The sequence below is a fragment of the Nerophis lumbriciformis genome, linkage group LG17, assembly GCF_033978685.3.
Source record: "Nerophis lumbriciformis linkage group LG17, RoL_Nlum_v2.1, whole genome shotgun sequence".
Lineage (NCBI taxonomy): Eukaryota > Metazoa > Chordata > Actinopteri > Syngnathiformes > Syngnathidae > Nerophis > Nerophis lumbriciformis.
The window spans coordinates 21,861,490-22,005,668 of record NC_084564.2 but is presented as its reverse complement, the minus strand read 5'-3'; the positions used below and the strand labels follow the sequence as shown (position 1 = coordinate 22,005,668).

Sequence of the window (144,179 nt, the reverse complement as noted above, 5' to 3'; positions counted from 1 at the left end):
ATTTTCCCGGGAGACTCCCGAATTTCAGTGCCCCTCCCGAAAATCTCCCGGGACAACCATTCTCCCGAAATTTCTTCCGATTTCCACCCGGACAACAATATTAGGGGCGTGCCTTTTAAGGCACTGCCATAAGCGTCCGCTCCGACCTGTCGTCACGTCCGCTTTTCCTCCATACAAACAGCGTGCCGGCCCAGTCAAATAATATATGCGGATTTTACACACACATAAGTGAATGCAAGGCATACTTGATCAACAGCCATACAGGTCACACTGAGGGTGGCCGTATAAACAACTTTAACACTGTTACAAATATGCGCCACACTGTGAACCCACACCAAACAAGAATGACAAACACATTTCGGGAGAACATCCGCACCGTAACACAACATAAACACAACAGAACAAATACCCAGAACCCCTTGCAGCACTAACTCTTCCGGGACGCTAAAATATACACCCCCGCTACCACCAAACCCCGCCCCCCCCCAACCCCGCCGACCCCCCATCTCCCGAATTCGGAGGTCTCAAGGTTGGCAAGTATGGTGTACTGATGTTAAAGACATTATACACGTCACTACACATGTAGCAGATCACTACATCCATGATTAAATACTTTATAATTCCACGAGAGTTTTGCAGTGGTACAAGCACGTTCGTGCACTTTGTATAGGCACTTAAACATACAAAAGGGTTTCGTTTGTGCGCGCTGATTTTACAAATAATGTACACTTCACTGCACATGTATTACATCCCCATGTTGCTGAACATGTTATAATTCTAAGTGTTGGGTTTCATATTCACTCTTTAATAATGTTCCCAAGATTGTGTGTGCGTGCAGGCTGGTTTTAAAGATAATGGACATGTCATTGTACATCTAAGGTCGATCAAAATAAACATAATAGGAGGTTTAATGCCACCAAGTCAGATATTGCTGCTTTTTTCAGGCTTCTGATAGGACAAAATGTGCATGACAGCAGGTGTATGTGTTTGTGTGTAGATATAGACAGTTTGGAAACATTGTTTTAACTAAAGATGTCCGATAATATCGGACTGCCGATATTATCGGCCGTTATATGGTTTAAAATGTGATATTTAAAACGCCGCTGTACGGAGTGGTACACGGACGTAGGGAGAAGTACAGAGCGCCAATAAACCTTAAAAGGCGCTGCCTTTGCGTGCCGGCCCAATCACATAATATTTACGGCTTTTCACACACACAAGTGAATGCATGCATACTTGTTCAACAGCCATACAGGTCACACTGAGGGTGGCCGTATAAACAACTTTAACACTGTTACAAATATGCGCCACACTGTGAACCCACACCAAACAACAATGACAAACACATTTCGGGAGAACATCCGCACCGTAACACAACATAAACACAACAGAACAAATACCCAGAACCCCTTGCAGCACTAACTCTTCCGGGGCACTACAATATACACCCCCGCTCCCCAACCCCGCCAACCTCAACCTCCTCGAGCATGTCCCAAATTCCAAGCTGCTGTTTTGAGGCATGTTAAAAAAAGAATGCACTTTGTGACTTCAATCATAAATATGGCAGTGCCATGTTGGCATTTTTTTCCATAACTTGAGTTGAGTTATTTTGGAAAACCTTGTTACAACAAAATTAGGCATAATAATGTGTTAATTCCACGACTGTATATATCGGTATCGGTTGATATCGGTATCGGTAATTAAGAGTTGGACAATATCGGAACATTGGATATCGGCAAAAAAGCCATTATCGGACATCCCTAATAATGTACATGTCATTGTACATCTAAAGTCGATCAAAATAAACATAATAGGAGGTGTAATGCCACCAAGTCAGTTATTGCTGCTTTTTTCAGGCTTCTGATTGGACAAAATGTGCATGACAGCAAGTGTATGTGTTTGTGTGTAGACATAGACAGTTTGGAAACTGCACTTGTGTGGATGGAGATTGTTTTAACCCCAAATATGTGTTTTTGAAACTCTCCGTGTTCGTGTTGACATTGCCTGAATGTTGCCTGGGTGGTGTGGACTTACAAACTGACGCCGTCTGAGCGTCCTCTGACTCGATGAAGGGCAGAGATGTGTCAGCAGGTTGCAGCTCAGCACAGAGGTTTTCTTTTGTCAGACTAACAAAAGCTGAGCTCATCTTTCACTGCACAAAGATGGGTTTGTTGTTTTTAATCACAAACAGTAAGGCTACTGAACACAATACAAAACATTAAAAATGGTGTTTAGCCTTTAACCTGGAACTCATGAAATGTTTTGGAAATATAAACACCACAAACTTAATAATGGCTTCCTTCTAGTTTTACATCACTTGTGAAAAAGGAGAAGATTTTGGTTTGGCAGTTAGCTAACATTTTTCCTATTTTCACATTTTGTGTCTCTTTCTTGTCAAATTGAAGCATGAAACCAATATTAAAGGATTTTTTTGCAACACGTATTAGTTAAGAAACAATCATCGCAAAATATCCTTAAATATACACATGTAGCGATTAGCATTATGCTAACCTAGCTTCGAAAGTGCTTTTGAAATGCTAACGAAATCAGAGCAATAATCGTTTCAGCAGAAAAAGTCTTAAACCATTTCAGTAAGCTTAGCAAAAAGATGTATCATACTTACCAAAACACAATTTAGTAGGTTTAGAGGAGAAAGTGAAGTTGCCTGTTATAGATACACCAACTTGCCATCAGTAACAAAAAAAAAGTACGGCAAGTCTGAATAGACAATAAGTACAACAATTCAAAACAACACTGTCTTTAACTGCACTAATATGAACTATTTTTTTTAAATTTGATTTAATAATTATTCTTTTTGATATTATCACTATAATCCAACAACATCGTTTTGATTTAAAAAACACATTTTGGTTGGGTTTCTTTTAATAGGAAAACAACCATGTGACTTAACAAAATAAAACTAAAGGTTTTATTTATTGCAGAATGCAGTTTTTTTTTTATCTTGTGAAGCTAAAAAAAACACATTTCAGTCTTTTTTGGCTTTTAGGTTCCACAATTATATGTATTAAATACAGTATCCATAGCACATTATATTTTAATCAGCGCGTGCATAGCGGTTAGCATTATGCTAACTCAGTTCTTTTCAAATAGTGGGACGGAAACAAACTAAAAAAGTTTAAAGTGTTATACATTGTGCTCCTTAGAAAATGTTGCTGAGAAAAATGTAATGTATTATTACATACTGAGGTTATAATTTTTTTTTCAGCATCAAATGGTTCAAGTCGGTCAAAAAATATTTATAGTTAAAATTGGGATTAAAATATTTTTTTAATTTCAGGCCAATTGATGGACTTTAAATCTTTTGTGTTATGGATTAAACACAATAGTAATAAAGTTATGTGTGGTGAAGAAGGAGCTGAGCCGGAAGGCAAAGCTCTCAATTTACCGGTCGATCTACGTTCCCATCCTCACCTATGGTCATGAGCTTTGGGTTATGACCGAAAGGACAAGATCACGGGTACAAGCGGCCGAAATGAGTTTCCTCCGCCGGGTGGCGGGGCTCTCCCTTAGAGATAGGGTGAGAAGCTCTGTCATCCGGGGGGAGCTCAAAGTAAAGCCGCTGCTCCTCCACATCGAGAGGAGCCAGATGAGGTGGTTCGGGCATCTGGTCAGGATGCCACCCGAGCGCCTCCCTAAGGAGGTGTTTAGGGCATGTCCGACCGGTAGGAGGCCACGGGGAAGACCCAGGACACGTTGGGAAGACTATGTCTCCCGGCTGGCCTGGGAACGCCTCGGGATCCCCCGGGAGGAGCTGGACGAAGTGGCTGGGGAGAGGGAAGTCTGGGCTTCCCTGCTTAGGCTGCTGCCCCTGCGACCCGACCTCGGATAAGCGGAGGAAGATGGATGGATGGATGGATGGATGGTAATAAAGTTATTCTTTGTTGTACATTGATCTATATTTCTTCCTTTGTTTTCTTTAATGTTAATAACAATACAGTATTATGCAGAGGTGTACTTCTCACAATTTTATAGACAAATTATACTTTTTAGAGTTGGGGGTTGGGGGGGGGTGGGGGGGTGTTCGGGGCGCAAAATGTTTTCTTTTTCCTAAGTGGGGGTGTTACAGTCAATAATTGAGAAGCATTGTGCTAACCTAACCTAACCTAACACTGACATGCTAAAACAACCACAAATATATTTTTTAAAAAGCATTTTAGTATACAAAACTTGTATACTAAAATGCTTTAAAAAAATAGTGCAGTTAAAGTCTTTAACTGCACTAATATGAACTTTAAAAAAAACAACAAAAAAAACTCTTTTTGATATCATCACTATAATCCAACAACATCATTTTGATTTCAAAACATCTTTTGGTTGGGTTTTTTCTAATAGGAAAACAACCATGTGACTTAACAAAATTTCAGTCTTTTTCTGCTTTTAATTATAATTAATTACATATACATATAATTTAATTTAATACATATAATTACAATTATATGTATTAAAGTATCCATAGCACATTATATTTTAATCAGCCCCTGCATAGCGGTTAGCATTATGCTAACTCAGTTATTTTCAAATAGTAGAACGAAAAAATAAAAAAAGTTTAAAGTCTTGTATATTGTGCTCCTTAGGTGTAATGTTGCTGAGAATAATGTAATGTATTATTACATACCGAGGTTATTTAATTTTTTTTTTTCAGCATCAAATGGTTCAAGTCGGTCAAAAAATGTTTATAGTTAATATGGGGATTCAATTTTTTTATTTTTTTTTATTTCAGGCCAATTGATGGACTTTAAATTTTTTGTGTTACCGACTAAACACAATAGTAATAAAGTTATTCTTTGTTGGACGTTGATCTATATTTCTTCCTTTGTTTTCTTTAATGTTGATAAGGATACAGTGTTATGCAGAGGTGTACTTCTAACAATTTTATAGACAAATTATAGTTTTTAGGCGCGGGGTGTAGAGTGAAAAATGTTTTCTTTTTCCTAAGTGGGGTCGTAAGTCAGTAATTGAGAAGCATTGTGCTAACCTAACATAGAAATCACTGACATACTAAAACAACCACAAATATATTTTTTAAAAAGCATTTTAGTATACAAATTATTTCATGTAAGCCGAATGCAGCTGAGATAGGCTGCAGCACCCCCCGCGACCCCGAAAGGGACAAGCGGTAGAAAATGGATGGATGGATGTAAGCATAACAAAAATGTTATATCTACCATACAAAAATTTTATATTGCAAGTTTAGAGGAGAACATTTGTAGAAATACACCAACTTTGCTGTAGCAACAAAGAACTACGGAAAGTCTGGATGGCAATAAGTACAGCAACTAAAAACAACACTCTTCAATTGCACTGTTTGATTTAATCACAACAGTTTATTGTCATTATAATACAATACAAGATCATGTTGATTTAAAAACAGGCCATTTTGGATGTGTTTTTTAACATTAGACTCAAAGGGTCACAGACATAGTCATTAAATACGACAATTTAGGTCCCTTTATCCTGCAAACACTACACTACTTAGAAGAAACCAATTAAAACAAAACAAAAAACCCTTTCCATTGTGTGATTCGACTATGACGTACTTCATTCATACTTAATTCACTCCATGCTTTTACCACTTCCTTTTCCTGACTGTATTTCTTTTCTCGTGAATCTTGCTCATTCAGTCATTGCTATTTTTTACTTAAGGGGTTCTTCAAATGTCAGTTCACTTAAAATAGTAAAACCTAACCTAGTGTAACCTTGGTCTAACTGTCTGGGGAATGCATCGACACCAACTTTGAGGCCATGTGTGTAAGTAAATCCAGTGAAGGGAATGAACAAGATATCACATACATTGATTGTGTGGGGAGTCTTGCATCATATGTGTCAGCTTCCATAGTGATGACCTCAGGAGGGAGTTTCCAAGAAGAAAATTGATTCAGTATTGTGATTCATTTGTCGTCTCCATCTGTTTTCCATCAGCGATCACTAGGCGGGACTGTTTTCAGAAGGATGTTGGCTCCTTTTATTGCTTTTTCCCTTGACTTTCATAAGAGCCTCTATCCAGACTGGATCCACATTAACATATCCTTTTACATATTAGAGGCCACCAAAAGGCCAGAGGGTCAAAATTGGGCATCATCAGAGACCCTTTCCATGGCTTTTTTCTTCCATGGTATCAACATATGCATAAGAGTGCCCTCTAGTGGAAATTGTTTTATTCACCTATACCAGTGGTTCTTAACCTGGGTTCAATCGAACCCTATGGGTTCGGTGAGTCGGGCTCAGGGGTTCGGCGGAGGTCAAAACACACCCGACTCATCGTGTAAATAAAAACTTCTTCCTGTCGGCGTATTACGGATACAGCAACAGCAGAAGTCACACTGATTTGCAGGTGTGTAATTTGTTGTGAGTTTATGCACTGTGTTGGTTTTGTTCTTCGAACAAGGTGATGTTCATGCACGGTTCATTTTGTGCACCAGTAAAAAAACATGGTAACACTTTAGTATGGATAACATATTCACCATTAATTAGTTGCTTATTAACATGCAAATTAGTAACATATTGGCTCTTAACTAGTCATTATTAAGTACTTATTAATGCCTTATTCGGCATGGCTTATTATAACCCTAACCCTCTAACCCTAACCGAAACCAAATAACTCTAAATTAAGTACCGGTATTTGTTACTTAACATGTGTTCCCCTAGTGTCCAAAAACTCTAAATTAAGTATTTGTTACTTAGAATATGTTCCCCATACTAAAGTGTTACCAAAAACATATAACTAACTAAAGAAGGGTTCGGTGAATGCACATATGAAACTGGTGGGGTTCGGTACCTCCAACAAGGTTAAGAACCACTGACCTATACATAAACAATAGTCCTATAACTCATGTTTTATCTTAAACATGTAAAAAAATGCTTAAATGTATTTTTTATAACATTAGAATTACGATGAATTAGAAATCCCTGAAAGGGTTTTTAAGAGGGTCTGCAGTAAGTAAAATATGTCAAGTCACTATACTTAACACCGACAACAAATAGCGTTAAAATCACATGAGAGTCCAAATGAAACACAATTAATTATTACTTAAACTATAAAAACTAAGCTTACAGGCCAGCTGGGCAAACTTGCAGTGAAACAGAGGAAACAAAACCCAAGAAAATAAATAACAAAAATAAGAAGAAATATTTTCTGTGTCCAGCACTGTTCATTTTACATTACATTCACAGGACTTTCTTTTCATTATACTGTTAAACACAGTGTTTCTTGTTGGGCCGCCAGCGCCACCTAGAGGGCCGCCAAAAAATATCTGTTTTTTCAGATGCAGCGGTACTCAGTTGCGATACACTTTCCCACCACTTGTGGCGGTAATGACAACATCAAACAAACAGAAGAAGTCTTCATTGAGAATTTTTTTAAGCGAAAAAATATGATGAAAGTGATAAAGCTGTATGTTCATTTGCACTTAAATGTTCTTGACAGTTTAGTTTATAAACAGTTATTATTAATTTAGTTTACTTATTTCAGCACTACATAATTGTAGGTATTTTTCAGCAGTTTATAACCCCCTTTTTCAGTCTATTATTTTCAAATCAGCCTGACCAAAGACTTGAAAATAATATTTGTGATCAACAAATGGTTTCATATCATTTGACAATGTTGTAAACTGTAGGGAGGTTAGATATAATTATTGAATACGATTAAAATCAAGAGTAATGTTACTAATTCAGTGTTAATTTTTGAGTCGGCCTCGGTCCCAAATGTAGTGTAAAGGTTGGGGCCCCAGGTCAGAAGGTTAAAAACCCCTGGTTTAGCACGTGTTCCCCATTGTGGGATGAATAAAAGTTTATCCTATGACATGTCTGCAAAATCATTTGAACAATGTGTATTTTCATAATCCTGGCTTCATTTGAAAAGTTATACTTGTGAGATCACTCTTAGATCAGTATTTCCAGAGATATTGAATGAAACATAGCAAACAAACAAGCTCATTTAAGAACAAGTGTTCAATTACATTTCTGCAGATTAGGTTGGCATCCACGCTACAAAAAAAATAGAGGATTTAGCAACCCCTACCGTGAATTGATTAACGTGGACCCCGACTTAAACAAGTTGAAAAACTTATTCGGGTGTTACCATTTAGTGGTCAATTGTACGGAATATGTACTGTGCAATATACTAATAAAAGTTTCAATCAATCAATCAATCACAACACTTGATGTTGTCTGGGAGGCCTTTAAGCCGTTCGGCTTTGGAGATTATTTCATATTTTGTGAATTGTAGTTTACATGAGTATCTAGCTGAATGTCTCCTTTTTGAATATTTACCGGTTCTAATTGCAATATCCGTGGTCACTAGGGCTTAAGCAGCATCAGCAGCCGAGAATGGAGTTGATTCTGAGGGTGCGTATGACCTTCCTTGCTGGGTAACTGTACTCATACTGCACGTTGTCGTGGAAGAAATACAAGTATCCTGAAAAGAGAAACATAAACAACACTAATTGTAAGAAGTTTTACTTAAGCGTTTTGAATTTTGCACCCTCAAATGTCAGTCAGTACCGTAGTGATAAACGGCCGCGTCAACTTCGTCGTCCATGCCTGGGAAATCTGATTCTATTGTCCGTGGGTAGCCCTTATCCATGGTGCCTGATGCTTCGTCATAACTGCAAATCATCCACAAAAAACAGAAGTGCAAAAGAAACCCATTTAAAATTTGACTCATTTAAGTACAGGGTTTGTACACTTTTTAATGACTTCGTCAAAACTTTTGATCAAAATCAATTGATTTTTCTCCATTGGAACACCGGAAACTAATTATTGTGGCCATTTGTTGGGACACTAATGACTGGGGCTGTGAATCTTTGGGCACCACGTGATTCGATTCAATTCGATTCTTGGGTGTAACGATTTGATTCAGAATCAATTCTTAATTGAAAACAATTCTCGATTCAAAAGCAATACTTTTTTTTAATACCATTGGGTGCCAGTTCTATTATTAAATACCTTCCTCCATAAAATAGACCAACAATTTATTTGTATAAATCAAAAGAAAACTGCTTTTGTTTAATAGAATTATAACCAAAATGTAATTTAATAAAGTCAAATACAAATTGACTTGTCCAGGGTGTACCCCGCCTTCAACCCGAGTGCAGCTGGGATAGGCTCCAGCACCCCCGCGACCCCAAAAGGGACAAGCGGTAGAAAATGGATGGACAAATAAGACAACGAGAGAAGTATATAACACTTCTCTGTTCTAAAGTAAATCTGTACAGCAGATATAGGCATCTACATCAACAATATGATTTGCCTGAATAGCTGAACAGGACAGATAAATAAATAAATAAATAAATAAATACATAAATAAATAAAAAGATCGCTTTTTGATTTTTGAAAATTTATTAAGAATCAATACAAATAAGAATTGCGATTAATTCAAAAATCGATTTTTGACACCCCTACTAATGACAGTAAGTGTCTTTTAAAGTGCAGAGCACGCCCAAAAGCACTGACACAGGCATACTTGTTCTCACCACAGTTATATTTTGCTGCAATTTGGCTGTCCAGGAATATGGCGACAAAAAGACGGCATGTGTCTTCAGATGACTTGAATGAGTAGTATCAATCTACACATTAGTGCTCACAGTATCCTGGCTTTGAGGATCTATTTTTTTGCAGAAACATCCAAAGTTGTCTGCTTTGTTGCTGTGGAAACTGTAGTTCAGATTTTTTTTGCTTTCTATAACTTTTCCAGGGCCTCGAAATTGAATTTAAACACTTTTTTTTTAGGTTTTTCTAAGATGCACTCACGCAGCGTACGTCACATGAGATAAAAATACTATGATTGTTCCAATCAGGGTTTTATGCTGCTGTGCCCAATACCGATCACCATGAGTGAATGTGGCCGATAACAATTCCGATACCAATAACAAGTATTAACTGTAAGATTTTCAAAGTAAATAGTAATAGTAAATAACTAAACAAAAGCCAAAACTACTATCTACTGCTCATCTAAATTTGGTTTTTGCCCTCAAAATCCTCCTTTGTCCAGGGACTTAAGTTAGTAAACATGAACAAACACAAATAATTTTGAGAAAAACAAAAAGTATCAACCTAATCACTCTAATATCAATCATATACTGATACTACCCCTGGTATCGACACCACCAATTTATGAATCAATCCACCGTCCTCTTACTGTGTCTTACTCACTGACTGTGACAATGCTGACAAGCAAACAGCTGTTATATTATCCTGTCTCTAGACTCTTATTTTGTTAATTTCCTGTTAATAGCTACTTACTTTCAGCTGCGACATGTTTCTATCTACACTTCTTAAATTTTACCAAGCAACTATTTTGTTGGTGTTGTTTAAAGCCAGCATAGCAGTTAGCTTAGCCATTACCATACCTTCTCCTGGCTTGCGCTCTGTGTGTAGTAGTGTTGTACCGATACCAATATTTTGGTACCGGTACCAAAATTATTTTGATACTTTGTTACTTTTCTAAATAAAGGGGACCACAAAAAAATCACATTATTGACTTTATTTTAAGAAAAATTTTTTAGGGTACATTAAACATATGTTTCTTATTGCAAGTTTCTCCTTAAATAAAATAATGAACATACAAAACAACTTGTCTTTTATGAGTAAGTAAGCAAACAAAGGCTCCTAATTTAGCTGCTGACGTATGCAGTAACATATTGTGTCATTTTCCATTCTATTATTTAGTCAAAATTATTAAGGACAAGTGGTAGAAAATGAATTATAAATCTACTTGTTCATTCACTTTCTCTTTTAACATGTTCTATCTACACTTCTGTTGAAATGTAATAATCTCTTATTCTTCTGTTATTTGATACTTTACATTAGTTTTGGATGATACCACACATTTGGGTATCAATCCGATACCAAGTCGTTACAGGATCATACATTGGTCATATTCAAAGTCCTCATGTGTCCAGGGACATATTTCCTGAGTTTATAAACATAGTATAAATTAAAAAAGAAACGAAAGAAGATGTGATGCCAAAAAATATCGATGTAATCATAGTAGTATCGACTAGATACGCTACTGTACTTGGTATCATTACAGTGGATGTTAAGTGTAAATCCACCCATGGCGCGGACCGGTACTTTTCGGAGGTGTCATAGTCCCATTAGTATCGCGGTACTATACTAATACCGGTATACTGTACAAGCCTAGTGTGTAGCATGTTTAGCCTTGTCCTCCAGTGATAAGTTTACTTAGTAATGGTAATTAAGGTACCAAGAAATGCAGTGTATTTGCCGTAATGGAGGTAATCATTATAAGCTTAGGGGAGCTTCTTCACATGGTGTATGGAGACACATATATAACTGCTAGCCGCTTGTCTTCCGGGGAACTAAAAATAAATAGTGTCAGCGAGAGGGAATCAACGTTTGCGATTGGCATAATAAGGAATTACCGTATTTTTCGGAGTATAAGTCGCACCGGAGTATAAGTCGCACCTGCCGAAAATGCATAATAAAGAAGGAAAAAAACATATATAAGTTGCACTGGAGCCCGGCCAAACTATGAAAAAAACTGCGACTTATAGTCCGAAAAATAAGGTAATCAGCAATGGCAATCACAATTTTTCACAAAGAATGGCCGAAACTCATCGATCAGCTTATCCCTAAAAATGTTTTTCCTGGTGTGGTCTTTTTATACCAACTGTCAGGACTACACATTTTCATTTGTATCCCCAAACCCTTTAAAAACACAATCAATATGATTTTTTTTGTGACAAGGTGTATGCATATACAATACCTCCAATAGTCTTCATCGTGAAAGAGGAGAGTCTTCCCTGTGTCTCTGATGTGAACAGCCGCATCCACGTTCCTCACGGTCTTAGGAAGTCCGAGTGTGTGGATGTACTTTGGGTAACCCTTCACCACGTTGTATCCATTCATAGCCCACACACGGATACCTGCCGAAATCACCAATTAAGCGTAGGTTTTGTTTCAGGTATGGCATGTGTTGATGATGATAACCCACCACTAAAAATCATGACCTGATCCTTCGCTGGGTTCTCGTACGCCGCATCCACCTTGTTGGGGATGGACGGCCAAGTGGACTTGATCAGTGCCAGCTGGGGCTCGTGCATCTGGGGATGAAGGCGCCAGTAGAACCTGAACATGATTTAGAAATATTAGTTGAAACTTGTATATTGGATTATTATACACCCAGAGATGCGCATGGATTTACCTGTCTTTGAAGATGAAGGTTTCTCCCCTGAGCTCCGTCGCCGCGTCAAAACTCAACGAGGGGTCACATTTTTTGGGAGCGTCCGGCTTGGGCTTCACTTTCCTGTGGTCTGGATTAGGGCCTGTGTTTCAGACCAAATGTTTTAACAACAAGGAAAACCAAGCACGGACGGATTATGCCGAGTCATCACCATAGAGGGCCTGAATGCCTTCGATATCGTCCTCAGCAAGGGGGTATCCTGTTGCGTATGTATAGATGGGGTACATGAGGGCACTCGGGTCGGAGGAGTGGGACATACCAATGGCATGGCCCAGCTCATGTGCCGCCACTATGAAAAGGTTGTAAGCTACCAGAAAAGAACGTTCATTTATTGGTCCGACCTCCACACCACAGACATCATTGATTGTATGTTAAAGAGACTTTTAGCAGCAAACCTGAGGAATCTTTGGTCCATAGTTCATCCTCATCAAAGTGAGTGTCCCCTCCGAGGCCTTCGCCTGGTGGATAGGCGTGAGCCAGCAGTCCGTTAGGCCCATCGAAAGGGTTGTAGTCGCCATGTTCTGCATGAGGGAGCAACTTGTTTGCCCAAACGTACAACAACAATGACAATACTTGGACTAAAATTGTTTAAAAAAAAAATATGATGAAGCTTTCAGCCACAGCCCAATACCTCTGTTTAAAGATATACTGTTCTTTTTTCTATAGTTATTCTAAAAGAAGAAGCAGAACCCCACCAAGTTGTTCGGAAAAGAAGAAAAATACAAACAATGAGATATGTCAAGTAAGCACTCATATAAACACAGTAGAGTGTTACCACTACCTACAGGGCTGGAGTAAAACTGAAGTTGTTTGAAAATGTTCCTTTTAAACTTGTGTTAAGTGGGGAACTTGTTTAAAAACATGTCTTCTGTGTGTTTTTTTACATGTTAGGAAAAAAATACTGCTACAGTCATACCATACGAGTCATACCAAAGACTATAAAAATGGGGCCCATTACCTCCCTGCTTGGCACTCAGCATCAAGGGTTGGAATTGGGGGTTAAATCACCACAGTGATTCCCGAGCACGGCCACCGCTGCTGCTCACTGCTCCCCTCACCCCCCAGGGAGTGGAACAAAGGGATGGGTCAAATGCAGAAGGTAATTTCACCGCACCTAGTGTGTGTGTGACTATCAGTGGTACTTTAACTTTACAGTGGTACCTCAACTTGAGAGTGTTTCGAGATAAGACCTGTCTCTCAGCTAATTGGTATGCTTTAAGTTGCAAACAAAAATTAGCGTTACAAGCATTCCCGCCATTAGTTGGTGTAGTAAATGTCTCAGTGAACCTCGTAAAATCTGCCCAAAACATGAACTTACTCGCTGGCATTAGCTTATAGTGAGAGATCGACATAACTTTGTTCTTCCAAGCATCTCACTGCTAGTCTGTACCATCATCATGATCAGGGCTCTCCAGTCTTCTCTGTCGTCCGCTCTATATTATTGATATTTCCGATAAAATCTCTTAGGCTGTTGATATATGTTGTTCGTTACCGACCTAGAGCTTTCTTTCCTACTAGTTTTCCTGTTAACATCAGTTTTTCTAAGCCAGGGGTGTCAAACTCAAATACAGAGTGGGCCAAAATTTAAAACTGAACAAATCCGCGGGCCAAGGTTGAACAAATTAACTTTTTAATAGGGACCCAAACAAGTTTTGCTTTGAATTTTGAACAAGCAAGGTTTATATAACTTTATAGTGACATGCAAAATCGAGTTTCAAATAATAATAATAATAATAATTAAAAAATATCAATGGCATATCAAATACAATTAAAAAAAAAATTGAATGCCTCTTTTCTATCTGCAGCCTTCGGAGGTAAATATCAACATTAACGTTTTCCACAGGCTAATAAATTTGAAAATAAAATAATGAATAAACCAACCATTCAGGACTTTAAACTGCTCAGTTTGCGACACACTGATCTAATCTGATGTGCCCAAGCCAGATACCTGGCATCTTTTCTTGGATGCTAGTTCATTAATATCGGGGCTCAGGCTTTGAGCTGAGGCAACCTTCATTATCGAACGAAGGTGTACATCAGACATTATATCTCGTAGTCCACCCGGACCACAGTCTTGGGGGCGTGCCTTAAAGGCACTGCCTTTAATGTGCTCTACGAGCTGTCGTCACGTCCGTTTTCATACATTCTAACAACGTGCCAGCCCAGTCACAAGATAAATGATAAATAAATGGGTTATACTTGTATAGCGCTTTTCTACCTTCAAGGTACTCAAAGCGCTTTGACAGTATTTCCACATTTACCCATTCACACACACATTCACACACTGATGGCGGGAGCTGCCATGCAAGGCGCTAACCAGCAGCCATCAGGAGCAAGGGGTGAAGTGTCTTGCCCAAGGACACAACGGACGTGACTAGGATGGTAGGTGGGGATTGAACCCCAGTAACCAGCAACCCTCCGATTGCTGGCACGGCCACTCTACCAACCTCGCCACGCGATGTGTGCGGCTTCTGTACGCACACTCACGTGAATGCAACGCATACTTGATCAACAGCGATACAGGTTACACTGAGGGTGGCCGTATAAACAACTTTAACGCCACATATACGCCACACTGTGAATCCACACCAAACAAGAATGACAAACACATTTTGGGAGAACATCCGCACCGTAACACAACATAAACACAACAGAACAAATACCCAGAACCCTTTGCAGCACTAACTCTTCCGGGACGCTACAAAATACACACCCGCTACCACCAAACCCCTCGCAAGATGTTTGAATTCACCTTTCCTTCCAAAACTGATCATGATGTCAGCGTTGCCACGGTACAGCTTCTTGAAGGTCAGCGGGGTCACATCGGACCAAACGTTGAGCGCGGCGCGGATGGCTCGGTCGACATCAGACTTCCTCAGGTCCGGAGTATAATTTAAAATCCTGCAACAAATATGAAAGTATGTTGGACAACAGCGACACTAAAATGTTGGGCCACTTATTGTAATATACCATACCGGAAAGTCACTTGGGTGTTTTTCCACTTGAGGTGTCGAGGGAAGTGGTTGTATTCGCCAATGTCTGGGACGCCGCATCTCGCTTTAGTCATAAAGTCTATCGTGTTGTCATCCAAACTGCCAGTCACCTGTACATGGGAAAAAGGTTTGTATACTTTTATTGACAAGTAAAATACAAAAAGCCACCTACTTTTTTTTTGTCTACATGTTTGGGGAAAAATGGTTTAGAAGTCAAATATAAAATATCTGTCATAAAATCTCAGACTTCATAAGCACAGAAAATATTCAATATAAAATGTTGTACTTTTTTGTGGCTTTTTTTGCAAGTGTGATAATAACCACAGAACCACATTTGGAACCCACTGCAATGTAATAAATTACATCAATATCAATAATTATCATACACAAAATAATTTTTACCAAGCAGATGCTAATGTAACAAGTCGTCCCTCATTACATCACACTTCAAATTTTGCGGCTTCCCCACATTGCAGATTTTTGGTGGGATAATTTAGAATTTTTTTAAAGCATATTCTACAATTTTTATTTCTAAACTAGGAATTTTCCAACATAAAAATGACTAAATAAACAAAAAATATCAATACTGGCTCATTTGGTAGAGCGTCCGTTCCAGCAACTTGAAGGTTCCTGTTTCGATCCCCAGCTTCTACCAACCCAGTCACGTCCGTTGTATCCTTGAGCAAGACACTTCACCCTTGCTCCTGATGGGTCATGGTTAGCATCAGTGTGTGAATGTGTGTGTGAATGGATGAATGTGGAAATAGTGTCAAAGCGCTTTGAGTACCTGGAAGGTAGAAAAGCGCTTTACAAGTATATTGATTGATTGAGAAGTTTATTGACATCTTAAAGAATTGAATCCATGTAATGCTTTAAAAAAGCAAAAGGATGCCAAAAGGCTTGTTTCCATTGTGGTCCATTAAATATCCATCACATTTGATATAATCAATAATAAAAGATGTATAACCTGTAACATGTATATAAAAAATTACGTAAAAAAAAATTGATAAATCATGTACATATACACAGTATACATGTCAGGTGATTTGAAAAACAATATATACAAAAAATGGGGGTGGGGGTGGGGGGTGGGGGGTATTTACACTATGTACATGGATATAATCCATTGACCTTTTACCATAATGTTGGCCATTAAAGGAGACCAAACAAAGCAGAGCGCGCTGCTGATTGGCTCAGCCTCAGACAGCATTGCTATGTTGGATTAAAAGAGCGTAAAGATGACTAAATGGTGTCATTTCATGTCTGTCATAATGTTGGAAAACACAGAAGGTCATAAACAGGTTTTTTATGCCGTAAGCTACAAAAATATTTGATGAATAATTATTGATTCCTACTTTCGCAGAAATGCATTTATCGCGGTCATGTCTGAAACCAATTAACAGCAATAAAAGAGAGACGACTGTATAGTTATCATAAGCTATACAAACGGCTAACAGTTCCAACCAAACTTTGAAAACGCAAATATGTATTCAAGCAAGAGTAGCTTTATTTTGTTTTAGTTTTGTTACTCAGTGGTAAACATCAACCTTGACATCAACAAAAAAGGTCTTAAAAAAAACCCCAACTAATTGAATATTTCACTTGACATATTACTTAAAAAGTGTTTCCTCAAGAACGGCAATGTATGTGTGGCATTAGGTTGGGTGGTGTTGACGACATCGTATCATTTGCATAATAGCCCATGTGCATGTGGTGAAATGTGTGTTCAATTTGTGACATGATTATTTAGTTTGAAGGTAAGCAGTCTAAAATTTTTCCAGGGAGGGTTTTTTCTATATAGTTAAATTGCATTTGGTTTTTATTGCAACATTGTTAAAAATGGATTTAAACAAAGTACAGTACACACACTTTCTTTTAACCCCCATTAACTCTCATTATAACTTATATTTTTAACAGATGGTAATTCTGGTATATTGCTATGCTTTTTCCATAACAAAAACAATTACATCTCACCTGCTGATTGAAAAACAACATATTTTTGTGGGGTAATTGCACCCCTTAACCATCAGATGGCATCAGAAACCCATGATGTATAATTTTTTTATAGCTTTGATGAGTGTCAAAATTGTCATTAAACCGCTGAAAAAAATTGAAACTCTTAGCCAGTTAGATATAACATTGCAAATATAAGATATAAAAAAACTTGTGCAAAATCAATAAACTCAACCAAGTCTTTCCTTATGTCTCCCTCACTCAGTAAAATATTATATATTTTGTCTACTTGCCCTGTATCAAAATCATGAGTTATTGACTTTAAATATTCCACTGTGTAACTTTTTTTTATATATAAATATTGCATTTTTTGCATTTTTGTCATTACAAAACACTGTTGTTATTTTTAACAAAAGGTCAAAAACATTAGGAAACATGAAAATAAAAAATTAAAATTTCATATCAATAGATGAATCTGAAGTTGCTAAAAGATTCCAAGTGTTGAAAGTACAAAATTATTTATTTATTGCTGACTTATGACACTTTTATAAGCAGGTCCATTTTATATCCTTAGAGTTAGTGCGTCTAGTCAATCTTAAGCTAGTTCAAAGGTTAAAGCAGAGTAAAATTGCTATGTAGTTTGAATGACAAGCTACATAGCATTTTATTATGTGTTAATGACCAAGGGCCCCAGTTAGTGCCAAATCAATGGATACATTTTGACCGCCACAATTAAACGAATGGATAGGAAAAACTAGAAAAAGGGTTTTCATACTTTAATTCAGGGGTCCCCAAACTGCGGCCCGCGGGCCGAATCCGGACCGCCAGTGTCTAAAATCCAGCCCGCAGGAAGTCCCAAGTAAAAAAAAAAAAAAAAAGAAATTATGATTAAAATGTATTTATTTATTTTTTTAATTTATAATTTTTTAAAATCTGTCCTTTCGAAACCATTTTGTACCGCTCGGTGTCTCCTAGCCACTCAGGCAAATCATATTGTCTAAAAATGCATTTTCCCATCGATAACGTGAAATCATTGGGCTTGGAATATATATATATATATATATATATATATATATATATATATATATATACAGCCCAGCCCCCGGCCAAATTTTTTTAATCCAATGCAGCCCCCAGAGTCAAAAAGTTTGGGGACCCCTGCTTTAATTGGTTCCTCACCTCAAGATTGAAGAATTTCTGCATTTCCTTGAGCTTGATCTTAAAGTCTCCTGAAGACCGCCGCCGACCTTGGAGACCAGCCGGTAGGCCATAAAAGCGCCGCAGGTATTTCTGTGTCAAAGTATGTGAAAAGACGTCATGAGTTTATCCACGGTAGCCCATTCCTTCCAGCTTACCTCAGCAATCACCTGGTCCTCAGAAGGCAGCGATCCTGCCAGAGAGGAGTGAGCAGCCAGTGGCAACAACAGCAGGAGGCAAAAGAACATGTTTGTTATCTTCCAGTCACTGAGATTGTGATGCTCTGAGGGGTATTTATACTGTTTTAGCGTCTCTTTTTTCCCTGAAGGGATCCAAGTGATTCATGTGAAAGCACCTAGCCACTTCCTCTTGAGTGACGATAAAGTTTGTCCGAGTTCACCGAAGCAAACACACGCTGATGTTGCATTTAATGGTGGGACATGAGGGATAGTGCGGTGGTCTCATAAATAAAGCGTCTCGTTCAGCTAATTACGCTTTTTAAAAAACACTTTGTGGACTGATGGGAATGACTTGTAACTGGCCCTGTGACAAAGTGCATTGGTCAATCGCACAGCTGCTGCATATCCAGAAGTGTTGTCACAAAGAGCGAAATGTGTGAATCATTGCATTGATTCTAACGTCTTTGCATTGAGGCCTGCACTCCTCATACTGCCCAGGTCAGGGAGGGAGTTATGCAGCAAAGATCCCCCCTGATTTTGAGACAAGAGGTGAGGGTGCACCCTGAACACATCATCAGTCAGTCAGTCAGTCAGAGGGCTGATACAAAGGGTGTTTTCACAATTTATATGGTAAAACAAACTCTGCACATAGTGTTAAAGTGGTGCATCCAATAGCAACATCATTGTTTTTGCTTCTATTTTAGAATTCAATCAATCAATCAATCAATGTTTATTTATATAGCCCTAAATCACAAGTGTCTCAAAGGGCTGCACAAGCCACAACAACATACTCGGTACAGAGCCCACATAAGGGCAAGGAAAAACTCACCCCAGCGGGACGTCGATGTGAATGACTATGAGAAACCTTGGAGAGGACTGCATATGTGGGTACCCCCCCCCCCCCCCCCCCCTCTAGGGGAGACCGAATGCAATGGATGTCGAGTGGGTCTGAGAGTCCAGTTCATAGTGGATCCAACATAATAGTAAGAGTCTAGTCCATAGTGGGGCCAGCAGGAAACCATCCTGAGCGGAGACGGGTCAGCAGCGCAGAGATGTTCCCAACCGATGCACAGGCAAGCGGTCCACCCCGGGTCCCGACTCTGGACTGCCAGCACTTCATCCATGGCCACCGGACCTGTGTGTCTCCCCCTCCACAAGGGAGAGGGGAGCAGAGGAGAAAGGAAAAGAAACGACAGATCAACTGGTCTAAAAAAAGGGGGGCTATTTAAAGGCTAGAGTATACAAATGAGTTTTAAGATGGGACTTAAATGCTTCTACTGAGGTAGCATCTCTAACTGTTACCGGGAGGGCATTCCATAGTACTGGAGCCCGAATAGAAAACGCTCTATAGCCCGCAGACTTTTTTTGAGCTCTGGGAATCACTAATAAGCCGGAGTTCTTTGAACGCAGATTTCTTGCCGGGACATATGGCACAATACAATCGGCAAGATAGGCTGGAGCTAGACCGTGTAGTATTTGATTTGTATTCATGTTACCACTAATACAACCCATGGAAATTATGGAATCAGCAGTTTTGGAGGAGGTTCATTCAGTTGTTCAATTTTGTAGAAAAAAAGAAGATCACAGGCATGACACAAAACTATGGTCACTTCAAATAGCAATTTTCTGGCCTTAAGAAGGAAAGAAATCAAGAAAATTGTTGTGTACAGAGAAGGGAAGGAGGCGACAACCAAGGCAGAAATGCGGTTCACACGGTTTATTTAAATCTTTGATGATTACGTGGCGTGTGTATGCTACCCTAAGTGAATGGGAGTAGGCTATGTGTATAATTAATAGTGTAAATGTTACCAGGGTTTGTTGTCTGTGAGTGTTGGATGTATCCTTCGTCGAATCAAGGGTGGGGGCAAGGCGAAGAGGCAGTCCGTAAACAGGCAAGGGGTCGAGGGTAGGTGCAAGGCAGCGTAGTCCGTGTCCGAGCAGGGGGTCGAGGATCGAGGGAGGCAGTCAGGAATCCGGATGGATGTCGAGAGGCAAAACACGATCACGGATGACAGGGAAGTCACTGCGGAAGACACAAGGGACATGAACAAGGGAGACACGGAAAGAGCAAAGGGAAGGCAAGCAAAGCACAGGGAAGGGAATGCCAGACGTGATGCTTACTGGGAAGATGAGCGACGTTCTGGCAAAGGTTCCTCGGGTCTACTGGTCTTTATGCCACTCCCTCTCATCAAGTCCAGGTGCGCTGATAGGTGATTGTCTGCAGGCTTGTTGCTGCGTGGGTGTGCTGCGCTCAGCGCGAGCAGGGGCGTGTCTGAGCGCCCTGCCAGCGGAGGAAAAACGGGGTCGAGTCCGCGCCGTGACAAAAATAAATTGTGGTAGTCACTAACAGCGTCATTTTTAGATAAAGCAAAGTCATATAAAACAGAATCACCCTGTGAAACCAGGCACCATTAGGCACATTATAGTCAAAACTGATACTAGAGTACTTTAACACTGTAACCATACTAACATTGATACATGTTTTGAAGCATCATTGATGCTTACTTGGCAGTTCACTAAGGGCGCCTTGACTCATTTAGGGGAAGTTGGCCGTCAGGGGGAAATTTGGATGGTATTTTAAAATGGGCCCTGACACACACACGACCTACTTTTTGCAAGACTGCATGACATTCCTGTCATGCAGTGCAGCCTGCTATAATTTTTTGTCCATTTAATAACAGCATGATTGCAGACCAGAGGGTTGAAAACAGTCATTACTTTCACCATGAATGTAATGTTTAAATGGTTTCATGATCGTTGAATAGTTTAATGGTGACATGATCAAGTTTATACATTCAATCTGAGCCTCTGGAAAGTTGAGTCTCCTCTCAAATGGTCAAACTATAAGTAGTGTGGAAGTGTACTACCAAAAATAGTAGTTATTTTCATGATTTTCCTGACGCCAAGAACAAAGGCAAATGGACAAACACTTCAACCAGCTGGGAGTTGTCGAATAGACTTCTCCACACAAGAGGGCACCTGAGACCCCAAAACGAGCTGCATAGAAATCAGTCTTAGGGTGTATCTTTAAGGGGACCCCTTATGTGAGTGTTTTTCAACTACTGTGCCGTGAGATACAGTCTGGTGTGCCGTGGGAGATTATGTAGTTTCTCCAATTTGGGTTAAAAATATTTTCTGCAAACCAGTAAATATAATCTGCAAATAGTGTGCCGTTGTTGAGTGTCTGTGCTGCCTAGAGCTCGGCAGAGTAACCGTGTAATACTCTTTCATATCAGTAGTTGGCAGCCGGTAGCTAATTGCTTTGTAGATGTCGGGAACACGTCGTGTGAGACGACGATGGTTTGTCGCGATCCCAATATGCAGACAACAGCGGGAGGCAGCGTGCAGGTAAATATCTAACGCTTAAACCAAAATAAATAAAAGGCAAGTGCCGCTAAGAAAAGGCATTGAAGCTTAGGGATGGCTATGCAAAACAAAACTAAAACTGAACTGGCTGCAAAGTAAACAAAAACTGAATGCTAGACGACAGCAAAGACTTACAGCGTGTGGAGCAGACGGCGTCCACAGAGTACATCCGAACATGACATGACAATCAACAATGTCCCCGCAAAGAAGGATAGCGACAACTTAAATAGCCTTGATTGCTAAAACAAAGCAGGTGCGCGGAATACCGCTCAAGGAAGACATGAAACTGCTACAGGAAAATACCAACAAAACAGGAAAAGCCACCAAAATAGGAGCGCAAGACAAGAAGTAAAACACTACACACAGGAAGACACCAAAAAACTCCAAATAAGTCACGGCGTGATGTGACAGGTCGTGACAGTATACCTACTTTGAGACAAGAGCTATAGTGATGCATGCTTGGTTATTGTTTGAATTCCTATCCAACGCTTGCGAGAACAACTTTTTATTGTCAATATCGACTGCCGAGTTTCATTTTTTAATGTTTTCTGCTGGTGGTGTGCCTCCGCATTTTTTCAATGAAAATAATGTGCCTTGGCTCAAAAAAGGTTGAAAAATACTGCCTAATGTAATAAATTATACTGGACAAAACTGTTACATTTGCATCATCAAATGTCAACGTTGTTGTTGTGGTTTGTTTTCTGTCCATGCTCTCGTCTACAGTATTTTAATGTCTATACAGATGCCATCCTCTGCTTACTGTACAAAACAAATCTACCTACAGGTAGAAATGATTATCATGAAAAATATGAAGAAACACAATGCAGACTGTCAGAGTTTATAATTAGCGGCATTATGAATATATCCCATTGCACATATTTCATGTGTGAAAGACCACAACTATTAGAATTGCTACAACATGCAGCATAATTACATAAAAAGCTTTTGAAAACACTGTACCGCACTAAAAACAGAATGAGATTTATAGCTTTTAAAATGAGTTAAAATGAATGAAAGAAAAAGGCTAAAGTGTCCAATTCTTAAAACAAACAAAAGAAAAACAAATCATAAAAAACCAGAAGTTCATAACATGGCACCGAGTTGGCAAATAGCATTACTTAGCATTTAGGCTCGGGCCAATCAACAGTTGTGTTCGAACACATTTGACGGATGTATGCTTAAATCATACGCTATATTACATGTATACGATACAATCAACAATACACTAAATAATTATGTCTCAATGATCTATAGACGACAAACATACAGTTACTGGCTTCAAAGCAACACCACAGCCGTCTTCTCGTCCTATTGGAGTGCCAAATGATAAATTATAAATAAGCACATCTTTAAACAATTACTTAAATGTATCAGTAATCAACTATATTAGGGAAAATAAATACATATTTGTGTCTGTCATTGATGTATTTAAAGTAACATTACATTTAATTATTTAATCAATCATCCATCCATCCATTTTCTACCGCTTATTCCCTTTGGGGTCGCGGGGGGCGCTGGAGCCTATCTCAGCTACAATCGGGCGGAAGGCGGGGTACACCCTAGACAAGTCGCCACCTCATCGCAGGGCCAACACAGATAGACAGACAACATTCACACTCACATCCACACACTAGGGCCAATTTAGTGTTGCCAATCAACTTATCCCCAGGTGCATGTCTTTGGAGGTGGGAGGAAGCCGGAGTACCCGGAGGGAACCCACGCAGTCACGGGGAGGACATGCAAACTCCACACAGAAAGATCCCGAGCCCGGGATTGAACCCAAGACTACTCAGGACCTTCGTATTGTGAGGCAGATGCACTAACCCCTCTGCCACCGTGAAGCCCCTTAATCAATCAATCATTTAATTATTTTATGATGTCATTATTTCATGAATTCATTTTATGATTTAATTATTTATTGATTTCATTATTTCATGATTGATTTAATGATTTAAATAACTAATTACACATTTAAGTAATTCCTTGAAGATGCTAAGTTTTTCCCCATTTGACCCTCCATAGTTATCAAGGTAAACACATACTATTAAAGACCAAAAATTACAATACGGGCTGATAAAAGAATATGTAAATATTGTAATATACAGAAAAACCTTCATATCATTCAGATAGCCATGACATATACAGTGCATCTGGAAAGTATTCACAGCGCTTCACTTTTTACACATTGTTTTTTCCAGCCTTATTCCAAAATGGAATTGATTCATTTTTGTCCGCAAACTTCTACAGACAATACCCTATAATGAAAATGTGAAAATGCTTCTTTTTTTTTAAACATTTTGAAATTAAACTAAAAAAAAATAAAAAAATCACATGAACATAAATCTGCAACACTTTTGCTCAATACTTTGTTGATGCACCTCTGGCAACAATTATAGCCTAAAGTCTTTTTGAATACAATGCCACAAGTTTGGCACACCTTTCTTTGATAGGTTTTGCCCATTCCTCTTTGCAGCATCTGGTTGGATGGGAAGCATTGCTTTTCAACCAGAATGTCTCTGTAACTTGCTAAATTCACCTTTCTCTCTATCCTGACTCGTCTGCCAGTTCCTGACTCTGAGATACAAATAAAATCAACTTTATTTACCCCACAGCATGATGCAGCCACCACCATGTATCCCTGTAGGGATGGTATTGGCCTGGTGATGAGCGATGCCTGGTTTCCTTCAAACATGGCGTCTGAAATTCACGCCAAAGGGTTTAATCTTTGTTTCATCAGACCAGAGAATTTTGTCTCTCATGGTGTGAATCTTTCATGTGCCTTTTGGCAAACTTTTACCAATAAATGGCTTTCGTCTGGTCACTAAATGGTAAATGGGTTATACTTGTATAGCGTTGACAATATTTCCACATCCACATTCACACACTGATAGCGGGAGCTGCCATGCAAGGCCCTAACCACGACCCATCAGGAGCAAGGGTGAAGTGTCTTGCTCATGGACACAACGGACGTGACTAAGATAACGAAAGCTGGGGATCAAACCAGGAACCATCTAGTTGCTACATGGCACGACGGCTCTACCAACCAAGCCACACCGTCCCACACTATGCCATACAGGCCTGATTGGTGAACTGCTGCAGAGATGGTTGCCCTTCTGGAAGGTTCTCCTCTCTCCACAGAGGAATGCTGTAGCTCTGACAAAGTGACCATCGGGTTCTTTGTCACCTCCCTGACTAGAATAAGATGAATGCAGCAATGTATTGTATCTCAGAGTAAGGAACTGGCAGACGAGTCAGGATAGAGAGAAAGATGAATTTAGCAAGTTACAGAGACATTCTGGATGAAAAGCAATGCTTCCCATCAAACCAGGTGCTGCAAAGAAGAATGGCCAAAACTTGCCAAAGATAGGTGTGCCAAGCTTGTGGCATCGTATTCAAAGAGACTTGAGGCTGTAATTGCTGCCAAAAGTGCATCAACAAAGTATTGAGCAAAGGCTGTGGATACTTATGTACATGTGACTTTTTTGTGTTTTTTTATTTTTAATACATTTGCAAAACAAAAATAAAAATACATTTTTTACATTGTCGCTATGGGGAATTGTCTGTAGACTTTTGAAGACAACATTGAATGTATTCCATTTTGGAGTAAGGCTGTAACTAGAGATGTCCGCTAATATCGGCCGATAAACGCTTTGGAATGTGATATCGGAAATTATCGGTATCGGTTTCAAAAAGTAAAATGTATGACTTTTTAAAACGCTGCTGTACGGAGTGGTACACGGATGTAGGGAGAAGTACAGAGCGCCAAAAAACCTTAAAGGCACTGCCTTTGCGTGCCGGCCCAATCTCATAATATCTACGGCTTTTTACACACACAAGTGAATGTAAATCATACTTGGTCAACAGCCATACAGGTCACACTGAGGGTGGCCGTATAAACAACTTTAACACTATTACAAATATGCGCCACACTGAACCCACACCAAACAAGAATGACAAACACATTTCGGGAGAACATCCGCACCGTAACACAACATAAACACAACAGAACAAATACCCAGAACCCCTTGCAGCACTAACTCTTCTGGGATACTACAATATACACCCCCCGCTACCCAGTAACCCCCCCACTCTCAACCCTGCCCCCCCCAACCCCGCCCACCTCAACCTCCTCATGCTCTCTCAGGGAGAGCATGTCCCAAATTCCAAGCTGCTGTTTTGAGGCATGTTAAAAAAAATAATGCACTTTGTTTCTTCAATAATAAATAGGGCAGTGCCATGTTGGCATTTTTTTCCCCATAACTTGAGTTGATTTATTTTGAAAAACCTTGTTACATTGTTTAATGCATCCAACGGCGCATCACAACAAAATTAGGCATAATAATGTGTTAGTTCCACGACTGTATATATCGGAATCGATAATTAAGAGTTGGACAATATCGGAATATCGGATATCGGCAAAACAGCCATTATCGGACATCTATAGCTGTAATATAACAAAATGAGGAAAGATTGAAGCACTCTGAATACTTTCCGGATGCGTTATATAACTATATAAATAAACATATCGTGAAATAGGGCTAAATTTAAAGATAATAGGAACATTCTGTAAATATGAGAAGAATTAGAGTGACTAGCTGAGATAAAACGTGCCTGGGCATTTGTATCATGTTAAGTTTAGAAAGTGTGGGTTTCATTTTTGTTGGATTCACCATGCTGGTGAGAACCAAACAAACTTTCATGTTTAAAAACAACTTCACTGCATCTTTTGTGCTTTGAGACCGTGAAACCAGAATGAAAGAAAAGCCTTCCAAAAGTATGCTGGCATAGCTCAAATTGCCATGCGGAGGAATGTCTATCATACAGGGCCACAATGAGGCCAACCTTAATTGTGGACTAAAGTCATGATGGCAGTTTTCTACGGTTGATAAGCTCCCTACTGGGCTTTGGATCGGCCTATTTTGGGAGAATCCTTTTGCATCAGACTGTTCTGGCATTCTATATCCCTGCATAAGAACAAAAGGTCTGGTTGATTACATTATATTTAACAAATATAATCATAATGTACAAACCTGTCCCATTCAACCCTCATCCTCGCCCTGGCTTCTTGGCTTCACCAGCTCCTCCCTTGTTGCAAGTGGCATCACAGAAGCTTTTAAAAGCCTCATTAAGGACATCTTGTATCCTCAATGTGTGCTCCAACGCATGTCATGATGCTTTCCTGCTGCCTCTTACTCTCGCTCATGGCCGCTCTTGGTCTCACAGCACCCTTGCCGGGGGGAGCAGGTTCTCCAGACGTGACCTTGGCCACAGTGAGTGGAGTAAAGATGCATGAAACAGTTAATGTTTTATAATGCAACATATGAATTGGACTGTAATGTGTTGATGCACACGTAGGAATACCTCAAGCGCTACTACAGGCGGCGAGATGAGCAGCCTCCGGAATCCCTGTCTGTTGGGTCCAAGCTGAAAGACATGCAGACGTTCTTCGGCCTCAATGCAACAGGTGTGCTCGATCGTCAGACTCTGCAGGTGATGAAGAGCCCTCGCTGTGGCGTTCCAGATCTGGAAGAGTACGGCAGTCACGTCCCGACGACACGATTGAACAAGACGGTCATCACGTACAGGTACTCTCACATTTGCATCACATGACACTACTATAGAAGTGAGACTTGGACATACTTTAGAGTAGTCTGTGTACAGCTTGCGTAGCCTACTGAAAATGAGTCAACACACAGTAACTAGTCCCTCCAGGATGTCGCTGACTTTATCCGTGATTGCTGTGACCTAAAATGCCTGAATTCTTTTTTTTTATTTTTTTTTATTTTCAGAACGTTTAAGTGTTCCTTGTGACCTTAATCTCAAAAAGCACAACATTTCAACAAACACTGGAAAACAAATAGTGCGTTGATGTTTTACTTGCTCTACACCACAGACCTAACAGTAGACACTAGATGGCAGTAAAAGCACATACTCTGAGGTCTTTGTAAAATTACTGTACTGTTCTATCCATCCATCCATCCATTTTCTACCAAATGGATATACTGTTCTAATTGTAACAAATAGTGATAATAATTCATTATGATTATGTAAAGAAACACCACCAAAGGTTTCCTTGTTGTCCGCTGTCTGAAAACATTCTCCATGTTTGTTTTACACTTGAAGCGTTTGTCCATCCTAAGCATTTATTTATGTTCCAACACATTTACCCCACACGTTGAGGGCATTCCCGAACTGTTGTGAGCGATCTATAGCGGTCATTTTTGTTGGTAAATGTAAAGGATGAGAGATGATCATCACACTTCAACATCTCTAACATGTAAATGCTGCCTTATTGTTAGGTCAGCATTGCAAATGAAAATCTGTTCTTGATTGCCTTACCCTGGGTAAGTAAAGGTTGAATAAATACAAATACATGTAAAATACAAAGTCAAGGTTTATGTATTACATTACCCAGAGGACCAAAAGTATGTCTAAGGTAACGACAACAATGTCGTTTGATCAATAAAAAATGCTTCGTCGGCACAATAAACAAACATACGTTTTGATTAGACAGTTGATGTGCGCCTTAGGGTTAGACTAGGGGTGTCAAACTAATTTTAGCTCAGGGGCCGCATGGAGGAAAATCTACGCACACGGGGGCCGGACTATTAAAATCATGGCATTAAAACAAAAAAAAAAAAGACAATTTCAGATTGTTTTCTTTGCCTTACTTCGGCCAAAAATCGAACAAACACATTCTGAAAAATTACAATAAAAATATAGAAAAAAAATACCGGCAGCGGTAAAGTTTAGATCCATGAACAAAAGAAGAAAGTGAATTAATGTTTATAACTGAATACATTTACATAAAAATGTGTTTCCTTTTGTAGTATTTTTTAAAATGAAGTAACATTTATGACAACCTTTTTCCAAAAAGCAATATAGAATGTGACATAACAGGATAATGCATACATTTATCATTTTTCAAAACGGTTACAAAAAAGTGGGATGCCAAAAATGTTACTGTGGGACCCCATTTTTATGACCCCATCAAAATTCCTAGCGCCAATACTGATGCAGTATTGGTGTATGCAAAACAGCAGCAGGCGGCTGTGCCTGGTTCTAATACTAATCAAATATCATCCCGGGGGCCAAAGATAATTCATTCACGGGCCGGATCTGGCCCACGGGCCTTGACTTTGAAGCTTAGGAGTTAAAACAATTTCATTGGTGAAAATGGCGCTTTTTGTATCACCAAAATGTGTGGGAGAGTTGCGGGCTTTGGACAAAGTTGCGAGGCCGCGCATACTTTGCAAAATCCTGGAGGGACTGATTATTGTCTAAATAGCTTGTAACACGAGCGAGTATTAAGATAATTGTGTCTTAACAACAGTCAAGCATGGTGGTGGCAACACCACGGTCTGGGGCTGCATGATTGCTGCTCTTATTGGGTAACGGCGGTTCACAATTTGGAAGCTGTCAGGTCCCTTGTGTTGCCAGTTCTGTGGACAATAATGTAAAGTAAAACGCCAAGTAAAGCTAATGTGCTGCACTACACTTCCAGCATTGGCAGACACACCAGAGACATGCCTCGCAGCTCCGTCCACTCCTTGCTTGAGTCGGCCTTCAGCGTTTGGGCCAGAGTCAGCGGTCTGACGTTTGTCCGCTCGCACACCCGCAAGGCTGACATCACGGTGGAGTTTGTCAGCCATGGTGGGTTTGCATCTCTTGTTACAACGCTGCATTCAATTGGGGCTTCCGGCCTATTCCTCCTTCCTTATTCCCTGAGTCATTTGTAATCCAATTGTTCACCAGTAGCAGTCAAAGATAATATTTTGATCCAAATATATCATATTTACACTAACAGTATTTGTGGGAACTATTTTAAGACATTGATTATATGGATTCATTTGGCTTCTCTTTTCATTGTCCACATTCCATACGGGGGTAATTTATCTCTATGCTTTGGCAGTGGGATCACTCTTTTGGAAATTGTGCAATGGTCTGGGGACAGGTCACGAAATATGTAGTGATGCCTCTGTTGTCATTATATAAACAAACACTAAAGACTAGGGATGTCCAATAATGGCTTTTTGCCGATATCCCGATATTGTCCAACTCTTTAATTACCGATATCAACCGATACCGATATCAACCGATATATACAGTCGTGGAATTAACACGTTATTATGCCTAATTTGGACAACCAGGTATGGTGAAGATAAGGTACTTCTTTTTAAAAAATTTATAAAATAAAATAAGAAATAAATTAAAAACATTTTCTTGAATAAAAAAGAAAGTAAAACAATATAAAAACAGTTACATAGAAACTAGTAATTAATGAAAATTAGTAAAATTAACTGTTAAAGGTTAGTACTATTGGTGGACCAGCAGCACGCACAATCATGTGTGCTTCCGGACTGTATCCCTTGCAGACTGTATTGATATATATTGATATATAATGTAGGAACCAGAATATTAATAACAGAAAGAAACAACCCTTTTGTGTGAATGAGTGTAAATGTAGGAGGGAGTTTTTTTGGGTTGGTGCACTAATTGTAAGTGTATCTTGTGTTTTTTATATTGATTTAATTAAAAAAAAAAACCAAGAGAAAAACCCGATACCGATAATAAAAAAACCGATACCGATTTTAACACATTTATCGTCCGATAATATCGGCAGGCCGATATTATCGGACATCTCTACTAAAGACATTTGATCAAAAACCAATGAAGCATCATCACTGCCATATTACCCAAAAATATAACATGAGTTTTGATAATTTCATAAATTTGCCATTTTTAAAAGCTATTTTCAAGTCTGCGTTCTCAGTGAAGGCCTCACATCTGTGGAACTCTTTGCCACTGGCGTTAAAGTCACAGTCGGACATTAAACTTTGCTCCACAAAACTGAAAAAGTGGCTTAATTTTAAGGAAAATCAGAAGTGCGAGCACTAGAACTGGATGTAGTAATGGACAAATAAGTCAATGTGTTTTTATTTTTATACTTGTCTTAATCCTTTTGTATGTGTTTCACACTTTTCTCAACTTTTCTTTAAAAGCCTAACCAGAGACAAGGGTTGCAAATTAGCCTGTGGCTAGAAGTCTTATGTACTTTGACATCGGTTACTTATGGGTAGCAATGTTTCATTGTACTGTCCCTGTCAAATAAATACATAAATAAAATAATAGTCTACTAATTATAAACTGGAACATGTAGTTTCGGGAGAAATTGCGTGTTAATGCTGAAATGCCAAGCCAAATTGAAACGCTGACATGTAGCATGCCGGGCACCTCATAGCATGCTAACAGTTAGCATGCTAACAATTGGCACGTGTCAAGTACGAAGTTATATGGCTCTGTGGTGCATGTCTGCAAAATTAGCTAAAAAGGTTACCATGATTAGCATACTATACAAAAACTATATGTGTGAATGCTTTCTAGCATTACATGACAAATGCAACATGTATAGAAATATACAGGTTAACCTCAAAACTGTTGCGGTACAGGGAGACTGCAGGGACGCAGTTTTAGCTCTATTTATTATATTTCCAAAAGTATGGAGTGTGACACTAATCCAAAATGTGTACAGTGTGCGACTATGTGTAGCGATTATCTGATGAGTGTTACCGGAAGTGTGGTGCAGAAGTCCAAGGAGGCAAGGCAAGCTTGAAGGTCCGTGGGCAGGCGTGAGGTCAAGGGCAGGGGCGAGGCGTCAGAGTCCGTGTCCAGGCGGAAGGTCGAGATCCAAGAGCATACTTGCCAACCCTCCCGGATTTTCCGGGAGACTCCCGAAATTCAGCGCCTCTCCCGAAAACCTCCCGGGACAAATATTCTCCCGAAAATCTCCCGAAATTCAGGCGGAGCTGGAGGCCACGCCCCCTCCAGCTCCATGCGGACCTGAGTGACGTGTTAACAGCCTGTTCACACGTCCGCTTTCCCACAATATACAATATAAACAGCGAATGATCGAGGGCAAGTTCTTGGTTTCTTATGTGGGTTTATTGTTAGGCAGTTTCATTAATGTCCTCCCAGCGCGTAACAACACACAACAACAGCAGTCAAGTTTTCGTCTACTGTAAAGCAGTTCGTCTGCCGTAAACAGCAATGTTGTGACACTTTTAAACAGGACAATACTGCCATCTACTGTACATGCATATGTGACCCACCCATAATGTGTCACATTTTTGTGTTGATATATTTATTTTATTTTGTGGTTTGAATTCGTTTTTGGAGCTGTCATTACACATGTATCAGTATTCACATTGGTCAGTAGGGGGCAGTAGGGTGTTTCTTCCCAATTGAATGCTATCACCTGCAGACCGGAAGTGTCTTGTCATTCTGATGAGAGCGACCAGTCTGTGAACAATTGAAACGTCCTGTGTGCTTTTTCCTCCTGTATAACAGGTTAGTTTTGGTGAATCAACTCACTGCATAATATCCATGTGATCTTTATAAGTTTAAGTACACATTCTGATGGTGGAGCCTAACTCTAAAGTGTTTGTGAGTTGTAGTTTGTATTTGTGAATGAATCCAGTGCACAGCTGCAGTAATCAATACAAAAAGGCGACGTGAGTGCGCAATGTTTATATAGGAACTTCTGATCCTAATTCAGACTCCCAAATTAGAGCTCCTGTTTTCTTATTGATTTTATAATGTATATTTGTATAATGTGTGTGTTCTGAAATAGTGACAGAGAATAGACCAAGGATGGACAATTCAACCCTTAACTCAACAATGAGTAGATGAGTGTTATGTGTGTGTATATGTGTAAATAAATAAACACTGAAATTAAAGTATTTCTTTTATTTATTTATATATATATATATATATATATATATATATATATATATATATATATATATATATATATATATATATATATATATATATATATATATGTATATATGTCTTAATAAGGTTATCCAAAAAATAGTGCTCGATACCGTAGTAGAGCGCAATATATGTATGTGTGGGGAAAAAAAATCACAAGACTATTTCATCTCTACAGGCCTGTTTCATGAGGGGGGTACCCTCAATCGTCAGGAGATTTTAATGGGCGCATTCGCATACCATGGTTTATATAGGGCACAGAGTGGGTGGGTATAGGCTGGCCTAGGGGCGTGGTGATTGGTTCATGTGTTACCTAGGAGGTGTTTCCGTCTATGGCGGCATGTTGTTACAATTTCGCTGCGCTTGTTGAGGGATGACAGGTCTGGACGGTAGATAATAAACAGTTTCTCTTTCAAGCATAGGTTGCATCTTTTATTACCACTATTGTAAGGTGTGCTGGATGCAAGAATTTGCCATGTTATTGATTATTCAACATTATTGTCTTTGAGGTCCCAAATGTGTTTGCTGAGTTCTGTGGTATTTCGCAGGTTTTTGTTCCTGAAAGAAGCCTTGTGGTTGTTCCATCTGGTTTTGAATTCACCCTCGGTTAATCCTACATATGTGTCGGATGTGTTAATGTCCTTGCGTATTACCTTAGATTGGTAGACAACTGATGTTTGTAAGCATCCCCCGTTGAGGGGGCAATCAGGTTTCTTTCGACAGTTACATGCTTTGTTGGTTTTGGAGTCGTTCTGACTGGGGGTCGACGGCTCATTTGCAATTGTTTTGTTGTGGTTTGAGATGATTTGTCGTATATTGTTCATGCAGCTGTAGCTCAATTTGATGTTGTTCTTGTTGAATACTTTTCTTAGGTTGTTGTCTTTGGGAAAGTGTTTGTCAATCAGGTTGAGGAATTTGTGTCCAATGTTCGTTGAGACGTTTTTGCTGTATGGGGGGTTGTACCAGATGATGCCGTTTCGTTTTCTGTTCTTTTTTGGCTGGTTTCCTGGCGTGGGTTCATAGGTGAGGGTGAAATTGTATCCGCTTTCATCAAGGGCTTTTTGGTACGGGGGGGTTGCTTGGTCAAATTCAGCTTTGCTAGATGACAGCATCGATAGCCTTTTATTGATTCCGGTAGGTATTCTTTTCGTGGTGGTGGGTGGATGGTTGCTGTCATGGTGCACGTATTGGAGTGTTGTGTTGGGTTTCGTGAATGGTTGGTAGCTGTTATTTCTCAGGTTGAAAGTGACGTCAAGAAAGTTGACGGTTTGCTTGAAGCCGACAAGCAAATAATGTTGAATATTCAATAACATGGCAAATTCTTGCATCCAGCACACCTTACAATAGTGGTAATAAAAGATGCAACCTATGCTTGAAAGAGAAACTGTTTATTATCTACCGTCCAGACCTGTCATCCCTCAACAAGCGCAGCGAAATTGTAACAACATGCCGCCATAGACGGAAACACCTCCTAGGTAACACATGAACCAATCACCACGCCCCTAGGCCAGCCTATACCCACCCACTCTGTGCCCTATATAAACCATGGTATGCGAATGCTCCCATTAAAATCTCCTGACGATTGAGGGTACCCCCCTCATGAAACAGGCCTGTAGAGATGAAATAGTCTTGTGATTTTTTCCCCCACACATACATATATATGTATATATGTATATATATATATATATATATATATTAGAGATGCGCGGATAGGCAATTATTTCATCCGCAACCGCATCAGAAAGTCGTCAACCATCCGCCATCCACCCGATGTAACATTTGATCAGAACCGCATCCGCCCGCACCCGCCCGTTATTATATATCTAATATAGACGATGCAAGGCATTAGTGAGGTTATAAAGCTTTTGCCTGTTAAAGAAAGGAGACTGATCCAATGCAGTGCAGACATTCGCGTGCCACGCTGTCACGACCCAGATGCACACCAGTGCGCAATCATATGGGAGCCGCGCTGAGCGCACCTCCAAGCGCATCTCGCTGCCGGCGACGGCCGCGTATGAGCCCGACGCTCCAGCGCCATCCATTTTCAGGGCTAGTTGATTCGGCAGGTGGGTTGTTACACACTCCTTAGCGGGTTCCGACTTCCATGGCCACCGTCTAGCTGCTGTCTACATCAACCAGGGTGAGCCCCACCCCTTTTGTGAGCGCACTGCGCGCGGAGTGACCCCTGTTACGCGCCCCCGGCAATGGGGGTGGCGGGCAGGTAAGCTGCGTGGGCGGAGCGCGCGGAGTGACCCCTGTTACGAGCCCCCGGCCACAGGGGTGACGGGCAGGTAAGCTGCTTACCTGCTGCGCGTGACGCCGGCCGCGGCGAAGGCGGACGAGGCGGGGTGTCGGTGCGGTGGGCGCGGTGGTGACCCTGGACGTGCGTCGGGCCCTTCTCGCGGATCGCCTCAGCTACGGCTCCCGGTGGGGCCCTCTCGGGGGAAGGGGCCTCGGTCCCGGACCCCGGCGAGGCGTCCCTTCTCCGCTCCGTAAAAGTGTCCATCTCTTTTTTTTTTCTTTCTTCTGTTGTGGCATATGCAGCAGGTGCCTGCTCGTTTTTCATATGTGGGTAACAACATTTAACTATGTATATATATTTACGAATTGGTTTAACTGCCACCCGCCTGAATCTATTTAAAATCTAATTTTTTTTTATTTCAACCACCCGACCCGACCCGACCCGCGGATAAAATCTAATTTTTTTAAATTTCATCCGCCCGATCCGCGGATAATCCGCGGATAATCCGCGGACTCCGCGGTTGTGCCCGCAAACCGCGCATCTCTAATATATATATATATATATATATATATATATATATATATATATATATATATATATATATATATATATATATGTAGAATTCACTGAAAGTCAAGTATTTCTTATATATATATATATATATATATATATATATATATATATATATATATATATATATCCATCCATCCATTTTCTACCGCTTATTCCCTTTGGGGTCGCGGGGGGCGCTGGAGCCTATCTCAGCTACAATCGGGCGGAAGGCGGGGTACACCCTGGACAAGTCGCCACCTCATCGCAGGGCCAACACAGATAGACAGACAACATTCACACTCACATTCACACACTAGGGCCAATTTAGTGTTGCCAATCAGAGGGGTTAGTGCATCTGCCTCACAATACGAAGGTCCTGAGTAGTCTTGGGTTCAATCCCGGGCTCGGGATCTTTCTGTGTGGAGTTTGCATGTTCTCCCCGTGACTGCGTGGGTTCCCTCCGGGTACTCCGGCTTCCTCCCACTTCCAAAGACATGCACCTGGTGTATATATATATATATATATATATATATATATATATATATATATATATATATATATATCCTAACCACGCCCCCAGCCCCACCCCCGACCACGCCCCCCACGCCCCACCTCCCGAAATCGGAGGTCTCAAGGTTGGCAAGTATGTCCAAGAGGCAGCCAGGGAACCAGAGGGAATAGACGAGACATACAGCTTGTGACGCGGGAACGGAGGAATGCTGCTGGAAGACGACTAGGGACACGAGACAAATGAACACAGAGAGAGAGAGAGTGTGCATTGAGCTAGAGATATTTGGCTTACTGTACTGGAACAGGTCGCTACGTTTTGGCCCGGAACGCAGGTTTGAACTGGCTTAAGAAGCCGAGGGAGCTCATCAGTGGCAGGTGTGTTGAGGGCTGACTGATTGGCGATTGAATGCAGCCGGGCCAAGACAAAAACATGTGAACATTGTGCAAAGATGTGTTCGATATACAAGCAATTAGATTTACAAGGTGAAATAAATATATGTGACAGGCTCATAACACGCAACTCAAGATAATTCAAGACTTATTTTGATACGTATAATTTTGATGATTATGGCTTACAGCTTATGAAAACCTTGAAGTGAACATTTCAGAAAAGTTTGGGTTTTCAAAAACTGTGAACCATGATCATCACAATAGTAACAAAAAAAAAAACTTGACATATTACACGTTTCATGTCACATATTCTGGTAAGATGTAGTGCAAACTGGGTAGGTAGGACCTCGAGAGGGACTTTTTAAAAGTGAACCATCATTAGCTCTCTTTTATCCCCACCATTCACACACTTCTGGATTCACAATAATCCAGTCCAACTTGGCTAACAAAAATGGTCTCTGAAAAATGGCTTGCACTTGATTTAATGTTGATCCATGTTCCTATCATTTACAGTAAAAGCATGATACTTAATTTGAGGCTTGCATGGTAGTGTTTAATGACAGATGTTGGTTTTGTTTTATATGGAGGGCCCTAATACCTCATACCTCAGATAATATCCTGAAGCCACTAAAGTCTCATCAAGAGAACACAAAAAATTATAGACAAAAAGTTTCTAAAGTATCATTATTGTAACATTTTAAAGGGGAACATTATCACCAGACCTATGTAAGCGTCAATATATACCTTGATGTTGCAGAAAAAAGACAATATATTTTTTTAACTGATTTCCGAACTCTAAATGGGTGAATTTTGGCGAATTAAACGCCTTTCTATTATTCGCTCTCGGAGCGATGACGTTGTGACGTCACATCGAGAAGCAATCCGCCATTTTCTCACTTTCGTCGGTGTGTTGTCGGAGAGTGTAACAACACGAACAGGGACGGATTCACGTTGCACCAGTGCCCAAAGATGTGAAAGTGGCAAGAAATTGGACGTTTGTTCCGCACACTTTACCGACGAAAGCTATGCTACGACAGAGATGGCAAGAATGTGTGGATATATCGTGCGACACTCAAAGCAGATGCATTTCCAACGATAAAGTCAAAGAAATCTGCCGCCAGACCCCCATTGAATCTGCCGGAGTGTGTGAGCAATTCAGGTGCGAAAGTGGCAAGAAATTGGACGAAATTTGTTCAAAATATGAGGCTGTGGGGAAAGCCGACGAAATGGTCAGTTGTTTGTTCCGCACACTTTACCGACGAAAGCTATGCTACGACAGAGATGGCAAGAATGAACCGAAGATGATCAAGAGAAGAATATCGACCCTAGCTTCCCTGGCCTGCTGACATCAACTCCAAAACTGGACAGATCAGCTTTCAGGAAAAGAGAGCGGATGAGGGTATGTCTACAGAATATATTAATTGATGAAAACTTTATTCATTACTCGCGGTTTTACGTAAATTATTATACATAAACTGCGTTTACCAATAATTTAGCTTAAAAACATTAATTTTTTTCAATCATTCGAGTACATTCGGGTAGTCTTGTGTAATGCAGTATTTTGTGTCTATTTAGGTATGGTTAACCTGAGTGCTGAAATCGTGGAAAAATATATGTTCTTAGCGCGCCTGAAATGGGCTGTCTGCACTCTCAAAGTGCATGTTGTTGCCAAATGTATTTCATATGCTGTAAACCTAGTTCATAGTTGTTAGTTTAATTTTAATGCCAAACAAACACATACCAATCGTTGGTTAGAAGGCGATCGCCGAATTCGTCCTCGCTTTCTCCCGTGTCGCTGGCTGTCGTGTCGTTTTCGTCGGTTTCGCTTGCATACGGTTCAAACCGATATGGCTCAATAGCTTCAGTTTCTTCTTCAATTTCGTTTTCGCTACCTGCCTCCACACTACAACCATCCAATCGCTTAAGCCGCTGAAATCCAAGTCTGAATCCGAGCTAATGTCGCTATATCTTGCTGTTCTGTCCGCCATGTTTGTTTGTATTGGCATCACTGTGTGACGTCACAGGAAAATGGACGGGTGTATATAACGATGGTTAAAATCAGGCACTTTGAAGCTTTTTTTAGGGATATTGCGTGATGGGTAAAATTTTGAAAAAAACTTCGAAAAATAAAATAAGCCACTGGGAACAGATTTTTAATGGTTTTAACCCTTCTGAAATTGTGATAATGTTCCCCTTTAAGTAAGTATAATATTTTGGATTTAGATAATTATCAGATATTCATGGATGCTTGCCTCATCTTTAGAGTTATAAATAAACTTTCTCCCCCTCCCTTGATAGATTTTATTAATAGAAATATAGCAGTCAAACACCAGAGCTGTGACCAGAGGGGACTGCAACATACAAAGGTGCAGGACTAAATTTGGCCAAATGGTGGGGTCTATCAGAGGCATACAGTCATGGAACAAGCTGCCAGCCCATGTCAGAAACTGTGACTCCTATCTAACATTTAAAACTGCACTGAAACGGTGGTTGAAAACTAATCAGACATGCACGCACAATTAGATTTTTTAATTGTTTTTTTTGTTTTATTGTTTGTTTTATTTAGTTGTACATGGCCTGTGCTTATGGTATGTTTGAAATGTGTAATGTTTTGTGATTTATGTATTATTTTGTATCATGACCTGTTGAATGTTTACTGTGTTAACATGCCTTAGAACAACGGATGAAAATGAGCTATTGTGCTAACTCCGGCATATTTACATTGTTGCTGTATGTTGATGAATATGCATTGATGCATTGTCCTAATTCAAATAAATAAATAAATAAATTAATTAATTAATAAAAAATAATAGGTGGTATTGCCTTCGGGCCCTAAATGACTTAACAGACCCAATTGCAGAAAAGGACTTCACAAATTTAATTATCTCTTATTTCTTTGTTCTTGACTATATAACAAAGAACACGGCGATCTCTAGCCATTCGACGGATCCGGTGGTGAGTTGGCTCATGCTTTCGGTCTGGGTCAGGGCGTCGGGGGCGACGTGCACTTTGATGACGACGAGCGTTGGACAGCAGGAGGCGCAGGTGGTTAGCACAATCCTCTTATTTGCCTCAAATTAACTTCTTTTGAAACATGCGATGGTCTCTCCCCTCTGCAGGTTTGAGTCTTTTTGAGATGGCTGCGCATGAATTTGGCCACGCTTTGGGCCTGAAGCACTCGAGGAACCCCGCCTCAATAATGCACCCCATTTACAAGGCCTTTCCAGCAGGAGCCAACTTACTCTCTAGAGACGACGTCGCAACAATCAACGCACTTTATCGTACTAACTCAGCCAGCTACTTAATATTTGAAAAAGTCAAATTTTTGGAGTGTGACGTGAACCAATTGTGTGTTAGAGCCAAACCTCCATGCAAGTTACTCCTCCGAATTGCCATTCCCCGAACTCACACGAAACAGATGTGCTCCTGATGTGACATTTGACGCCGTCTCCACACTCGGGGATGCCACCATCTTTTTCACAGACAGGTGCGTTGATTGAACATGTTTTGTCATCCAACATGGCAGAAACTGACCAACACGTCTCCTGAAGGTATCTATGGATTAAACACAATAAAGCATTTGGTATCAAAGAAGGTCCCATCACCAACTTCATGCCTAAGATGGAAAGCAGCATTGACGCCGCCTTTTGGGTTCCTCGCAGATCAACTGCGTACCTCATTCACGGTGACCATCTTTGATTGTCTGGCAGTGATTGAAAGAAGATGCTTTTCTGATATGGATTCTGTCCGGACAGAGTCTATGTTCTGGACGGTGAAAAGCTCAGTCTTGAAGGGAAAGCCCAGAGCTCTCAGCCATTTTGGGTTTCCTGTCTGGGTGCAGGATGTGGACGCTGCTGTGCACGTTGTCAAAACGGGACGCACCCTCTTCTTCATGCATGATATTTACTGGAGGTAAAGCAAGCACACTATATTTGCTCTTGTTGAGATGTTTCAAATCAAAACCAACTGAGTCTCATTCATTCTTTTTTTTTTTGCAGCTACAATGAAAACAGAAAAGTGATGGACTTTGGTTACCCCAAATATATCATTCATGACTTTCCTGGACTCAACACCACAATAAATGCTGCCGTTTATAAAGACGGTAAGCCTTGCAAGTGTAGAGCAATTAGTTGGCAAGTTTTGTCGTTCATTTGTCGGTCTTGATTTGTCTCAGTTGCTTGTGACTTTGCATCAGTCAATCAATCAATCAATCAATGTCCTTTCTTTAACCAGGTAAAGACTCATTGAGATTAAAATCTCCTTTTCAAGCGCGACCTGACAAAGAGGGCAAAGTTACAATAATAATTACAACAAGACAATACAACAGCAGTCATACCAAAACAGGTAAAAAATAATTCAAAACGATTAAGTCGTAATTCAATTTCAAAGCAAGTACATTGCCCAAGAGAACTGGTTTCTCGATCTTTTAAAATGGACTTAAACTCCCCCAAAGTGATCAATTCTGGTAGCCTCAGATCTTTCTGGATGTCATTCCATGACCAGGGAGCAGCATAACTGAAAGCTTTTTTACCAAGTTCTGTGTTGGCTCTAGGAACCAACATGTGGAGTACATCCTCGTCATGCACAGTGAGTTTAATCCTCAGAGTAAACCAGAGACTTTTTTGTCCTTTCGCGTACATTTCTGCTCTACATTTGGCCATAATTCTAGTTGGGATACTTTGAATGGAATTTTTTCCCCCTAAAAGGGTTATTTTCCATGTTCAATTTAAATATCTTTTCTTTTAAGTTCTTTCATACATTAACTCTAAGAGAGACAAAACTCAAATAGAATTTGAAAATCCAAGAAAATATTTTAAAGACTTGGTCTTCACTAACTGACAAAGAAACAGATAACAGATGTGGTGTCCAGTTCAAAGTGTGACATGATTTATTTAAAAATTTGAGAGTTGAATTTTGTATTTTACATGAGTTATTATTTGTACAAACATGGTGCAAAGTAATTCATGATTTGTTAAAAAATATTAGTGGCTAGCTAGTTAAAATGGGATATTGTGATTTCACAAGACTGTTTTAGAAGTGATCATTTGAAAATGTTCAATTTGCAAAATGTGCACTTAGAGAAAATATAAAAATAAAGTGTTGCATATTGATATTTATCTGTTTCTATATATATTTATTGTGAGAAATCATTAAGATGATCAGTGTTTCCACAAATCATCATCATTAATTATTAATAATAACATAGAGTTAAAGGTAAACTGAGCAAATTGGCTATTTCTGGCAATCTATTTAAGTGTGTATCAAACTGGTAGCCCCTGCGATGAGGTGGCGACTTGTCCAGGGTGTACCCCGCCTTCCGCCCGATTGTAGCTGTGATAGGCACCAGCGCCCCCGCGATCCCAAAGGGAATAAGCGGTAGAAAATGGATGGATGGAAACTGGTAGCCCTTCGCATTAATCAGTACCCAAGAAGTAACTCTTGGTTTCAAAAAGGTTGGTGACCCCTGGTTTAGACTATTCAACTGGTGGCCCACACATTCAGTTAAATATAAGTTGCAATTGCAAAACTCACATTATGGCAGCAGTGTCTTAAAAACACTTCAGTGCTGTCAGAGATGATTTTTTGTAAGCTTTTTTGCAGAAGGTCCTTGAAAACAAAAATAAGACAAAATAAACAGACCACAATCAAATGTCAACTATAGAGGACGCTGGGTCTCTGGGATATACAAAATACAATTAATAATAATAGCTTTCTGGAAATGTGGCCACCAAAACAACCTAATTAAATATCACTGGTAAAAAGTCTTATCACACTGTAATTGAATGACTGTTCTATAACATACTGGAAATAATTTAGAGTTTTGGCATGTGTCCCCATAATTATCAATATTGACAATTACTTTTGTTTTTTGTTGTTGTCGATCTTAGGTTTCATTTATTTCTTTGTTGGACCACACGTCATCAAGTACGACTACACCCACAAACATGTTGCTGGAGTCAACAAAGCAAATTCCTGGCTCGGGTGTTGAAACTATGCACCCAAGGCTTCTTCACCTGCTAGTAATGTTTTTACACAATTAAAGCGGCACTATTTAAACCTAGTAATGTGTCTGCCTTTATGAAAAAAAATTGTCATATATAAATAGAACATGAGGAGAAACACGCTTTTTGGTCAATTTGTCACTCGTACGTACTATTTGGTCACTTAGGCCTTTGCCAGCATGACAAAGCGGATTTACCAGACGAGCAAGGCCACAAAGTTGTCTAAATAACAACCTCCAGCAAGTTTTTTGGCATGTCGGGTGGTATTTTGCTGTGCTTTGGATGTGCAGTCCTGATGACACTGCGCCATGCAAGGCCGATCACGCATTTCAAACATGCATGCAGTTATAATTAGGTTCATCACATATTTCCAAGTTTCTCATTACAACAAGTCGGAAAAGGACTAGGAAGCAATATAGCTTATATAAAACCTACCCCTTTTCCATTTCACAGCCATTTCTAACACATGTTTCTTCAATTCCTGTACTCAATCTGTAACACAAATAATAAAGAAAATAAAGTTTTCATGACTAAACTGTTGTTTATAAGTTATGATTCATTCTCACCGGCATTGAAAGTAAACAGGTTTTTAAAAAGAAAGTAATATTTTATCTGAGTCTTTAAATTAGTTTGCTCGTTGATGATTTGTTTGGTTTTATATTGTGTAGTTATATTTATATGGTAATTATTATTCTGTGACTGTAAATTGTTTGCTTGTTTTCTTATTGATGCTTTTATTTTTTATTTTTTTCTGTATTGTGTAGTTATAATTATATGCTTTTACTTGTAATTGTATTGAATTGTGGACCCCACAAAGACTAGTGGGTTGTTGAGGCAACCAGCTAATGGGGATCCTTAATAAAAATCAAATCAAAAATCAAATTTACATAAATGAGATGTATAGGATTGGGCCCCATTTTGTGTGTGGAAGTAAAATGTTAATTAATGAATGACAAGGTGCTTCATTTGAAATGTTACCGCAAACATATTCCTACATATGCCTCCTGCCCTGTCATCGATAATACAATGGCACATTTTCCCACATTTTCCCACTAGCTCCAGTGGCACAGAACATTAGGGATTGTCTAGAAAAACAGTGATTAGAGGTTGATTTTTTTTCTTTATTACAAAAATCTTTTTTGACACTGAATTTATGTTGTATAATTTTTTGCGTTTGAAATCTATGAGCTGTATTTTTTTTTTTACATCAAATTATGCTGACAATTTCATTGAAAAACAATTTGTGAGTTGGTAAAAATTCTGTGTAAAAGAATTCAGTGCAGAAATATTTGTTGCCTTAAAACTTAAGACCCACTTGCGGCAAATTAGGACTTGAGCAATCGATCCTGTCTCAGAACCAGCCAATGAGGTGTCACGTTTTCAGCCATGTGACAAGGGTCAACCGGAAGTGACTCCTGAGTTTTGAAGCTAAGAATATTTCTGCACTGAATTTTAACACACTGAATTTTTAACACAAATTTTGTTGACAGATTTGTATTCAATAAAAATGTCAAAAATTCAAATGCTAAAAAATTTGCTACATAAATTCAGTGAAAAAACAAGTAAAGACAGGCATTAACCGTCTTACAAAGTGTCAATGCGCGGACTTTGGGGATTGTTTTCCCGGAATGCAAAGGAAAGTTGGAGAGAGCAAGGCGTGAAGTAATGATGGGTCCGGCAACACCGATGCATCGGCGCATGCGTCAAGCTCATAGAGCAAAATACTGTGTCGGTGCATGTACCGCTTTTAGAAAGTCACGTGACCGAGCATGAGCTGTTTTGGTCACGTGACCGATACGCGAACTGTGTCGCACTGATGCCTCCTCTGTGCCCTGTGAGCGGGTCTTTTCTACAGCCGGAGAAATAATAACTAAGAAGAGAAATCGTCTAAAATTTAATACGTTGGAAAAACAGTTTTTTTAAAATAAAAATGTGTAAAAAAAAAAAAAAAAATCCCCAGTCCACAAGCATCCTCATTCACAACACATTCTCTTAGATTTCCATGTTATGATACATGTTCACATTATTTATTGACTGTATCTAAAAAAGATAACAATATATTTTTATTTAAATGAAGATATGAAATAATCCTAAATTAAATGCAATGACTTGGTTTATATTATTGTATATACTAGGTCATAAAATCAGTGTCAGTTGAGTCGGTCCATAGGTTGCCTGTAGGGATTTTTAATGTCCAGCAGATGTCAGTATTTAGTGACACAGTATCGACACAGTATCAATACAGTTTTGCAATGTGTCGAAACGCTTCATGACGCCTCATGAACCCATCACTAGCGTGAAGGTAAGGACATATGTTTTTATTACTATAAAAAAGGAACAAAAGGCGCGCACAAGACGGAAGTACAAAAACTTGACTAATGAAACAAAAACTTGCACAAAGGCAGAAACTATAAACATGAAGCAAAACTCGTTAACTGTGACATGAAAAAAACAAAATTTACGTGGCATGGCAAGAAGCATAACTATGAACAGGCATGAGTATCAGAAGTAGCTTGGCATGAAGTGAGCAGAGGTAATGTCGCCAGGCTGACTGCCTGGCAACCACAAGTTTAAATACTGATGACATGATTAGTGAAAACAGGTGCGTGACTCAAAATGTGAAACAAGTGAAACTAATGGTTGCTACGGTGACAAAACAAGGGAGTGAAAAAGCAGGAACTAAGTGTACAAAACCCAAACAGAACATAACTTAAACAAAACATGATCACAGACATGACACAAAGATACTAGATTTAAATTTCTGTTTAGTTGTATAAATTTATGTTTTAACACTGTACTTTTTTTTTGTGTGATAATCTTTTAATGATTTATTTCCCATTAAATAATTGCAGTACAAAACATGACTCCAAATAAAATTATGCTAATGGCCCCAATTTAGCCTGGCGCCATGTAATGCTGAACTAGCTATATGTTTGTGTTAGCCAAAGCCACTGGACTATGATCCCATTCTTTATCAAAAGGTTATCGTAAAGGTTAAAAGGACACTGCAAACAAGACGAAAGATTGTAAACAGATGAATTTTGCAAAATAACCGTCAGAGGAGACTCTACTGTACAGCGTTGCACTGCGAAGCATGATTACGGTTTAGGACTTAAACGCAATACTTTATTTTTACTATGTTTGTACTGAAATGTGTTCGGATTTGAGTTATATTACATAAAAGAGGCACAAATAATGTGGGACTAGAACATTCATCCTGAAACATGCCTGTGAGTATTTACATTCATCAGGTCATTGTTTTCACAAAGCACAGACTTCATGGTAACTGGACTGTTTGGTCGTCTTAGAAGAAGTTTCATCTCTCATTCGAGGAAGCGTCATCGGTTCATGCTCACAGAATTAGACAGGACAGATCTAGTCTTGGTATTGTAAGACAGCCTGAACAGTCCAGTACCAGAAGGAGCTGGGTCACGTCTTTGTTGTTATGGTAATTCCCATGCAATACTTGTAAACAAGTAACCAGAAGAACGTCAGCTAAAACCAACAGTATCCCCTAACCAGGGATGTTCCATTCATGCTTTTGTGCGGCCGATTCAGATACCAATATAATATAAGTGAGATCGGCTGATACCGATGCTGTGTACACCGATGCGTGTATTACCTGTAAATATTTCAATGTATTTAGGGTAAGTGCTATTTACAATTTAACTATATCAATAACATAATTTAAACTACCGGTAGTTCATTTTCCTCTTTTATTACATACAATTGTTTGATCAAAACAGAGTCAATTGTGCCCCAAAAGTAAACAAATACTAAACTACAGTCTACTCCACACTTTTGGTTTTTGTCCTAGAAGTCCTCTTGTGTCGAGGGAATTATTTCCTGAGTTTGTAAACATGAACAAAAACAACAAAATAAGATTCTGAGAAAATAAAAATATCGACCTCATCACTAAGTATTGATCATATACTGATACTACCATTGAAACTGACACCACACATTTATGGATCGAATCGCCTTCCTCTTATTTATCTACTTATTCATTTCCTTTTAATATCTGCTTACTTTATGCTGTAACGGAATTACGTTTACATCCCTGAAGTTTACGAAGCTCTTATTTCTGGTGTTGTTTACAGCTAGCTTTTCAGTTAGCTGAGCTATTAGCATGCCCGCCCCTAGTTTGCTGTCAATGTGTAGCATGTTTAGCTTCATTCTCTAGTGATAATGGTACATAAAATACCAAAAAATGCAGTTTATTTACCATAATGAATGTGGTTATTATTACTTAGGTGAGCACCTCCACGCTGTGTCTGAAGACGCATATAATTAGCTGCTAGCCACTTGTCAGCCAGTGGACTAAAAATAAATAAAGTGTCAGCCAGGGGGGATCTGCGCTAAAAGGCAATAATCTACATTGCCTATTCTGAACCCATTAAAACCACAACACTTAATTCTCCAAATGTCGAAAAAGAACAGTTGGACACCTGGGTATATGTCATGAATCGTTACATCAAACAAAAGTCAACAAACTTGCCGACGTTACAAGGCGTTACAGGAAAAGTACCATAAAACGGACTAAATGGGCAGCATTTGGACTTCCGCAGTAGTTTCTACTTTAACCATCATCAATCAATCATCCATCCATCCATCCATTTTCTACCGCTTATTCCCTTTGGGGTCGCGGGGGGCGCTGGAGCCTATCTCAGCTACAATCGGGCGGAAGGCGGGGTACACCCTGGACAAGTCGCCACCTCATCGCAGGGCCAACACAGATAGACAGACAACATTCACACTCACATCCACACACTAGGGCCAATTTAGTGTTGCCAATCAACTTATCCCCAGGTGCATGTCTTTGGAGGTGGGAGGAAGCCGGAGTACCCGGAGGGAACCCACGCAGTCACGGGGAGGACATGCAAACTCCACACAGAAAGATCCCGAGCCCGGGATTGAACCCAAGACTACTCAGGACCTTCGTATTGTGAGGCAGATGCACTAACCCCTCTGCCACCGTGAAGCCCAATCAATCAATCAATGTTTATTTATATAGCCCTAAATCACAAGTGTCTCAAAGGGCTGCACAAGCCACAACGGCATCCTCGGTACAGAGCCCACATAAGGGCAAGGAAAAACTCACCCCAGTGGGATGTCGATGTGAATGACTATGAGAAACCTTGGAGAGGACCGCATATGTGGATAACCCCCCCCTCCAGGGGAGACCAAATGCAATGGATGTTGAGTGGGTCTGACATAATATTGTGAGATTCCAGTCCATAGTGGATCCAACAGAATAGTAAGAGTCCAGTCCATAGTGGGGCCAGCAGGAAACCATCCCGAGCGGAGACGGGTCAGCAGTGCAGAGATGTTCCCAACCGATGCACAGGCCACGGGTCCCGACTCTGGACAGCCAGCACTTCATCCATGGCCACCAGACCTGTGTGTCTCCCCCCCCACAAGGGAGAGGGGGGAGCAGAGGAGAAAGGAAAAGAAACGACAGATCAACTGGTCTAAAAAAGGGGGGCTATTTAAAGGCTAGAGTATACAAATGAGTTTTAAGATGGGACTTAAATGCTTCTACTGAGGTAGCATCTCTACTATTCCATAGTACTGGAGCCCGAATAGAAAACGCTCTATAGCCCGGGCTCTGGAAATCACTAATAAGCTGGAGTTCTTTGAACGCAGATTTCTTGCCAGGACATATGGTACAATACAATCGGCAAGATAGGCTGGAGCTAGACCGTGTAGTATTTTATACGTGAGTAGTAAAACATTAAAGTCACATCTTAAGTGCACAGGAAGCCAGTGCAGGTGAGCCAGTATAGGCGTAATATGATCAAACTTTCTTGTTCTTGTCAAAAGTCTAGCAGCCGCATTTTGTACCAACTGTAATCTTTTAATACTAGACATAGGGATCAGAGTCTCACCTTTACCTTGATAGCTGGATTGTCAATGTAGACCTTGTAGCTGTAAAGGAAACAATTTATTTATGGTGGATATGTCAAGCAAAATGTCCGACATAGAGGTAAAACAGAAGTGTGTGAGGCGAAATTGGTTTATATTGATCCTTCCCCTCCGTGCAAATATAGTCACCCCTCCTACAACTTTGACTGGAACACAGAGTGTGTGCTCTGGGGGTCTTGTTTAGAGTAGTTTCAAACCGTCTAACAACATGCAGAGCTCTGCTTTGTGGACGCTGCTGCTCGCTGGGGTTTTGGCGACGATTCACGCTGCACCCACCGTCGCTCCAACGACATTAGCAGACGACCAAGATGTTGCAGAGGTAATGAAGTCTTAACATTAGCTTGATATATCTCTAAAACATTCCTTCAGTAAATGTTTTTGTGTATTAGGGGTATCTGTCACAGTTTTATGGTGATGTGGGGACCAGGAACACCTCAAGGAGAAGCCTCATCAGGAGCAACTTTAGCGAAGATCTGGAAGCCATGCAGTCTTTCTTCGGACTGGAGGTAACCAGCCTGGATATACGATATATTTTATGTGTTTTTAACTAATTTAAGTTTTCCCCGAAATGCCATGGATTACCAGGTAACGGGGGTCTTGAATAAAGAAACTGTGGAAGTCATGAAGGCGCCTAGATGTGGTGTGTCGGACATCAGCCGCTACGGACACTTTGCTGGGAAACCCAAGTGGAACAAGAGGCTTATCACCTACAGGTATCTTGTGTATTTCCTTATTGTATTTTAATGAGAATGGTGTCAGCGTGATCTTTCTTGACAGGATCACTCAGTACACTCCAGATCTAAGCCAGAGACAAGTGGACGAGACCATCGCCCAAGCCTTCCAGCTCTACAGCGACGTCATCCCACTAGACTTCAAGCAGATCTTCAGCGACACTGCAGACATCATGATTCTCTTCAAGGGGGGATGTGAGTCCAGATGGAATAAAGGCTCTCCAAATCGTACCATTGTACTCATCCTATCTGTCCCACTGCAGATCACGGGGACTTCTATCCTTTTGACGGAACTGGGGGAGTCCTAGCTCACGCCAACTCTCCAGGACGGCAGCAGGGAGGGGACACCCACTTTGACGACGATGAGAATTGGACTCTAACCCAAAGAGGTAAATACGAAGTCTGAGGTGTTGACCACCGTAACCCTTAAACCATTAAGTTGTTTCCCAGAGACTATTCATGTTCTAAACATTAAATTACCCTAAAATGGCAAAGCAAACCAAAATGTCCTGTTAAAAACATATCAATTTTAGTTTTTAATCTAATTAACTCACACAATACTATGGGTTGGAAATTGTATGGTATGGTGAGAGTTCAATTCAAACTCATTGCTTTCAGTTTTTAATTAATATATTTGTCCACTAGATGATGCTATTTTTTCTTATTCAAAGCATGCAGCAAAATTGCATATACAGTAATTGTTTTGGGAGGAGTGGACTTATGTGGGCATGCTGGCCTTTAACAGGTACAAAATACAAATTAATTACACTTATGTGATATGTTTTCAGGGTACGCATTTTTTTTTAGATATTAACTAATTTAAAGTTTTAATAAGTATTATTGTATAGTATTTCACTGCAGTTTTTTGGAAATCTGCCATTTGTGTTATCTATGCGCGAGGGTATTTAAAGGTTTCTTAGTGTTTCCCAGCTTTTATTGAGTCAGGAGGACATATTGTGCAAGAGAACAATTAGCGAGTGGGGACATTCCCAAATGGTCTCTTACAGCCCACTAATGTGCCGTGACACAGTGGTGGGGAATCACTTACTAGATGTTCCTGATTTAGGTGTCAATCTGCTGCTGGTGGCGGCCCACGAATTTGGCCATGCTTTGGGTCTGGACCATTCCAGGGACAGACGTGCGCTGATGTTCCCTACTTATCAGTTTGTCAACACAAACGGCTACAAGCTGCCAGACGATGACAGGCAAGGAGTTCAAGCCCTCTATGGTGAGTTTCAGACAAAATCAGTTCAATGTGGGCGATTAACGATTGGGCCAACACTTTTTTCAGTCAAGCAACTATGCAGTCGGGGCAAGCGGAGCACTGCCCCACCACATTCAGTAGATGTCCCTGTTCAAAATTTATTTTATTGTTATTTCTATTTTTTGCAGTGTATTGAATAATACAAATATATCTAAACTAGAGTTTTTTTTAAGGTGTACACAAATTCTGCCTAGCAACAAGTGACCAGACAAGCTTGTCTAATGACCAGTACTGTATGAAGTACCGTGGCCCAAAACTAGCAACATTATATAAACTCTAACTTTACATGTACTTAAATGCATCTTTGTTCCATATCCCTCTCGCAATCCACCAGGTAGCCGTACAACAGATCCAACAAAAGCCCCAAAACCAAACCCGCCTCCTGAACCCGAGCCAGAGGAACCAACAGAAGACCCCACAGACCCTCTTCCAAACCCTCGTGACGAACAGTGCAGCAGGGATCTGGTGTTTGACGCTGCCACGTCCATCAGGGGGGACTTGTTCTTCTTCAAAAACGGGTATTTTTTCACATTTTATATTTATAACGACCAAAATAAGTTTTTTCTTCTTTGAAATAACTTTACATCTCCCCAGATACTACTGGAGGAAGAGTACCATGTTAAATGGGATACGTTTTACGAAAGTGAGCACAAAATGGTCAAGAATCAACACAGTTGATGCTGCGTATGAGGTACCAAACAAGGATGTGGTTCATCTCTTTGAAGGTAACAATGAGCATTGGTTAACATTTAAATACAGTATCTCACATTTTAGCAACCATTTTTATGACAGTGTATCTATCGTCTCAGGCGACAATACTATAGAACATATGGAACTACTATTATGCTCTATGAAAATGTTTTTGTCTATTGTTGGCAGTCTGGAACAGATTAATTAGATTTGGTTCGTATTTTAGTTTGGTGCTTATGTATATTTTCATATGATTTGCACTCTGCCTGAATGAAAAGTGACATTTTGGAAAGTAAATAACTAAAGTACTATATTGTATTTTCGTAATATTGTTCATCAAGAAGATATACTCTTTACTAGAGGTGGAGGAAATAATCGATTTCTAGATACATCGAAATTTAGACATGAACGACTATAAAATCCATCAGTAAACGTCAATAATCGATTTATTTATTGAAAATTAAGTAGTGCAGAGAGTTGTCAAATTTGGCTGACTGCAGAGAGCCACCTCACAGAGAGATCCAACCAGCTCCTTTATGTCTCCTCACTTATGTTCCAGTAATGGTAATTAATTTTAACTGTTTCTTATTCTACGATCAGTTAAAAAAGGCAGAAACCCCCACATCCCATGATTAGGATCGGGACATCTCTAATATCACTGTCATAAAAATTTGAAAAATATACTTTGTTTTGTGACATACTGTACATCCGTTGACTGTGTTTCTCTCTCTAGGTAATCAGTACTGGGGCATTAGGGCATTTGCAAAGACTTTAATAGCAGGTTATCCGAAGCCTCTCACCAACCTGGGCTTGCCGTCTTCTGTCAGCAAGGTGGACGCAGCAGTCTACGTGAAAACTACTGGGAAAACATTGATTTTTGCAAACAGGCAATATTGGAGGTGAGTGTTGAGTAGAGACAATCCCCACAAGGCTATTTTACCCATGCTTTGATTTCAAATGGATTCGACCATAACCAGCTTTATTTGATTTGCTTTGTCCAAGCTCTTAATGACATCAATATTTTCCCTCTTTGTGTGCTTTGCCACAGCTATGATGAAGCCAGGAACCAAATGGATCCCGGATATCCACGATCAATTGCTCGAGACTTTCGTCGCGTGGGCTCCAAAGTAGATGCGGTTTTCGAGAATTACGGTGAGAAATAATGTCTGTCGTAGCTGTTTGGCTGCCATACCTCAGCTATGAAATTGCACTGAAATGTTACCGTCTCTCTCTTAGGGTACCTTTATTTCTCAGTCGGCCCAAAACAGATGGAATACTACCTGCCCTTCAGGACAGTGACGCGGGTGCTGCTCAACTACGGTTGGCTTGATTGCTACTAAGAAGGTTGCAGGTTTAGCACTTCATAGAATGATACTTTTGATGAATATTCAAATAAATTCACTTGTGCAAATGTCACTGTCAGTCTGAGATTAAATTATATCCCAAGCATGAATGTATTCAGACTTTGCTAGGGTTCTGCATTTTTGGTTGGTTTTAACCACACTAGTCTAGAGAAAAAAGCGAGTCATCACTTTTTCACCAGAGTTGAAACACATCTCTTCCAGCATTGAGTGCCTCACTTTTCTAAAAAGTCCCGAAATGCAACATTTTAAATGACCAATTCTTTGCACACCACAGATGTCAGTCAACATGTTCTATTTATGCTCCTGCAAGCATCAAGTCCCTGTAATCTCCAGTGTTTCACTGCACATCAAGCACCACACCACTGAGATATAATGTAACAATCACACATGTGCATAAAAATGCACACTTTTAAAATAATTTCAAGAGTTTTATCTAAATTCCTAATTTCTCAATGTTTCTGAAGACAACACATATGCAGTGTTGAGAGTATGCATACTCTCTGAAATGTATTTAGAAGTTAACATCTGAGTCTCAGTTTGATTAATTCATGCTAAACCCATTCACATGTCCTAAATAAAAAGCATTTTTGTAAAAATATAAGTACGTTCCGACTACTTAACTTGCTGACAGTCTCAATTTATGAAATAAAAATAAGCCTGCAATACCAGGTCCTACACACAGATGACAGTATTGCGCCTTAGCTCTGTTATTGATCCTTATCTGTAAGACATACTTGCCAACCTTGAGACCTCCGATTTCGGGAGGTGGGGGGTGGGGGGCGTGGTCGGCGGTGGGGCGGGGGGCGTGGTTAAGATAGATATATATATATATATATATATATATATATATATATATATATATATATATATATATATATATAAAGAAATACTTGAATTTCAGTGTTCATTTATTTACACATATACACACACAACACTCATCTACTCATTGTTGAGTTAAGGGTTGAATTGTCCATCCTTGTTCTATTCTCTGTCACTATTTCAGAACACACACATTATACAAATATACATTATAAAATCAATAAGAAAACGGGAGCTCTAATTTGGGAGTCTGAATTAGGATCAGAAGTTCCTATATAAACATTGCGCACTCACGTCGCCTTTTTGTATTGATTACTGCAGCTGTGCACTGGATTCATTCACAAATACAAACTACAACTCACAAACACTTTAGAGTTAGGCTCCACCATCAGTATGTGTACTTAAACATATAAAGATCACATGGATATTATTCAGTGAGTTGATTCAACAAAACTAACCTGTTATACAGGAGGAAAAAGCACACAGGACGTTTCAATTGTTCACAGACTGGTCGCTCTCATCAGAATGACAAGACACTTCCGGTCTGCAGGTGATAGCATTCAATTGGGAAGAAATGCCCTACTGCCCCCTACTGACCAATGTGAATACTAATGAATGTGGAATGACAGCTCCAAAAACGAATTCAAACCACAAAATAAAATAAATAAATCAACACAAAAATGTGACACATTATGGGTGGGTCACATTTGCATGTACAGTAGATGGCAGTATTGTCCTGTTTAAAAGTGTCACAACATTGCTGTTTACAGCAATGTTGTGAACAGGCTGTCAACACGTCACTCAGGTCCGCATGGAGCTGGAGGGGGTGTGGCCTCCAGCTCCGCCTGAATTTCGGGAGATTTTCGGGATAAAATTTGTCCCGGAAGGTTTTCGGGAGAGGCGCTGAATTTCGGGAGTCCCCAGGGAAATCCGGGAGGGTTGGCAAGTATGCTGTAAGAGGCAGAGCTAAAGCGAAAACTTCAGTGTGTCTTTAATAAATTATTTATACAATTTAGGTCTGGAGTTATATTTATGCCATCATTGTGAGGTCGAAAAAGCAGATTTTGATCACACAATAATTTATTTTGCAAACACATATATGCTAACGTTTTGATTTGTATGTTCGCTACCCACGACTGTTATGTTGTTGATGCATGATATGCTACTGTTATGTCCTGGCTAGCCTTAAGCTACAACTCACGTGTAAGTCTTTCTTTATTATGCTAAGCTAAGTTTTACCTCTGGCTTCTCGTGCGCTTCCAAGTGGCACGTCCCGTTTTGTATTTTTGCCTTGTATTAGGAATGAAAAGACTCTTACCTGCATGCTGCTTTTGCCACTTCCTGTCCTTCTACATGCTGGGAACACGACCATTGCTACAAAGTGACCCGAACGCAACATTTTTAACACAAAACTGCATGGAACTATTGTGTCAGCAAGTTAGGTAGTCTGAATTTATATTTTTTACCAAAATGTTTTTTTTCTTTTAAACGTGAATGATTTAGCATGAATTAATCAAACTGACTGTGATGACGTATCCCGTCAGGTGTCACATGATTTGTTGTTTCCTTAGTTTTGTGTTTATTTTCTGGGCAGTGCTCTTATTTTAGTTCCATTTCCTGCATGTCTCCCTGAGCGCTTTTTCCCCGTCACCTGCCGCTGATTGGCAGCCTGTCCACACCTGGTCATGGTTGCCAATCAGGCTTCTATTTATGCCTGCCTCGCCCTCCAGTCAGGGCTCGAGGACTGTTTTATATGGAAGTAGAATTGTCTCACATCAACTTTTATACATCAATATGATATTAATACATATGCATATATTAATAAATATACAAATACAAATGTGATATACAAATAAATAAATAATTTGTATGAATAAACACGTATTTGTAAATATATTTTTGAGATCTGAAAATATATATAAATAAAACTTGTAAATATAAAAATGTGACATATAAATAAATAAATAATTTCTATAAATAAATGTGTGTTTGTAAATATATTTATGAGATTTGAATATAAATATGCTTGATTTTGTATTTGTATTTGTATTGAATTTGCAAATGTGGATCGCTTTTTTGCTTTTGCATTCCTACCACAAACCAGATGCACAAATAAATGTGGAGTTACACACTGCCCTGAACAACCAGCAGAGGGCACTGCAGCCAGAGCGGTCTGGGTCACAGAGCATTATATGCATTATATGCAAAATGCCCGGAGTTCTCTGCACAAAAACAATCCGCGTCTTTACAGAGAGAACGCACAATGGGCCTGAGCTAGCTAATGTTGGCGTTGTATTAACTAATGCTAATTTATCCAGTTAATCTGAAAGACCGTGCTAGCTGCTTATTTTATTGTATCAATGCCGTTTAATGACCTTGTCCCGATGTAGATGCTGATTTTTTTATCAGTGCAATGTGTGACAAATCATCCCAAAAGTCATGAAGTTATATGACCCTCCCTAGTGTGCCTCTGATTGGCTCGCCAGTGTCTAACCATGTCTGTGACCCAGACTGCTCTGGCTGCAGTGCCCTCTGCTAGTTGTTCAGGGGAGTGTGTAATTCCACATTTGTTTGTGCATCTGGTTTGTGGTAGGAATGTCTCATCGATACGAAAGCAAAAAAGCGATCCACATATCAATCAATCAATCAATCAATGTTTATTTATATAGCCCTAAATCACAAGTGTCTCAAAGGGCTGCACAAGCCACAACGACATCCTCGGTACAGAGCCCACATAAGGGCAAGGAAAAACTCACCCCAGTGGGACGTCGATGTGAATGACTATGAGAAACCCTGGAGAGGACCGCATATGTGAGACCGAATGCAATGGATGTCGAGTGGGTCTGACATAATATTGTGAGAGTCCAGTCCATAGTGGATCCAATATGCAAATTCAATACAAATACAAATACAAAATCAAGCATATTTATATTCAAATCTCAAAATTATATTTACAAATACACGTTTATTTATACAAATTCTTGATTTATTTGTATGTCACATTTGTATTTGTATTTGTATATTTATTAATAAATGCATATGTATAAATATCATATTGATATATATAAGTTGATGTGAGACAATTCTACTTCCATAGTTTTATGTTTAATGTTGCATACTACCTTTGCTGCCTGTAGACTGCTCATGCCTAAATTGCTATCTTGGTTATGAGGCTTATGCTTCTGTGCACTTCCCTGCTGCACCTCTTTGTGCTATATGTGAGAATGAAAACACTCATTAATACTAATTACCTGCACGTCGTCCTCCTGTCACCTGCATCTGGGGCTCACAACGACAGCAGCCATGTGAGTTTGTGACACTGACACTCAAATTTTCACTTCTAAACACATTCCAGAGATGACATGTGTTGTCTTTAACAACTGTAAGAAATTAAGATCATAGATACAACTCAAATTTTTTTTTTTTTACAAGTGCGCATATTTTTTGCACACATGTCCATCCATCCATTTTCTTCTGCTTATCACGGGGGCAGTAACTTGAGCAGAAAAGCCCAGACTTCCACCCAGCTACTTCATCCAGCTGCTGTCGGGGGATGCCAAGGCATTCCCAGGCCAGCTGGGAGACACTGTCTCTCCAACCTGTCCTGAATCTTCCCCATGGCCTCCTACCAGTCGTATGTGCCCTAAACATCTCCCCGGGGAAGCGTCCAAAGGGGAATCCTTGCCAGATGCACAAGTCACCTCATCTGGCTCCTCTCGATGTGGACGAGCAGCTGCTTTAGTCCGAGCCTTCCGGAATGACAGAGCTTCTCACCCTATCACTAAGAGAGAGCCACGCCACCCTACGGAGGAAACTCATTTCGGCCACTTGTACCCGCGATCTTGTCCTTTTGGATACAACCCGAAGCTCATGACCGTTAGTGAGGATAGTGTGGAGAATGCATATATTTTTAAGTCTTCTTTCTTTATCTATAGTCATGTTTAAAGTACCTAATATTTCCCCATGTGTACACTTTGTGCTTTTTCCTTATGTTTGTTAGTAAACTCTGTGTTTCACCTTGAAGGCGCTGGAATGTCTATTGGGAGTATAATGTACTCACTTTTAGCTTGGAAGAAACTCTTTCGTTTCCGTTTCCGTTTTCATTTGTGAGTTCCTTAACACAATAAAAGCATATCCACTAGCCCAACCTTCATAATAAGAGTCATATATTACATAACAATAAAGTAATACATTTACAAAACAGTTTTAACAGGCGTCCCTTACATACTTGAACTCCTCCACCTGGGGTAGGATCTCATCCTCAACCTGGAGATGACGTCCCACCCTTTTCCGGGCAAAAAAACAACAAAGTGGCCTTGTGGTCAGAGTGTCCGCCCTGAGATCGGTAGGTTGTTAGTTCAAACCCCGGCCGAGTCATACCAAAGACTATAACAATGGGACCCATTACGAACCTGCTTGGCACTCAGCATCAAGGGTTAAAATTGGGGGTTTAATCACCAAATGCTCCCCTCACCTCCTAGGGTGTGAAACAAGGGGATGGGTCAAATGCAGAGAGTCATTTCACCACACCTTGTAAGTGCGTGACTATCAGTGGTATTTTAACTTTAACTTTAAAACAACATTTGTCATTGTTACATAATATCTCAGTGGTGTGGTGCTTGATGTTTTGTGGTGTCCTTGAGGTGCATTGCAACAATGGAAAATACAGGGATGTGTTGCGTGCTGGATCACCAATATAACATGTTGACACGTCTCTGGTGTGCAAAGAATTGGTAATTTTTCAATTTAGAATGTTGTAATTGGGGACTTTTCAGAAAAGTTGGATTCTGGATTTTACAAGAGATGTGTTTGGATTTTAAACTTTGGTGATAACTCGCTTTTTTCTCCAACTGATATGGTTGAAATAAAGAACAATGCAGAATCATAACAAAATATTTAAAAAAATTGTACTCTCAGACTGACAGTGACATTTTTACAACTGATTTATTTAGTTTTTATGTATTAAATACATCACTTTATGAAGCACCAACCCTGCAGCCTTCTTAGTAGCAATCAAGCCAGTTGGAGTTGAGCAGCATCCGCGTCACTCTCTGGAGGGGCTTGTAGAATTCCAATAGTTTTGGGCCGACCGATATATAAAGGTACCCTATGAAAGAGACAGTAACATTTCAACGCAACTTTATGGCAAAGGGGTGGTAGCAAAACAGCTATGACAGAAATTATTGCTCACCGTAATTCTCGAAAACAGCATCTATTTTGGAGCCCACGCCAGGAAAGTCCTGAGCAATGGATTTTGGATATCCGGGATCTATTTGGTCTGTAGCTTCATCAATGCTGTGGCAAAGCACACAAATAGAGAAACCGTTAATAAAGCCTTTTAAACATGCCAGCACCGTCCCATCAAAACAATTAAATTGTTGAGCAACAATGATGGTTGATGTCATTAAGAGCAAATCAAATAAAGCTAGTTATGGTTTTTGTGGGGAGTGCTCAGAGAGTATGGGGTATCGGACTGTTTAATTGGGGCGGTCCGCTCCCTGTATGATCAGTGTGAGAGCTTGGTCCGCATTGCCGGCAGTAAATCGGACCCGTTTCCAGTGAGGGTTGGACTCCGCCAAGGCTGCCCTTTGTCACCGATTCTGTTCATAACTTTTATGGACAGAATTTCTAGGCGCAGTCGGGGCGTTGGGAGGTTCCGGTTTGGTGGCTGCAGGATTAGGTCTCTGCATTCTGTAGATGATGTGGTCCTGATGGCTTCATCTGGCCAGGATCTTCAGCTTACACTGGATCGGTTCGCAGCTGAGTGTGAAGCGACTGGGATGAGAATCAGCACCTCCAAGTCCGAGTCCATGGTTCTTGCCCAGACAAGGGTGGAGTGCCATCTCCGAGTTGGGGAAGAGATCTTGCCCCATGTGAAGGAGTTCAAGTACCTCGGAGTCTTTTTCAGGAGTGAGGAAAGAGTGGATCGTGAGATCGACAGGCGGTGGGGCGTCTTCAGTAATGTGGACGCTGTATCGATCAGTTCTGGTGAAGAAGGAGCTGAGCCGGAAGGCAAAGCTCTCAATTTACCGGTCGATCTGCGTTCCCATCCTCACCTATGGTCATGAGCTTTGGGTTATGACCAAAGGGACAACATCACGGGTACAAGCGGCCGAAATGAGTTTCCTCCGCAGGGTGGCAGGGCTCTCCCTTAGAGATAGGGTGAGAAGCTCTGTCATTTGAGAGGAGCTCAAAGTCGCTGCTCCTCCACATTGAGAGGAGCCAGATGAGGTGGTTCGGGCATCTGGTCAGGATGCCACCCGAACGCCTCCCTAGGGAGGTGTTTAGGGCACGTCCGACCAGTAGGAGGCCACGGTGAAGACCCAGGACATGTTGGGAAAACTATGTCTCCCGACCTCGGATAAGCGGAAGAAAATGGATGGATGGATGGATGGATGGTCGCATCCATTTGAAATCAAAGCACGGGTAAAATAGCTTTGTGGTGATTGTCTCTACTCAACACTTACCTCCAATATTGCGTGTTTGCAAAAATCAATGTTTTCCCAGTAGGTGTTATGTAGACTGCTGCGTCAATCTTACTGACAGAGGACGGCAAGCCCAGGCTGGTGAGAGGCTTTGGATAACCTGGTATTAAAGTCCTTTCAATGGCCTTAATGCCCCAGTACTGATTACCTAGAGAGAGAAACAGTCAACGGATGGACAGTATGTCACGAAACAAAGTATATTTTTCACATTTTCATGACAGTAATATTAGAGATGTCCCGATCCCAATCACTGATCGGCGATCGTCTGTTGAGATGCCGAGCGCAGCTGATCTTTACCGTATCTGGGTCCCAGTGTTTACGTGGTTAAAGATTGTAGTCATGTGAAAGATTCCTTCGCAAGGGATGCACTCTCAAGCAGTCATAATTACATTTTCTGGATTCCTTGTTACACACATGCAAATGTTTTGCCAGAACACCGGCTCGAACTAGAGAGCACGCTGCATTAAACGTGTCACCTCTAAGATTTTAACCCTCACCACCATGGCGAAAAATAAACTAAGTGTCTTCCAAGTAACATTATCATTGGAGGACAAGCAGAAATGGAATGGCCAAGCATGCGACACAATTACACACAATGAGCAGGACAAAAAAAGAAGCTAACTGCTAAATCTTAAACGTACATTAGGGGTGATCGGTCAAGATGTCGATACTATCAATACCTAGTACAGTATAAGTACAAAAACAATACTAAAGTGATTACATTAATATTTTTATAAAAATAAAATTTCTGTTTTTGGTTAGTATTGTTATCGTTTACGAAGGGACCACTGTATGTAAACGTTTACCTTCTATAGTATTGTTCCCTGAGACCATGTACTGTCATCAAAATGGTTGCTAAAATGTGAGATACTGTATTTAAAAGTTAACCAAAGCTCCATGAGTGTTACCTTCAAACAGATGAACCACATTCTCGTTTGGTGCCTCATACGCAGCATCAACTAGGTCGATCCCTGGCCATTTTGTGCTCACTTTACCAAAACGTATCCTGGACACGGCATTCCACCTCCAGTAGTATCTGGGGAGATGTGAAGTTATTCAAAATAAGAATAAAACTGCTTATGGTGGTTGTATGAACAAAATGTGGAAAAAGTACCCGTTTTTAAAGAAGAACAAGTCTCCCCTGATGGACGTGGAAGCATCGAACGCCAGATCCTTGCTGCATTGCTGGTCACGAGGGTTTGGAAGAACGTTTGCTGGGTCTTCTGTTGGTTCCTCTGGTTCGGGTTCAGCAGGCGAGTTTGGTATTGGGGCTTTTGTTGGATCTGCTGTATGGCTACCTGGTGGATTGCGAGAGGGATATTGAACAAGTATGCATTTAAGTACATGTAAAGTTAGAATTTGTATATAGATCCTTTAGGCCACTGTTCTTCATACTGGTCATTACACATGCTTGCCGGGTCCTATGGAAATTCCTTCATGATTATAAAATGTATATTTTGTCTTAAAAGTTAACACTGTAAGTCATGTGATTAATCACAAAACATCACATTCATCATTTATAAACACAACTTGCTGGCAAATTTCAGTTAAAAAACACTTCAGTATTGTATTTAAAACTGCTAGCAAATAAACTAGATTATTTCAATTTTTTTTTAAATGCTCTTGTAATATTAGCATGCTAATTTTAGCATGCAAAATTTTTGAGCTACACCTCAGAGTAATATAACTTGCTACATGAGACATGCTAATTGTTAGCACACTAAAATTAGCATGTTACTTTTGCAGCCGTACACCTAAAACTTGGTACTTTACACATGCTAATTTTTTTGCACATTTTGCAGCCATACATGTTAGAATCATATAACTTGGTACTTGACACATGCTAACTGGTAACATGCTGTTATTTGCATGCCAACATGAGAATGATAGCTTTTTTTTAGCTACTTTAGCCTTAGAGTTGTACACACACACACACACACACACACACACACACACACACACACACACACACACACACACACACACACACACACACACACACACACACACACACACACACAGATGTGGATATATATATGAATATACAATATACCAGTGACGTGCGGTGAGGTTGATGGCTGGTGAGGCACTGACTTCATCACAGTCAGATTTACAAACATATGAACCCTAAAGAGTATCTTATTCACCATTTGATTGGCAGCAGTTAACGGGTTATGTTTAAAAGCTCATACCAGCATTCTTCCCTGCTTGGCACTCAGCATCAAGGGTTGGAATTGGGGGTTAAATCACCAAAAATTATTCCCGGGTGCGGCGCCGCTGCTGCCCACTGCTCCCCTCACCTCCCAGGGGGTGATCAAGGGGATGGGTCAAATGCAGCGGACAAATTTCATTACACCTAGTGTGTGTGTGACAATCATTGGTACTTTAACTTAACTTTAACTTTACACATACAAACTGTAGCACACAAAAAAGCACATTTAATAAAAAAAACGTTATTATGGTCTTACCTTTACTTATAAATGAAGTCCACAACTAAAGCCCTCACTTAAACTTTCCACGTGCAAGATTGAATCTATTTAAAAAAGTGTAACCGAGGGTTTATAAATGTCGCCTATACTGTATGAAACTACAAAATAACAAACACGGAGGCTCCAGTTTACACGAGGACCACTTTATTTACCTTCTTTCAAAAACCTCCGCTCCACTACAACATGTCATCACTTCCGCTCTTGGCGCCTTCAAAATAAGAGCTCAAGGCATATACTGTATAACAGCGCATAACAGGAACTTAACATCACAAATAGGAAAGCCCATAAAAATAGGTTACAAAAGTTATTTAATAAGAAGCCAAAAAGTGCAAAAACAATAATGTTCATGTTGGAGGGGTTGTGAATTAGATACACCTGCAGTCTGTAGGTGTAACTAATGTTGTGGCCCTGCAGTCATTCACAACTCCTCCAACACGAACATTACTGTTTTTGCACTTTTTGGCTTCTTATGAAATAACTTTTTCAAATAGATTCAATCTTGCACGTGGAAAGTTTAAGTGTGGGCTTTAGTTGATATAACAATTCTATGGCGGGGGTGCAGGAGGCGGGGCTACTGGAGCCTCAGCCAGTGCGTCTTTTGCAGCCGTTTTATGATCGCTCAGCACAAGAAATACGTTACACACATACAGTTGTTGACAAAATACACTGTACATTATATACCTCAGCTAACTAAACTATGGAAATGTATAATATAATTCATATAGCAATACAGTCTCATTGCACATCAGGCCAGCAGTTAGCCGAGTCCGTCCATGTTGAGGCACTGAGTGACGTGCCTCAACTGGCTGCTGTTCACCGCACCGTCTCTTCTCAGTATTTGAACGGCAAATGTGTAAATTCAGCGATTTTGAAAAAAAATAATCTAAAACTGGTGAAGTTAAATGGAAAATAACTTTATAGTATAATCACTGGATACATATAACAATTTAATTTTTTTTTTTTCTTTTTACATTTTTTTTCTTTCCTCTAGTGACTGCACGTCACTGCAATATACATACATTAATACATACAGTATAAACATTCTGTATATACAATACATATACGGTATACATATGTTCATACATTTATGCAAATATATATACAGTACATATATATGTATATATATAAATGTATATAAATATATATGTGTATATATATATATATATATATATATATATATATATATATATATATATATATATATATATATATATATATATATATATATATATATATATATATATATATATATATATATATATATATATATATATATATATATATATATATATATATATATATATATATATATATATATATATGTATATATATGTGTATACATACTAATATAATCAGTACACTGCATTAAATAAAAACAATTGCATTAAATAAAAAGAACAATAACCTAGATTTTCAGCAGAGCATCTACTGGATGTGGCGGGGCACTTGCTTCTAGGGCAATTTGCCCAATCGTTAATCAGCCAAATTGAACTGATTTTGAGACATTGAAACTCACCATAGAGGGCTTGAATTTCTCGTATGTCATCGTCTGGCAGCTTGTAGCCGTTTGTGTTGACAAACTGATAAGTAGGGAACATCAGCGCACTTCTGTCCCTGGAATGGTCCAGACCCAAAGCGTGGCCCAACTCGTGGGCCGCCACCAGCAGCAGATTAACACCTAAATCAGGAAAATCTCATAAGTGATTTCCCTGTATGAGATGATTTAGAAATTTCTCCAATTGCTAATTTCTCTCATGCACAATATGTCCCCTGGCTCAATAAACCTGGAAAACAATAAACAAACCTTAAGGATTTTTTAAATATTCTTACTCATCCTAGATAACAAAAAATGGCAACTTTGAATGGGTTACTATATAAAAAGATGATACCCTAAAACAAGTACATACTAATTGTAATTTTGTTTAAATTGTGTACCCATTAAAGGCCAGTATGCTTACATAACTCCCCTTCTGCAAAACAAAAAATATATAACATTTTGCTGCATGCTTTGAATGAAAAAAACACCAGCATCTGGTGGACAAATATAATAATTAAATATTAAAAGCCAATTCAGTAGTGTGAATTAAACTCTCACTATACCATACCAACTTATAGGATTGAGTTAGTGAATTGTAATAAAAATTGCATTTTTTATGTTTTTTTATGAAGCTTTGCCATTTTAAGCTAATTTAAGAAACATTGTTCTTAAATGTTTTAAATATGAATATTCTCTGGAAACTTAATAGTTTAAAGGTTTTCATGAACCCTTTACAGTGACTCAGCACCTTAGAGTCTGTAGTTACCTGTTTGGTCCAGAGTCCATTGCTCATCATCGTCAAAGTGGGTGTCCCCTCCCAGCTTGCGTCCCGGAGAGTTGGCGTGAGCTACGACTTTCCCGACTCCGTCAAAAGGATATAGGTCCCCGTGATCTGCAGTGGAACAGATAGGATGAGAACAGAGGTATGGTTTGGAGAGCCTTTATTCCATCTGGACTCACGTCCCCCCTTGAAGAGAATCATGATGTCTGCAGTGTCGCTGGAGATCTGCTTGAAGTCCAGTGGGATGACGTCGCTGTAGAGCTGGAAGGCTTGGGCGATGGTCTCATCCACTTGTCTCTGGCTTAGATCTGGAGTGTACTGAGTGATCCTGTCAAGGAAATCACGCTGACACCATTCTTGTTAAAACACAATAAGGAAATAAACAAGATACCTGTAGGTGATAAGCCTCTTCTTCCACTTGGGTTCCCCAGCAAAGTGTCCATAGCGGCCGATGTCCGACACGCCACATCTCGGCGCCTTCATAACCGCCAACGTTTCTTGATTCAAGACCCCCGTTACCTGGTAATCCATGGCATTTCGGAGCAAGGGTTAAAACGTGTTAAAAACACAGAATGTTTCTCATATCCACGCTGGTTACCTCCAGTCCGAAGAAAGACTGCATGGCTTCCAGATCTTCGCTAAAGTTGCCCCTGAAGAGGCATGAGGTGTTCCCGATCCCCACATTTCCATAAAACTGTGACAGATACCCCTAATACACAAATACATTTACTGAAGGGATCTTTTGCAGATATTTCAAGCCACTGTCAAGACTTTATTACCTCTGCAATGCCTAGCTCGTACGCCGATGGAGTTGGGGCGACGGTTGGTGCAGCTTGAATCGTTGCCAGAACACCAGCGAGCAGCAGTGTACACAAAGCAGAGAGCTGCATGTTGCTGGACTGTCTGAAACTAAGCTAAACAAGACACCCAGAGCACACACTCTGTCCTCTGCAATGTTCCAGTTTAAGTTGTAGGGGGAGTGTCTCTATTTGTACCAGGGGAAGGAATATTGGCAAGTTTGCCGCATTTTGTTTGATGTGATGATTCATGACATGTACATGGGTCTCAGACCGTTCTTTTGCACATTTGCACAATTAGGACTTTTCCCACCAAAAGTTCAGGAACTTTAAGTTCATGGAACCTTTGGTTCTGGAACTAAAGGTGTGCTTTGTGTTTCCACAGCATTCACAGTTTAGAATATTTTAGACAAATCTAGCTGACATGTGGAGGAGTGGTTTAGTATATTTTTACACAGATACCATGCAAATAAACAGACAATATTGGGTCAAATTGATTTTACTTAAGTGTTAGTAAATGAAATACAAAACCATAATATACCAAACGATATGATTTAAAAACCAAATGTACTGGATTTTACATAAAAAGCCAGGTTTTTGTCGACAGTGTCCGACAGTCAGAAAGTCATCCCCTCATAAGTTAAAACTTAACACTTGATGCTGAGTGCCAAGCTGGGAGGTAATGGGTCCCACTTTTATAGTCTTTGGTATGACTCAGCCGGGGTTTGAATTAACTACCTACCGATCTCAAGGCGGACACTATAACCACTAGGCCACTGAGCAGGTCAGGTGAGACCTTATGGTCCATTTCAGCTGTAAATAATAGTGTATATAAACGACAAATGTCAGTGTTTATCTCACGGCGTCGACATGAACACATCAGATTAGTTTATTAGCATTAATAAACTAACTGTATGCAGTGCTTCTCATCTTCTAGTCTTATATGTTGTCCTGTAGTTACTTTTTAAGTTGTGTGTATGTATTGAGTATGATATATACTCAATACATATCTGTGGTGCAGATGGTAGAGCGGCCATGCCAGCAACTTGACTGTTTCAGGTTTGATTCCAGCTTCCGTCATCCTAGTCACGACCTTGCATGGCAGCTTCAGAAGCTGCAACCCAGATTTGTAGAGGGCATCATCTGTTCGACCACGGCTCAACACCATCTTACAGACGAACCCGGAACCCTCAAATTGCTGGATGGCCATTCTAAAATCTGAGCTACGCCGCCCACCTTTTGTAATTCCTCACATAAAGTGGGCTGGCTAGGGCCCGATTGGGTCCAGACTGACTCGTGGTCTGGATCCAGAACAGAGTCCGGACTTCAGACAAGCCCTGCAGTAGACCACCTCTCACAGAGCTAATATGTTAATACACACAATAGAAAAACCCTATAGTTGTTCAGTTTGTCCAAAGGTCTTTGTTAGAAACTCTGATTTGACACAACACATGCAGACACACAAAGGAGAAAAACCTTTCAAGAAAAACATTTCATTTGTTCAGTTTGTGGTAAAAGATTATCTGACAAATGTAATATGCAAAAACACATCAGAACGCACACATAAAAATAACCATTTAGTTGTTTAGTGTATGGCGAAAGATCCGCTGACAAATGTAATACTAGAACATCAGGACCACACACACACAGGAGAAAACCTTTCAGTTGCTCAGTTTGTGGTAAAATATTCTTTAACAAACATAATATGGAAACACACATGAAAACACACACAGGGGAAAACCTTTCAGTTGATCAGTGCGTGGTGAAAGATCATGTGAGAAGTAAAAATGCAAAGACACATGCAAAAGCTTTCGGTTGTTCAGTTTGTGGTAAAAAAATCTCTGACAATCAACACATGAGAACACTCATAGGTGTAAAAACCTTTCAATTGCTCAAACAAAGGTAAAATGTTATTTAAAATGGGAAAGACGCTGCCACACATGTGAACACACACAGAATAAATAAATAAATAAATGGGTTGTACTTGTATAGCGCTTTTCTACCTTCAAGGTAATCAAAGCGCTTTGACACTACTTCCACATTTACCCATTCACACACACATTCACACACTGATGGAGGGAGCTGCCATGCAAGGCGCTAACCAGCACCCATCAGGAGCAAGGGTGAAGTGTCTTGCTCAGGACACAACGGACATGACGAGGTTGGTACTAGGTGGGGATTGAACCAGGGACCCTCGGGTTGCACGGCCATTCTTCCACTAGAACATCAGGACCACACACACACAGGAGAAAACCTTTCAGTTGCTCAGTTTGTGGTAAAATATTCTGTAACAAACATAATATGGAAACCCACATGAAAACACACACAGGGGAAAACCTTTCAGTTGTTCATTGTGTAGTAAAATATCCTCGACAATTCCACCCATTTTCTACCCCTTGTCCCTTTTGGGGTCGCGGGGGTGATATCTCAGCTGCATTCGGGCGGACAAGTCCCTCTGACAAATGAAAGATGCAAACACACATGGAAAACACACACAGGAGAAAAACCTTTCAGGTGTTCCGTGTAAGTTGAAAGATCCTTTGACAAATGAAAGATGCAAGGACACATGCAAACACACAAGTGACTAACTTTTCATTTTTGGAAGTCCTCTTTGAATGGACTCCTGGGGCCTCATGTATTAAGAGTTTTGTGGATTTCTTACTAAAAATTGGCATACGCTCAAATCCAGAAAGCAGCGTAGGCAAAAAATTCTAATGTTTTAAACCCTATTTCTTTTTTAAATCCCAATCAACTCGGGATTGACCGCACATGTTTTGCCAAACCAACCCCTTGCCACGCCCCCTTAAACATGCAAGTCATTTTGAAATTAGCCATTTGCCTGAGATCTGCACACACAGTCCAATCAGAATTAAGTAAGAGTCAGTAGGAAGTGTTTCTTTCTCGAGTCTCAAGCGAATGAAAGAGGAGTGTGTGGGATAGCATGTGTGAGCCTGTTAACGCGCTGGGCTCCGAGAACTGCACAAAAAAAAAAAAAAAAAAAAATTCTTAAAAGAACTGGTCGGACATCAGGAAGAAGGTGAAGAAGATGGATGTGTATGGCCAAAACAGATGAAGGGATCGAAGATAAAGTAGTGCTGCACCTTCTTTGAAAAGATAGTCTCTGCAATTATACGTAAAACGTTTAGAAAATGTGGGTGACTCGAATTACCGCCAATATAATTTGAGTAAGAACAGACCGATTAGTCTAATGTGAAAATGAGGATGGTTTGCAATTTTTTTTATTTAAACATGCCAGCGTATCAAAAAGGATACCAAAGACTTTGACTCTTCTTTAATTTCTCAATTTATTATTTTAGCATAGGAGAGCTACTTGTGGTAGCAGCAACGTGACACAAAGTATTGCCATTCCTCCACCATCACAATTACTTTTTTTTTTTTTTTTTGTCCATCTTAGGTTTTGTTTTACAAGTATGCAGGGGCGCCGCTAGGGATTTTGGGCCCCATGAAAATAATCTTTACAGGGCCCCCAACACAGTGTAATAATTTTTTCTATATTATAATTTCATCATCATTAGGGGCCTCTCTGGGCCCCCCTCCATCATGGGCCCCTAGAATCCATCTCCTTTACCCCCCCTTTTCGGCACCCCTGCAAGTATGACTACATCCACAAACAGGTTGATGGGTTGGGTGTTAAAACTATGCATCCAACGCTTCTTTGTCTGCCAGTTATGTTTTGTCACAATGAAAGCGCCGCTATTTAAACCTAGTAATGTGTCTGCTTATACGAAAAAAAAACCCACCTGTTATATGTGAATAGAACATGAGGAGAAACATGCTTTTTGGTCAATTTGTCACTGTTGGTAATAAGGTGCTGTACGTTCAATTTGGTCACTTAGGTCTTTGCCAGCAAGACAAGGGGGATTTACCACACAAGCAAGACTACAAAGTTGTCTAAATTACAACCTCCAGCAAATTTTGGCATGTCGGGTGGTATTTTGCTCTTCTTTCGTCTCGGATTGTTGCGCTTTGGACATGAAGTCCTGATTGCACTGCTCCATGCAAGGCCGATCACGCAGATCACACACTGTGTTTATTTCGAACATGCATGCAGTTGCATTGTGTTTCAAGATATATTTCCAAGTTTCTCATGACAACATGTCCAAAAAGGAGTAAAAAGAAGCTTAAAGTATTCAAACCTACCCCTTTTGCATTGCATAGTCATTTCTAACACATACTCCTCTTATTAATCTACTTATTAATTTCCTGTTCATTATTTTCATTTTCCTTTTCCGACATTAGTGCTTGTCTAGAAATGACACTAGATTCGAATTTCAGTTAGGAAGGTTTATACATGTATTTTTTAACACTGTTAAAATATTTTTTTTTTATAAATAATCATTGAATAATTTATTTCCCAATAGTTCATTTAATTACAAAGCATGCATCGAATTTAGTACAACAATCGTTTCACGAAAAAAAGTGTGATCACCAATTTGTAATGGAGGCGGGGAGAGGGTACCCCAAATAAAATTCTGCTAAGGGCGCCAGTTTAGCCTCTGCCTTGTTATGCATTTCCCAAAGCCACTGGACTATGATCCTGTTCTTCATCACACTGTCATCAGAAAGGTTAAGAAAGCATTGTAAACAGGAAAAAAGATGGCACATATAAAAATTTTGCAAAAAGCAAACGTCAGGCAGTGTGTGGCTGGAACCCAATATGCAGGCACATAGTGACTGGTTCAAAAAACAAAGTTTTATTTACAAGTCCAGCAGAGCAGGTGTTGCAAAAGTACAACAAATAAGAGGACATGTCTAATCCTGTCAAAAGTGGTATGCAAAAAAAAAAAAAGCTAAGCAAAAATGCTTGAAAAAAAACAGTCTTAAGATAAGTGTAGTGTATTATATTTATATAGCGCTTTTCTCAAGTGACTCAAAGCGCTTTACATAGTGAAACCCAATATCTAAGTTACATTTAAACCAGTGTGGGTGGCACTGGGAGCAGGTGGGTAAAGTGTCTTGCCCAAGGACACAACGGCAGTGACTAGAATGGCAGAAGCGGGGTTCAAACCTGCAACCCTAAAGTTGCTGGTACGGTTGCTCTACCAACCGAGCTATACCGCCCCGTTACTAAGAAGGTAACAATAAAAGGTGTGGCAAAAGACAGGGGCAAAGTAGCAACATAAAAACCAAGTACATCTAAAAGAAATTTACTTGCAAACGACGCAGAATAAAAAAAACAGCAACCAAAACTTGCACTGGAGCTAACACAGGATTAAGCAAGGTTCCAGAAGTAACATTGATGACCAATGCAGAGAAACGAACAACAACCATCAATCAAAGCAGCAACATTCAAGCCTAATTGCCAAATGCACCACAGAGAAATGTGATTAAAGATAGGAAAGCAGAGCAGAGGTCAACAGAACGAGTAAACAAAAACAACATCAATCAATTAATCAATCAATCAATCAATGTTTACTTATATAGCCCTAAATCACGAGTGTCTCAAAGGGCTGCACAAGCCACAACGACATCCTCGGCTCAGATCCCACATCAGGGCAAGCAAAAACTCAACCCAATGGGATGACAATGAGAAACCTTGGAGGGGACCGCAGATGTGGGGGGACCCCCCCTGAGCGACCGGTGCAATGTACGTCGAGTGGATCTCGCATAATATTTTGAGAGTCCAGTCCATAGTGGATCTAACATAATAGTGAGAGTCCAGTCCATAGTGGATCTAACATAATAGTGAGAGTCCAGTCCATAGTGGGGCCAGCAGGAGATCATCTTGAGCGCATACAGGTCAGCAGCTCAGAGACGTCCCCAACTGATGCACAGATGAGTGGTCCACCCTGGGTCTCGACTTTGGACAGCTAGCGCCTCATCTGTGGTCACCGAATCTGTGCCCCCCCTCCTCCACGAAGGAGAGGGGGGCAGAGCAGAAAAGAAACGGCAGATCAACTTGTCTAAAAGGGGGGTCTGTTTTTTCCATCTACATTCTTAATGATTCCTAAGCTCTTTTTTCTTGAAGTTTATTTTTGAAAACAATGTATAATATACAAGGTTAGATTGTAAATTATTAGTACAATATCATTCACATCCGGAGGGGGCGGTGAAGCACTAACTCAGTTTGCAACCGCTGTAAAACAACAAAGAAGAAGAAGGTCCCACACACAGGCATAGATATCTTAGAAGTAGACGCAGCATTGGCTGCTGTGACGCGAGAAATTCGGCCGCCATCATGAAGTGGTGATGAGGAGCCGGCGAGCAACCTAAACTGACAGTTGACAGGCAGAAAACAAAGATGGTGTTCAGCGTTTTCCTGCTCAAATGAGCGGACTGTTGAAAATAGGAATCGGGGGATTACTTTTCACAAGTAAGATTTAACATTAACGTACTTTTGGTTGTATTTTGTGAAAAGAAAATTACCACAGAGTTGAGAAGGAGCAAATATCTTCAATACTACTGAAATCGTAGCCCCTAGCAAACAAGAGTATGACCATAATAGAATTGCATGTCAATTAAATTAATGAAATTTTAAAAATATAATAATAATGCAAACCTATGGTGGCATCATGCCTTCAGTGTGCATATTGTATATAGTTCTCTGCAAATCTATGACATGTTCTATTTTGTCTTCATTATTTTGTCAGAATGCTTCATTTGTATGTGAAAATCACAAATAAATCTTCTGGGGGAGGATGACCCCCCTACAGGGGTTTGGTTTACAAACTTTCAGCCCCACCTAAAACAAAATTCCCCAGCCGCCATTGATTATGATGCATTCTCATTTTAGGCAAAGTATAAGACAATACTTTCTTAACAGTATAATTGTAACCAGGAATAAGTCTTCAAGTAACAATATTCAAATACTAACACTGTTGGGTAAAACAGAATGTGGTTCTATTCTGAATCCAGTGAAACAGATTGCTGGTTTTAGCTGATATAAAGACTTTCAGGTGGTTATATATGTTTATGTTTAAGTATTTGGCAGACGCTTTTATCCAAAGCGACATACATAAAAAATACATACAAAAAAATCACTGTAAACATGATCATTTAAGGGAAGAATGTAATATAAAATATCAATACAAAGTGTCAAGACAGAATAAACTCTCTGCTGCTGCAGCAACAGAGATACAGTCTATAGGTCCCTAAGATATATAGATATCTAATATATTCATACATTGTTTATGTAGGATATACGCATGTATATATAACCTAATCATATTGTTTCTTCAATTTAAAAATAACTGACCGTTTTTTCCCCCCTTCTCTGGGATTATATTCACAGTTTTGATTTCGGACGTCTGGTCACTTATAGCATATAAGAATATTCTATTACTGTTAAGCAAACTATGAATAATAAAACATGTGTCCTTTATCATAGCTACACGTATAACAAAAAAACACGTGAAGATCATTGGTATTCTGTGAGGTAAGATGAATTAAATGTGCTGACAGTTCATTGCTCCTGCCAAATTAATTGCACTGAGTGGAGCGGATCACCATTCCAAGATGGCGGCCCCGCGTCTCGTCAGCGCCAGTGGGCAGTAGCACTCGATGCTGCGTCTACTTATAAGATGTCTATGGGTGGCGGTATTGCGCGTGAGCTCTGTTATTGATTGTTATGTCGGAGAAGAAGAGCGAACGCGGAAGCTTCAGCGTAGCTTTCATTAATTATTTTGACGAATTTGACTAACTGGCATTAAAATGTAAAAAGTATGATAGTCGAATTATGTATTGCGTTTCAATAGTTGCGGCTTCGCTCGCATAATTTGTGGAATCAAAACATTCACACCGGCGGATGCAAATCTTCGCTGTTCGCTAAAGTTAGCCTTTAGCTTGTCTGCTGCATTTTAGCAATGCTAGGTAGGCTGATCGAAACACACATTTATAAACACACAGTGGAAAGAAAGCCGTTTCTGAGGTGAGTATCCTTTTTTATCTGCTTTTTATTGCTTGCATGAAATTACTATCCTGGGATGGAAATGCTATAGTTATTTATGTTTTGAGTTGTAATTTGGGACTCATTTTCTTTAATTCAAGACAGGGATGTCTAAAGCGCAGCCCTGGGCCATTGATAGCCTGCACATAATATTTGTTAACCTACTGCCCATACAATTACAACAACAAAATGAGAGCAAAATGGTTACAAATATTTTTGAAGAAAATAAGTGGAAGGTTGATGCCAATACCACAAAGATGACGTTTTACTTAATATTAAGTATATTAAACCCAGATTCCGATCTAACAAAGGTCTCAACTCATTCTCCTTCTATGCCACATCAATATGGAATGCACTCCCAACGGGTTTAAAAGAAAGTGCATCTCTATCCTCCTTCAAAAGCTCACTAAAAGAACACCTCCAGGCAACTACAACCCTAGACTAAGACCCTCCCCCCACCACATCCCACCTCCCCGGATTGTAAATAATCAAATGTAAATAATCAAATGTATATACTTGTTCTTATGCTTTCTGAACTCACTATGTTCACTGCTCGCTGTACATATCCTACAAAGTCAGACCTACACTGTTTCAATGTCCATTTCTCAGATGATATTATTGATGATGACTGAAGTGCTGATATCAACCAAACCTAACCCCCCCCCCCACCCCCGCCTCGCCCCAACCCCCTCCACATCCCACCCCCGGATTGTAAATAATGTAAATAATTCAATGTATATACTCTGATGATTAACTTGTGTGATGACTGTATTATGCTGATAGTATATATTTATACCATGAATTGATTAACATGGACCCCGACTTAAACACGTTGAAAAACTTATTTGGGTGGTTCCATTTAGTGGTCAATTGTATGGAATATGTACTGTACTGTGCAATCCACTAATAAAAGTCTCAATCAATCAATCAACATTATTCTTAGCTAGCACATTGGATTTAAAAACATTTTTTTTTATTAAACAACAAACATACATTTATAATTCACACAAAACTCAAGGCGCTTTCAACATCAAGGAAAAAAACAGAAGCAAATACAGAGAGCAGGAATACTAAAAAATATATATTTTTTAAATAAAAAAAACCCCAAAAGAGCTACCTAAATCACTTTAAATGTTTTTAACAAGGATATCGATTTAAGGGCTTTTGTTCTCTTAATCATTCTCCAAGATTTGATTTGATAATTGTAACCCATCCATCCATCCATTTTCTACCGCTTGTCCCTTTTGGGGTCGCGGGGGGTGCTTTAGTCTATGTCAGCTGCATTCGGGTGGAAGGCGGGGTACACCCTGGACAAGTCGCCACCTCATCACGGGGCCAACACAGATAGACAGACAACATTCACACTCACATTCACACACTAGGGCCAATTTAGTGTTGCCAATCAACCTATCCCCAGGTGCATGTATTTGGCGGTGGGAGGAAGCCGGAGTACCCGGAGGGAACCCACGCAGTCACAGGGAGAACATGCAAACTCCACACAGAAAGATCCCGAGCTCGGGATTGAACCCAGGACTACTCAGGACCTTCGTATTGTGAGGCACATGCACTAACCCCTGTTCCACCATGCTGCCTAATTTTAACCCATTAAACCAATTAGAAAATGTAGGCTTTACTTTCATAAATCGGCATTTAGGTTGAAAATATTTTGCCTGGAGCATAATATTGTTGACAAGCATTTCTATGTTACAGTCAATCAATCAATCAATGTTTACTTATATAGCCCTAAATCACGAGTGTCTCAAAGGGCTGCACAAGCCACAACGACATCCTCGGCTCAGATCCCACATCAGGGCAAGAAAAAACTCAACCCAATAGGATGACAATGAGAAACCTTGGAGGGGACCGCAGATGTGGGGACCACCTTCCTGGGCGACCGGTGCAATGGACGTCGAGTGGATCTAGCATAATATTGTGAGAGTCCAGTCCATAGTGGATCTAATATAATAGTGTGAGAGTCCAGTCCATAGTGGGGCCAGCAGGAGATCATCTTGAGTGGAGACAGGTTGGCAGCGCAGACACGTCCCCAACTGATGCAGATGTCCACCCTGGGTCCCGACTTTGGACAGCTAGCGCTTCATCTGTGGTCATCGAATCTGTGCCCCCCCTTTCCACGAAGGAGAGGGGCAGAGCAGAAAAAAAACGGCAGATCAACTGGTCTAAAAGGGGGGTCTATTTAAAGGCTAGAGTATACAAAAGAGTTTTAAGATAGGACATAAATGCTTCTCGTTTAGAAAAATACCAAATTTGATTTATTCTATAGTAAATGGGGACATCTCCACACCCTTGTTTCTCTGCCAATCTCAGCTAGCACATTGGATTGTTTTTAGTCTGTTTACTAACTAAAAATATCAAAATGGCCCCCGGCAATATTTGGCAGTATGCAGCCCTGTGTGGAAAACGTTTGAAGTTAACCTGACCAGCGCCTGTAGAGAATAAAACAATAATCTGTAAACCTTTCTCTTTCAACAAGCTTTTCATTGTTGATTGAACCTACTTCAGTTGATAAAGCCTTAAGTTCAGGCATGTTCAAAATCAAAAATAACTTGAAGTGGTTTTCTGTTTTTAACTGTATACTAGACGGCAGCCTTTTATCTTAATTTTTTGTTCACAGGGTCATCCCGGTCCCCAATGGAGTCACTCAACACGTTTGAATCTGAGATGGAAGCTGATGGACAGGGAAACTATTCTCTATTTCCAGCTCTCGACATTGCTGGTCTGTCTGGGACTGCTGATAGCCTGGAGAGGTTGTCATTGCTTGTTGATACATACACTCACTGGCCATAGTATTAGCTGCGTAAAAGGAATAACTGATTAGTTTGGAGTAAATGCATGTTGTTAAATCAGTGCATCTCTTCCAACGTCTTTTATTTAAAGGGGACCTGTTATGCAAAACCATCTTTCTGTACCTACTGGTACCTGTTTTTTTGTCTTTGGGATTTGCATAAGTACCAACAATTTTAAATCAAACAATTGACACATGGCAGAGATATTTATAAGACAATTTTTGCTTGCCTTCATACTTCCTCAGAACAAGCAATTTGGAATTTGCACAACCTGTGACGTTTTTTCCTAAGTGTGAATTTACCCAAATTGCTTTGCGCAAGTCCGCCATTGTAGTCAATAAGTTCCATCTTTTTCTCTATCCTCTTGTTGTGGGGCAGACTGGCTCGTTCGTACATGTACATGCACCCGCAGCTTTTGCCATTTCTAATACAAACTAGCATATTGTTAGAACTTACAATGAATATAACAAGTCTACACACCCCTGTTCAAATGCCAGGTTTTTGTCATTGAAAAATTACATCAAGATAAATAAGTTCACAACTTTTTCCACCTTTCATGTGACCTGTAACCTGTACAACAAACAGAAATCTTTTAGGGAGGTGAGGTAAAAAAAAACAACTGAGATAACATGGTTGCATTAGTGTGCACACCAAATGTGGCTGTGTTCAGATTTAACCAATTATATTCAAACTCATGTTAAACCGTAGTCAGTACACATCTGTCACCAATTAAATCAGCACTAAGTAACTTTTCAACCTTCATAACATATTTTCATAACTTTTGGGATGATAAATCGACTTACAACTAGTTGAATAACACCTCTATCATGGCCTGAGGGGGTCTGTATCGCTCTCACTGGCACTAAGCAACTTTGAGGAGGGTGGCAGGAACCCTGCCAAACAAAAACTACAAATATGCTGACTTGCTTTACGGCATATGTCACTCCCCTTTTCTTCCATTCGTGAGTAAGATGGAAGTCGATGCGAATGCCTACGTGCAAGCGTTCCATTTGTACGCGCCTCGTTGTCGGATTTCTGCCTCTGAAAGTTGTAGCATTTTTTTCTCACCATGACGGCTGCTCTGGATGTAAACAATGATGTCTGTTCCTATAATATCCGTTATTGGCTGAATGGTAAATTGGTTATACTTGTATAGCGATTTTCTTCAAGGTACTCAAAGCGCTTTGACACTATTTCCACATTCACCCATTCACACACACTGAAGGCGGGAGCTGCCATGCAAGGCCCTAACCATGACCAATCAGGAGCAAGGGTGAAGTGTCTTGCTCAAGGACACAACAGACATGACGAGGTTGGTAGAAGGTGGGGATCGAACCAGGAACCCTCAGGTTGCTGGCACGGCCACTCTCCCAACTTCGCCACGCCGTCCCAGCTCTTCTCTTTAGTTTTAGATTTTGTTGCGCCAAATCAGCCATAAATAATGTATCGTATGTTTTCTTTATGGTTTACGTCACTGTAGGGTAAACTACATTTATTTCATGTGGTATATACGCTGTACGTCGCTAGCAGTAGCGTCTGTTTCCTCTTCATCCACCGTGTGTGAAGGTTGCATAAAAAGTGCATATTTTCCCATGAGTTGTTTATATTCAGACAATGCAAGTGCAAACATTGTTTTTGTGGATGTGGCCATCTTGATTTCCGACATCGTAACTGAAACGCTCTCTGCTGTGACGCCATTCCCAGCTCCGACTCCCCAGGTAAATGGAATGAAAAATTAACTGCTATCATGGTAGAAGAATTTTGCCTGACTGTACCCCGCCTTCCGCCCGATTGTAGCTGAGATAGGCTCCAGCTCCCCCCGCGACCCCGAAGGGAATAAGCGGTAGAAAATGGATGGATGGATAGACACAAATAAGAAAAAGGGAACCTACTAAAAGGACAGTCATGGATCAACATTGCCCCAGCTTTCGCTCGCTGGCGTGAGCTCACAGACGAGCAGGGAATTTCGACCCGATGCTGCCTTGGTTCATGTTACTGCTCAACTAGTGATTTTCGATGTTCAAATCAAATTGATAATGTTAATGTTTTCTATCGCAAATTTGCGCAATAGCAATAATAATAATATATTTTATTAGTATTGCACTTTACATTTGAACAAAAATTCTCCCTAAATAGCCACCAGCTTGATAGTTCCATACTGACTCGACCAGCCATGCAACAAACTCAAAAGTACTGGATAAAGAAAAAACAATCTGATGACTGCAAACCGCAAATATAATGTTTTAGTCAACTATGTAGGTTCCTCTTGGAAAAATGAGTCATACTGAATCATTGTGGTATTATCATTTGTATATACGTGACAGTAGTTTCTGACGATTTACGACGCTACACGCTAGTCCTCATGGGAAAAATGGTCTTCCTTCAAGCAAAACACTACCGCTACCAAAACTGAAAGTTCTTAAGTGGGGCTTTAAAGTGCCTCTGATCAACCCCAAATAAAGTACAGCTGTTCTAGTAGGCTTTTCATGACTTTTTTGTAGCCACCCAGAGTGCACCTGGGATAGGCTCCAGCACCCCCCGCAACCCTGAGAGGGAAAAGCGATAGAAAGTGAATAAATGGATCTTCCAGCGCAAGCCATGGTCCACAGAGAGCTTCCAAAGCATCAGAGGGATCTCATTTTTCAAAGATATCGGTTAGGTGAAGGCTACAAAAGAATTTCCAAGAAATTAAATATACCATGGAACACAGTGAAGACCGTCATTAAGTGGAGAAAATATAGCACATGTGACATTGCCAAGAACAGAACGTCTGTCCAAAATTGATAAGAGGAGAAGAAAACTATTCAGGGATGCTGCCAAGAGGAGCTGGAGGAATGTATGGCAAGTACTAACTGTGTTGTACATGTGACAACCATCTCCCGCCTTACAAAGAAAAACATCCAAGCTCGGCTTAATTTTGCCAAAAAGACATCCGATATGTGGGAAAATGTGTTACGGACTGATGAAACCAAGGTTGAACTCTTAAGACGTACCGTATTTTTCGGAATATAAGTCGCAGTTTTTTTCATAGTTTGGCCGTGCTCCAGTGCGACTTATATATGTTTTTTTCCTTCTTTATTATGCATTTACGGCAGGTGCGACTTATACTCCGAAAAATACGGTAGTTGCAAAAGGTATATTTGTCGCAAAAACAACACTGTGTGGTGAAGAATGGTCTGTTTTTCTTCAGCTGGAACTGGGGCCTTAGGCAGGGTGGAGGGACTTATGAACAGTTCCAAATACCAGTCAGTGTTGGCACAAAGTCTTCGGCCTTCTGTTAGAAAGCTGAAGATGAAGAGGAGCTTTATCTTTCAACACAACAATGACCCGAAGCACACATCTAATCAACAAAAGAATGGCTTCACTGGAATAAGCTTAAGGAATGGCCCAGTCAGAGTCCAGACCTGAATCCAATCGAGCATCTTTGGGGTGATCTGAAGAGGGTTGTGCACAGAAGATGCCCCTTCAATCTGTCAGATGTGGAGCGGTTTTGCAAAGAAGAGTGGGCGAATATTGCCAAATCAATGTGTGCCACGCTGATGCCTACCCAAAAAGACTGAGTGCTGTAATAAAAGCCAAAGTGCTGCAATAAAGTATTAATTTAAGGGTGTCCATATTTATGCAACCAGGTTATTTTAAGTTTTTTATTATTATTTTTTCCCTCTTTAAAGGTTTCAGATTTTTTTTCGATCGCATTGCACAGGTCATATTAAAGGTGAAAAAAGTTGCGAAATTATTTGTCTTGCTGGCATTTTTGTTACATCACGAAAACCTGGCAATTGAATAAGCGTGTGCAGACTTTTTATATCCACTGTATCTGTCGATAGACCCGCTATGTAAGCGCTAAAACTACAACATGGATGACGGGGAGAAAATGTCTTCGAAGTGGAGGCACGTAAATAAGACCGCCTACAAAACGGCGCAAAGCGGTCTGTAAAACATAATCTATGCAACATTTTGACAAGGAACCACCATTACTTGTTATGTAGACCACAAGGAAGTGTTTTAAATGTAGAAAAAAAAAATCATGACTCCTTTAAAGCATTGTAATGAATACAGCTTGTCTTGAATCTCAATAGATTATGCATATGTATGGATTGTAGAGTCAATATGCAACAAATATTTCTGTAGATGACGCATGTTTTTTTTTATTTCCAGTGAAGCTTCCGGTGAAATTGCAGAGAAGCCAAACCTTACCTGGCTTGATGCTGCTCAGGTATGTGCTTTTACAATTTAGAATAGGTCTTCTCGTTTTGTTTTTTTGAACTAAATTAGTCTTTTCCTCATTTAGATTGTTTTGGAAGAAGCAGGACATCCTATGCACATCAAGGAGATCAAGCAGAGGATCATTGACAGGGGACTTGTTCAATCCAAGTACAGTAATTTGCTAATTTCTTCTTTTGCAGGATTGTGTTTTAGTAAAGTGGAAAACAAACCTAAATGTCATTAGCTGAATATAATTATTTTATAGAATGTAATATTTATTGTCTTTCTCCCATCTAGTGCAAAGTCCAGCCTGGAAGCCGTCATGTATCGTGAGGTAAGGACAAGCACCACCTGTTCCTTTCTGCTTGTGTTGCACATCTTTAGTTGTTTCCATCCTTGTCGTTTCACATCACCATTACCACTTGATGTGGGGAGGATCTATGAACTCTGTAGTGAGATGCACAGCAAGCAACTGTGATCTAAATTAAGCCCGAATTGCGGCTGCGTCCGAGCCTCAGACTCACGCTATGTTTCAGACACAAAAAGGCAGCAGGAGATTCAAGAGGATTGAGAACAGAAATGGAGTCTTTGCATTGCTGGTGAGTTAAACAGGATAGTAATACACGAGCTTAAATATTAGAAAGTTATTTGTTTGGATGCTGAAGATTAGTAAAAATAAAGGGTGGACTTGTATCACTTCTCATGCCATGCCCGTCGTGTCATCACTTTTTATTTAAGTGTTCCCATTCCAGGTGTTTTCTTCCATTCTCTAGAAGTGTTTTCTGGTGTTGATTCCCTTCTTATTTTTGCAGTCCAATGACGAGCATCAGCAGGCACTCCAGGCCTTTTCTGCCAAGGCCTTCCTTGGCCCCGCGCAGCAGAACCCCGCTTCAGGACAAAGCGGCAGTTCCACCACCACCACCGCCACCCCCTTCCCAGCCTCTGAGAACAAGGCCAAGATGAAGAGAGGAGCGCGGAAAAAGCTGAACGAAAAGTACCGGCTGAAGTACCTTCGTCTTCGCAAGGCAGCGCGTGCCATGATATTTGTAAGTCAACTCATTTTCAGTCTTTAGAAAGCTTTTTTACCCTCCTAAATACCTTGGAACCTATTATTTGTTTGTACTGGTAGACTAGTTTCCCCAAGGAAATTTTAATAATATCGCCATCTTAAACCCTGTATGGATTCTAGTTGAACCATATTCCGTGTACAATCGCCTGATTATCAAAATAGACTAAAAAATGAGTTGAGAAACCACTACAACTTAAAACACCCCAAGTTACGTTTATTCACTGAATTTGTAACATTTAAAAACAAACAGCCTATTGATTAGTTTGAGCACTGCTGCCACCTAGCTGGAAGCTTGTGTTTGGTTCAAGCATGAATAAAAACACTAATACTGCATCCCCCCATTCGAAAAGTACTGCTTTAAGTTGTTGTTACAAACACTAGAAAGAGGTCAACTCCTGTCAATATCAATGTGAAACAATACTAGATGATTACTTTCAGAAGTGTGAAAAAGAAAGTTAAATGACAACAACACTCTCCATTGTAACTTTGTCAGCGAGTGATGACGGGCATGGACATATTTGACAATAGTACTGGGACAAAGCTGGCTTAAATGTTAGTTTACCTTCTAATTTTTCATGTCTTGACACCGCTACTCATTGAGGCTGCTACTTCTTGTGGCATTAGCATTGCAGAAAAACCCAAATGCAATTACTGTAATAAATTATTTGATGCTAGTTGTGCTGAAGTTGAATGTATTCCATAAATTTGTGTTCAAGTGGTATGATCTCAGGAATAGTCAGTTGCAGAGGTTCCACTGTTAAGATTTCTCTTTTTACGTCATATTGATTATTTTATTTACAGGAAAATGCAGCCTTGCATGATGAAGTTGCCCACATAGAAGAGAAGTTTGTTAGAGCCAAAGAAGAGCGACAGTAAGTAAAAGTGTTTTAAAAATGTACAAAGAGCAAGTTCTGTATTCACCACAATACATGACCACCGCCTCTTTATCAGGATTTCTTTGTAAAAATATTTTTCGTACACAGAAAAATTGCCAATGGTCTTGACAGTTATTGATTTGGTTCATTGATATGATTTTTTTTATTAAAAGTAGATCAAATTATCACTTCTTCAGGTCACAGATGTGCATGTGAGTGACAGGAAGAAAAGCTATGACTCACTTTGGGAAAAAGTCATTTGGCGCCACCTCTTGGTGTGCATGTATGATTTCCCCTCAGGGATTAATGAAGTATTATCTAATCTAATCTATACATCTCTTGACATTGAATGTAAGATGGCCCTTTTAAGACTAATATTTGGGTCGATACGGTATTTCAAAGTCAAGATGCTAATAGGGTGTATATAGTAATGTTTATAATACACAGCTGCTTTTCAATAAATGTGAATATTGTGCTCAGAGTACTTGATTTCAGACAAAGAGACTAGGTAAAGGCTCAGAAATATTTTGCTGATTAAAACAAACCAGTATTAATAGTACTTTTTTACATTTTTATCAAATGCTTAGATATTTTTTTGTAATTATCAATAGTAAAATGGGATGCTGCCCACTTGTGGTAAAATCACCTACATCCTCTGTTTAACATGTGATTCTACACTTTTAGTATGTGGTCTATGTCAAGGGGAGTCAACACGTGGCTCAGTTTTTTCATGTTTTCTGAAAAACTTGAGAACAATGTATTCATTTTATCTTTTCAATGCCCAGATTTTTGCTGTTGCACTACCAGTCTCTGTCAGATGGGGACTTCCTGCCCACACCCAGCTCAAGCACCCACCCAGCTGTGCCCACTCCCCCGGTTAGTTCAGGTGCCAGTGGGGCTCCTGGCCTGTGCGGAACTCATAATCTCATGTCGGCGCTGTCAATCGGCGACGAAGGATTTCCTAAAAAGCCCAAGAAGGAACGAAAAGAGCGAGTCCGAGAGAATGGAAAAGAGGAGTGTCAGTGCCACATCTAAAAAGCATGAACGTCAAAACTATATTAGATGTGTGCTAACATTTTTTGTTTTTTTAAGTTCCTAGGAAAATGACCAAAAAGAGAAAACTAGCGGATGGCTCCAGGAAGTTAGTCCAACCTATTGCGCTGGACTCCTGTGGTCGCCCCGTCTTCCCTATCGTGCTTGGAGGCTTAACGGTCTACAGTTTGGGCGAGGTCGGTGAGCTCTCATCACGTGACATCATTTACTTCAAATCTGGCCATTAAAATATTTCTTCCCCAGATCATCACGGACAGAATGCTGTTCCATGACGAATGCGCCATCTACCCAGTGGGCTTCTGCAGCACGCGAGTCTTCGCCAGCATGAAAAACCCCGAGCAGCAGTGCCTATACACCTGTCAAATCAAAGATGGGAGAAGCGGACCACAGGTAATCAAAACACACACGCATGATGATGAAGATGCACTGTTTTGGAGTTAGAATTTTTTACATTTGACAAACTGGGGCAGCAGCTCTTTAACCTATACAAAAGTCACTGCCATACATACAGTATGTATCTATGTATTTTAAGATGTCAGTAACATGTCAGTAATACAAGATACAGTGCATTTTAACCTTGTGATGGCACTGTTTTAAAAAACATCCTGCCATTTCATGTACGGTACTCAGTTGGCTCATATTACTCCTCTTAAGTGACTTGGGTTTCCATCTAAGTCCCGCCTTCCTGCGCTATCTGTGGCTGTATTTTTAGTGACTCATGATGCATCACTGGATGAAATGGAGGCACAAGAGAAAGCCCACTAATTGTTAGAGATGTCCCTCAGTACGTTTCCAAGCACTGATTTCTCAAATAATTTTTTCAAAATAAGCTTTGTGCAACACATTTAAACACTTTAATCTGATTGTGTTTGGCTTTTAAAAATAATTAGCCAGTGGATGGAGGGACACTGCATCAACAAGCATACAAAGTAAAGATGTAGTAGCTGGAATTAGTCACTATTTTTCAAATATATGACAAAAAAAACCTACCCATTTATAATAAGTGTCAGGATGTTCTCAAATAAGACACTAAATACGTGACTTGAAGCCAGCACATCCCGGCCGAAGGAGACACTGGTGGAGAAAAACCTCGAAACAGCCATTTGTTGACACTAGAATTTGCTTGTATAAACAATGGAATTAACAGAGTAAAAAAAAAGGTGTATTTTTCGTCAGTCAGTTGACAACAATAATTAATAGAGGTAGATCACATGACTCTAAGACAGCCTCAATATCATTCATTCAGATCAGCCACAACATTATTTATACATTATTTAATGATGTAAGAATTAAAAATCCAAATACAATTAAGACAATGTTGTTGACATTTAAATCAGCAATTAAAAATAATTCACTGCGTAGTTTGTATTAACCTTAAAGTGTCCCTATAAAGCAATAACAACTTTTCCTACCTATTGGTACCTGCTCTGTGTTCGGGATCTGCATAAGTCCCGAAAATTTGAAATCAAACCGTGGAGGCACTGCGGAGATTTTTATAAAATAATCTTGATTCCTTCCTACTTCTGCCAAACAGGCTGTTTGGATTGTGCACAATTGGCGACGTAACAATTTGGGAAAACCGTCAGCGGATTATCCATATATGGTACAAATGTACCCAGAGTGCCTCGCGCCATTGTAGTCAATAAATTCCTTCTTTTTCTCTATACTCTTGTTGCGGGGCAGACTGGCTTGTACATGCCCATTTATCCTTAGCGGTTGCCATTTCTAATACAAAGTAGCGTATAGTTGGAAATTTTCTGGCAGTAGATTCGCTATGTAAGTGAGCGTTAAAAACTACAACAGAGATGGTGGGAAGAAGACGCAGTCGAAGTGGAGCCACGTAAATAAGACCATCCATAAAACGTTGCATCCCGAAGAGGCGGTCAAATTGCGTCTCAAAAACGATCTGTAAAAGGATGCAAAATTTTGACCAAAGAACCACCATTACATGTTATGTAGACCACAAGGACATTTTATAATCATAATAACCACAAGTGTCATTTAAACACATTAAGACATTACCAACGACACCAAATAGCAGTGGAAAGTTGTAGTTATTATTAGATCTGGAGCTAGAACGCTCCCCATGTAGCTTTCTCTTCTTCTATTTATGTTTCCACATAGTTAAACAAGCTGAAATGACAATGATAGCCCCCTAGTGTACAGTGCACTGTGTATGACCAATAGTTGCATTAGAGAGAGCAGTGCTTCTCAAATTTTTTTCCACCAAGTACCACCTCGGAAAACACTTGTCTATCAAATTACCATCATATCGACCAACATTAAAATCAGTTGCATAGTAGGCCTAAATATTCATTAAAAACCAAGCAGAGGTTTTATTTAATAAGTATATTATTTTGATCATTGTAACATTACGGTAACGCTGTTTGAATATTTGATTCTTTCGCGTACTACCAGATGGAGCCCGCGTACCATTAGTCACACCCGTACCACAGTTTGAGAATCTCTAAGATAGAGCATGGCAACAGGGGTTTAACATGAAGGTGTGAAAAAAGAAGAAACAAGATTATTTGAGGGATCAGACTAATTTAGTGCATGGAACACGTATGTGTGTTCAAATGTGGAGGTCCAGAGGGGAAATATTTTAGATTTAGCATAAAATGGTAAATCAGGGGGTCTGGAGTGTGCATTTGTGGCTCAAAACTTGGCACATTGTACACTGTAAAAATATTCAGTGCAAATTCACAGCAAATTACTGGCTAATATTTTCATTTCTTTCACAGTAACATTTACAGTAATTTACCGTGAAATATCTTTACAGCAAATACCTGTAACTGTAGAGCTGTGATTTTATGATTAATTACAGTAAAGGTACAACTAAATGTTGTAATTTCACAATTGTAATTTCGCAGTTCAATACAATCAAAATTCAACTAAATGCGTTAACTAAACTTCACAAATGGATTTTTATAGTTAATTACTCTCTCGGTTAAACAGCATACTGCCATTTACTAAGCAAGAGTGTGCAGCATACTGCAGTCTATGTAATCCTTTAAAAGACAAATCAGTTTGAATTTACTGAAATTTGTTGTGATATTAGAGGACTATGATTATAGTATTTTGCTGTGAAGAAACATTTGATTGCGGTGAAATACAAGGATATTGTAATTTTTACAGTCGTTTGCTGTAATATTAAAGGAACATTTGATTACAGTATTTTACTATGAAAAAATATTGTTAATTGCTGTGAAATCCTGATAAATGTTTACAGTGTTGGAACAACATTAAACATAAAATTAAGACAAAGTATCCATCTATCTCTAGCATACAGTAAATGGGAAGAGACAGGAACAGATCCAAAAGTAACCAAGAAAACCAACTCCATCCTAGAGGGCTTTTCCAAGTTGCAAGCTCTTGTTTTTCCCCGCTAGTTTGAAATTGTGCCAGAAGACGACCCACAGAATGCCATCGTTGCCTCATCTGCCCTGACGTGCCACTCCAACCTGCTCAAGGCCATCGCTTCAGTCAGGTACTTCTGCGCTGTCGACTCATGTCCCCTTTATTATTTCAATAACCATTTTCATTCCCACAGTTCCAAGTCTGTTGCTCCGATTGTTCCTTCTGGAGCGGACTTCTTCGGCTTCTCTCATCCCACCATCCAGAACCTCATCCAGAGTTGTCCTGGAGCACGCAAATGCAACAAGTACACTTTGCCCCTTTTACCAAACCTGAACGGCGTGCACTTCCTAATATCTACTTTTCATGTCCTCTCAGCTACCGATGGATTCGTTTTGAGGTGTGTCGCCCGGGCGACGGCCAGGTTCCACACACGCTATCGGAGGACGACCCCTCCGTCAATTTTGAGGCATATCAGAGACACCGGTGCTTTAGTTTTGAGAAAGCGGAGCAAATTACAGGTTAGGCTGCATGTATATTGATCTTTCATTGGTTTGTATAACCTCCTGAGAGCCAGCGCCCTCGGCAGTGGACTTTGTGTTTTGCATAACGGCAAGGGGCTATTTTATAAGAACAAGACCAAAAACACATGCATACAGCAGAAGATGCTGTTTCTCAGGCAAATATGGCAGCATTTGAGCTTTTATAAAATCTAACGAGGGCAAAATTAAACATTTTTAGTCGCCCCACGGTGGCAACAAGGCAACCCAACATAAACTTTTTGATGGTTTGCTATCAGTTTGCCTAACATACGTTGTCCATCACTTCTTTGTTGACAAATATTGTTTAAATATTACATCCTCCTTACGTCTCGTAGCACTCGCCATGTCATCCCTTTACGTAAACTCACAAACCTTTCTGATCTAATTACAGAAACGTAATTGATTTTGATAGCATTTTGCTGCTTTAAAGGGGAACTACACCTTTTTTGGGGGGGAATGTTGTCTGTGATTTAAAGTTAAAGTACCAATGATTGTCACACACACACTAGGTGTGGTGAAATGTGTCCTCTGCATTTGACTCATCTCCTTGTTCACCCCCTGGGAGGTGAGGGGAGCAGTGAGCAGCAGTGGTGGCCGCGCACGGGAATAATTCCAACCCTTGATGCTGAGTGCCAAGCAGGGAAGTAATGGGTCCCATTTTTATAGTCTTTGGTATGACTCGGCCGGGGATTGAACTCATGACTTACCGATCTCAGGGCGGACACTCTGACCACAAGGCCACTGAGCAGGTTTATTTTTATTATTAACAATCCGTATGTGAGACAAGAACACAATCATTCTTTTTTTTTAATGCATTCTAACTCGTAAATAAACGCTAGCAAAGGTCAGCTAACAATGGATGTAATAAAATGAGCTTTATTCCGCCTATAAAGCTCTCTAAAAAACATTCTAAAACCTCCATCAACGTTTTGTATACAAACTAAATATATATGTAATGTAGTAACAGGCACATTCAAAAGTAACATGTAATATTTACGTATTTTGCTCAGTGTACTGTAGGTATACAACGGCACATTAATTTCTCCGACTTTTAACGTTTGCTATTTCCTTCAACACCAACAACTACTACTAATCATGGCAGACTTAATGAGGGACGACGACTACTTTGGGACAAATGATCGTCAAAACTTCGTCAGAATTTTTGAGCCTGAAAATAAGGAAGATGAGCTACAAGTTTTAGAAGCTGAGTGACAGGCAGATTCAGCAAGTTGCACTATTCGTAAGTGCTAAACAAGAAATACAAACATAATAAAACAGTCACTTACTGTATAATGTCTGCTCTCATTGGGATGCCGACTGATGTGATGTTTATATCTTGCCGTTCAGATAAAGAATGATTCATAATTTTTACGCATGTTTAAAAAAAAAGGTGGGTGCAAACAAACATCTTTTCTTGTCTTTCTCGATATTTATAATCTAGAATTAACTTTTACCAAGTCAGAGGCGATGCAGCAGATAAATGGCTCAGTATGTCAATAGCTGCATAAGCTAGTTACCCCTGTGATCAAGGCGCCACTAAACATAGTTTGTCTGCATTAGCCGTAAAATAACTGTATTGCTAATTCTTGGTTAATATTCAGGTCAGGTTTTTGGAAGTTTTTTGGGGGGCGTCATGGGCGCAACAGTAGACTTCCATTAGCTTTATTGTTAGCCACCTCGTATTTGCCGTATATTACAGATTAGAATGCATAAAAAAAGAAAGACTGATGTGTTCTTGTCTTACATAAGGATTGCGAATGGTAGGCAAAATCTCACTTTCCCTTTAAAGACCAAAGAAGGGCTGGAGGTTGCCAAGCCCTAGTAGGGTATCTAAATTACCATTCTCACAAATGTTAATAGTTAATAAAATTGTGGCCAAAATGTAAAGTATTTCTTGTATTTGCTCATATTGTCCTCTCTTTCCTCCAGCACAGATATTGCAGTGTTCTAGCTCCTCCCACCTGGCCCCGGCCTCTTTGAAGCTGTCTTCCTCCTCATATTTCAGCTCTTCTTAAGGTTACAACCCCTTTCAAAATGACTTCAAATGCTCAAAATAACAATACAATGTTAAGTTTTGTGGGTCTAAATACCTCCCCATTGTTTACGTATAATTAATTGAAATATTCTCTTTTTTGTGTATATGTGCATATATTGTGTAGATGTTTGTGTTGTAAAGGCTTTTTAAAAATAAATTGAAATATAAAAGCATGTTTTTTACAGTATTAAATGGTAGCAATTATTAGCTGGTGCATCGATTTGTCCAGGTGAAGGAGGAGCTGAGCCGAGAGGCAAAGCTCTCAATTTACTGGTAGATCTACGTCCCTATTCTCACCTATGGTCATGAGCTTGTGACCGAAAGGACAAGATCACGGGTACAAGCGGGCAAAATATGTTTCCTGCGTGGGATGGCGGGGCTCTCCCTTTAGGGATAGGGTGAGAAGCTATGTCATTGGGGAGGAGCTCAGAGTAAAACCGCTGCTCCTTCACATCTTGAGGAGCCAGATGAGGTGATTAGGGCATCTGGTGAGAATGCACCCCGGACGTCTCCCTAGGGAGGTGTTTAGGGAACATCCGACTGGTAGTAGGTCACGGGGAAGACCCAGTACACGTTGGGGGGACTATGTCTTCAAGCTGACCTAGGAACGCCTCGGGAGGAGCTGGACAAAGTGGCCGGAGAATCTAGGCTGCTGCCCCCATGCCTGACCTCAGATAATTGGGGACAATGGATAAATGGGTTTCAGACAGTCCTGTGAAAACACTTGGGGCAATTAACGGCTGTAGCATTTGTGATGTCCCCGGGTTTTGCTTAAAATGCTTTGCAAGTAATACAAATATCCTCAAAGTTTTATCATCGTCCGACAAATTGTCACTTGGATAATAGGTCCCACATGTGCCCCTGCAAAGATGTTTTGCTTGATGGCGGCCATGTCTTGAAAGTCATAAAATTGACTCCACACACTCACTCTTAAGATCCAAAAGGGACCTGCTCATTAAAGTGTCTTTAAGCGGGCAATAAATTATTTTTTTAACTTCCCAAATATTTCAATCTTTTGACAACGTCAGATCTATCTATTGATATAAAGTTTGTATTATTTTTTTTGTGCAATTTATGGTTTTTCATCATGGAAAAATGAAAACTTCAATATTTCTATAAATAAGTTGCAGTGTAGAATATTTGAGTTTGGGTAATTAAAGCCTTTAATTGGTCAATAATTCATGACATTTTTTTATGCAGGAGACAATTAGACAAAAACATTTTTGCAGTGCCTACTGAGCTGGAATGAGAGAGAAAGCAGGCAGGACTTGGTTGAGTTTATTATAGGGTTTATTATTATTATATTATATAGTATTGCCCCTGATCATTTTCATTTCATTGCAGCAGTTTAATGGCAGTTTAACTTATGTATACTTCACAAAACTGAGAATTATGAACACGGTTTTCTGGCGCCATCTGGTGGTTAAGGAGTGCAATTACAACCAAACAGGATATTATTTTTATTTTGGGGGGGGGATGAGTCATTTGGTTTTCATGGAAAAAGCATAGTAATATACCAGGATTACAGTCTGGTAAAAATAGCAGCTATAATGAGAGTCAATGGGGCCAAAGGAGTTCTCAGGAAAATGTGTGTGTACTTGGTTCATATGCTATTCTAAAAACGTCGCTAAAACACAATGCAATTTTACAAAAAAAACTTGGTGACATTTCAGACTGCTAACCTTCAAACTGAACAATTATATCACAAAAGTCCGGTTAATAATCTTGTTTAGGTTTTACACACATGCACCAAAATGTGTGGTTATTTGGCTCCACACCCTAATGTTACATGCTATTTTGTGTACTGTTTTTTTCTTAAACGAGCTTTAGCATAGTTGTGACTTGTTGCGAAGCTTCTTTTAGCCCGATAGCGATTGATGATGAAAGGCGGCGCAGGTAACCCAGATTTTGCGCTGTAGACTGGACAGGCTTTAAAGTCGCAGGGCCAGTCTTTCCATGCGTAGCGAAGAGCTGCTACTGCAGTAGAGGGTGGGCAGACATTGGCGGATATCTGGACGGTAGTCGGAACCCAATGCATAATTGGAGCTGGAATCCAGAGAGACTGAGGCCCGCAGGGAGCGCGTGACTGTGAGCAGCAGAGCTTGACACAAAAATAACGATGATACATTCTACAGCATGTTGGTTATTTATAATGTCTTTTTGAAGCATTAGGGAGGATAAACCTCTCTGTTTTGCCACTGATTACCTCAAAGATATCTTCAGACAGCTTGACAGAGACTGCTTGGTCGTACGTGACGATGACACGCTTCCGAGTGGACAGGATTTGTCTGGGGAAAGGTCCAAGGAAGACCACGTTCTTGTCATTGTAGGCCACCGCCATCGCTCCCAGTGTCAGCCGGTAAGCTACATCCTGTTTGTCACGGGGGTGGATGCTGCATGGTGGAGTTGGTTGGCATAAAAAAAGGTGAAAACACTTCATGTCACGTCAATCAAAGTTATCAACTCACAATATAAACCAGGGGGTGTCTACATTTTCTTTTCGTTAAGGGCCGCTTTATGAACAATGAAAGAACGCAGGGGGCACAAAATCCCTTTTTCCACCAAAAGTTTGATACATTTGTACATTAAAGATCCAAAGACAAATCCAACATAGACCAGTACCGCCTTCTGAAAATCAGCGTCCTATGCAGTGGACATCTGTTTTTAGCCTTGTTATACAAAACCTAAATGTCCTCTGCCAAAGACACTGCTTATCTTGAGGTTATGCTATGCTATCTAAAGTAGGAGTAAGAGTCAATTAGTGTACTCTCTCCTAATCTATGTCATTAACAATGCCCAGGGCTGATAACATGTTTTGGACACCGCTGCTATAAACATACAGCAGGGCTATTCACAAGGGGGACTAAACATTTTTGCAGCAAACGTCTAAAACAGTCGAGTGCTTCATTTGTGTAGAGGAACTAGACCACTATGAACACATTGGCAGATCCTCGAATTGACATTGTAACCTTGCCAGCAAACAAACTTGTGATTTACATAACTGAGGCGTTCCTCAAAGCACTCCTTTAAGTCTTCTTCTTTTTGGCAGTTACATATTTTTTTCATTATGTGATTTATGTTACTAAGATGTTGCTGTAGCTTGTTTACTTCAGAAGCAGTCAGTCAATTTTGTTCAACTTGTTATAGCTTAGAGGTGACAGAGCTTTCGCCGTTGCTGCTCCCAAGCTCTGGAACGACCTACCCCTGAGTGTTAGACAAGCCTCCTCTCTTCCTGTTTTTAAATCTCTCTTAAAAACATACTTTTATTCCATGGCTTTTAACACTGAGTGATATCCATCCTGCAATGGCGCCCCATAATACACCTGCTGTGATCCTGTTTTTATGTTTTTATGTTTTTATTAATTCTATTTTAATTATTTATTTTTTATCATGTTCTGTTTGTGTTGTGTTGTGTTTGCTCGGTACTCGTTTTATCTTTTAACCTGCTCATTGTACAGCACTTTGGCTACCCCTGTGGTAAATTTTAAATGTGCTTTATAAATAAAGTTGATTTGATTTGATTTGATTTAGCTAGCGGTGCTCCTCAAGGCTCCATCTCTTTTTCATAAATTGGGATATTCAACTGATGGCCCCCGAGCTCAGTTCAAAAAACATTTGCAGCAGATTCTTAAAAACACTAGGGTTCTGTCATAGAGATGCTCTTTGACTAACTTTTTTGCAGAATATCCTTAAAGCACCAATAGAAGAGAAAAACAAGTTGCCTCTATATTGAAGCTATTATCATATATATCTGATTCAAGACATCGAAAAACTTCCAAAATTTGCAAGTAAATAGATATGATCAAAATAGTATAAATCTAACAGAAATTCCCAAGCCATTTTGAGAGATAATGAGCTAGCCAGTCACGTGATCCGTGACGTAGAGGTAGGAACCTCAGATCCCTTTACCATCAACAACAATGCTAATCATGCAGAGTTCGTGACAGGCAACAGTGATTACTTTGGGACAAATTATGACCCAAAACCTTACATTTTTTATTCTGAACATAAAGAGGGTGAGCCACAAGTTTTAGAAGCTCTGCTAAACATATCCAACTTTAGTAAAACACTATGCATCATTGAGCAGTATTGCTAAGTGCTAAACAAGAAATACAAACTACAAACATAATAAAACAATCACTTCCTGTATAATGTCTGCTCTCACTGCAATGACGACTGATAGGATGTACATATGTTCCCGTTCAGATGAAGATTTAATTTTAATCCAGACGACGGGTTAAAAAAATGTGCAGACACTGTCTTCTGTTGTGTGTTTGTCTCCATTTCCAGGTATAAATTGAATGTCACAGTTGAACAACTTCTAGATGTATGGCTAAATCCTCCTAATATCCAGATAAGAGGCATGATTTATAATCTAGAATAACTTTGACGAGCTGAGACGCGATGATGCGGGAGCAGCAGGACATCACGGCCAGTTCACACTAAAAGTAGCAGAGGGAGACTTAGCTGTCTGTTATCAATGCACTGTTAAAAAAAAAAAAAAGTTTATTTGCGCATATAATAACATCGCAGAAATGTTGGTTAATATTCAGGTGACAATATGTATTGAGTATTGTTGGCGGGTTTCGGATGGTTATTTAGAGGGTTTTGTTGGTGAAATAGAGAGCCTCCATTGTTTGTAGACTTGTTTTGTAATTTATTAATTTACGACTTAAAAGAAGGACATACAGTACTGGACACACCTTCTCATTTCAATGCGTTTTCTTTATTTTCATGACTATTTACATTGTAGATTGTCACTGAAGGCATCAAACTATGACACCTGTGAAGTGAAGTGACTACCTCTTGAAGCTCATCGAGAGAATGCCAAGAGTGTGCAAAACAGTAATCCGAGCAAAGGGTGGCTATTTTGAATAAACTAGAATATGAAACATGTTTTCAGTTATTTCACCTTTTTTGTAAAGTACATAACTCCACATGTGTTCATTCATAGTTTTGATGCCTTCAGTGACAATCTACAATAGTAATGAAAATAAAGAAAACGCATTGAATGAGGAGAAGGTGTGTCCAAACTTTTGGCCTGTACTGTATGTGTTCCTGTCTTATATAGAGATCGTGAATGATAGACAGCGCATCTCTTTCTAATTTTTGCATATTTCCAGTCTGACTGATCTGATAACATGGTCCAGTGACATCAATCTACGGAAATTACTGAAGACATTCAGAGCACAATATTCAAAATGGCCGTCTGAAATGTTGTCATTTTGTGAAATTTAGCTGATATTTTCACATACTTTGCGGATTGTAAATACAATTGGATATGGTTCAATGGATACATTGAAGCACAAATAAGCGTATACATTTTCCACTCTACCGTAACCTTAAAAACAGTACAGCACTCCTGTAAATCTGACAAAATAAATAGACCAAAATCAAAATTTCTTCGGAATATACAAAATAAGACTAATAATAAAGGGAAAAGTCCGCCGCCCTTCCTTAGCTTTCTGGAAATATGGCCCCCAAAACATCCATCCATTCATCCATTTTCTACCGCTTGTCCCTACAGTATACTGCGTGGCAGCTGTATTCTTACGTGCCGTATGGGGAAGTCTCATCTGGTAAATCTACAGCCACAGCCATGAAGGTCCTCTGCAGGCGAAGGTTAGGCACAAAGCCTGTGTCGGCTGTCTGGTGCCAGCGGATGTTTGGAAAGCTGTCATCCGTGGAGCCTTTTATGTTGGTGGACAGCTGCATCAGAGAGAGAGAAAGAGGTACATAAGACACTTGAAACGATAAGAAACAAAGAAGCAGCAGGCCTCGGGAAGTGCTGATGCTGAGGTTTTTGTCTTTTAACTTCTACCTCAACATCAAAAAGGACGGGACATTATTCGAAAGCAGATGGTCATTGGCTGTTTTGATGAGGCCTTCTGATAATGTTTTAGAGTGGAGAAAGTGTAATGGAAAACAGCTCTCTTTGACTGTCTCTAAATGGTCATTAATGAACAAGTATATTGCACAACACAGTAGCAACAGAACCAATGTTGTAATAGCTATAAGGAGCAAAATGCTCAGCCAACATGAATTCTACTGATAAACAACAGTAGTACAAGATTGACACGCAGTAGTTTCACAAACTGCTGAGAAATGCAAGCAACATTTTAAAGCGCATGCTGAGATAGACAAACGTGCTGGATGCAGTGACACCTCATTATGCGGCTACTGCCATCTTGCGGAGTTAAATATTTTGTAGCTACATGTTGTGCAGTATCGCTGTTTACTGGTGGTAAAATAGTTTATGCAAAGTAGAAAATATGTATAAATTTAATATTTTCATAGAGCATACAAAACCTGGTTAGAACCTTCTAAATACGTTGTTTTAAACCCTCCAAACATGAATATTTATAGTCACCTTTACACTTCTTTAATCCAATATAATAGACATAATAGAAAATGAGACACATACTGTGCTGACTTTAACAAATATGGTTATGGTGTTAGTTTGTTTCAAACATGCACACAGTTCCAATGACATCTCACATAGTTCCAGTTTCTTATTACTACATGTGCAAAAAGGTGTAGGAAGAAGCAAAGCTCAATGAATCCTACCCCTTTTCCGTTTCATAGCAATTGCTGTTTGTTCACTTCCTGTGGTCGATCTGTAACACATACATAAATGGTCTCATCTAATGACCAATACTAATGTAGTATTGATCTTTTTAATTTCTTTTAGGCATTTTATGCTTGAATAATATGTAGAATATATATTTAAAACTGTGGCGCGGGACAACTGTATATTAATTTGTATCGTATTTATTGTGTAATTTTAGTATGAATCAAGTAATTATGGTTTAAGAAAATGGTCATCTGAGTGATGGGTCAGAGGCCCATAAGATTTTGCTTCTTCCTGTACCTTTTCCGACACACCCCTTGTGACTATTTGCAATTATGAAAAATAAATAAACATGGAGTTATTGGAAACTACATCAGGTGGTTTCCAACAGCCACAGAAAGTAAGTCAATGTTTTTTTTTTAAAAAGCAGGCAAATTTAGGGATTAATTGAAAAAATATTCTAAACAAAATTAAATACCTGGACAAATCCAAAGGGGAAGTCCACAGAGGTCTGCCCACCTGAGCCCAGGTGAAACGCCTTCCTCCAGTCATCAATCATGGCAGGAAAAGAACAGTTGTACTTGTCTTGATGGTAGTCCGTATTTCGTTCCCCTGGGCACCAAGAGGAATGTCTTTATCGACGTAGACTCTGATTAATATTGGAATCTGTGATGGATGGTTGTTACCTTGGTACCAGATGGCTCCTTTGAGTGTCATGTTGAGCAGTGGGTGGATCATCGCGTTCCACAGGACAGAGTTTGCATTTTTAGAGCTGAGGGGAAAGTTTGTCAATCACTACACAAGATGGCAGTAGCTGCATTTGAAGTACCATGAGTGGTTAGCACCCTGCAGTTTTAAAAGGAAACCACTTTTTTGGGGGAATTTGTTCACAATCACTATGAGAAACAACAACACACGTCTTTTTTTTTTAGTTAGGATTTTAAAAATTATTTAGAAAACACTTGGAGGATGCAGCTAATGGGAGTCACCATTGTAGCCTTCAAAGCCTTTTAAAACAACTTTAAAACCCTCCAACGTTTTGTATACACACTGCAAGTATATATATATAATGTAGCAACAGACACGTTCATAACAATATGTTCAATATTTACCCTATTTTGATCCATCCATCCACTTTCTACCGCTTGTCCCTTTTGGGGTCGCGGGGGGTGCTGGAGCTTATCTCAGCTGCATTCAGGCGGAAGGCGGGGTACACCCTGGACATTTTATTAAACTTCTTCCACTCATAGATTTCTGTTTCCATAGCAGCACACGTCTGACTTCTGGCAACAATGTGTGTCTTACTTCGGGATACAAAACGCTTGTGTGTGTTCTAATCATGGCAGACTTGTTAACAAACAACAAAGATGGCTATTTTTGCACAAATGAGGATTCTTATCTTTTTGAACCTGAATGAACGGAGTATGAACTACCGCTTCTAGAAACGAAGAAGAGGGTGAAACGTTGGCGCAAACGGAAGCCGAGAGAGTCAGTTGAAAACCACTCACAGCTGCAAATGTGGAATTTGGAGACAAGATATTTAGACATAAATGGCGTGGTTACCACAAATAAACATCGCTTGGTCAGCTTGACCAAAGAAACAACTGTCCATCGAGTGAGTCACACTTTATGATCATGATGGACGCAGCACGTCATGCGTGTATTACAACTACAGTACATACACAGTCTGGTTAGCTGTGTACAACAAAACATGAAATGTGGGCTAATACTTTACAGATACTGTAATATGAGCGTTCATGTTTATTAGTCAGTACAGGTTGGGGTCTTATCGCATTGTGTTGTGCATTACAAACTCAAACACGTTTCGTGCTGTCGTAGAAGCTAGCTTATCTTTTGCTGTAGTTAGCTTTTACGGCTAATATCGAAGCGCGTCGATGTGTTACTACACTAACAAAAGAGTGTTCACTCTTAGGATAACAATGCCGCTACAGCTTGGTTATTACACAGATTACGGCACGTAAATGAAGTATTGGTGACAGTTTTTGGATGCATTTTCAAAGTGATTTAGAGGTAGAATAGATTGCTCCCTTTAGCTGCATTGCTAGCTACCTAGAACAAGCCAATTTTTACATGTAAGAATGCAAAATAAAACAAAAGCTTGTCTTTTTGTCTCATGATTGTGAACGATAGGCAAAATTCCCCAAAAAGTGCAGTTTTCAGTTCCCCTTTAATTTACTTATGCATGTACCTAAATATATATATAGTATTTACCATATTTTTCAGATTATAAACTATGAACCACTTTTTTCCTACGCTTTGAATCCTGCGGCTTATAAAACGGTGCAGATAACTCATTGAGCTGTCTTCGCTAACGGCCATAATGTTTTGTATTCAATAAATAGTTTTCAACACCGACGGATACTGAAAATGTGTGCTATTGTTTGTGATATAGCGCCACCTTTGGACAAGTTTGCTCACTGCACATGCAATGTAATTCCTGTTTCGTGCCTTGAACCGGGGGTATATCCCATTTCGTCAACTATTTGTACGTAGCATTTCTGCTCGAAAGGATTCTTCATCACTACAAGGAACATTTGTAAGTTTTACAATATAACTAAAACGATTCATATTAGTAAACCGTGAGTGATGTCTGTAGGAGTGTTTTTTATGCATATTTGTACATGCTGTCGTAATATAATCAAGCTGGCATCGGTAGCATTATCTAATATGCCATCAAGTTTTACAGGTGTCTGTGTTAGTATTATTTACTTACAATGACATTCTTTTTGTATTGTTTCAGTTTCATAAATTCACCAAAACGTCATCGTGGAGTTATTGAGTCTGTTTTGTTAATTAGAGAGCTAGCTTCCACACCTAGTGGGTCCATGACGATGACTTCTGTTTTTTTTCGTTTTACTGTCTTGTGACAGGCACACTTTGGAAACAATTACAGCATATACATATTTCCAAAATCTTTCGTACTGGTTTAAAGCTCCGCAGCTTATAGTCCGGTTCAGCTAATATATGCAAAAATATTTATTTATTCTAAAATTTGGTGGGTGCATCTTAAATACCTGTGCACACTATAGCCTGGAAAGAACGATTATTTATTTAATTTATAATGAATTCATTTAATCCTGTTGATGAAGTGTATTAATGCTGGCTTAGCAGTTTGCTGCTTACAGCTATACAACATTGGTTCTGTTGTTGTTGTGTAGTGCAATATACTTGCTAGTAAAATACCAAAGAGATACCTTTTCCTTTCCACTTTCTCATAATCTCCAAATCATTCTTAATGAATCATTATTAATAAATTAAAAGCATTTATTGTTAATATACAATCTTGTCTGCTTGCCTTTGGTTGTTCTGCTCCAGTCCACATTGCTGAAGGGCTCTTAAAGATGACCACGCTTCAACAGGTGTGCCACCCCAGCAGGACTCTACCAGTCCGACGGGGTACTTCAAGTTCTCATACATGTAACGGCCAAAGAGCCAACACACTGCAGAGAACTGGGCCAGGCCACCTGAAAGCAAGAACACCAGTCCACTCAGTAAGTAAATAACCTCTAATGGACACTGCTTTGGATGAAAGAAGCATTGTCTTACTGGCTTCAGTCACAGACCATGGGAGCGCCTCTCCAGTCAGATCAATCAGCTCAGTGTCGCTCATATTCAAGGCTGCCATAAAGGTCCTCACGTGAGGGTACTTGCCCGCAAGAGCGAGCTCTTCAGATGCATTGAAAATCTACAAGGCCATCATTCATAATGCTCATTAAGGGTCCTTGTGTATTGTCATACTGTACATCAGTCCCTCCAGGATTTGGTGAGCTTTTTTTGTGATTGTTGCAGGGTAAAATAGGAAATTCACAGCAGTTTTTTTAAAACGTTGTGGCAAAAATGTAAGCATTTTTTTATTTTAATCATATTTCTTCAGCCTTTCACAATCATTATGAGTATCATGTTCTATCTTATCGTCTATCTTATTTTTGTTGCAGTGCCCAGTTTCTGGGTCACGGGGCATAGCCACCTGTGCGCACACCTAATGCTCAATACCTCCTGACTACTTAAGCTCTCCAGTTCCTTCACTCGGCGCCAGTAGATTCCTGATGATTCACCCTTCCAGTTGTGTACATCTTTTCTGCTTTGGCTCCACTCACGCTTCTTGTTCCCTGTGGCTCAGTCCCAGCGTTGCGGTGTAGTGTTAACTGTTACCTCTCCACACTTTGTGTGTTATTTCTGTTTCTCTCACCTTAAGTGTGCATCCTTAGTTATTTTTTACTCACTCCTTTTTGTTATTATTTATATTTTGCTCTGCGTTGGGGTCGTACTCCGGCTAAGCTGATCAAGACAATGAGTTTGTTTTAAGTAGTTTTTTGTAACTAGGACCCCTAAAAGTACAATATTACAACAAACCTAACAAAATATGCTTTATTTGCATATGTGGTAGTTCAACTTACGACCACAATTCGTTCCACGACCGAGCTCTTAACTCAAAACACTTGTATCTCAAGTCAGCCACGCTCTTTAAAATGAATTGAAATCATATTAATCCGTGCTTGCCTCCCCTAAAACCGCACAATTGTAACATGTCTTTAAAAAACTTTTGGATAAAATATATTGTTTGAAAACCATTGCGCAAACAAGTACAGTATTTTATGAAGTAATGTATTATTAATGTACACATTAACATTTACTTTTCAGTGCGTCTTAGATCTAACATTTACAATGAGCCAAGTTGCCAAAGACGGAGGGCTGGTCAATAAGGCTGGGATATCAGCAAGTAATGGCGTTAAAAAAGCGAATATTCCCACAATCGGTGTAGTGGGGGAGAAGAGTGGACGCTTTACAGGCGATGTGCTGGGAGTGTTACTATCACACGAGGCTATGCAGCATCGCTGCTTCGAAGCATGGTGGAGTGGACAGACCGCCATTGACACCCGGAGCAGCTTTAGGTGTGCACAGGAAGCCAAGCTGTGGCCTGGGGACCAAGCTTCAGCAGGACGAGGATTTCGGCTGGAAAGCTGTGGAAGCTGGACCGCTGCTAAAAGTTTGGTTTATGTCGAGCTAGCAAGTCAGACTGTATGTTTTTGGGTGGATCTTACGGCGCTTACTGTGGCATTTGCTACGCTGTCTATAGGCGGGGAGGCTTGTAACTCTAATCGTGCTCGCAATTTAAAGGATAACAAAAACCATATCTCAAAAAACTCGTAAGTTCAGGTACTCTCAAGTCGAGGAACTATTATTTTGATGTTTTACTAGTTTTAGTCTGGGAGGAAGACACTTGATGACACTAACGCTGACTCCATTACTGTGAGGGGCAGCATGGCTCAGGTGGTAGAGTGGTTGTCTCCCAACCTGAAGGTTGCAGCCTCAGTATCCCTGTGTCATCAGTAGGTAAATGTGATAATAGTGTCAAAATGCTTTGAGTACCTTGACGGTAGATACGCGCTATACAAGTAACATCCTTTAACCATTTAAAATCATTCATAAAAAGAAACACCACGTCATTGTCCGCTGTCTGCTTTGTCGTCCACAAGTTGCAGACATTCTCCGTGTGTGTTTTATGGTTATATATCGTAAAGTATAGTTCAAGAAAGTCAGGACGTGGGTGTGTTGGTAAGTATTGCCCAGAAGGCTTAGCGCTGTAAATAGGAACAAGAAGGGGGTCTGGTCCGTGCAACGAGTGAGTATGAGATTTAAGCTATTCAAGCAATCAAACCGATTGTAGCTGAGATAGGCTCCAGCGCCCCCCGCGACCCCGAAGGGAATAAGCGGTAGAAAATGGATGGATGGAAGCAATCAATAGTTATTAGATATTGTCAATATTAATATTGATAGATATTAAGTTAAAGTTAAAGTTAAAGTACCAATGATTGTCACACACACACTAGGTGTGGTGAAATTTGTCCTCTGCATTTGACCCATCCCCTTGTTCACCCCCTGGGAGGTGAGGGGAGCAGTGGGCAGCAGCGGTGCCGCGCCCGGGAATCATTTTTGGTGATTCAACCCCCAATTCCAACCCTTCATGCTGAGTGCCAAGCAGGGAGGTAATGGGTCCCATTTTTATAGTATTTGGTATGACTCGGCCAGGGTTTGAACTCACAACCTACCGATCTCAGGGCGGACACTCTAACCACTAGGCCACTGAGTAGGTGTTCCATGTTCATGCTTTGTCTACACAATAAATATATGCATTACTGTATAAACAGTATACTGCATAAATACATTAGTTTTCATTCGACAGTTAACGTGCACATTTTAGCGATGCTTAGGGATGCATTTGATTAGCGAAAATGTGTGGAGAAGTTGCAGGGATTGGACAAAGTTGCAATGTCATAAATTGGCACAATGACAAGATAGCAAATTCCTGGAGGGTCTGCATCAGGCACAGTATTGCACAGCAGCACACTGACCTGTGATGTTTTGAAGTACATGTTGCTCTGGCCGCCGCAAAGCCAAACATCCCCGAACAGTACATCGGTCAGAGTGGCCGAGCTGTTCTGAAGGGCCGCGGTCACGCTGTAGGGACCGCCAGCCTCAATGGGGTTGAGGATTACTCGCCATATGCCTGCATGTGTCATGAGAAGACAGTATGTGGTTATGAATATGGGATGTAGGCACATTCATCACTAAAGCATAGTATAGTTTGGGCTGGGCTGAAAGCAAAGATTGCTACACTTGCATTTGAACCTGCATGATTTCCAAGCCACTTGCCCCAAGTACCTGTCAGGATCACTCAATTTGACCTGTTTTTTTCTTTTTTTCCCTCCTCCGTCCCCGTCACAGCCCCGCGGAGGTCTGCATATACTTGCCACCCGACAACAGCGAGCTACATTTACCTTTCGTCACAGTGACTGGTGAGCTCGCGTGTTTTATCGGTCCTGACAAGTAGACGGTGACCTGCGCGCCCTCTGGGCCGTAACCCCACAGAAGTGCGCTCTCCGGAGACTTCTGCAGCACCATGTGGTCTCCATAGTAGGAGGCAAAGCGGAGCTTCCCTTCTAGACACACACACACGCACACACACATTTGTTTCTATTCAGAAGGGTATTTTACAGTACAGAATACGTCTTGCATATTACAAAACCCAAAACCAGTGATGTATAAGAGCCACACTTAAAATAAACAATCATTAACCCTTTTTCAGGATCAGATTTTTGAAAGTGTCAAATGTCATCTATCTACCGTATTTTTCGGACTATAAGTCGCAGTTTTTTTCATAGTTTGGCCGGGGGTGCGACTTATACTCAGGAGCGACTTATGTGTGAAATTATTAACACATTACCGTAAAATATCAAATAATATTATTTAGCTCATTCACGTAAGAGACTAGACATATAAGATTTCATGGGATTTAGCGATTAGGAGTGACAGATTGTTTGGTAAACGTATAGCATGTTCTATATGTTATAGTTATTTGAATGTCTCTTACCATATGTTACGTTAACATACCAGGCACGTTCTCAGTTGGTTATTTATGCCTCATATAACGTACACTTATTCAGCCTGTTGTTCACTATTCTTTATTTATTTTAAATTGCCTTTCAAATGTCTATTCTTGGTGTTGGGTTTTATCAAATACATTTCCCCCAAAAATGCGACTTATACTCCAGTGCGACTTATATATGTTTTTTTCCTTCTTTATTATGCATTTTCGGCCGGAGCGACTTATACTCCGAAAAATACGGTATTATTATTGTATCATGTGTATCTTTATCTTTATAAAGACCTCTGAATACCATCTTAAAACATCCAAAAATGTTTTCGATAGCTATAAAGTATGCATACAATGTTGTAACAGGCAAATTCATGATAACATGTAAGAGTATCTTTGTCATTTTTAGCATTATCGTACCTACTTCACTGGTCGAAATGATTTTACAGAATTCATAGGGACGAATGCTACTTCCGTCAACAACAACGACAATGAGCGTGATCTTTGTGTAATCATGGAAGACTTCGTGAGAGCCTTGGCGCGTTATCATGTACCACTAATGCTAAACGTTTCATGGACAAAATAAGAACACATCAAAAAAGTGACTTACAATGTCCGCTCTCTCACCGGGATGGTTGTATCTTTCAGCACATGTGCTCTCCTTGAGATGCTAAATTCAGAATAATTCTCACTTTTCTAAAGACGCTCGGAGGAAACGATTATTTGCTGAGTTTTCGTTGCGATGTGTTTGGGTTTAATGCCAAGTTCCATTTTTCGAGAGCAAGTTCAATCAATCATCAATCAATGTTTATTTACATAGCCCTAAATCACAAGTGTCTCAAAGGACTGCACAAGCCACAACGACATCCTTGGTACAGAGCCCACATAAGGGCAAGGAAAAACTCACCCCAGTGGGACGTCGATGTGAATGACTATGAGAAACCTTGGAGAGGACCGCATATGTGGGTAAACCCCCCCTCTAGGGGAGACCGAAAGCAATGGATGTCGAGTGGGTCTGACATAATATTGTGAAAGTCTAGTCCATAGTGGATCCAACATAATAGTGAGAGTCCAGTCCATAGTGGGGCCAGCAGGAAACCATCCCAAGCGGAGACGGGTCAGCAGCGCAGAGATGTCCCCAACCGATGCATAGGCGAGCGGTCCACCCCGGGTCCCGACTCTGGACAGCCAGCATTTCATCCATGGCCACCGGACCTGTGTGTCTCCCCCTCCACAAGGGAGAGGGGGGCAGAGGAGAAAAGAAAAGAAACAGCAGATCAACTGGTCTAAAAAGGGGGTCTATTTAAAGGCTAGAGTATACAAATGAGTTTTAAGATGGGACTTAAATACTTCTACTTCTACTTCCAGATAAGAGTAAGTATCCACTGCTTGAGACGGTCCGGATTTTCGATGCATGATTTAAAATCAGGCATTACCTTTTACAGACTCAAAGGTGATGCAGCAGCAGAAGAAGCTGAATTAGCTACAGTAACATACCTCTCGCCTGTGATACACTATGGCAGAAAAGTTTTTCCCTCATTGTTAGCTCCTACAATAACAATAGTTTGGTTGATATGCAGGCCACGACATGAAAGTCAAGTGTTGTTGGCGGTTTTTGGATGTTTTTTAGAAAGTTTTAGAAGAACATTTTTTCTTGACCATAGGCCCATTGTTGGGCTGCGAGCGCCTCCTATAGGGCCGGCAAAAAATATTTGTTTCTCAGCGGTAGTCGGTGTAGGGAGCAGCGGTACTCAGTTGTAATACACTTTTCCACCATCTGTGGCAGTAATGACAATATCAAACAAACACAAGAAGTTTGGCGCTAAAGTCATACAGAACTTTCGTAAGCGCAAAAATGATGACTAAAGTGGTGAAGCTGCATTATCATTTGTACTAAAATTTTATTGACTGTTTATTTAAAAACATTTTATTTATTATTAATTTAGTTAGGCTATATTTTAGCACTGAGTAATTGTACATAAAATAAATATAATTTTTTTACGAGTCCCTTTTTTTGCAGTTTATTTGATTACCGGTAGTATTTATTTTGTAGCCCAACCTGAGCCTTGCTTGTCATTTTTGTGATGAACACATGGGTTCATATCATCTATAGAGATGAACTATGATGATCTATGTGCGCATTATGAACTATTTATTGCTATTCTGTTGTTTTTTTCATTGTGTTTTACTTTTGTAGCTGTATGTAGAAATGGCGCCGCTGAAGTGGCGCTGGTTGCATCAGCTCTTTGACTTTTTAATGTCTTTTGTGTCCTTTGGGTTTTTTAATGTTTTCATGTGTTTTTACCTAACTTTTTGTGGACTTTTTGTATCTGCACTGCAACTATATAATTTCCCCCATTGTGGGATAAATAACCAATCCTATTTAATTGTTACTCAAATTGCTAACTCTTTTTCTCATAAAATTACAACTTTATTTTTGTGCTGGTACTGTTTTGAATTATTTGCATTTGTTGTTGGTCCTACTACAGCACTCCTTTTGATATAGAGTACATTTAGGATTACATTTGTTTGGCTTTTTTCCTTGCATCATCATCCATGCATCCATTTTCTACCGTTTGTCCCTTTTGGGGTCGCGGGGGTGCTATTAGATTATTATATTATATTACTTTATTTAAAAGGGGACATTGCAATTTCATAAAAACACATGACCACACATGGTTAAAAAAAGCCAGAATTAGCCAGAAGGCTAGTTTTCATCTATAGTCCCCAGGCCATGCTGTAAAAAAGGCAGTAAAATTACAATTTAAAAGAAACAGGCTGATCTTTGATAAGCCACATTTTTTTTTTGTGTGAAGGCCTTGTAAGTTGTGACCAGTTAAACCTCCTCAGGTACTGAGTTCCACACATTTGCACTCCTTACTGACCAGGCCGACTTACTGAAAGTGCTCCTGCGCAGAGGAATATAACAGTCACCTCTGACAGAGCCTCGAGTGACACGCTCACGGCTGTTTCGTTGGCTGATGAACTCTGCCAGAGGATCTGGAGCCAATTCATGCAGTACTTTATAGGTCAGTTTTAAGTCTGCAAATGTGTGAAGACTGTCCCAGTTTAAAATACAGTATTTTTTTTATAGAATGGCACAGTGATGATAGAGCCTAGGTTTTTTTTTTTTATCCATAACTTTAATTGCTTGTTTGTACAAGATTTCCAATGTTTTTTTGTTTTTTTTAACTCTGACCAGCCTAAAAGTGAAGTGGCTGAAAATCATCGAATGCAATTACTATTTTGCAGCTTCAGTTGACATTTCATTTCAAATTACACGAAAATTTGGTGATATTTTACACAATTTGCCAATATGGGCTTTGAAGGAAAGCTCTGAATCTATTATTAACCCAAGATATTTATCTCATCATATGAAATATGACTTACTTCACCAATTATTATTATTAAATTATTATTATTTATTTATTTTTATTGTGATTACTTATGGGGTATTTTGTGAATAAATTGTGAACAGGAAGTGAACAAAAAGTTTTAGCAACTGTTATGTAAAAGAAAAGGGGTAGGATTAAATAAGTTCTGCTTCTTCCTACTCCTTTTCGAACATGTTGAAAAGAGAACCTGGAAATTGTGATGTATCATGTTGTATGCTTCCATGTTCGAAATAAACTCAAACTCAAACTCATATTGACTGACAATTTGTATTCTTTCTCCATTAATATTTATGTCTGGGTCAGATGATACTTGTTTTGTTTTATTAGTTACATACATGCCTACAGTTTTACAAACGTTTAGCTGAAGACAGCAGCTCCTGCAACTAAGTTGTAACATCCATCCATCCATTTCAACCGCTTGTCCCTTTTGGGGTCGCTGGAACATATGCTCAATTATTACTATATTTTGATTGGGATTTAATACTTATATAGTTGTAATGCCACATTGATTGATTGATTTAAACTTTTATTAGTAGATTTCACAGTTCAGTACATATTCCGTACAATTGACCACTAAATGGTAACACCCGAATAAGTTTTTCAACTTGTTTAAGTCGGGGTCCACGTAAATCAATTCACAGTAAACCTGTTTGCTCATTACGGTCAATAAAAAAGTGTAATGGACAGTAGAAGAACAGTGATGATGATGGAGGCTTCATCACACTGGCAAGCAACATTACATTATTTCCAGATCGCACTATGAGTCAACACTGTTTTAGAAGGGCACCTTTTCCTTTTTTTTTTTTTTTTGCTATTCAACTTTATTTCACAGTTTAATCAAGTTTCTACTCACCACATTGTTGAAAAGAATACTGAACAATCAGAAGTAGCAGGCACAAAGACAGCATAATAAACAGCTCAAAAAAAGTAAAAATGTTAAGGAGGCGTTGGAGAAGTTTGCCGCGTTGATATAGACAGGAAGTAGAACAAAGCTAACCCCGTCCCCCCGATTTAACTATATCGTGTCCAAAATCTAACTACAGTACTACATAAAAGTAGTACTAATATTAACTAAAGAATAGACTAAATTGTTCAATAAGTTGAACTATAAGCAATGCTTACATTACTTTGATGTAAATAAAATTTGCCCGGCAGGTTAACAAGAGGGAAAACTTTTCACCAATACGTTCTATTGCGGGGTTTAAACCACGTGACCATCTCTAAGGAGATACCTATGATTGGATGTAAACAATGCAATAGTTTCACTTCATTTAGCAGCAGCTGGGAAAATATCAGATTATTATTAATGTTTAAAGGCAAATATACAAGCTATATATAATAACGAAGCGGGAGACAATGGATGGATGGATGTAATACAAATAGAGTGGATCTAAGTTTCAGAGGTGGATAGTAACGCGCTACATTTACTCCGTTACATCTACTTGAGTAACTTTTGGGATAAATTGTACTTCTAAGAGTAGTTTTAATGCAACATACTTTTACTTTTACTTGAGTATATTTATAGAGAAGAAACGCTACTTTTACTCCGCTACTTTTATCTACATTCAGCTCGCTACTCGCTACTAATTTTTATCGATCTGTTAATGCACGCTTTGTTTGTTTTGGTCTGTCATAGTGCCTGCGTTTCAACAAATACAGTCACTGGTGACGTTCACTCCGTTCCACCAATCAGATGCAGTCACTGGTGACGTTGGACCAATCAAACAGAGCCAGGCGGTCACATGACCTGACTTAAACAAGTTGAAAAACTTATTCGGGTGTTACCATTTAGTGGTCAATTGTACGGAATATATACTGTACTGTGCAATCTACTAATAAATGTTTCAATCAATCAATCAAAAGTGTGAAGGAAAAAATACCCTTTTTTATTTCAATCGTACATCCTGTCAAAAGCCTAAAGACTGACTGCACAGTTCCTGTCTTCACAATAAAAGTGCCGCTCCATCGCGCCTGCGCTTTCAAAACAAGAGTCTCCGAAAGCCAGCGCAAACAAGCTAGCAAGCTACGGAGTTTTCCGCCAATGTATTTCTTGTAAAGTGTATAAAAACGAATATGGAAGCTGGACAAATAAGGTGCCAAAAACCAACCACTTTCATGTGGTATTAGACAGAAAGGAGGAACTTTTTTTCTCCTCCATTTGAAAACGTGGACGCTATCAGCACTACGGTCTGATTACAATCAATGCAAGTCATCAGAATCAGGTAATACACCAACTTATATTCTTGTCTTCATGAAAGAAAGGAATCTATATGTGTTAAACATGCATGTATATTCATTAAAACACCTTTAACATGTAAACAAAAACGGCAAAATAAATAAATATAAATTATATACTGTATATATATATGTGTGTGTATATATATATGTATATGTATATATATATATATATATATATATATATATATATATATATATATATATATATATATATATATATATATATATGATATGTGTGTGTATGTTACTCATCAGTTACTCAGTACTTGAGTAGTTTTTTCACAACATACTTTTTACTTTTACTCAAGTAAATATTTGGGTGACTACTCCTTACTTTTACTTGAGTAATAAATCTCTAAAGTAACAGTACTCTTACTTGAGTACAATTTCTGGCTACTCTACCCACCTCTGCTAAGTTTTAACAACTTTGAAGAAGACCCTTCAAACTCCATAGCGTCCGATAGTATGTAGGCACTTCATTTATTCATGTATTTTATTGTTATTTATTTGTGCATGGGTATTATGTTTGTTGGATGCTAATGTATGCTGTGCAATTGTTTATCTGTGTTGTCAAGCAATGTGCTCAGTACACATATGATATATAAGATACATTTGTGCAGTTATTCTCCTGTTGCAAGCCAAATGTTTTGCTGTCATTAATAATTTGGCGTGTGCTTTTGCCTCAGTGTTTAGTTATCAGGATTAGAGCTGCGGCTATAACGATTATTTTAATAGTTGAGTCATTTATCGATTAGTTTGTTTGATTGATCAAGTAATCCAATGAAAAACACTTTATAGTCTCAATGCGTATTTTATTTTATTTTATTTTATTTATTTTTATTTTTATTTTTATTTTTATTTTTATTTTTATTTTTATTTTTATTTTTATTTTTATTTTTTTTTGTTGTCCTGTCCAGCTTCTCAGGCAAATCATATAGTTGATGTAGATGCTCATATCGGCTGTTCAGATTTACTTCACAAAAGAGAAGTGTAGGATACTTCTCTTGTTGCCTTATTTGTATTTGACTTTATTAAATATATTTATATTATCATTTGGTGCAGCCGGGCCTGAGCAGGAGGGGATAGAAAGAGGAAAAAAAGGACGACAGAGGGGGAAATTGTGGGGACAAGAGGGGGATTAGACAGAGAGACAAAAACAACAACAGCAAACACAACAATAACAACAACAACAACAACAACAATAGAGCAACATCAGCAAATACGACATGTACAAATATGATGGTAAAAGTGATAGCAAATAAGCAGTTAGCGAAATAGATAATAATACAGAAATGACAATGAGCATTATTACACTACAAATGGAGCAATGCAGATACCAATAGAAATAGCGCTATTGATAATGAACAATACCAATAATTTACCTTCATTATCAACAATGCTGTTGTTTAAATGCAACAATACATATACGTAATGATAACTAGAGATACGAAAGAATGCAGAAAAACGGAGGGGAAGAAAGAGAAGCAACCTATATTAACCTTGTAGATTGTTATAGTATGAGTATTTTAGGTAAAATTGTTAAAATAAACAACCATTTTCCTGCTTAGTAGAAAAAAAAAAATCTAATAAATGCTCACAATCAAAATATAAAATGTGTGCATTGATAAAATATATATATTTTCAAAATGTCAGGTGTTCGCTGCCACACAGATCACAGCACTCACACACCACCGCTCTCATGTGCGTTCTATTGCAGCAGTCCTGTAAAAACGATGTGTCAGGAACAAGCATGGCGTGACCCCAGGATGCAGTGATAGGAAACAATGTGCAGCTCATAAGGAAGTTGAATGAATAAAATGAACAAAAGGCAGAACATGAGCATTTGTCACACACTAGACAATAACCCACTGTTGACAGATAAACCCTCCTGATTAGTGATCAGAGGCAGGTGAGTCCACTCATTACTAACCAAAAGCAGGTGCGCATAACTGTGATCAGAAACAGCGGTGACTCCCTGCAAGACATAACCAAAACAGGAAATGGAAGAAAAATAAAAGCACTAGACAGGCATAAACACTAAACACAAAAACTGTCACTCAGATCATGACACTATGTCAGCTTATTGGAAATTCCAGACACTCCATTTAATCAGTTTTTATGACTTAGTTATTAAATGATTAGTCAAAGCAATAGAATATAAATAAATTAAAGATTTTTGCATCCCTAAAAGCGATACATACCAAAAGGGGGTATAATTATCTAGTTTATTGATTTAAAAAAAAATCCTAGGACGTGTCCTTTTTTAGGTCCCGTCCTTGCTGTTGGATAGAATACATTTAAACACAATTCCAAATGTGTTCATGTTTTCAAACACTTTTCCCAATATGAAACAATAATTTTAATTATTTCAAATTGTCTCAAACTATTGCCATCCGATACACTTTTAATCGTACAAGCAATGTTTTAAAGTAACTTTTGAACGCTTTAAGCTGCCATACAAGTGTTAAAAGAAGTTAACAGCTGTCAAATCAACTTTAGAATATTTTTAATGAAATGTTGTTTGTTAATGTTAAACGTTGTCTATGTTGTTTATTTTATGTTAAAGAAAGCGATTCGTTTTTTGACACTGAAGCTTTATTTTGAAGACTTCCGTTCCTAAAAAGGAAGTTGGTGTGCTCTTACGTAGACGCACTTGACAAGAAAATGTATGTCGTTTGAAAAGAAGTGTGTATAGATAAGAGATTCTAAAGCATGTTAAATTCTTAGCTCCTGGTCGAAAGGGCACAAAGGTATGTAGTTTTAGTATACATGTTCATATATTAGTGCCATAGAGTCTACTATGTTGTTGTTGTTCAATGTCTGTTGTAAAATGTACTGCTAAGCCACTTGTGTATAGTCTCCCTAATGGATGCTAACTTAGCACTGTATGACAGGTGTATGGTCGTTAAGTAATGTCATAAAGCCACAATCCACATGTTTTAGACATATATAGTGTTTATATGTGTGATAAATGTAAAGGACAAGTGTGTTCATTCCATGAGTAATTAATATTTTGTCATTTAAAATAGTAGTATCATGCACTGCACTCTGAAATGAGACTTAAATAGTATAAAGGTCACATTCCATGTTTTTTAAATGTATGTATGTACTGTATGTATGTATGTGTATATATATATATATATATATATATATATATATATATATATATATATATATATATATATACGTCTGGATTTTGAGGTAAAAGTATTGATATAGTTTTGATTATATAATATTGATGAAAAGCTACAGTAGGAAGTCCTTTATTTTTTGGATCACTTGATATATGTATATTGCTTTTTTTTATAGCTCCATTAATAAGGAGATATCAATAAAGGAATGGACCATCAGTGCAAAATAGTGTAACCGAAATTCAGGTGGGGATGCTACAAACATTCTTAACTGTCGTGCAAGTGTAAAAAGAAGTTAACTGTTTTGTAATATTATTTTCCATCACCACTAAATATAGCCAGACTTTGCAGTGTTTATTTATCTGTATTAGGATAGGATATACTTTATTTATCCCACAATGTGGAAATTATGTGGTCTCAGTGCAGATACAAAAAGTCCACAGAAAATAAGGTAAAATAAACAACACACGAAAACAAGAGGAACACATTAAAAACCCAAAGGATGTAAAAGACATTAAAAGAGCACACTTCAGCGGCAACATTTCTACATACAGCTACAAAAGTAGAACAAAACAAAGAAACAAAAAACTAGCAATCAGAAATACATATTGCGCACCTACGATTGCACCATGCATAGACATACAGCTTCACCATTCGGAAACAAAAAACAAAACAAACAAAAAAACTTAATCGCAACACCCACATACAGTGAGGTGGCCTCTGCGGTGCTCCATGCTTATTCTGCTGAGGTGGGGGGCAGCACGGTCAGAGACAGGAACAGACCCAACAAAGCAACCAAGAGAGCCAACTCTATCCTAGGCTGCCCACTGGCTCTCGGCTAATATCTGATCTTTGTGGATGAGTCAGGAATCCGTCCTGGGGAGACCAAAGTGTCCGATACATGCTCATTCAGTCAGGGCTTTGTGAAGCTCGTCCATCAGTGTGGACAAGCTCCGCGGCCCTGTCTTTTCCTCTGCATCTCCTTCGGTCTCTCCACGTGGACTCCCGTGTGGAAGAGAGCCAGCAGCTGTTTTTTGGTGCGAACGTAGCAATGGCGAAAAAGCTCCCCCGAGGCAGATCCAAAAGGCAGCGCAGAAGTCACAAAAGTGCCACTGGACATATTTTTGCGCAGTCCGGTAGAGGCCAAAATCAAAAGACAAAAAACACATGCAAACAAGAGAGAAACATCAAGAAGACTAAGCAGGACACACAAGAGCAGAGGGCTCCTGCAATCAGTAGACCACAACAGCGGTACCATCTTAAAAAAAAAAAATACTATAGGAAAGAAAATCCCTATTTCAAGTTCCACGTTTACCATTAGAGATGTCCGATTATATCAGCCTGCCGATATTATCGGCCGATAAATGCGTTAAAATGTAATATCGGAAATTATCGGTATCAGTTTTTTTATTATCGGTATCGTTTATTTTTTATTAAATCAACATAAAAAACACAAGATACACTTACAATTAGAGCACCAACCCAAAAAACCTCCCTCCCCCATTTACACTCATTCACACAAAAGGGTTGTTTCTTTCTGTTATTAATATTCTGGTTCCTACATTATATATCAATATATATCAATACAGTCTGCAAGGGATACAGTCCGTAAGCTAACATGATTGTGCGTGCTGCTGGTCCACTAATAGTACTAACCTTTAACAGTTCATTTTACTCATTTTCATTTATTACTAGTTTCTATGTAACTGTTTTTATATTGTTTTACTTTCTTTTTGATTCAAGAAAATGTTTTTAATTTATTTATCTTATTTTATCATTTTTTTTAAAAAGGACCTTATCTTCACCATACCTGGTTGTCCAAATTAGGCATAATAATGTCTTAATTCCACGACTGCATATATCGGTATCGATTGATATCGGTATCAGTAATTAAGAGTTGGACAATATCGTAATATCGGATATCGGCAAAAAGCCATTATCGGACATCCCCATTTACCATCATTGATTCCTTTCTTTTCTGGTGTGACAAAAAAGCCAAATAAAAAGCAAATCCTTTAGTTATGATCATGGTACAACTTTTTGTTGTTGCGTGACTTTGAGGCATATTTTTCCTTTGTTTTCCCACATTTTAAAACATTAATAGCCAATTTGTAGAAGGCGGCAGGAAAAAAAAAATGAAGTTTTTGCCTGAAGACATGCAAAGGAGCATAGTGTTTTGTGTCATTATACGTAAATAGTATGGTGTCACACAGCCTCGGTAATGCGGATGATAATGAACACCTGGAATGAGCACACACATTACGACGAGGCATTTTCGAAATATCCATTTACGCACCACTTTTGCATCTCCCATACAAAGACATCGACGGTAAAATACTCTGTTCTTCATTTTCCATTCCAGTTTTCTCTTCTCATCCCCACACACCTGGTTTGTCATTCTGCCTGCTAATTAACAGAGTTGTTAAACCTTTTCTGCATTCTGCACAGCATCTGTGAGGCACTTCTAAACGTATGCCACTGTGGAGACGGGCTTTGAAAAGCAATCAGAGTGGGAATCGTCTCGCTGGAAGCCAGAAGACATCAAAGGTACACATGCAGGACCTGCTCTGTGACGTCAATTAGTATTTTCATTAGTGTCACGGAGTAGTAATTGACTTTCTGCGGCTCCCCCTATGGGTTGTGCGCAAAATGTTTCTGGAAGACATACTGGCGTACACGCACTACAGATATACACTATTACAAATGCTCAATGATTTATGAACAATTAGTTGCCCTGTTAAGACGTTTTGCTCAATGGCGGCCATGTTTTTTAACAAATCGTGCTCAAAAAATTATTCTTGTCAGAATGTCTATTCTCTTTTAATGCTGATCATTAACGTCGATCCCTTCTGGCTAATATTTGTATTTATTTTCAGTCCACCGGCTGACAAGTTAGCAGGTAATTGTGTTTCTTCATACACAGTGATACAACGCTCCCCTATATTAATAATAATCACCTCCATTACGGCAAATAAACTGCAATTCTTAATATTTTAAATGCCATAACCAAGTATCAAGTATTAGGACAAGGCTAAAAATGTTACACACCGAGAGCAAGCAGGAGTAGGCATGCTGATAATAGCTAAGATAGCGAGAAACTACAGAATGAATACGTTCTTAATAATTAAGCAGATATCAACAGGAAATTAAAAAGTATATTAGTAAGAGTCTAGAGAGAGGATAGTACAAACCCCAAAACCAGTGAAGTTGGCATGTTGTGTAATTCATAAATAAAAACAGAATGCAATGATTTGCAAATCATTTTCAACTTATATTCAGTTGAAAAGACTGCAAAGACAAGATGTTTAATGTACGAACTGAGAAACTTAATTTGTTTTTGCAAATAATCATTAACTTAGAATTTCATGGCAGCAACACATTGCAAAAAAGTTGGCACAGGGGCATTTTTACCACTGTGTTACATGGTCTTTCCTTTTAACAACACGCAGTAATCGTTTGGGAACTGAGGAGACCAATTTCCTACTACTATGGAACTACTATGGACTGGACTCTCACTACTATGTTAGATCCACTAAGGACTGTTCTTTCACAATATTATGTCACTTGACATCCATTGCTTTCGGTCTCCCCTAGAGAGGGGGGGTTACCCACATATGCGGTTTCTCATAGTCATTCACATCAACGTCCCTTATGTGGGCTCTGTACCGAGGATGTCGTTGTGGCTTGTACAGCCCTTTGAGACTTTTGTGATTTAGGGCTATATAAATAAACATTAAATGATTGATTGATTGAATTTTTGAAGCTTTTCAGGTGGAATTATTTCCCATTCTTGCTTGATGTACAGCTTAAGTTGTTCAACATTCCAGGGTCTCCGTTGTGGTATTTTAGGCTTCATATTGCGCCAAACATTTTCAATGGTTGACAGGTCTGGACTACAGGCAGGCCAGTCTAGTACCTGCACTCTTTTACTATAAAGCCACACTGTTGTAGATAGATAGTACTTTGATTCCTTCAGGAGAGTTCCCTCAGGAAACACGTGGCTTGGCATTGTCTTGCTGAAATAAGCAGGGGCGTCCATGATAACGTTGATTGGATGACAACATATGTCGCTCCAAAACCTGTATGTACCTTTCAGCATTAATGGTGCCTTCACAGATGTGTAAGTTACCCATGCCTTAGGCACTAATACACCACCATACCATCACAGATTCTGGCTTTTGAACTTTGCGCCTATAACAATCTGGATGGCTCTTTTCCTCTTTGTTCCGGAGGACACAATGTCCACAGATTCCAAAAACAATTTGAAATGTGGACTCGTCAGACCACAGAACACTTTTCCACTTTGCATCAGTCCATCTTAGATGAGCTCAGGCCCAGCGAAGCTGGCGGTGTTTCTGGGTGTTGTTTTGCATTGCATAGTAGAGTTTTAACTTGCACTTACAGATGTAGCAACCAACTTTAATCACTGACAGTGGTTTTCTAAAGTGTTCCTAAACCCATGTGGTGATATCCTTTACACACTGATGTCGCTTTTTGATGCAGTACTGCCTGAGGGAACCAAGGTCTGTAATATCATCGCTTACATGCAGTGATTTCTCCAGATTCTCTGAACCTTTTGATGATATTACGGACAGTAGATGGTGAAATCCCTAAATTCCTTGCAATAGCTCGTTGAGAAAGGTTTTTCTTAAACTGTTTGACAATTTGCTCACGTATTTGTTGACAAAGTGGTGACCCTCGCCCCATCCTTGTTTGTGAATGACTGAGCACTTAATGGAAGCTGCTTTTATACCCAATCATGGCACCCACCTGTTCCCAATTATCCTGTTCACCTGTGGAAGGTTTCAAATAAGTGTTTGATGAGCATTCCTCAACTTTCTCAGACTTTTTTGCCACTTGTGCCAGCTTTTTTGAAACATGTTGCAAGCATCAAATTCCAAATAAGCTAATATTTACAAAACATTAAATATCTTGTCTTTGCAGTCTATTCAATTGATTATAAGTTGAAAAAGATTTGCAAATCATTGTATTCTGTTTTTATTTACGATTTACACAACGTGCCAACTTCACTGGTTTTGGGATTTGTATTACAACAACTGTTAGTGTCTGCATTGTGACACAGTACAAAATATCAGAAAGTGGGTCGATCCATAAATGGGTGGTGTCGACACCAAGGGTAGTATCAGTATATGAATGATTGGATTGATTTTCATTTTTAAAATTGTGTTTGTTAATGTTTACAAATTTAGAGAATACTTCCCTGGACTCAGGAGGACTTTGAGGACAAACACGATTTCAATGAGTAGTATAATAGTTTCTGATACAAACCTGAAGTGTTTTAAAGAGATAAGGCATAATCTCATTATAACAGCAGCGTTATTATTTTTTCATACCATATACTCTCTCACTTATCCAAAAAAGCAGTCAGACCCATCCTATCATTGTACAAACAGGCACTAAATATAATGGATCAGAAAACCAACAATGTGCCACTGCTGTGTCATTGTACAGACATACAAACTTTTATTTGCTTCATCAAGTTTTCCTTTCGGAAATAGATTTTTAAATGTGCACATCATCTTGCTTCCGCCGTACTTCCGTCCCTTTGCGACGAAAGCGAATCCAAGGAGAGTGGCCACAAGGGGAGCGGTGGGTGGCATCTGTGGAGCAGGGGGCCGTAAAACCACATTTGGCAATGGGGATTTTGGAATGATTTCCCACACGAAAAACCCCTCTAACTAAACTGAAAATATTTGATAAAAAAGCTTTAACACTGGCTGAAAGTAAAGCAAACATGTAACCACTGAGTCAGAACCATAAAAGTCAATACTTGCTGCTGGTATTATATTTTGATGTGCTGCTGTTTGATGTTCTTCGCTGCTTTTGTATTATAACCATGAATTTATAAATCTTGTTGTAATGTATTAGCATATAATGCATGACTGTGTAACTTGTACTGTGTGGTTCTTTTATCTGGATTACCCGTTAGAAAGGCTGCCCTGGGACTGGGGTTGCAAATTAGTTGATTGGCGACAAAACTCATATGCAACAAATGTACACATAATATTATGGCATTGACTGTGATAAATATGCAGAATAATAAGCACTGTATTGTGGACAAATAAAAAAAATAAAAAAACAAGATGGCCGACTTCCTGTTCGTTTTCAGGTATGGGTTCTTGAAACTTTAACATACGTCCTGTCATGATGGAGGTCACCAGCAATTTTTGTGTTGATTCGTCAAACTTGTGGAATGGGATAATTTTTACCAGTTTTAAAGGTGGCACTAGAGATCTAATTTTAAAATTACATTATCGGTAACCCATAAATATGAAATGTTTCGCCATATATGTTGCACCTGTAACATTTTAAGACTGTTCGTGTATCTTAAGGTCCTTAAAAAAGTGTCTAAGACAATAATGATAAAAAACAGCAATTACAAAAAGGCCCTTAGTGTGCTCTACATTGCAACTGCGGTGCTTCCTCCACTGCTGGGGCCCTAAAAATAAAATGTTTAGTTGTTGTGTGTTTTGAGTTTGTTTTGCTCAAACAATTGTATGTAATAATGAAAATAAGGAATTAGTTTAAATATTGTGCTGATATTGTTAAACTGTCAATAGCACTCACCATAGATACCGGTACATTTAAAAAAAATGACAGTTAACATATGTGATCGGTATTGGTATCAGTCGATCTCAGTCATAGATGATCAGTATCAGAATCGGCAGCATATATAGATCCCTGATCAGAACATCCTTATAGTGTTCCAAACTTTGTGGCAATTTGGCTGAACACCTTTAGCTTAAATTTCAAGTCGAACCAACTTTGGGGTTTAATAACAGCGCCACTATGTGGTGTGTCTGTCAAAGACAATAACACAGGCATCAGAGTATGTGTTAATTTTTTGACAACTGTTTACACTTTGTGTTCAGCGAGAGTGAGATTATTTGGGTTTTGGCTCATAACAAACATCCCTTATAGGCCCTCAGCAACTGTGATTGTTTTGCAAATTATCGATACAATTCTTGCTTGAACACAGATCAGAAGAATAATTGAGTGTTTTGCTGCTCTGAAATATAGCAATAAATACAAGTAAAACACACTAGATAGTTGTGATTTCCAATTCTGTTTTGTTTTAATTTGGCATTTTTGTGTAATTTATTCAAATGGTTGTCAGTAATTGCACTTGATCTTTTTTTTTTTCCAAAGCTTACACCAAATGAAGGCGTGGCCTAAAAAGTAGTATTGAGTTATCAAAATGTGAGAAACAAAAAAAAAATATTTAATGGATGTAAGGGCAGAGGTTTTATTTGCATAATTGTTTACCTTTTACTATAATTTTTACACTTGTATACCCGATTGTAGCTGAGATAGGCTCCAGCGCCCCCCGCGACCCCGAAGGGAATAAGCGGTAGAAAATGGATGGATGGATAACTGTTAATACAAGGTTCTGTGTGAAAAGCATAGGCCGGGTGTCGGCTCTTTAGGGCCGCCTTAGTGGCTCCCTGGAACTTTTTCAAAAATATTTGAAATTGTAAAAGGAAGAGGGAAATTATATATTTTTTGTTTTAATATCGTTTCTGTAGGACAGCACGGTGGAAGAGGGGTTAGTGCGTCTGCCTCACAATACGAAGGTCCTGAGTAGTCTTTGGTTCAATCCCGGGCTCGGGATCTTTCTGTGTGGAGTTTGCATGTTCTCCCCGTGACTGCGTGGGTTCCCTCCGAGTACTCCGGCTTCCTCCCACCTCCAAAAACATGCACCTGGGGATAGGTTGATTGGCAACACTAAATTGGCCCTAGTGTGTGAATGTGAGTGTGAATGTTGTCTGTCTATCTGTGTTGGCCCTGCGATAAGGTGGCGACTTGTTCAGGGTGTACCCCGCCTTCCGCCCGATTGTCGCTGATATAGGCTCCAGCGCCCTCGCGACCCCGAAGGGAATAAGCAATAGAAAATGGATGGATGGATGGTTTCTGTAGGAGGACAAACATGGCAAAAACCTTCCTAATTCTTAGAAATCCCACTGTTTATCTTAAACATGCTTCACTGATGAGAGTATTTGGCACGCGCCATTTTTTCTTACTAACTTCGGCGGACCTTAAACTTACCGTAGTTTGTTTACATGTACAACTTTATCCGACGCTGCCACAGATAGACATGTTTTATGCCACTCCTTCTTTGTCTCATTTTGTCCACCAAACTTTTTATGCTGTGCTTGAATGCACAAACGGGAGCTTTGTTGACTTGTGAGGAGTGCTAATCAGACATATTTGGTCACTGCATGACTACAAGCTATTGGACGCTAACATGCTATTTAGGATAGCTGTATGTACATATTGCGTCATTATGCCTCGTTTGTAGGTATCCATCCATCCATTTTCTACCGCTTGTCCCTTTCGGGGTTGCGGGGGGTGCTGGAGCCTATCTCAGCTGCATTCGGGCGGAAGGCAGGGTACACCTTGGACAAGTCGCCACCTCATCACAGGGCCAACACAGATAGACAGACAACATTCACACTCACATTCACACACTAGGGCCAATTTAGTGTTGCCAATCAACCTATCCCCAGGTGTATGTTTGTAGGTATATTTGAGCTAATTTAATTTAATTTATGTAATATTGATAGTTGTTTGTGTGCCATGTTGTTATACACCACAGCAAACATTACCAAGCTTGCAAAGATTGTAAAATTAGAAGAGACAGCCTGTCGTTTCCTATAACTTGGACACACATATCTATGCCTTTGGCCTTTCTAAGACAGTAATTTCCAGAAGTTATCTCACCCTTCGTTTTACTAATGTTTTCCAATGTTGTAAAAATTATATTCTTATTATAGCTAATATAGACACTTTCATAATGTGTTGCCTTCATTATAACACTTACAAAAGGCTTTTTTTTTTGCGGCCCAAAACTGATTTTTTTGTTTGTTTTGTATTTTTAGTCCAATATGGCTTTTTCAACATTTTGGGTTGCTGACTCCTGACATAGGCGAATAAAATGCCAATCTGGCAATGTGTGCAGGTGTGTTTCAATGCTATCTCTAACTCCAGAGGGCAGAGTCGGCGCTCGAATTGGGTAAGAGAAATAGGATGGAAAATTCAGTGGAGTGTTGGGCGCTCGGCCGTTCCATCAAATTCTGTAGCTAATTTCACGTGCTGAAATTATAGGTGCAAATATGTTCAAGGCGACATGCGTGAAGTAAGATTTATGGCGTGCTGTCGAGTGCCCTCATAGGCTTCTTAACACAACAGCCGCCATCCGTCATGTGATGAATCTCTCCAATTAGAGCCTCCCTTTAAGACACTCAGCAGCTATTAGGTGCAGGAGAGGAGGCTGACATTGAGCCTTTAATGTCTTCAACAACAATAAATAACTTTGACTTCTTGAGCATGATGTCATCATGTAAACTAATGCTAATGGATTTTTGTTATATGCTATGATTGACATGTTGACTGACTAATGCGTATCGTTTATATTTTTCCTGATACTAGTACCAAATAGCAAATTGGTTCTCCTGAAACAGTGCAGGTGCTTAAAAAGTGCCCGACCCAGTACTAGAAAATAAGTAACATACACATTTTGCAGTGCTAGTTGAACTGAACAATGTAAATAAAATGTAAAGTAATGTATTCAACAATATAGAATACAAGCTACAATATATTGCCATAATTATCACAGCAGAACACTACGGATGTGCAAAACACATGATATGTAAACTATGTTACTGAGACCCTTATATAAGAAGAAGCAGAAGCAGTAGTAGAGTAATACATATAAGATGAAAAAAACACAAAAAGAAGTATAATCATCATAAGAAGCTGAAGCAGAATAATCATATGCATCAACATAATCATACAAAACAACAAAATAGCGATAAGAGGCAACAGAAATAGACACACAAGTATAAAAAGCAGAAACGTCCAAAAAAAAGCAGTGACTCATGAGAGGAAAATCATGAGAAAAATATAACTTTATTTTGCACATACCCATTTTTTTAATCAAGTAATTTATATATTTTTTCCTAATCTAACACATTTGTTTGCCTCATATTTATACATTTCTTAAATGCTAACCCTAACCCATTCATTTTTTCTTTCATAAGGTATTGTTTAATTATTATCTCCTTTCCCAAACTTGCATTTTTCCCCATCATCCATTTTTTTTCTGAAGTCTTAATTTGCTGTGAATGTTTTTTCTGACTTGTCAAACTTTTTCTAAGCCCAACCTTTTTATTCCCTTATCTTTGTACACTTTCTTAAATGGAAACTATAACAATTTTCTGTCTTTTTTTCTATCGAAAAGTAATAAACCCATTTTTTTTCCTAACCCTAACACTTTATTCTCTTATCTTCATGCGCTTTCTTACATGCTAATGATAAGTAATTTGTTTTTCTTCATAAATTGGAAATATTTTTTCTAATCAAAGTTGTTTTAATTACCTCATCTAGGTACACGTTCGTGAATGCTAAACCTAACCATATTTGTTTTTCCTTTAATACAGGGAAGACCTGGGAAGACCCGCTTGAGTCGAGGCAGGAAGCGGGGTCGTGGGAAGTGATTGCGGCGGCTGGTTCTGTCAGTGTCTACAGAGCTGGAGCGGCGGGCGGCGATGATGCTAGAGCTGACTCCAGGACAGGGGGCACCGTTCCACCCAGCTACAACGCCAACCTGTCCACCAGGTGAGGACGCTAATCAAGAAACAGAAAGCAGGTGCGGCTAATCAGCCACCTAGCAACAAAAAACGTAACCAAGGGAGCAAAGGAGCATTGGAAGACATAACAGGCCACTAAACTCAGGAGAATAACACTCAGACTCTAACCTGGTGTGACAAATCACAACAAATAGCACCTAATAGATATAAGAGATACAACAAATGTTAGAATTGTGCAAGATGGCACCTGATGGCCATAAGACAACTGTACTTTTTGTTCAGAGATAAAAATTGTGTTCATATAAGATCTAGTCTTACACACAGGGCTGCACGATTATGGCCAAAATAATAATTACAATTATTAATCACGATAATTCATTATGTTAGGTAAAACACTGTTGGGATGCGGTGTGAAAAGGTTAGAGATAAACGTTATTCATATATTTAAAGACAAATATTTGGGTTTTTGTTCATTAATAATATCAACGTGTCAGCTTTTTCTCCTTACATGATGCCTTTATCTCTATTTTTACATTTTGATAGAAGTATTTGTTTAAGTTGTGTACATTTACATGTACAAATGTATGTACATGCACATGCTGTATCTGGACAGAGCCATTAAGAGTTTGAGCAGAAATATATCGTACAGGAATTAACTATACACCATAAAATATTAACACAATGCTATGTCACATGATTAGTTTTTAAAGTAATTACTTTGTGAAATAAAAAAAACACAACTAATGTAAAATAACATAGTGTTTACTTTTTGATATCAATATACAACAAAAAGAAGTTTGGCTAATGAAAATAAAGTCAAATAAACAAACTTTGTTCTTCTTCAACAACACCATGTGATTCAGTGCAGCAGATCGGCCAAAAAAATAAACAGGAGTGATACCTCACACATCTAATACAAAATATTTGTGCCTTGCGTAAATTTGATGAGATGACAAAACATTTGAGCTAGTATTGAAGTTAAGTTAGCCGTTAAATAAAAGACGAGTGACCAACCCAGTAAACAAACTAAATACTTTATAAACAAGTTGTGGCAATGTGTCCTACACATCACTTGCTGCATGGTAACTCTCGTCATTAACACTTTAAGTTTGGGACAAATGCTTCTGTCTGCAATATTGTCCACACCTAACACACTCGCCATCTTACAGCAGTGCGCCATTAAACGCACACCAAAATTCTACACTACGAATGTGAAGCGAGGAAAATAAAGTGGAACAAAGCGTTCGGCTAGAAAAAATCTAATGGTGCAAGGTCTGTGTTGTTGCTTTCCGTAATGTTCTGTCGAGCAAAACGGCGCTAGTGCGCATGCGGCGACTTTGTTTCCAGGAAGTAAGCAGTGTTAGGCTACAGTACCCCCCGCGACCCCGAGAAGGACAAGCGATAGAAAATGGATGGATGGATGGATACTAACCGTCTGGAATTTTACAGTGGTTTATCATTATACCGTTTACCGTTACATCCCTAACCGAAACAATGGAATTGATCAACTACCTCTCAACAAAATCTCCAGTTCGGCGAACGCCGCCTGTCCTGATTGAACAGTTGTTGCTGGACACACAACGTACTCTTGGGAGAAGCGGAGTGCCACACGCCTGGCGACCCTTTCAGCCGAGGATGTTGCAGATATCTACCTATTTAGAATCATGATAACAGGACATCTGCTGATTGAAGTAAGCGTTGCCCTGGTGTATCGACCAATTGGAAGATTCTGGCAGCTATTCAAGGTACCCCAAAGCTGCCACATATGACTGGAGGATGCGGGCAGAGCTCTGGGCACTCAGACTTTTGTGGCTTCGGTCTAAATCACAAACTGGACAACCTCTTGAAGACGCCGTATGCTCTGAATAGCGAAGTATGATGAATTTGAGGACCAGAAATAGATGATTAGAGTGGAAGGTTGTTGCTTTGAGATTCTCCGAAAGGACAGTGCAGCGAAGACGCAACAAACCTCTTCCCTGTCTTTCATGGACATACACTTGTTGTTTGTTGACTTTTGTTGGACTGACTGGCTGTGTTATTGAGCATCATGGTTGCTAAACCGATCCACTCTGCAGGCTTACAGTACACACACACACACACAAATACACATCCGTGGACAATACACGCCACGCACACACACACCCGCAGACAATACACGCCACACACACACACACACACACACACACACACACACACACACACACACACACACACACACACACACACACACACACACACACACACACACACACACACAACACACACACACACACACGTACCCTACACTACACATCCCACGCCTTCAACACATCACCCCATGTGGTATGATGGAAAATAGAGCAGCGCAGCTTCTCTCAGGCTGGCAGCTTTAGGCTGGATGCCTTCCCCCTCACATCTCGTTGCAAATCGGGAATTTTATGTTTTAACATGTATATGTGCTATTCCTGGTTTCTGTATCAAAATGATATTAACTTTGCATCATTCAGCCTTACTGTCAAATTTTACTTTTGTATTATTCCTTTTAGAACTAAGGAGGCGAGGAAGAATGCAAAGATGAGGGCTGCTAGTTTCAAAATACATAGCAGGGGAAACAAACACCACAAAAACAACTTGTCATGAATATTATTTAAAGTTTAATGAAAGTGACCTATTTTTGCAAGTAGTGGTTTTACTTCCTGTCCGCACCATCCTAGTCACATCCAGCCACTTCTGACCACCTTAAAGTTGCACCAAAAAACACTAAAGACGATGTGTTTACATCATAAATACCACTTTTGATGATGTTTTTACTAAATCGGAGAGGAGTGAGAGCATTTGAGCTCGCTGTTTAGCTAGCTGCCACTCAAAGTTTGTAAGCATGAGTGGCACTTAAAAAACACTAAATGCATTTTTAATCTTACAGCAGACATCATGACAACTGACATCATCTCTACTACAAAAAAAAAGACACAACCGCAGCAGAAGTCAACAACAATAACAACAAAAATAACAAATTATGACAGATTCTGCAATGTTAAGTAATTCATAACAGTCATTGACTATCACCAATAACTTACTATGTGTTCATTTTAAGAGGTGGGTAGTAACCAGTGTTGGGTTAGTTACTGAAAAACAGTAACTAGTTATAGTTACTAGTTACTTCATTTCAAAAGTAACTCAGTTACTAACTCAGTTACTTACACCAAAAAGTAATGCGTTACTGTGAAAAGTAACTATTTAGTTACTTCTTTTTTTCTTCTTTTTTTTTTAAAGCTCCAATTAATGCCCTTTTAGCCTTTATTTCAGTACTGTTATTGCACTGGAGAATAATACAATCTGTTGATCAACTTGACATACATTTGTATCACTGAACTCTGCTAAGCAATGTGGTCGACATACAACACACAAAGACAAAGATATGTTACAAAGGCCAATTTGTTTCTGGCCAGAACAAATTGACAAAACTATTTTAAATAGCTGCAACATAACATACATAAGTAACAAACAGCATAATAACAGCATAGCTGTAAAGCAAGAAAGGCACACACTACATACACAAAGCCTAACCAGGCATTTTTTCCTCAAGAAATTCTGACACAAAATCATGTCTGAAGCCCAGAACACTCTACACATTTCCCCAGTTTTAGTTTAGAGATAAGGAGATATTGGCCTGGCCCACTAGCATCCCTCTTTATGATTGACAGAGTGTGTGTACCTTCAGTTCTGAAAGATGAGCAGAGGCAGAGTTAATCCTTACGTGGTGAAGTGTCATTGGAGTCTCTGTCTCTCTTTACTAGCTTCGTCGAAGCATGTTGCTATGTAGCTTGTTTCAGCAGATTTGAATTGCTGTTTTGGGCAGTAGATGGGATCTTTGATCCAAAGCACAATTTACATTTAACTAAATTGTTATTTTCTTTGTGCTCGACAAAAGAAAAGTAGTGAAAATATCTCCATGTTAGCAAACTCGACTTCTGGCTCCGCCATGATCAGACACGCCCCCCTCCCCCCTCTCCTCCCTCCACACACTCACACTCACACTCACACACAGAGCGCGTGTCTCTCTCTCTTCTCCGGCTTGTGACACAAGAAGAATCAGAACGATGACACAGCAGCCCTCCGATAAAACACACTTTATACTACAAAAAAAGTAACGTAAAATAACGCAGTAACGCATCATGTAGTAACGGTAACTGAATTACTGAATATAAAAAAATAACGCGTTAGATTACTAGTTACCGCCGAATCTAACGGCGTTACAGTAACGCGTTACAAAGTAACGCGTTAGTCCCAACACTGGTAGTAACGCACTACATTTACTCCGTTACAATTACTTAAGTAACTTTTTTGAAAAAAGATTGTACTTGTCAGAGTTGTTTTAAAATAACATACCTTTTACTTGAGTATTTTTGTGAAGAAGAAAGGCTACTTTTACTCCATTACATTGAGTTTCATTCCGATCAATACATTTACTTATACCACAATTACTTATAATCTATTGATTAAGGCTTGCAAAGACAAATTAATTTGTCAGCAAGCCTTTTTCTGGTATGGACAGTACGAGAGGCACACTGCGTATGGCTATCAGTCCACATTAGAGATAAGAGCATAGAAACTAGAACTTTACTTGTATGAATAGAAGAAACTAAATGATTTGACAAATCAGACTAATTTAGTGTATAGAAACATACTGACTGTAAAAAGTGACATGATGTCAGACAAGGAAGCACAAATCTTCTATGATTACTTTAAAAAAAATTACATTTATATCATGTGCTGTCATCTGTATCAGTAGAAAGGTTCACATTTCAGCCGACAAGAATTGTACTTCCAACTAGAGAAAACATGTTGTAACAAATTGTATGTGATTTACATGTTTTACACACATACGCTCATATCAACTTCAATTGTAGTCGAAGAACCATTAAAAAATAACTACTAAATACATCAGAAGTTACTCACAATTTGCTCAATACCGGATAGTTTTTTCACGGAATACTTACTCTTATTTCAGTAAATATTTCGATGACTACTTTTTACTTTTACGTGAGTCATATTATTCCAAAGTAACAGTAGTCCTACTTGAGTACAATTTTAGGGTACTCTTCCAGCATCGTCCCTTCTTTCAAACAGGAAGTGAACTTAATGTAAAAATGTAAAAGTTCTGGTGTGAATTAACTGCAGTGGAACCTTGATTTATGAACTTAAAGGCGCTGTTTTCAACTTCCTCACAGTAACATTTTTCAAAGCAAGAAATATAACAAGAACACCACTGGCTCGCTTATTTTACCATTAGCGGTTTAACAGAACACATTTGTTTGACAATTGTCCATATCTTTCAAAATTACAAAGTTGATCCAACAACATTTTTTATCGCCCCGAGTAAAATGATTGGTGTTTACGGCGGTCATTTACCTGGTCTCGTCAACACGTACGCGCAGGGAGTGCGTGCACACATACAAAGGCAGTTCGAAAGAAGCAACGAACAATTTGCAGTCATGTTGTTGTTATGATAGAATATATTGTACTACACCTAAAGCTAATGCACGTGCATGTGTTACGTACGTACGTAACTACGTCATTACGTACAAGAAGCTGTAGGAGGGCAATATATACTGTGTAAAATACATTTGAAAGTTGGCGCCCTCTAGACATCGTGTAAATGTTGCAAACAGCCCCTTTAAATGCTTCTTGACCAGGGTTATTAAATCAAAAGGTTTGTATAGTGAAGCCAATTTCCCCATAAAATACTATGTAAATATGAATAATGGGTTCCAGCCTCGACAAACAACCCTATTTTAGTTAAGGTTTGTACACTTTAAATACAATATAAAGTGCAAAACAGTACTGTATATCAAACAAACATAACAAGGAGGTTATATATGAACTATTAACAAGCCAAAATAATGTTGACTACAAGCTGAACTGTGCTGTACCCACGCACACACAACAACACACACGGAAGTTTATTTGGTGGTCTCACAAATGATCAGAAATCACAAAAATCCTTATTTCTAACAACCATATTGCTACAATAATAAACAAAAATCCACTTACAGTACATAAAGCTGATACGGATCCTGATTTAAGTCAGCAAAGTCGTCTCGTGAGCTGCTCTTCAGGGGGCAGACAGAGAGACAAGCTGTGTCTCAATTCGTCAGCCACATGCACCTAAGAACCCAGCCCATGCAGTCGACAAAGTGTGGGTCCTGGAGAGAGTTCTCCAGGCGCTTTTGGAGCGATGTGAATTGGGTCGATTTACCCTTTGCAACACTTCCTGTATATGTCACGTGGTCACATCCTCACACTTTTGATATTGCTTTTAGATTCACAAAGCGGAGAAAAGAAGATAAAGGACAAATAGACCTTCAAATTATTAAATTATGAAGCACAAGTTGTTTTTAGATTTATCGTGTGTATGTGTGCTGCTGTCGGCTGATTTACCTTCTGCTCTAAGAGAAATCTTGTATTTTTAAATATAATATAGTGAACTACTTTATACTGTAACTACCTTAATTTGTAAAGCACTCTGGTCAACTTAGTTATTTTTAAAATTGGCTTCAAATATGCTGTAAATTTCAGCAATAAGAGGTTATTAGGATATCAATGTTAAGTATTACATTACATTTTTAATTCATTTTTATTTTCAATCGGAGGGACCATTATTTTCTCTTTATAAAGTCAGGAATTTATTAGTTTTGAAGTAGTTGATGGAGCCATAGGAGATGATGATTTCTTTATTAGTTAAGTTTTTAATCAAAGGCAATATAATATGTAATACAGCCATTAGCTTTGCAAACTAACTTGATGATGATGTAGTTAGACATATGTAACACACTGTAACACGCTGGAGAGAATCGAGATGATATTCCAGGAATAGATAGATAGATAGATAGATAGTACTTTATTGATTCCTTCAGGAGAGTTCCCTCAGGAACATTAAAATTCCAGCAGCAGTGTACAGAATTGAGATCGGATTTTAAAAGTCAGAAGTCTTCACGGTCTTTCTTGCTAGAATCCAAACAGTAACATCACACAGTACTACTCATGTATGTTTTAAGTAATTGGGAATATAAATGTCTTCTGTAAAAGCCCAGATTATTTAAAAAATATGTATATTTTAAATAATATATTGGCTCTATAATACAGCAGTTGAGGATTATTTGTTTAAGTCTGTACTTGGAAAGTAATTTGAAATATCTGAATATATTCCCCTATTTTGGAATAGTTGCAATTAAGGCAATCCTGCTTCTGCAGAAGAGTGAGACTCTATTAAATCAAAATTTTTATAGGGAACATTTTACTGGATCTGCTTGTTGCCACCACCATCCTGCTTCTGCAGGTTACATGTTAAATCAATATTCTTACTGGGAATACCTTAGCATCAACCTGACAATCGTACGATAATTTCAATCCGTATCTGATTAAATGAAACAAAGCGGCCACTGTAGGAATGCTATGGCTTGATAATATGGTCTCCGTTGAAACAATTATTGCTAAAAACATAGTTTACTGCACATTTTAGGATCTTGTTTTCTTTATGTTAAACTTGTAATAATAATTAACTACACAAGTCATATTAATTGAATTAGGCAAGATAATAATACTTTCTTTTGTCATAAGTAGGCAAAGAATGCGCACAACATGTTTTGTATTATTAATAAGCAGGCAGCACTCTTCTGAGATTAGCTGAGGCTCACACACACGCCTGCGCACAGACACACACACAATTGTTCTAATCACAGCATTAGCAATTAGCTGGATTTGACATTTATGTCCTAATTAAATGTCAAACACCTAATCTTCTATATGCTCCCTAGAAAAAACCCTATACAGTAGATCCAGCATTTTAGACATTCCTCTAACCAGTAGGGGGCACTCTAATGACAGAAGTGTACCGTTTATCATCCTTCAGTGTATTTATATAATGTGGAGTCTGACATGTCATGACATACTCAATGTATATTGAAAAGAACATATACGTACATAGCTTTATTCCTATTACGTTAAGGTTTTTTTTAGCTTGCCATATACATGTTCAGTTTGCCGACAGGGCTTTTATTGTTTTCTTTATTCTTTTGTGCAGTGGTTGCAGTAATCATAAAGGCTTATTGAGCCATAATAAAATCACATTTTTGTTTTTCAACACACTGCAAAAGACCCAACATCAGCAGCCTCACAGTGGTGAGTTACAGCCCACCGAGGCCCGCAGTGGCAAAGGTCACGCCTTCGGATGAAATTAGCTCTTTTTTTTCAATCTTATCGCCTCATACAGCCACTACTCATGTGAAGGTTTGGTCGTCCGTAAGAGGCTGCCGCCCAACCTTCTAGCCACTCTTTTTGCAGTTTTCCCACAGCTCATAGGAACACAGTCATTATTATACTTCAAGGGGAAAATAAAGTACAATTACAAAAAAACTATGCATATGCAATTGTATGAACAGGAAAAACAATATAGAATTAAGTTATTAGCCGCATATATTTTTTTGTAAATGTTTATTCACATACCCTAATTGTTTTCAATCGGTGCCTGTCACGCGGCAGTAAAACGGCGGATCAAACAAAACCGAAATCATCGTCATGGACCCACTAGCTGCGAAAGCTAGCTCTCCAATCAGCTAATCAGACTCAATAAGTCCACGGTGACATTTTGGTGAATTTGCGAAACTGAAACAAAAAAAAAAAAGAATACCATTGTATGTTAATAATACTAACACAAAGACTTGTAAACATGTTAGCATATTCGCTAATGCTAATGGCGCCAGCTTGATTGCATTACAATAGCACATGTAAACACCCCTACAGATATCACACATGGGACGGTGTAGTAAGTATGCATTGTTTTAGTTATATTGTAAAAATTACAAACGTTGCTTGGAGTGACGAATGAAAAATATTTTCGAGAAGAAACGCTAAGGAGGAATAGTTGATGAAATAGGACTTTAACTTCCGGTTCAAGGCACAAAACAGGAAGTACCTTTTCAAACTGCAACACCTGCAGTGAGCAAACTCATCGAAAATATGACACCATAGCACAAACAATAACACACCTTTCAATGTCTGTTGCTGTTATATAAAAACTATTTGTTGAATACAAAGCATTGTGGCTGTTAGCGAAGAAAAATCCATGAATTAGCCGCACGGTTCAAAGCGTGGGGGAAAAAGTAGCGGCTTATTGCCCGGAAAATACGGTAATAGGAATATATTAGTGCTGTGATCACCACAATATTTAAAATCAGATTAATCACACTTGAATTTAGATTAATCGTGATCAATCACAGTAAATTACTCGCTTACATAATTTAATTTAACCTAAATCAATATTTTGACACAAATGCAATTTTGTAGTCAGAATGTCATACAGGATTTGTTTTAAAGTGTTTTAAAACAAATCAGGTAACATTTGCGGTTATGATAAAGAAGCATGTATGCTCAAAATAAATTGCGTGATTAATCTGTATGTATACATGATTAATGCGATTTTTTTATTTTTTATTACCCGCATAAGTTAAATTATGTTTGACGGCCCAATGATATATACTGTGCATTAGGGCTGGACGATATATCGAATATACTCGATATATCGCAGGTCTGTCTCTGTGCGATATAGAAAATGACTATATCGTGATATTCGAGTATATGTCCTCACGCAGTTGCTTTTAGCTGCGGGCATTACACTACAGGCGTTTCTCACTCTTTCTTGTCTCTGCTTCTCACAGAGACATAAACAAGCGCACCTTCTTACATATGTCACATACTGATGCGCGCGCAACGTCACACGCCCTCGCCGAGCAGAGAGGTAGCGACATGGGTAACGTTAGCAGTGGTGCTAACGGAGCGGTGCGAGTGGTAATACGAGAGAGAGAAGGTGCGAATCTGGTAACAAATGAAGGAAGAATTAACTCCCCCAAAAAAACAGCACAGGGTCCATCGTCTGGCGGTGGTTTGGCTTCAAGTGGGAAGATGTTTTACAAGTATGCGGCAAAAACGTTGTTACAAAAAGTAGCAGCACTGCTAATGTGTAGCATTATTTGAAAAGTCACCCGCTAAAGAATGAAGAGTGTTTGAAACTCCGCATGTCAACATCTCGGCCGGTGCCACACCCACAAAATGCCGAAGCAACCATTTCCACATCAACACCTTATAAAAAAAAATAAAACGGAAGGAGATAACGTCCGCAGTAACCTCCCACATAGCGAAGGACATACACTATTTGATTTCCTATTATGCAGCTCATTTTTATTTGACAGTTATTGAAATATCTTGTGTGATCTCATGCACTATAGTGCACTTTATATGTTTTAAACTATTGTAGTGGCGTTCTGTACAAAAAGTGCACTTTAATTTAGTATTTTTTTGATATGTCATCTTAGTGACATCATGCACAAAAGTGCACTAATAGCTTGTTTTAAAATGTCTCTGACAATCTTGCACTTTCTGTTTTGGAATTTACATGAATGTTTGTGCCACTGCTTAATAACTGTTTAATAAATACAGTTTTGGTAAATTGACTTAGTTGTGATTTCCCTCTCTGCATGAAAGTTTAAAATGAGCATATATTAATGCAGTATGGACAACAATGTTTTGATGTAGACGCATAGAATCATCATACTGGTGTTATTATATGCATCAAGTGTTAATTCAAGGCTAAGGCAAAATATTGCGATATATATCGTGTATCGTGACACGGCCTAAAAACATTGAGATATTAATAAAAGGCCTTATCGCCCAGCACTACTGTGCATAAAGAAAGTGACATTTTAAATAAAAAACGCAATGAGCTTTACTTCAAAAGATATGAAATATGCATGTGTAGTGAAGTCTGAGGATAAAACCGATTTTTACTGTCTTTCTTTTATTAACTACGCGGACATGGAAACTTTGTCAAATGTATTCAATTGTGTGAACGTCGACCAATATGACATAGAACACAAGACATTAGGGAATACACGCTTTTTCATGCAGTTAACATTTAATAGCATGCAGTGTGCTCAGAGCTTGTCTGCTTTTATTTAGCCTCAGCTACCTGCACGCACACATTTTTTTTTTAAAGATGAGATGGAAGCATCACTAATAGCTTTTTCTAAGACACCATTTTTTTTCTCTTTTTTCACTCTTATGTGTTAGGTCACCTCTCGGATTTTCATTCCAGATGAAACTGTCAGCAAGGACACTCATAAATAAAATACTTGATTTATGTAGATGCATGGCTACCATAGCTTATGTGTTGTGATTATCTGATGGCTGATGGAACATGCAGCCTGTGGTAATTAGCTGATTAAAACCCCCTGCAGAGCAACTTCAATACCACACGGATAAAGCACGCAGGAAAACCTTTCTAGTGTCAATAGTGGTGGGGAAAAAGCAGGATGATGTGCTATTTCTAACCACATGAACAACAACATTGGATACAGGTGCATGAATCAGTGTAGGGACCCAGTATCAGTGGGAGCACTTTGGCAACAGAGACAAAGAAAAAACTCTGTTGGAGGAAACCTCAAACACAACCAAGACTGGGCGCTATGGCAATGAGGCAAGGAAAAACTCAATTCAAAGAAGAAATCATGAACAAAGCTTACAATTAGTGTGGGGAAATTTTGGTGACTGAGATAAGGAAAACCTACCTCTAAGGAAGAAACGTTGAACACAACTTGGAATCAATGTGGGCACTTTGGCAATGAACAAAATGAAAAAAACTCGCTCTGAAGTAAAAAATAAACCTAAACACAGCCAACACTTATAGTGGGCACTTTGGTGACAGGGACATGGAAGAAGCCTTGAACACAACTCAGAATCAGTGAGGGAAGTTCAGCGACACATGTAAGGAAACATGATCTTTTAAGGAAGAAACCACTAACGGGGCCCAGACTCAGAGCGGGTACTTTGGCGTTGGAGTCAAAGAAAACACTTCCTCTGAGTCATGCATATCAAATAAAGCTGAGAATTAGTGTGGATACCATTACCATACCAGTACCATTAACACAGACTAGACAAAAATGGGTACTTTGGCAAAGGAGGCAAGGAAAAACTCTAATGCTAACAACCTACACAGAGTCGAGACTGTCTGTAGGCACTTTTGCGATGGAAACAAGGAAAAAACTCTCAATGAGGAATAAACCTCCAATAAAACTGCGACTCAATGTAGGCACTTTGGTGACAGAAAGAAAAAACGTTGAACTCAGTGTTGGCACACTTTCAGAAGGAGGTAAGGAAAACCCCTCTCTGATGAGGAAACCACAAACAGAGCAGATACTCAGAGTGGGCACTTTGGTGGTGGAGACAAGGAGACAACTTTCTCTGAAAAATTAATCTGAAATAAAGCTGAGACTTGGTGAGGGAACTTTGTATACAGAGACAAGGAACAACTTTCTGTTCAGAAGATACCATAACAGAGCCAAGACTCAGAGTGACCAATTTGGCAACGAAGGCAAGGAAAAACTCCCTCTGAGGCCTAAACCTCAAATAAAGTTGACTTTAGTGACAGAAACATGGAAATACACTCTTTTAGGAAGAAACCAATAACAGAGTCAAGACACATAGCAGAAACTTTGGTGATGGAGGCAAGGAATAACTATATTTTTGGAGGAAACCAATGAAAGAGCCAAAACACAGAGTGGACATTTTGGCGATGGAGAAAAGATGAAAAGTGTTTTAAGGAATGAACCTCAAATAAAGTTGAGACTCAATATGGGCACCTTGTTGAAGGAGACAAGGAAACACTCTCTCTTAAGATAAAACTATAACAGAGCCAAGACTCAGAGTGGGTACTTTGGCGATGGAGACAAAGAAAAATGCCATCTAAGGAAGAACCCTCATAACCCAGACTCAAATTTAGGAAAATGAGGCAAAGGAAGACTCCCTTCAAGGAAGAGACTACTAACATAGCTGAGACTTAGTGTGTGGACTTGGGTGATGGAGACAAGGAAAAAGCTCTTCTAATGTATATATTTGAACAGAGCCCTTCGGTGACGGGGCAGGAAATAACTCTCTTTAATGAAGAAACTGTACATAACACAAACTCAGCGTTTAGTTTTCCTCTTTTTATACTCGTATGACAGTCAGTTCGGAATGTTCATAAAACGTTTTCATGATGGTGACAGTTTCACCCTGGAACAGATTGTTTTTTTAATTTCCATAATTTCCTTTGGGTAACAAAATGATTGGAAGGCAATTGAGGAGTTAATAGGATGTGTTAAAGGATTGTGTTGACTTGACATGGTTCCAGGAAGCAGTGCATCACATGTGCTGTTGAATATTTAAAGCGCTCATGTGTGATTCAGAGAACAAAACAGCGGTATAGCTAAAGTGCATGTTAAACAGGCTCCTGTTTTAGCATGCATGGCGCATACAAGCTCCCTCTCGCACCCTTTGTTTGTGTTATGCAAGGCAGCTTTATTAGCATAGTGTAGCGCATTGCAACAAGACAACTCAAGTGCTCTGTGTCCAACTTAAAGGCATTACGACAGAGAGTGAAGCTAACAAAGAACGTTCACACCTGTCTGGGAAAACTCTGAATTATTACCACTGTAAACTTTGCAGACTATGTAATAGAGGATCTCCCTGAACGTTCCTTTTAATGGCAGTTGGTTGGAGTGAGCAGGTGATTAAGATGTCAAAGTAAAGTTAGAATGTCATCCTTTAGTTTTTAATGCAATAAAAAGAGTTTAAGTTGCAGCTCGAGCTTTCCACCTCTCCTGTTTTTACATAAATGAAAGTGACAACTTACAGGTTGCTACAAAACACTCCTATACATCACTGTCTTGGCCAGTTAGGAATAACCACTAGTTAGCTGTCATACAATGCACCGCTTGCATCCGTTATGATGAATAATGCACAGTTTAATGGAACAAAATGTTTAGAAAGTTCACAGTATTACATAACAACGTTGGTACTAAAAAAGAGAGGGACTTCAAGAAACTAAAAAAGTAGCCATAAAAAATAAAAGCATGTTAAGTGGCAGAATACGAATTTGAAGGCAAAAAAAAAGAATAAAAGGCCACGAAAATGCAACAAATGACAAACTAATTTGAAGAGATACTTTTTTTCTGATCATTTAGGTACTTATTTTACATTGGTGGACAATGTTTTAATTTTTTTATTATTATTTACCTTTTATTATTTCACTTTGACCTTTTATATAGAATGTGTATATACTGTGTGTGTGTGTGTGTGTGTATATATATATATATATATATATATATATATATATATATATATATATACACACACACATTTTATATATGTATGTATATATAAGTATATATGTGTATGTATGTATGTGTGTATGTATGCATGCAGGTATGTATGTATGTATGTATGTATATCAGTGACGTGCGGTCACTAGAGGCAGGTGAGGCGGGGCCTCACCTGCCATCATGGAAAGAAAAAAAAATGTAAAAAGAAAAAAAAAAAATTAAATTGTTATATGTACCCAGAGATTATACTATAAAGTTATTTTCCATTTAACTTCACCAGTTTTAGATTATTTTTATTCAAAATCGCTGAATTTTCACATTTGCCGTTCAAATACTGAGAAGAGATGGTGCGGTGATCAGCAGCCAGTTGAGGCATGTCACTCAATCGTGCCTCACCATGGATTGCGGACTCGGCTAACTGCTGGCCTGCTGTGCAGTGAGACCGTATTGCTATATGAATTATATTATACATTTCCATAGTTTAGTTAGCTGAGGTATATAATGTACAGTGTATTTTGTCAACAACTGTATGTGTGTAACGTATTTCTTGTGCTGAGCGATCATAAAACTGCTGCGAAGACGCACTGCTGAGGCTCGCGTAACCCCGCCTCCTGGTGCCGGTTAAGGCACCTCCGCCGCAGACTGCACCCCCCGACGGGAGCGCCACACCAACCAAAGCCCACACCCAAACCCTCCACGTGCAAGACCGAATCCACCCAAAAAAAGTCACTTAACAAGAAGCCAAAAAGTGCTAAAACAACATTGCTCGCGCCGGAGGAGCCGTGAACGACTGCAGGGACACAACATTAGGTACACCTGCAGACTGCAGCACGGATTTCATATTTCATTCATTCACAACTCCAACACGAACACCACTGTTCCCGCACTTATAAGTAAAGGTAAGACCATAATAACGTTTTTTTAATTAAATGTGCTTTTTTGTGTGCTACAGTTTGTATGTGTAAAGTTAAAGTTAAGTTAAGTTAAAGTACCAATGATTGTCACACACACACTAGGTGTGGTGAAATTTGTCCTCTGCATTTGACCCATCCTCTTGCTCACCCCCTGGGATGTGAGGGGAGCAGTGGGCAGCAGCGGCGCTGCGCCCTGGAATAATTGTTGGTGATTTAACCCCCAATTGCAACCCTTGATGCTGAGTGCCAAGCAGGGAAGAATGCTGGTATGAGCTTTTAAACATAACCCGTTAACTGCTGCCAATCAAATGGTGAATAAGATACTCTTTAGGGTTCATATGTTTTAAATCTGACTGTGATGAAGTCAGTGCCTCACCAGTCATGAACCTCACCGCACGTCACTGATGTATATACATATATACGTATTAGAGATGCGCGGATAGGCAATTATTTCATCCGCAACCGCATCAGAAAGTCGTCAACCATCCGCAATCCACCCGATCTAACATTTGATCAGAACCGCATCCGCCCGCCATCCGCCCGCACCCGCCCGTTGTTATATATCTAATATAGACGATGCAAGGCATTAGTGAGGTTATAAAGCTTTTGCCTGTTAAAGAAAAGAGACTGATCCAATGCAGCATTCGCGTGCCACGCTGTCACGACCCAGACGCACACCAGTGCGCAATCATATGGGAGCCGCGCTGAGCGCACCTCCAAGCGCGTCTCGCTGCCGGCGACGGCCGGGTATATGGGCCCGACGCTCCAGCGCCATCCATTTTCAGGGCTAGTTGATTCGGCAGGTGGGTTGTTACACACTCCTTAGCGGGTTCCAACTTCCATGGCCACCGTCCTAGCTGCTGTCTATATCAACCAGGGTGAGCCCCACCCCTTTCGTGAGCGCACTGCGCGCGGAGTGACCCCTGTTACGCGCCCCCGGCAACAGGGGTGGCGGGCAGGTAAGCTGCGCGGGCGGAGCGCGCGGAGTGACCCCTGTTACGAGCCCCCGGCCACGGGGGTGGCGGGCAGGTAAGCTGCTTACCTGCTGCGCGTGACGCCGGTCGCGGCGAAGGCGGACGAGGCGGGGTGTCGGTGCGGTGGGCGCGGTGGTGACCCTGGATGTGCGTCGGGCCCTTCTCGCGGATCGCCTCAGCTACGGCTCCCGGTGGGGCCCTCTCGGGGGAAGGGGCCTCGGTCCCGGACCCCGGCGAGGCGTCGGGGGCCTTCTCCGCTCCGTAAAAGTGTCCATCTCTTTTTTTTTTTTCTTCTGTTGTGGCATGTGCTGCAGGTGCCTGCTCGTTTTTCGTATGTGGGTAACAACATTTAACTATGTATATATATTTCCGAATTGGTTTAACTGCCACCCGCCTGAATCTATTTAAAATCTAATTTTTTTAAATTTCAATCGCCCGACCCGACCCGACCCGACCCGCTGATAAAATCTAATTTTTTTAAATTCCATCCGCCCGATTCGCGGATAATCCGCGGACTCCGCGGTTGTGCCCGCAAACCGCGCATCTCTAATACGTATGTATGTGTGTATGTATATATATATATATATATATATATTCTGTGTGTGTGTATATATATATATATATATATATATATATATATATATGTGTGTGTGTGTGTGTGTGTGTGTGTGTGTATATATTAGGTGATTAATACAAATACATTATTGCGTTATCAAATATGAATGATGATTAATCGGGTTAAGGCTTAATTTACACAGTCGATCACAATGAGAGGCGGCTAATTTTGCTTCAAAACAGAACTTTGGATAAACCTGAGGTAACTTGTTGGTATTGCATCGACAAATGTTTTTATCATCGGCGCACATCAAGTTTAAAATACCATCTTAAAGCGAGCAAAAGGATGGCGCCGACAGTGTTGTCAATCCTCTTGGCAACTTCTTTTGTAAACAGCTACTCGCAACAAATCTAATGACTTCCCCCGGGGATATTGAAGACTTGTTTGTCTCTTGGAGACTCTGAGGTGAAAGCAAGCAGCAGTCACTGTCCTATGAATGCTAACTACATCCACAACAAGCAGAGGAGCACACTACGCTGGCGAAGTTTATTGATTCAATGTTGTCAACAAAAGTAGCACAGTTAAGTTAAACATATGGTTGCTAAATGGACAGCCACCGCATGAAGGACATCTAACATCTGTGAAGACCACAAGAGGCACAATTGCAGCAAGTATAAACCAACTGTACAACACAAACAAGAGCATCAACTTGCAACTACAGACTAAATGTGAATTTATTTTGCTTCCTGCAGAATGTTGGACATCTGTGCGTAATCACAAGATGAGGTCGCATAGTACCAAAAAAAGAGATCAGCATTGTCATTTGAAAAAGGTAAACAAACTTGTTTGTTTCAACAACTGTTTAAACTAAAGAAAAGTAAATGCAGATTCAAATGGTGCACTATGTTAAGTTGTTTGAGTGTGTTTTCTAAATTATCTATTAGTAACTAATTGTGTACAAAAATGTGCACATAATGTTTACTATACTTATTTTCACCAAATTTTTAGCAAATCAATGACTTGCAGTTTAGTAAAACTTTAAAAAAAATGTTCCTGTATGACATTCTGAATACTAAATTGCATTTGTACCCAAATATTGGGGTATTTTTTTCAGCAAATTTGATTCATGCAAGCAAATAATAACCTGTGATTAATTATAATTAATCACAGGTTTAGAGTGTGATGAATCTGATTAAGAAATTAATCACATATATATATATATATATATATATATATATATATATATATATATATATATATATATATATATATATATATATATATACAGTTGTGCTCATAAGTTTACATACCCTGGGAGGATTTTTGATTTCTTGGCCATTCTTCAGAGAATATGAATGATAACACAAAAACCTTTCTTCCACTCATGCTTAATGGTTGTGTGAAGCTATTTATTGGCAAACAACTGTGTTTACTCTTTTTAATTTAAAATGACAAAAGAAAGTACCCAAATGACCCTGATAAAAAGTTTACATACCCCAATTACTTTGATCTGATAACATGCACAAAAGTTGACACAAACAGGTTTGAATGGCTAATCAAGGTTCCAATCCTCACATGTGACCTATTTGTTTGTAATTAATGTGTATGTATAAAAGATCAGTGAGTTTCTGGGCTTCTGACAGACCATTGCATCTTTCATCCAGTGCTGCACAGATGTTTCTGGATTCTGAGTCATGGGGAAGGCAAAATAATTGTCAAGGGATCTGCAAGAAAAGGTAATTGAACTGCATAAAACAGGAAAGGGGTATAAAAAGATATCCAAGGAATTGAGAATGCCAATCAGCAGTGTTCAAACACTGATTAAGAAGTGGATAATGAGGGATTCAGGTAGACCAGCAAAGATTTTAGCCACGACTGCCAGGAAAATTGTTCGAGATGCAAAGAAAAATCCACAAATAACTTCAGCTGAAATACAAGACTCTCTGAAAATTTGTGGTGTGGCTGTTTCAAGATGCACAATAAGGAGGCACTTGAAGAAAAATGTGCTGCATGGTTGAGTCGCCAGAAGAAAGCCATTTCTGCGCAAATGTCACAAAGTATCCCGCTTACATTACGCCAAACAGCACAGAGACAAGCCTCAAAACTTCTGGAACAAAGTAATTTGGAGTGATTAGACCAAAATTGAACTTTTTGGCCACTCGACCATGCAGCCCATTTTTCTTCAAGTGCCTCCTTATTGTGCATCTTGAAACAGCCACACCACCATTTTTCAGAGAGTCCTGTATTTCAGCTGAAGTTATTTGTGGATTTTTCTTTGCATCTCGAACAATTTTCCTGGCTGTTGTGGCTGAAATCTTTGGTGGTCTACCTGAATCCCTCATTTTCCACTTCTTAATCAGCGTTTGAACACTGCTGATTGGCATTCTCAATTCCTTGGATATCTTTTTATACCCCTTTCCTATTTTATGCAGTTCAATTACCTTTTCTCGCAGATCCTTTGACAATTATTTTGCCTTCCCCATGACTCAGAATCCAGAAACATCTGTGCAGCACTGGATGAAAGATGCAATGGTCTGTTAGAAGCCCAGAAACTCACTGACCTTTTATACACACACATTAATTACAAGAAAAAACAGGTCACAGGTGAGGATTGGAACCTTGATTAGCCATTCAAACCTGTTTGTGTCAACTTTTGTGCATGTTATCAGATCAAAGTCACTGGGGTATGTAAACTTTTGATCAGGGTCATTTGGGTACTTTCTTTTGCCTTTTTGATTTAAAAAGAGTAAACACAGTTGTTTGCCAATAAATAGCTTCATACAACCATTAAGCATGAGTGGAAGAAAGTTTTTTGTGTTATCATTCATATTCTCTGAACAATGGCCAAGAAATCATAAATTCTCCCAGGGTACAGTATGTAAACTTATGAGCATATAAATATATATATATTGAAAAAACATGCATACAAGTATATATAAAACATATAAACATGCATACATGCATATATATATATATATATATATATATATATATATAATATATTGAAAAAACATGCATACAAGTATATATAAAACATATAAACATGCATACATGCATATATATATATATATATATATATATATATATATATATATATATATATATATATATATATATATATAATATATTGAAAAAACATGCATACATGTATATATAAAACATATATACATGCATATATATATATATATATATATATATATAACGATTAATCACAAAAAATATCACATTAATCACGACCACATTGGATTAATCATGCATCTTGCTAATATTATATATATATTTTTTTACCTGTTACCTCTTCTTAACAGGAATTACCAGGTGTCGGTCAATGCTTAGCAGACAACGTAAATATACTGTGTACCAAAATGAAGCCCACCCACAAAATGTCAAACCTGACCTCCTTGGTCCAACATCCATTTGCGTTACCTTTGGTGCCAAGAGATGTTGCCACGTATTTGAACGTGGTTACTCTTCAACACAAATAAATCACTTACACACAGCAAATAAATATGACCATCAAAAAAATACAGATTCAGCCATGCTATGATGAAACACAAAATATCCTTATACTGTAATGCTGGCAATAACAAAACAGAATCCTGATCAGTGATTAATCTGCTCTTTTCTCTCTTTTTCCGCACTATAAGGCGCACCTAAAAACCACAATTTTTCTCAAAAGCTGACAGTGCGCCTAATAACCCGGTGCGCTTTATTACGATTCATTTTCATAAAGTTTCGGTCTCGCAACTTCGGTAAACAGCCGCCATCTTTTTTCCCGGTAGAACAGGAAGCGCTTCTTCTTCTACGCAAGCAACCGCCAATGAAAGCACTCGCCCCCATAGAACAGGAAGCGCTTCACCCGCCCCCATAGAACAGGAAGCGCTTCACCCGCCCCCGGAAGAAGAAGAAAAAACGCGCGGATATCACCGTACGTTTCATTTCCTGTTTACATCTGTAAAGACCACAAAATGGCTCCTACAAAACGATCCGGTTCATAAAAAGACGCAATCTCTCCATCCGCACACGGATTACTACCGTATTTCACAGCAACTGAACCGCACTGTGGAACGGGAGCACGTACGGTGAATATTCGCTCCACAGGGAATGAGAAGTCATCCTTCACTGTGGTTCTAGCTTGCCATGCTAACTTCCACCCATCCAAAAGAGACCTTTCCAGCCGGCGTCATCATAAAAGCTAACTCGAAGGGATGGATGGATGAAGAAAAGATGAGCGAGTGGTTAAGGGAAGTTTACGCGAAGAGGCCGGGTGGCTTTTTTCACACAGCTCCGAAGGCGAACACACCTTCACTAAGACGGGCAGATAGCGCCGGTCGACATACGCCAACATCTGCCAGTGGATCGTAAATGCCTGGGCAGATAGTTTCGGTCACAACTGTGGTCCGACCTTTCCGGAAGGCAGGATTCACAGAACTGCTGCACAACAACAGCGACACTGACTCCGGTGACTTCGACGAGACGGAACCGGCCATTTTGGATCCCGTATTCGCCCAACTTTTCAATTCGGACACCGAAGACGAAGAATTCGAAGGATTTACGAATGAAGAATAACTTCAGAAGGTGAGCGCTATGTTTATTTTGTGTGTTGTGACATTAACGTTCGAGCAACATTATGTTGCTATTGTTCTACACCATTTTGAATTTTACTATGTTTGTGATTGCACATTTGCGTACATTTTGGGACAGAGTTGTTAGAACGCTGGTTTTCAATATATTATTAAAGTTTGACTGAACTATCTGACTGTTTTTTTGACATTCACTTTAGCGCAGCGTTTTTTTGACATTCACTTTAGCGCAGCGTAGGCGCGGCTTTTAGTCCGGGGCGGCTTATTGGTGGACAAAATTATGAAATATGTAATTCATAGAAGGTGCGGCTAATAATCCGGTGCGCCTTATAGTGCGGAAAATACGGTACTTCTTTCTTATGTCACCCTGAGGAAACAAAAAAAAGGGAGTAAAAAATTGCTCCAGCCCAGGAATCTTGCGGAAACATGACAGGTATAATCACAGTTGGAAATAACCTGCAGTAAAGCTTTGTCTTGCTTTTATCAGTAGATAATGTGTTGGCAAACAATGAGATAAAAAGTGCCATCATA

At 39.3% G+C, this 144,179-nt stretch overlaps 5 protein-coding genes and 1 long non-coding RNA gene across 6 annotated transcripts; 3 read left to right on the top strand and 3 right to left on the bottom strand.

Annotated features, from left to right (window-relative positions):
* Nucleotides 1–7,558: 7,558 nt before the first annotated feature.
* On the bottom strand, nt 7,559–18,620 carry mmp13b (matrix metallopeptidase 13b). Its single transcript, XM_061972731.2, has 11 exons — nt 18,525–18,620; nt 18,349–18,459; nt 15,199–15,326; nt 14,976–15,124; nt 12,619–12,744; nt 12,375–12,530; nt 12,185–12,305; nt 11,975–12,108; nt 11,747–11,906; nt 8,521–8,624; nt 7,559–8,434 (listed from the first exon to the last, which is right to left on the bottom strand). The coding sequence occupies exons 1-11, from the start codon at nt 18,612–18,614 to the stop codon at nt 8,334–8,336; spliced, it is 1,380 nt and encodes a 459-aa protein (XP_061828715.1). The 5' UTR covers nt 18,615–18,620; the 3' UTR covers nt 7,559–8,333.
* An 8,462-nt stretch (nt 18,621–27,082) lies between these two features.
* On the top strand, nt 27,083–42,486 carry mmp20b (matrix metallopeptidase 20b (enamelysin)). The gene is given in 10 exon segments (XM_072915036.1): nt 27,083–27,181; nt 27,267–27,496; nt 29,416–29,564; nt 39,298–39,426; nt 39,498–39,659; nt 39,736–39,865; nt 39,930–40,063; nt 40,134–40,290; nt 40,377–40,480; nt 42,267–42,486. Coding segments are annotated over 10 exon segments (1,395 nt in total). The 3' UTR covers nt 42,368–42,486.
* Nucleotides 42,487–48,453: 5,967 nt separating this feature from the next.
* Nucleotides 48,454–89,282, top strand: tbrg1 (transforming growth factor beta regulator 1). Its single transcript, XM_061972732.2, has 24 exons — nt 48,454–48,624; nt 48,695–48,811; nt 48,891–49,018; nt 49,083–49,231; nt 49,300–49,425; nt 50,103–50,264; nt 50,635–50,818; nt 50,895–51,025; nt 51,724–51,889; nt 52,039–52,142; nt 56,253–56,269; nt 75,767–75,933; nt 80,131–80,188; nt 80,264–80,346; nt 80,476–80,512; nt 80,991–81,224; nt 82,049–82,119; nt 82,908–83,140; nt 83,215–83,351; nt 83,419–83,565; nt 86,568–86,665; nt 86,729–86,839; nt 86,911–87,053; nt 89,004–89,282. The coding sequence occupies exons 1-24, from the start codon at nt 48,514–48,516 to the stop codon at nt 89,087–89,089; spliced, it is 3,000 nt and encodes a 999-aa protein (XP_061828716.2). The 5' UTR covers nt 48,454–48,513; the 3' UTR covers nt 89,090–89,282.
* Nucleotides 58,101–65,439, bottom strand: LOC133614688 (collagenase 3-like). Its single transcript, XM_061972853.2, has 11 exons — nt 65,245–65,439; nt 65,064–65,174; nt 64,857–64,984; nt 64,645–64,793; nt 64,451–64,576; nt 63,664–63,825; nt 60,773–60,956; nt 60,567–60,694; nt 59,641–59,806; nt 58,365–58,468; nt 58,101–58,280 (listed from the first exon to the last, which is right to left on the bottom strand). The coding sequence occupies exons 1-11, from the start codon at nt 65,353–65,355 to the stop codon at nt 58,177–58,179; spliced, it is 1,473 nt and encodes a 490-aa protein (XP_061828837.1). The 5' UTR covers nt 65,356–65,439; the 3' UTR covers nt 58,101–58,176.
* A 1,301-nt stretch (nt 89,283–90,583) lies between the features above and the next one.
* Nucleotides 90,584–107,433, bottom strand: siae (sialic acid acetylesterase). Its single transcript, XM_061972050.2, has 10 exons — nt 107,325–107,433; nt 102,481–102,642; nt 102,055–102,209; nt 99,248–99,386; nt 98,997–99,165; nt 96,367–96,452; nt 96,159–96,292; nt 94,664–94,818; nt 91,316–91,502; nt 90,584–91,210 (listed from the first exon to the last, which is right to left on the bottom strand). The coding sequence occupies exons 1-10, from the start codon at nt 107,377–107,379 to the stop codon at nt 90,902–90,904; spliced, it is 1,551 nt and encodes a 516-aa protein (XP_061828034.2). The 5' UTR covers nt 107,380–107,433; the 3' UTR covers nt 90,584–90,901.
* A 3,877-nt stretch (nt 107,434–111,310) lies between these two features.
* Nucleotides 111,311–123,108, top strand: LOC133614240 (uncharacterized). Its single transcript, XR_009816551.2, has 3 exons — nt 111,311–111,459; nt 114,289–114,387; nt 122,301–123,108. It is a non-coding gene; the product is annotated as an uncharacterized lncRNA (long non-coding RNA).
* The last annotated feature ends 21,071 nt before the right edge of the window (nt 123,109–144,179 follow it).

Coding starts and splice junctions, on each gene's coding strand:
- mmp13b (XM_061972731.2), bottom strand. CDS start 18,614: ATGTTCTTTTGCCTCCTGCTGTTGTTGCCACTGGCTGCTCACTCCTCT. Junction 15,125..15,198: donor AACACCCAAGTGACTTTCCG/GTATGGTATATT, acceptor TATTTGTTGCAG/GATTTTAAATTATACTCCGG. Junction 8,625..11,746: donor CACGATGAAGACTATTGGAG/GTATTGTATATG, acceptor GATGATTTGCAG/TTATGACGAAGCATCAGGCA.
- tbrg1 (XM_061972732.2), top strand. CDS start 48,514: ATGCAGAGCTCTGCTTTGTGGACGCTGCTGCTCGCTGGGGTTTTGGCG. Junction 48,625..48,694: donor ACGACCAAGATGTTGCAGAG/GTAATGAAGTCT, acceptor TTTGTGTATTAG/GGGTATCTGTCACAGTTTTA. Junction 82,120..82,907: donor AGAGCCAAAGAAGAGCGACA/GTAAGTAAAAGT, acceptor TTCAATGCCCAG/ATTTTTGCTGTTGCACTACC.
- LOC133614688 (XM_061972853.2), bottom strand. CDS start 65,355: ATGCAGCTCTCTGCTTTGTGTACACTGCTGCTCGCTGGTGTTCTGGCA. Junction 64,985..65,063: donor AGTCTTTCTTCGGACTGGAG/GTAACCAGCGTG, acceptor ATGGATTACCAG/GTAACGGGGGTCTTGAATCA. Junction 64,794..64,856: donor AAGAGGCTTATCACCTACAG/GTATCTTGTTTA, acceptor TTTCCTTGACAG/GATCACTCAGTACACTCCAG.
- siae (XM_061972050.2), bottom strand. CDS start 107,379: ATGCTGTCTTTGTGCCTGCTACTTCTGATTGTTCAGTATTCTTTTCAA. Junction 102,643..107,324: donor GTATTCTTTTCAACAATGTG/GTGAGTAGAAAC, acceptor GTGTGTGTCTAG/AAGGGAAGCTCCGCTTTGCC. Junction 99,166..99,247: donor ATGGTCTGTGACTGAAGCCA/GTAAGACAATGC, acceptor TCTTGCTTTCAG/GTGGCCTGGCCCAGTTCTCT.